Source organism: Phascolarctos cinereus, unplaced genomic scaffold (assembly GCF_003287225.1).
Source record: "Phascolarctos cinereus isolate Bilbo 61053 unplaced genomic scaffold, phaCin_HiC Scaffold_9;HRSCAF=440, whole genome shotgun sequence".
In the NCBI taxonomy this organism is placed as follows: domain Eukaryota; kingdom Metazoa; phylum Chordata; class Mammalia; order Diprotodontia; family Phascolarctidae; genus Phascolarctos; species Phascolarctos cinereus.
Genome location: NW_027556402.1, coordinates 64,133,686 through 64,241,900, shown reverse-complemented (window position 1 = coordinate 64,241,900; position 108,215 = coordinate 64,133,686). Strand labels below are relative to the sequence as shown.

The 108,215-nt window shown below is 39.2% G+C and overlaps 2 protein-coding genes across 3 annotated transcripts in view; both read left to right on the top strand.

Moving 5' to 3' along the window:
• Window positions 1-835: 835 nt before the first annotated feature.
• Window positions 836-80,896, top strand: FAM149A (family with sequence similarity 149 member A). 2 transcript variants are annotated; one of them, XM_021007683.2, is made up of 14 exons: window positions 842-2,285; window positions 46,403-46,513; window positions 49,206-49,344; window positions 50,683-50,825; window positions 52,952-53,077; window positions 55,498-55,647; window positions 56,777-56,967; window positions 59,146-59,300; window positions 66,235-66,338; window positions 67,346-67,573; window positions 74,436-74,556; window positions 77,084-77,212; window positions 77,297-77,375; window positions 80,641-80,896. In XM_021007683.2, the coding sequence occupies exons 1-14, from the start codon at window positions 1,075-1,077 to the stop codon at window positions 80,712-80,714; spliced, it is 2,961 nt and encodes a 986-aa protein (XP_020863342.1). In that variant the 5' UTR covers window positions 842-1,074; the 3' UTR covers window positions 80,715-80,896. The 2 variants fall into 2 exon arrangements, with proteins under 2 accessions (XP_078005121.1, XP_020863342.1); XM_078148995.1 differs by having other exon boundaries at window positions 836-2,285; window positions 77,084-77,375.
• Window positions 80,897-96,747: 15,851 nt separating this feature from the next.
• The window catches only part of CYP4V2 (cytochrome P450 family 4 subfamily V member 2), a 34,369-nt gene continuing 22,901 nt past the window's right edge, over window positions 96,748-108,215 (top strand). Inside the window, exons 1-2 of the mRNA XM_021007684.2 lie at window positions 96,748-97,672; window positions 101,847-101,959. Of these exons, the coding sequence (XP_020863343.1) occupies window positions 97,456-97,672; window positions 101,847-101,959 (330 nt within the window). The 5' untranslated portion in view covers window positions 96,748-97,455. The remainder of the gene's footprint in view (window positions 97,673-101,846; window positions 101,960-108,215) is intronic.

The following is a 108,215-nucleotide window of genomic DNA, read 5'->3' as shown; positions in this document are numbered from 1 at the left end:
CAAGTAGGGCCGGTTGAATGGAGCCCTTGAGTGAGAGAAGGAATAATGTGTAATTGCAAAGGACATCCCTAGGGACCAAGGTGCATGTTGTTTGGGGTCCATTCTGCCTCCCAATGGCCAGCTTCTTTCTTTCCCCACCACCTATCTAGACCTTAGCCTTTCCATCCTGGGAGTCAAGGAAGAAGAGGAACTATGATAGCTCCTTTGTCACTATACTTTCAGGGTAACCCAGAGTATTCAGTGCTTGTGTCCAAACTCTGCTCCCCTTTCACACAGGGCCCTATGACAACTCCCGGCTTCACCCCACCCACCCACACAGTTGGGCCCCTATCTAGAGTAGGGTTAGGACACCGGGGATGTTGGTTACTATTTCTTTAAGCTATACCAATCCAGTTGGGATTCCTCTGCATCCACAGCGGACTTCAGGTCTGTGCCCAATTAGCGGTGAGCTCAGTTTTTGTTTAGCTTAGCAACCGCCTTCCCTTTCCCTCTTCTGGGTGTTACCTGTGGAAGCCCACAAAGGGAGCGGAGCAACAGCGGCGGTGACGACGGTGGCTGCAAGTGCTAGTCCCTCTGGGCACCTTGTCACCACAGCCAGGACTTCCTGCAGCTCTGGCTGGGGGCATACACCTCCCGGGAAGCCGAGGCTCGCTGCTCTGGACGAGAAGAGAGGCAGCTCATTGCTGCCCCGACGCTCCTGCGTTCAGCCAAAGCTACAAAGGAGGAAAGAGAATTGAGTGTTGCCATTGCTTTCTCACCTCCGTGCTTTTCTCGTTTCTTCGGGAAAGGGGAGCTGGGGGGATCATTGTCCTGAAGTTGGGGCTGTTTTGCAAAGATCTGACGAATTGATGCGCACAGAAAGACTCACCACTCTGTTCCGAGTCCGAGAAGCAGCATGCACTGAGCTTGGGAGAGCCCCTAGTCCACTCAGCTCGCTTCGCTAGAGTTGTTACTGAGCCCCCAGAATCCCCTCCCCGCTGGGGTGGTGGATGGAGCTCCTCTGCCAAGGGTAGGCTCTGTGCCCTGTGATTTAACTCTGGGCTTCCTCAAGACCCGGCCTCTCAGTTCCGAGATATGAAGGTAGCAGTGTTGGATCTGGGGTCCCTCTTTGCCAAAATCTTCAAAGCATCTGTGCAACCACCGGTGGTCGCCTCCCCCGTAGCCTCGGCTTCCTCTGGCAGCGCCTCCTCTGCGGCTGCTACGGGTCCGGCGGACTCTAGCGTGGGCAACGCAGGCAGCAGCGCCAGCACCGTCCTCAGTGCTGCTCAGACCGTCACCCTCTTCCCCACCGTGGCTCCCAAATCCCCAACCGCTCCTAGGGTACCCTCTGTGTCCCTCTCTTCCCCAGCGATCCTCCATCCTCTCCTTACCGCCTCCTATCCCAGGGTTTCCTCCGTGAGAAAAGCAGCAGAAGTCGCGGGAGCCCCATTCTCCTTGCCCAGTAGCCCCAGGGCAGCCAGACTTCCACCCCTGCCCCTGCCTCATTCCTTGTCTCAATCTCAGCCCCTGCTATCATCCCAATCCCAGCCTTCCTCCCAGTTCCACGCTCAACCTCAACTTCAACCTGTCCCACAGCCCCCTGCCCAACCTCATCTTCAGCTCGTGACCCATGCCCAGTCCCAGACGCAGCCCCTTCCCCAGCTTCCTTCTCAGCCTCTGCCCCAGCCCCAGCCTCAGTCACAGCCCCAGTTTCAGCCCCTCTCCCAACCACATCTCCTTTCTCTATCCCAGTCTCTTCCTCTTTCCCTTCCCCAGCCTCATCTCCAACTCCTGCCCCTTCCTCAGTCTCAGCTCCAGCCTCTTTCCCAACCCCACTCTGAGGTTCAGCTCCAGGTCCAATCTCATCCCCAGCCTCCGCTCCAGCCCCTGTTCCAGACCCAATCGCAGTTTCTCCCTCAGCTCCAACCCCAGCCGCAGCCTCTCCCCCTTCTCCACTCCCCTGTCCAGCCCCTGGCCCTGAGAGGCAGTGGTGGTGGCGGCAGCTGCAGCAACAACAGTGGGGCTAACTCTCCTGCTCTTCCTCTTTCTGTGGCCCTGTGGCGACCGCCTCCAGGCCCCGGAGGGCTCGGAGCGGTCCTGCAACCCATTACGGGCACCGGAGGTAGCAACAGCGGCTTAGCAGCGAGCCCGGCTCGCTCTCCGCGCCAGCCTGGTCCTGGAGAACGAGAGCCTGGTGCTCGGATAGTGCCCGGCCAGGGCCCTAAGACTCTCTTGTTCACCCTCCCAGACATCGGCGAGGAGTGGGGGACTGATATCGAGTCAGAGGATGATGGTAGCAGTGAAACGTGAGTTACTTAACCTTTTTCAGACCCCTCCCTCGCCGGGTCCCCGGTCCCCCTCCTTCCCCTCTCTTCCGCCCACCCCCTCCCCAATTTTTCAGGATCTTCCTCAGCATCCTGCCTTCCGCGTCTCCCAATAACTACGATATTTGGTCTTGCTTCTCATACTGAGCTATAAGTGCTTCTCTCCCTCTGTTTTCCTCAGTGTTAGGGAGTAGTCGCATTTTACCCAGATCTCTTCTCATCAGGCTTACTACCACCCGGGCCCCCTGTATTCCTGAGGGGAGGCAGAGGAGAGAAGGGAGGGAACTAGGAAGAAGAGAGAAAGGAATTTTCATTTGTTTATTTTTGGAGCTCTGCCGCTGATGTATTTGCATGTGCTACTTTAATTTATATCGTCTTCTTGTTTGCTTTGGGCCTTTTTCTGATGCCCCAAAGCTTTGAGAAACTATTTATCTTCGTTGAAAATTGGCAAGAGTGACTTTTACCCCGAGTAACCAAACACGGAACACTGACAGTGTTGAATTTTCTGCAAAACAAATAAAATATCTCCAGATTAAAAACCACCACCACCACCACCAACAACAACTTCAGTTTTTACTCCAAATGGGCCGAGACTCTTGGAAGTGTGTATCTTTATGACAGTTTTCTCACCCGGACATAGAGAATTTCAGTAGTTCAAACTTCATAGCAGATCTTAATATGTTCCCTCCAGTTCCCTCTTCCTCCCCAGCTCTCTCACTCCTCCATCAACACTTCTTGCCTGATATTATTTAGAACTCACTTCACAGGTCAATGGTTCCCTAGAACATTAACAATGTTCTCATAGCTAAGAAATAGGTATTTTATAAAGGCATTTTGAAGGCCTAGAGCTGAATTTCTTTTGATAGACAAAACAAGTAAACAGTTTAGTAGGTAGAGAAACTTTTGCTCCTCAAAAACTCCACATACAGTTTGAAAATCAGAGAACACTAGGTTAGAATGGTCTTCATTTAGATGGAGATTCTTCCCTGGAATCTAGAAAGGCAATGAACACTAATTCCTAATAGAAATTAAATTCTCAATGGAAAAAAAATGTTTTCATACAACTAAATGCCCTATTTATTTGACTTTAAAATCTGCCTTTAAAAATGTTAATGCTATGTATGCTTAAGTAATAGGGTACACTGTATATATACGGAAGAATATCATCAAGAGATCCAGAACCATTTTCTAAGACAATTCCATTTCACTTGAGTAAGTAGTTGAATGAGAGTCTCAGGAACAAGATCTTTGTTTTCGTCTACTGGTCCTTAGCATTTATACTATTAATGTTTCATGAGTAAACAGAACTATACACCTGCTTTAAACTCTGATCTGACTGCTCTTCATGACAGATGCTGAATATTCATCATGGGACTCAAAAAGGATTTGTAGGACATGTGTTTAGGGTTTTATAATTTTATGAATGGAAATTATGTTTTCATCATCATCAGCCATCATCATCTCTTCCTTTTGCCCTCTTCCCTTAGAGGTGAGGAAGGGTAAATACAAGGCATGCTCTTTGTCCTCATGGAATCTGTAAGCTTTTCTGTGGAAGATGTGATGTACATAAATAAACACACACAAGTTAGAAGGTGAAAGTACAGTATATTAATAGATGCAAAGTACTGTGGTACCTAAGGAGAGGACTTCTGACAGAGGATCAGTCAGTAAGTCAGTCAATTAGCATTTATTAAATACTTACCATATGCCATGTACTGAGCATAGATCAGGATCATAGATCATAGATCAGCATGAATCAGAACAGACATTTTTAAAAATTATGTATTTTATTTTTCCCCAATTACATATTAAAATAATTTTTAACATTTCTTTAAAGTTTTGAGTTCCAAATTCTATCCCTTCTTCTCATCCCTCCCTCCTTCCTAAGATGGTAAGAGATATAGGTTATACATGTTCAATCACGTAAAACATTTCCATATTAGTAATTTTGTACATGGAGACGAGTAAAAAAAAAAAGAGGATGAAAGTGAAAAATAGCATGCTTCAGTCTGTATTCAGACAATGTTAGTTCTTTCTCTGGAGGTGGATTGTATGCTTCATCATTAGTCCTTTGGGATTGTTTTGTATCATTGTATTGCTGAGAATAACTGAGTCATTCACCATTCTTCATCGTACAACATTTTTATTACTGTGTACAATGCTCTCCTGGTTCTGCTCACTTTATTTTGCAAATCTGTTCACGTAAGTCTTTCCAGGTTTTTCTGAAATCATTCTGCTTGTCATTTCTTATAGCACAATAATATTCCATCACAATCCTATACTAAAGCTTTTTTAGCCATTCCCCAATTGATGGGCATCCCTTTGATTTCCAGTTCTTAGCCACTACAAAAAGAGCTGCTATATATATTTTTGTACAAAGAGGTCCTTTCCTCTTTTGGGGGGATGTCTTTGGAATATAGACTTAGCAGTGATATTGCTGGATCAAGGGGTATGCACAGTTTTATAGCCCTTTGGGCATAGTTCCAAATTGCTCTCCAGAATGGCTGGATCACTTCCCAATTCCATCAACAATGTATCAGTGCAGGACAGACTTCTTGAAGAAAGCTCCATTTGAAGAACTGAATGGAGCTCATCAAAGCTCTTGAATTGGAGGGAACCTCAGAGTCCGTCTCATTCAATATATTCATTTCACAGACGAGGAAACTAAGAGAAGTCTCATTTAGGTTTTAATTTGAACATGTGTCCTACTAGAAGGTATGGTCCTGCTTTCTATTTCATCTTCATGTGCCCAGGGCCTTACACATACTTGAACTTCAACCATGACACGGTATTAAAATAGCATTTTGCTGGTGTGCCTCCCCCATGGAGGGTGGTGCTTTTGAACCGGTCTGAATCTTAGGTGAAAGAAAGAAGGTGAGTCTAGATAAGCAACCAAGACAGAGCGTGGGGAGCATAGTAGAAAAACTCATGCATGGCAAGCTCAAGGAATAATATATGATTCAGTGTGACTAGAATATGGGATGAGTAAAGAGGAGCAATGGGAAGAGAAACTGGAAAAGTAAATAGGGTCCAATCATGAAAGACTTTGAATTCGAGGAAAGAGGAGGTTGAACTTTATTTAGTAACAATAGCTGGGCATTATAGAGTGCTTTAAGGTTTGCAAAGCATTTTATAAATATTGTCCCATTTTGCATTTATTTATATGCATTTCATTTTAGTAGGTAATGAGGAGTCATTGAAGGTTTTTCTGAAGGCTGTGACATAATCAGAGCTGTGCTGTAGGAGAGTGAATTGAGTTTAAGTATTTAGATGAATTTCATGAAAAAAATTTAGAGGTCAGGGCACTGGACTTGAAGTCAGGATTGGATCATATCATATTTGAGACACTTACTAGCTGTGTGACCTTGGGAGAGTCACTTAACCTTTGTGGTTAATTTCTCTTATCTGTAAAACAAGGAACTTAATGGTTCCTAAGGTCCTTTGCAACTGTAAATCTGTAATCCTATTATTATTACAGAGTAGATATACTATAGGTCTCCTAGGTGGCCGAGCAAATAGAGTGCCCAATCTGAAATCAGGAAGATTCATCTTCCTGAATTCAAATATGGTCTCAAACACTTATGAGCTGTGTGAACCTGGGCAAGTCACTTAACCCTATTTGCCTCAGTTTTCTCAGTAAATGAGATAGAGAAGGAAATGGCAAACCACTCCAGTATCTCTGCCAAGTAAACCCCAAATGGGGTCACAGAGTCAGATATGACTGGAAAATGACTGAACAACAACAGAGATACTGGAATCCTGAAGACTAATCCAAATGAGAGGTAATGAAGGTGTTGCCACTGGAAATAAAAAGAAGAGCTATCACAGAGGTAGGATTAATATGACCCAACAACTGATTGTAAGTCAGAGATGGGGGAAGAAAGTTATGCAGAAAGAGGAGTCAATGAAGATTCTAATATTTCAAGCATGAAGGATAGAGGAGAGTGGTGTTGTTAACAGAAATAGGGAGGTCAGGAAGATGAGTCTTTAGCCTCAAATACTTTGGAAAACCTATGATTTTGTTAGTGTAGGTTTTCCATTTACTGATATACTGAGATAAATTGGGACTCTTCCCCATCACCCCCCCCCAAAAAAAACCCCAAACTTAAAACAAAATAAACTTGACTCAGTAGGTGGTTTTCATGAGTTATTACTGAAAAAAAAGCATCATTATCCTAGAACCAACCTTCTGGTGATAAGCTCTTCCTCTTTTAAAGAGATTAGTCTTCTGGGGCAGCTAGGTGGACAAAGCATTTGCCCTGAAGTCAGGAAGTCCTAAGTTCAAATCCAGACTCAGACCAAACACTTGACACTTACTAGCTGTGTGACCCTGGGCACTTAACCCCAATTGCCTTAAAAAAAAAAAAGAGAGAGAGAGATTAGTCTTCAGATGAGAGACCTGCAATCCATCATCAGCCCTATATGCCATGTCTAAAACTCCAATGGTACAGTGATTGAGAACCCACAGCAACCTCCATTTTTGTAAGGGGCTTTAGAGACTGAGAAGTGCTGGATAAATAAATGTTAGCATTGGTCATGATGATGAAGCAGTGGGGTCAGATTTTAGTAGAGAAAGCTAATATGTACTTAACACTCACCAGTTCTCCTTACAGAAAAGGCTGTTCTGCATTAGTAAAGACACTGAAATGGTCTGAAAATCTGCTGACTTTTATGCCATCATGATCCTTGAACAATAGAAAAATAAAACCCATAAATACATACCTTGAGATTTTTACCTCTAGCTTTATAGCTACTTTGGCTACTACTACTAATAATAACTAGAAGTTAAGTGTTTTTTATAAATATTATCTCACTTGAACTTCACAAAAACCATGGGAGGTAGGTGCTATTATTATCTCCATTTCACAGTTGAGGAAACTGAGGCAGACTAAGGTTGAGTGACTTGCCCAGGGTCACACAGCTAGTAAATGTCTGAGGTCATATTTGAACTCATTTCTTCTTGGCAGAATACTGTATCCACTGCCATCACTTAGCTGCCTAATTATTATTATAATAATTATTATTATTATAAAAACAGATCTGAAAATCAGTTTTGGAGATTCTTAAGGCTAACAGGCAATAAATGCTCTTGGAAATAAAGCACTGTATCCTACATGTACATTCTTGCATAGAGACACCATAAACAACGTTAGAACACACAAACCTTCCACTGATAACATTTACCTTGTGTATTTACTTTGGAGCCAAATTCATATAAAGGGAAAGCAATGTAGTGTCTTAGACCATTGGACTGGAACATTGGAATTCTAGAGCTGGAAGAGACAATCTAGTTCAAAGCCCTTATTTTACTAATAAGGAAACTGAAGCCCAGGGAAGTTAAATATATCCAAAATCACACATGTAGTAAATATTGGCGTTAGGATCGAAGTTCCCTTTCTCAGGAGTCAGTTTGACCTTTTAAAGTATACTTTCTAGTCTCACCTTGAAAATCACCTCCAAGAACTCTTTTTTTTTTCAGCTAGGCAGTGGGGTTAAGTGACTTGCCCAGGGCCACACAGCTAGTGTGTCTGAGGCCATATTTGAACTCAGGTCCTCCTGACTCCAGGGGCGGTGGTCTATCCACTGTGCCACCTAGTTGCCCCCTCTCCAAGAACTCTTACTGGGGCCATACTGAAGGAGCCCTTCAGCTTCTCCTTCCACAATGAGGGGCTAAGCTATGTGCCCTCCCATATAGAAAAAGGAATTACCTCAAAGCCTTGCCATCTGGCCTGACTCTTTGTCTTCTGGAGCCCCAGTCAATGCCATCCATCCTGCAGCTAGTTCTTCCTATGTGTGTTGTTCCTTCCACATATTCTGCTATGGGGCTCTCCATAAAAGCTTTTCTACGTGTTTCTCCAATTCTTGGCATATAGTAAGTACTTACTAAATTATTTTACATTCATTCATTTATGGAGGATTTGGGGGGGGAAATATTTGGACAAAAACAGGTATGAGCTGCCCTGGTTTCTGGAGAGAATACTTACTTGGATGAGATCAGGGATCCACTGAATTATTAAAAGAACCCAGTGCAGGAGGCATTCTGTTTTGGACTATTGCTAATTTTCATCATTTCAAGATTAGAAAAACAAACAAACAAACAAACAAAACCTAAACAAACCTGTCATGCTTGGAAGAGAACAGGGCAGAGGCTCCAATCTAATCAACGGGGGAGCACTGATGTGTAGGCTTTCTAGGGAGGGTTAGACTAGATGGCTTGTAAAGTCCCTTTCAGCTCTATAGCCTTGATCTTATACTGTGGGAACATATGCTCCTTGGTACAGAAATAGGAAAGAAATTTTCACTGAAGGTACTTACCTAGAAAGGGCAAGTCAGTTAAAGAGCCAGGATGCCCCATGTATTTGAAGTGTAAAATTTGTAGTGTTTCATATGCAGAAAACTTGGCTCTCTATTTCTGGAGGTACAGGGGAAATATTTATTTTTTTAAAAATTTTTATTATTTTAATTTTTAATTTATGGAATAAAATGAGGATTTCCATAAGATAGTATAATAAGGAAGATTGCACATGAAACTGTAAATCTATTATGTACAACTTGCTTTTCCTTTTAAATATGTAATAAAGTTATTACATAAATTTCTTTTTTTCCCCCTGCCCTTGCCCTAGAGATAGCTACCATTACACACACACACACACACATATATACGTAAAATCATTCTACACATGTATTCTATATATACTTTATCAGTTCTTTCTCTGGAGGCAGATAGCATCTTCCTTCATATGTCCTTTATAGTTAATTTAGGTATTTATAATAGTCAAAATGATTTATTCACTCCATGTTGTTCTTAAAACAATATTGCTGTTATTGTATACAACATTCTCTTGGTTCTGCTCATTTTGCTCTTCCTTATTTTGTGCAAGTCTGTCCATGTTTTTCTAAGATCCTTGAGCTCATAATTTCTCTTTTTTTCTTTCTTGTCTATGCCTGGTTTCCCTTTCCTTTTTCATCACAATTTTAAAAACTCATTTTTATATAAAATTTTGAGTGTTAAGTGGAAATATTTCATGGAGCCTTAAGAGGGAACATAGTTAGTGTACAGAAAGCCAGGCTCAGAGATTCCTAGATATGGGTTCAAGTCTTGCATCTGTTATTTATTTGTTATGTGAACAAAACTCAGTAAGAGTCACTTAACTTCTCATAGACCCAGGTTCTTAGACCATAAGGTTCAGAGCAGGTGCTGATCTTCATTAGCAGAGGGCACTTCCTAATACGGAGTTCCCTATCACAATGAAATCACAGGTCTGGTCTGGAATACCCAGGAGGCTCCATGTTGTAGTAGTAAGAATTTACTAGTCAACCAAGTCAACCAGACAGAATAGAGAAGAAAAGGAGGACGAGGACTATCTCCGTATAGGAAACATAATTCCTACACCTGGAACACAAAGTGCTTTTCGGAGACCATACAAAGTACTAAGAAGGAAAATTCCCTTTCCCCCAGAATCTTACTCCCCCGCTTTCTGCTTATGTCATGAAAACCCAGTGGCATTTTAAATCTCCCTCCTTTATAGCAACTGCTATCTTAGACTTCTTCTTCTTCTTCTTCTTCTTATTTTTTTTTTTTTGGTTGCCTGGGAGATTTTCTGAAGTTCATGGTGTTTTCTGCTGGGATCTTGCATTTCCATAGAGACCCATTGGCCAATGAGCTCAGCCTACTATGGATCAGCATATGACTTTCCCTTTATCCTTAAGGATAGTAATGACTGGTTAAGCTGTTGCGCTTTCAACAGGTGAAAACGAAGTTTTGTTTGTTGTTTTTCCTTGTCTTCTCCAAGGATTTCTTACTGTTCAATCTCCCTTGTTTGGATTTGTTCATTAGTCTCATGCCGCACATCTTGAAGCACGATATTCATAGGTGAAATTGAAGCCTTTCAAGTTATGTTTCACAGCTGGCCAAACTTCAGTGTTTTCAGAAAGCAAATCCATTTATATCAAAAAAATATTTTTGCTTCTGAGTGCTAAGCAAGCATACATGTCAGGTTGGTTGTTGATGATAATGTCACTAGATAATATTTATCATTCCCACCATGACATCTAAATATTGACTGTATTAGCTGGTAGTTGCTAGGAGAGAGGGTGACGATACAAAGATCCTTACAAGCTGAGAGGCAGCATGGTATAGTAGAGAGAATACTAGACTTGGAGGCAGGAAAACCCAATCCTGCCTCTGGTACTAGCTGTGTGACCCTGGACAAGTCACTTGACTTCCGTGTGCCTCAGCTTCCTCATCTGTAAAATGAAGGGGTTGGTCCCTTCCAGCAGCTAGGTGGTTGCTCCTGGAGTCAGGAATTCCTGAGTTCAAACCTAGCCTCAGATACTTACTGAGTGACCCTGACCAAGTCTTAAGCACTATGTGCCTCAGTTTCCTCATCTATAAAATGGGAATAATAATAGCACGTACCTCCCAGGAGGATCAAATGCAATAACGTTTGTAAAACACTTTGTAAACCCTGAAGCGCTATGTAAATGCTTGCTAGCTTTAATTACTAAATCTATGATTTTGTGACCCATATCCTGCTAAGAACAGAGTAAAGGTATATTTTTCTTCAAACTCCCAGCCCACAGGAAGCATTTACAAGGCCCACTTACAAATAGTGTGTGCTCTTTTAAAAGAACAGCAGGTACTACCAGAAATATACAGTGTAGGAAGTGATTCAATTAACCGCTAGCGCCAAATGGAAACAAATGATGTCTCCCTCCCTGCTGAAGACAGAAACACTCTAAGGAGTCAAAATACTAGAACATGTTGCCTCATAATGCCTAGTAAAAGTGACGCAATGTGAAAGGGCTTGTAAGTGCTTTTATGCAGTAAGGGTGGAGTTTAAACACTACTGAGGCTCTCCCACACTTCTGTGTCAAGACCTAAGAGGAAGGCAAGCTTTGGCCTTTCTTAATGGTTTAATTATTTAGGCTCAGATGAAGTCAATGAAGAATAGAACTGAAACAATTAAATGAAGTATCCTCTATTGCATTCTTTTCTCATAGCCTTGCTACTTTTATAAATTTATGGTTATTTCTACTGATTACAATATACTTCAGAATACAGTGAAATCTCCTTACGGTACAGAAAGTGGGCGAACTAGATTAACATTTGCTTTATGTGGTAACTTCATACATTTACTAGTCAGTAAGCAACTATTTGGGCAGCTGGGTGCCGCAGTGGATAGGGTGCTGGACCTGAAATCAGGAAGATTCATCTTCCTGTGTGACCCTGGGCAGGCCACTTAACCCTGTTTGTCTCAGTTTCCTCAACTTTTTGTAAAGTGAACTGGAGAAGGAAATAGCAAACCACTCCAGTGTCTTTGGGAAGAAAAACCAAAACTGGGTCACAAAGAGTTGGACTTGACTGAACGCCACTATTTATTAATCTCTTCCTCTGTGCCATACCCTGTTCTAAGCACAATGATAAAAAAGAAAGATTAAAAACCAGGCATAGGTAGGTAGCATCGTAGATAGAACACTGGTGCTGGAGTCAGGAGGATTTAAGTACACTTACTAGCTGTGTGACCCTAGGCAAGTCACTTGACACCAATTGTCTGCAAAAAAAAAAGTGAGATAAAAACTATCCCTACTCTCAGGAAGCTTATATTCTAAGGTAGGAAACAATATGCAAAAAACTAGGTACATGATTGGTTGGTTTTTGTCCTTTGTTCTCAGAGAGGACCCAAATGACATCACTATGTTATAGTGTGTCTGACTATGGCTCACTAGAACAATATGGGCTCGGAATGTGTTACCACAGGTTGGGCACAAATAGTCCATGTGAACATTTGGAGTGGGTTCTCTAAATTTGTGCATCTCGTGTTTCTTTTGAGTTGCTTCAATTCTGTTTTACTCATAGAGCACAGCGCCTTCTCTGATGAGGGCACGCCATGCTGGGCAGTCCTGTGCCAGTGTCTCCCGTGTCACACAATCAATTCCGCAATTAAGGGAGACCTTGAGAGTGTCCTTATATGGCTTCTTCTGACCAGCATGTGAATGCTTGCCCCGTGTGAGTTCTCCAGACCTATAAGATACATAGAGAGTAGATGGAAGGTGACCTCAGCAGGAAGGGCGTTTGGAGCTGAAGAGGATCTAGACACGACCTCCTGCAGAAGGGAGGATTTACGCTGAGTCTTAAAGGAATCTAGGGAACTTAAGAGGAACAGGTGATGTGGCTGTGCATTCTTCTTACGGGGGATGGCCAGCACAAAGCCTCTGAGAAAAAGGTGGAGTGTTGTGCTAGAGGAAGAGTAAGTAGTCCTGCAGAGCTTTGTTGTAGAGTGCATGGAGGGGAGAAAAGTGCCAGAGGAATGGGAAGATAGGAAAGGGACAGGTTTGGATGAGCTCTTACATGCCAAACACATTATATTTTATCCTGGAAGTATTAGGGAGCCAGTGCAGTCTGCTGAGTGGGGTCATACATTTTAGGCAGTTGGGGGGAGGAGAGATGGGGAAAGGGAGGCAGGAAGAAATGAGACAGAGTGGCCAGTTAGAAGGCCATTGTAGTTGTCCTGGTGAGAGGTAATAAAGGCTTGAATAAGGATTGGTGGTTGTGTGAGGGAATACACAAGCCAGATAGAATTTATAGAATATAAAATATGTAGAATTTATATATAAATTTACATACAGTAAAGATAGAAACAACAAAATATGGCAATGGATTAATGAGGTGACCATATTAAACTTTTATGGCAAGTAGTGTTCGAAGGGAATTATTAAACTCAAAAGATTTTGGTATTTTTTTTAGGGGCTTGGGATGGCATACTCTATGATTTCACTGGGGTAAGGAACTCTTTGCATGGAAATTCCCTTCTCTGATGGAGCTCAGCAACTTGTCTATAACTTAAGAGTCTTACTGGGTTGCTTAGGGGCACTAACTGGTTAGTGATTTACTCAGCATCACATGAATGGCATGCATCAGGGCAAGATTTGAATCCAGGCCTTCCATACTCCAAGGCAAACCTTCTATCCATATGCCTATGCCATACTGCTTCTATTCAAATAATAATGAGGATAAAATAGGGGTTTAGTAAACAAATAAATACTTAGTAAAAAAAAATTTTATTTAAAAAGAGAATATAAACTATTTATATAAAGGTTTTTCAAAATCTAATTTAAATTAAATTTGTGTTGTAATAATTAGAGCAAAACACCATATAGTTTTCTCTTATTATTTCATCTTTAGGAGATTTGAATATGTTTATCTCTGAATATGTGTTAAAAGAAAAAGTAATCTGGTACATATATACACCAGGACCTAACTCTGGGAATTGTACACTATAGGATTATAGATTTTGAGATGCACTAGAGGTCATTTAGTTCAGCTTCCTCAGTTTGCAAATCAGGAAACTGAGTCCCAGAGAAGTTAAGTGACTTGCTCAAGGTATTCAAACCTAGGTCTTCTAAATTAAGATCCAACGCTATTTTCATTGTACCACATAGCAGACATTTAATAAATACTTGTTGACTAACAATTAAACAGGAAATGAATTAAACTTTGGACCTAGACTAGACAAATATTTATTCATACATGCTTGCTCAATCTTTTAACACAAAACACTTGGTGTTTGTAGAAATATAAGTCCTTCAGAGTTGTCTTGGATCATTGTATTGCTGAGAATAGCTAAGTCATTCACAGCTGATCATCTTACAATAATGCTGTTACTGTGTACAATTTTCTCCTGGTTCTACTCATTTCACTTTGCATCAGTTCATGTTAGTCTTTCCAGGTTTTTCTGAGAGCAGAAAATTAATCATTTCTTATAGCACAGTAGTATTCCATCACAGTCATATACTACGATTTATTCAGCCATTCTCCAGTTGATGGGCACTCCCCTCAATGTCCAATTCTTTGCCACCAGAAAAGAACTGCTGTAAGTATTTTTGCACATATAGGTTCTTTCCCTTTTTTTTAAATCTCTTTTAGAATACAGAACTAGTAGTCATATTGCTAGGTCAAAGGGTATACATAGTTTTATATGCATTTGGCCATAGTACTCCATTGCTCGACATAATGGTTGAATCATTTTACATCAATTTGGAGTAATGCTGCCCACATTCAGGTTATTTGGCATAATAGGGAATCGAGCAAACAAAGCTCAGGACTGGTATAGTCAGTCAAAAATTACTTTGGAATAAATGACTATAAAATGTAATGGTCAAAAAGAAAGGTAAGGCTGGGGCAGCTAGGTGGCACAGTGGATAGAGCACTGGCCTTGGAGTCAAGAGGACCTGAGTTCAAATTTGGCCTCAGACACTTGACACTTACTAGCTGTGCGACCCTGGGCAAGTCACTTAATCCCATTGCCTAGCAAAAAAAAGAAAGAAAGAAAGAAAGAAAGAAAGAAAGAAAGAAAGAAAGAAAGAAAGAAAGAAAGAAACAACAAAGAAAGAAAGGTAAGACTTCTTAATGAAGACATCACCATATTATAATATACCACCAAAGTGCACTGACAGTGACACAGTGATCACTTAACAATTACTTTAATAATTATCCAAAACTCTAAAATTCCCAAATATTCAAAGGGATCTATGATTGAATCTATATGGATGTTCCCTCTAATGATGCAAATCATTCCTGCCCATCCTGAGTGACTGTTTTCCATGTCCGTCTTCTAACTTCATCAGGGGAAGGGGCACCCAAAGAATCCGGGGAAGGTGGGTGGGATGGAGGCATCCTTAATTTCCCTTACATCTTAAAGATTTTAGGGGAGCATTCAGCTTAGAAATTGGCTATCGATCAACCTTGACATATGATTGAATCATCTTTTTCCATCATATATTTCTCTGGTTTTCCTTTGAGGTTCCTTAATCCTTATGTGTTGAAGCCTATGCATACTTAACATACATCTCTTCCTTGACCTCTAAATGAAATTCCATTTTAATTCTTTGGAAATATTAGTGCTCTAAAGATAACCCTTTGCTAAGCGAATAATTCATTTTGAGGTCTGAATTGATCTTCAAAAGGAGTTTTAAGCTGATAAATTCGAAGGTTGCCCAAGTATTCTACTAAGTCAAAGTGAATGATATAAAATATTAGTGTTTATATAAATATGTTTTTGATCAATTTTTCAAGAATGAAGGTGCTATTAACCTAATAAAAACAGTGACTAATGGGTACCTGAGAGAAGCATTTTTGCAAAATTATGGAACTAAAGAATGTTATATCAATCTATGTTATTGTGTAGTTTAAGTCCACTTCCAAACTACTAATATGGCAGAGGTGTGCTGGTAAATGTTTAATAACCAGCTCTCTGAAAATGCTCAACACATTTTAAAGTTTAATCTGCATTAGTAACATTTTCTCCATCACTTTCTTAAGTCTAACGAATAAAACAGGAAATCAAACCCGGATTTGTAGTGTGTGAGTATCTGAGGTGTAAATGGTCATACTGAAAACTGAACAACCATCACATCTCCTGAGCTGGTTGGAGCTGGCTTCACCATATTCCATTAACCTTAGTCATATTTAAAATAGACCTGGCCATTAAGAATGGCAATCTTTCCTCAAAAAGTAAAACGAGATGAAGAAGAAATAAAATTAATAATATAAATATAATAAACATAAACACAATATAAATTGAATCTAAGATTATGTTTTAAATGCTTCATTAAATAAGTTGTAATATACAGGGATGGGAAAACAACTCTTAAAACTTTTTTATTTTGACATTCAAATAAAATCCTTCATTTTGTAAACTATTTCTTTTTATGTCTCTCTACTTTTAGCATATAATTGTTATTTTTAAATGCTTTTTGTGCATGCTTGACAGCCACTTAGTTCCCTTCCAACTCTCATAATCTGTGATTCCATTTAATAACAAATCAGATATTTTATTCATATCAGGAAGGCATGCAAGGAAAATGTATTGTCTTTCTAGAAAAAAAAAACAAAGAAGAAGCAATTAGATATGGCACTTACTGGTGGAAATGCAATCCCTGTACATAAACACTTTTTAATTAGAAGACTCCGTTTAAGTGTTTAGGAGAAACCCCATCATTAAATATTGACAACTATGATCTTTCTTGTGATTTCAGATTGAAAAGTGTATCAAGTTTGTAGAATATGATGTTTATATTACTTGGCTGATGAAATATTGAATATTTATTTCATCATGATTACTAATAGACATAAAACCCTTTTGAAGATTTTAACTACTGGACATTGAGATGCCTATAGATGTGCAAATGAAGTTAAGGTTGGAGTTTCTCTCTGATGCCTCATCATAGTTTAGGAGAACTCTGAGTTCCTGAAGGCAGTGTGAGCTAAACATAAGATCTTGCCAGTCCCAGCCAGCTGAAAAGGCTTCTGGGTATCAGCCCACTGATGGATTGAGTATCTGCCATCAAGAGCCCCCCAGTTAAGTTCTAAGAGGTTCAGCTACAGAAGGTTGGCCATTAGTTGAAAATTACATGGTTTAGGAAGAAAAAGTGAGTCCTGAGAAAATCTACCTGTAAACTAAAGAATCTGTCTGTTTCTCATCATCAATCCTATAAACAGTGTCAAAAGGGCGAGTCATTCTCACTAAGCCTTTTACATAATTGATAGCTGAGCCTGAGGCCTTAGCTTCAACTTAGAATCAACTACAAGCTTATAAAGGAATTCTTTCCACCTTCTTGGTTTAGCATTCTGTCACTGCCTGGATTTAGTAAGCCAGAGTTAGCCATTTTAAATTTTTTCTTAGCAAGATCTTCTATTAATACATACTGCGGAATTTTCTCAATTAGGGAATCTCTGGAGTCATGGAGGTAGAATAATGTACATTTTGACAGGGGCTTGGGAATTGTATTGCGAGGAGAGAATTTTGCTTATGTAAGAATCAATTGACTATTAAATGACTGTTTTAGGAACTGAGGGATACAAAAATAAAGACTGAAACAATCTCTGTTCTCAAGAACCTAACATTATAACAGCAGAAACAACAAGTACTTATATAAGAAGTATATGCTACACAGAATACATATAAATAGAATAAATAACAGAAAAGGAAGTAAAATACTTAAATACTTAGATCTCAGAAAAAGAAATTGAACAAGCCTTCCTTGAATTCCCTAGGAAAAAATTTCTAGGGCCAGATGCATTTACAAGCAAATTCTATCAAACATTTAAAGAACAATTAATTCCAATGCGATATAGACTATTTGGGAAAATAGGTGAAGAAGGAGTCTTACCAAATTCTTTTTATGATACAAATATGGTGCTAATACCTAAACCAGGAAAAGTCAAAACACAGAAAGAAAATTATAGACCAATTTCCCTAATGAATATAGATGCAAAAATTTTAAATAAAATTTAACAAATAGATTTCAGCAACTTATCATGAGAATAATACAGTATGACCAGGTAGGATTTATACCAGGAATGCAGGGCTGATTCGATATTAGGAAAACTATCAGCATATTTGATCATGTCAACAACAAAACTAACAGAAACCACATTATTATCTCAATAGATGCAGAAAAAGCATTTGACAAAATACAACACCCATTCCTATTAAAAACACCAGAGAGCATAGGAATAAATGGAGTCTTCCTTAAAATGATAAGTAGCATCTACCTAAAACCTTCAGAAAGCATCATATGTAATGGGAATAAGCTAGAAGCATTTCCAATAAGACTGGGGGTAAAACAAGGATGTCCATTATCACCACTGTTGTTTAATATGGTACTAGAAATGTTAGCTTTAGCAATAAGAGAAGAAAAAGACATTGAAAGTGTTAGAATAGGCAAAGAAGAAACAAAGCTATCACTCTTTTCAAATGAAATGATAATATACTTACAGAATGCTAGAGAATTAAGTAAAAAACTACTTGAAATAATAAACAACCTTAGCAAAGTTGCAAGTTATAAAATAAACTCCCATTGATTGGCATTTCTATATATTTCCAACAAGCCCAACAGCAAGAGATAGAAAGAGAAATTCTATTTAAAATTACTGTACACATCATAAAATATTTAGTAGTCTACCTGCTAAAACAAACCCAGTAACTATATGAACACAATCACAAAACATTTTTGACACAAATAAATTCGGATCTAACTAATTGGAAAAACATCAGTTGCTCATGGGTAGGCGGAGCTAATATAATAAAAATGACAATTCTACCTAAGCTAATTTACTTATTCAGTGCCATACCAATCAAACTACCAAAAATTTATTTTATAGAGTTAGAAAAAATAATAAGATTCATTTGGGACAACAAAAGATCCAGAATATGAAGGGAACTAATGAAAAGAAATGCAGGGGAAGGTGGCCTAGCCATTCCAGATCTTAAATTGTATTATAAATCAGCAATCATCAAAACTAATTGGTACTGGCTAAGAAATAGAGTGGTGGATTAGTGGAATAGGTTAGGTATGCAAGACACAGTAGTCAATGACTATACTAATATACTGTTTGATAAACCAAAGACCTCAGCTTCTGGGATAAGAACTCATTATTTGACAAAAACTACTGGGAAAACTGGAAAAGAGTATGGCAGAAATTCAGCGTGGATCAACCAAAAAAAAAGTCAAAATGGGTTCACGATTTAGATATAAGGGCTGATACTGTAAGCAAACTACAAGAGCAAGGATAGTTTACTTGTCAGATTTATGAGGAACAGAAGAATTTATGACCAAACAAGAGATAGAGAACATTATGAAATGCAAAATGGATAACTTTAATTACATTAAATTGAAAAATTTTTGCACAAACAAAGCCAATACAACCAGGATTAGGAAGGAAGCAGAAAACTGGGAAATAATTTTTACAACCAGTGTCTCTGATAAGGGCTTCATTTCTAAAATATATAGTGAACTAACCCAAATCTGTAAGAATACAAGTCATTCCCCAATTGATAAATGGTCAAAGGATATGGACAAGCAGTTCTCAGATGAAGAAATTAAAGCCATCTATAGTCATATGAAAAAATGCTCTAAATCAATATTGATTGGAGAAATGCAAATCAAAACAACTCTGAGGTACCACATCACACCTATCAAATTGGCCAACATGACAAAACAGGAAAATGATAAATGTTGGAGAAGACATGGGAAAATTGGAACACTAATGCATTGTTGGTAGAGTTGTGAACTGATCCAACCACTTTTGAGAGTAATTTGGAACTATGCCCAAAGGGCTATAAAAATGTGTATACCTTTTGACCCAGCAATAGCACTTCTAGGACTCTATCCCAAAGAGATCATAAAAATGGGAAAAGGACCCACATGTACAAAAATATTTATAGCAGCTCTTTCTGTGGTGGCAAAGAATTGGAAATTGAGGGAATGCCCATCAATTGGGGAATGGCTGAACAAGTTGTGGTATATGAATGTAATGGAATACTATTGTATGATAAGAAATGATGAACAAGCAGACTTCAGAAAAACCTGGAAAGACTTATATGGTCTGATGCTGAGTGAAATGAGCAGAACCAGGAGAATGTTGCACACAAGAACAGCTATTTTATTCGATGACTAACTTTATTAAACTTAGCTCTTCTCAGCAATGCAAGGATCGAAGATATACCCAAAAGTCTCATGATGGAAAATGCTATCCACATTCAAAGAAAGAACTATGGAGTTTGAATGGAGATTGAAACATACTATTTGCTCTTTTTTTCTCCCTTCTGTTTTGCTTTGTTTCCTCTTTCATGTGGTTCCTCCTATTAATTCCAATTCTTCTTTACAATGTGACTAATGTGAAAATACGTTTAATAGGAATATACAGAGCCTATATCAGATTGCACGCCATCATGGGGAGGGAGGTGGGCAAGGAGGAGGAGAAAATTAAAAATGCAAAGGCTTATAGAGGTGATTGTTGAAAACTAAAAATAAATAAATAAATAATAATGAATATATAGTTAATACCTGCTTTCAGCTTACTTCCTCCAAGCCTGAACTACAACTGGAATACTGGCAGAAAACGTACTACTGCTCCTAGGATTCTAGGGGGGTAATTCTTTGGATAGTTATCCTCCTAACCTATAGCTCAGGAGCTCCCATCAGTGTGCTCCTTGTTAGCAAGTGTGCTGGATGAAGCAGATCACTCAGCTACTGAGCTGTCTCCTTACCACACTCAATTGCTTCTGGGCTGGACCAAAAAGGGTTTCTTGGCCCCTGGGAAGCTGCTAGACAGGGTTGGGCAGGTTACCCTGCTGCTAAATGTGGTTTCTCAGCCTGGACTAGACAGAATGCTGACCTGCTGGGCTCTTCTGATCAACCAGAATATCTTTTTGATTCCCTGGCTATGGTCTTTGATGAGAATTTGCAATCTTTTACTTCCTCTGGTTTAGCACCATGCTTTCTTCAGCTATAGTGCTCCTTCAGCCTGGGCCATGACCCTCTGTCAATGATTGATCCAAGTCTCTCCTTTGTCGTGGATTAACCCAAGTCCCTTCTGTTTGACTTTCCTCAGAACCAGGCTCCGAAATGCTCATTTCAAGTCAGGAATGGAGAGAGATACATCCCCTCCTGTTCAGCCATCCTTCCTGGTACAAAGCAAGTTCTTTTAACAAGAGCTTGCACTGTTGCTTTTGGTGATCAGTCTAGATTTTGCCAAGAAAGCCCCAAATGAGATCACGAAGAGAAGGATGGGACTGGAATGACTGAACAACAATTGCAATACCACCACCACCACCACCACCAACTATTACTACTACTACTACTACCACTACTATTACTACTACTTCTATTACTACTACTACTACTACTACTACTACTACTACTACTACTACTACCATGACTATTACTACTACTATTACTATTACTACTACTACTATTACTACTACTACTACTACTACTACTATCACTACTATTACTACTACTACCACTACTATTACTACTACTACCACTACTACTTCTATTACTACTACTACTACTACTACTACTACTACTATCACTACTATTACTACTACTACCACTACTATTACTACTACTACCACTACTACTTCTATTACTACTACTACTACCACTACTATTACTACTACTACTACTACTAGATTTAAGTAGTCATACTTCCCAGAATCCTATTCAGGTCACAGTTATAAATACAATCTGTTTCCTAGAAGCAAGTTCACGGTCTGGTATGCAGCTGAGCTATTCAAGCCTAGGTTTGAACTATTTTTTTTCTGCTCTTGAAAGGGCTTCTTCCTTATATTTCCATGCCTGTTTTTTCCTCTTCTAAACTTCAAGAGAGCAGACCATTATTCAAGGCAGTAAAGTACTAGCTAGTTAGATTGGGATGGCACTAGTATTTGGGGAGGGGGGGAACCAGGAAAGGCCTTTTGTAGAAAGTAGTGTTTAACATGACTAATATGGAAATGTTTTGTATGATGACACATGTATAACCTATATTGAATTTCTTGCCTTCTCAATGGGTGGGGGGGGAGGGGATAGAAAAGGAGGAAGGGAGAGAATTTGGAACTCAAAGTTTTAAAAACAAATATTAAAAATTGTTTTTGCATATTACTGGGGAAAACAGTAAATAAAAGTTTTTTAAAAAGAAAGGGGGTGCAGCTAGGTGATGCAGTGGATAGAGCTCTGGCTTTGGAGTTAGGAGAACCTGAGTTCAAATCCAGCCTCAGACACTTGACACTTACTAGCTGTGTGACCCTAGGTGAGTCACTTAACCCCAATTGCCTAAGCCAAAAAAAAAAAGTGGTGTTGAAGCTGCATCTTAAAGGAGGAGAGGAATTCTACGATGAGGAGAAAATACATACTGCCAAGATTCAAACCCAGATACTTTGACTCAATTCAGCATTCTTCTCATTGTTCCATTCTTTGGGGGCTTAACCTGGCAGGGGTGATTCCATGATCATGAAGGTGGTTTCCCCAGGGTAAGGCTTATCCACAGGGTTGACCCCTGCGATTTCCCCAAATACAGCAAGCCAAGAATTAAAGTGGAAGGAGAGTTGGTGTGTGACATTTTGTTCACAGATGATTGTGCACTCAATGAAGTCTCTGAGGCTGAGATGCAACAAAGTATGGATCGATTCTCTGCTGCTTATGCTAATTTTGGCCTAATAATGAGCACCAACCACCCCCCAGCACTATGCCATCCATACGTGGAACTGTCAGTCACATCAAATAGAGAAATAATGAATGCTGCTATGGATAAGTTTTGCTTACCTTGGCAGTATACTTTTCAGGGATGTACACATAAATGATGAGGTTGATGCACACATTGCCAGAGCTAGCTCAGTGTTTGGGAGGCTCCAAAGGAAAGTGTGGGAGACAAGAGCTATTAACCTGTCTACCAGGCTGAAGGTCCACAGAGCTGTTGTGCTGACTTCATCATTGTATACATGTGAAACCTGGACAACATATCAGCACTATGCCAGGAACTGAATGAATTGCTTCCATTTGAATTTTCTTAGGAAGTATTCTGAAGATCACCTGGCAGAATAAGGTACCAGATACTGAAGTCCTTTCTCAAGGTAAACAGCCAAGTATTCAAACTCTATTGTAGAGAGTGTAAATCTGATGGGCTGGCCACATTGTCAAATGCCAAACATATACTTGCCTAAAAGACTATTTTATGGAGAATTCATAGAAGGCAAGTGCTAGCATGATGGTCAGAAGAAGTGTTACAAGGACACTCCCGAGGCTTCTCTGAAAGAACTTTGGGATCTGTTGTGAGACATGAGAGATGCTGGCAAAGAACTGCTCAGTACAGAGTGCCACATCAAAGAAGGGGCTGTATGCCACAAGTGAAGTAGAATTGTAGTTGCTCAAAAGAAATGCAAGATGCACAAAATCAGAGACATCTCCACTCCAAATGATCATATGGACTATTTGTAGTACAGCCTTCTGAGCTCATTTGGGTCTGATCAGCCATCATTGGACACGTTGTACTTTGACTCCAACATAATGGTGTCATTTTGGTCCTCCTCAAGCAGGAAGGACAACAACAAACCAGCTTTGGGAAGGGATAAAGAAAGTCTGTTGATAAGAATTTAAAATATGATTCCAGACAATAGCGTCTCTGCTTAAAGCCTTTTAATAAACATCCTTCTCAGTAGTCTCTTGACTATAAGTTTTGTTTCAAATTATCTCTGTTTTTCTTAGCAACAGCAGCTAAGTCCCTCATTCATTAGCTTTGCCAATGGTCAATTTGAATGAATGCCTGAGGCTGGAGGGGAGGAGAAGGGACACAATAATTCACATTGAAAAAGTAAATCTAGCTACTAAAACCCAAAGTTATGCAACTTAATCTCTGGCTGCCTCCATAGAATAGGAAGGAAAGGGAACATGTATTTATTAAAAGCCTACTATGTGCCAGGCCAGTACTATGCTAAACACTTTGCAAATATTATCTTATTTAATTCTCACAACAACCCTGGAATATAGTTGCTATTATTTATTATTATTCTAATTTTTTATTAATTTATTTTGATTTATCAACAATCACTTTCATAAGCTTTTGAGTTTTAAATTTTTCTCCTCCCCTCCCCAAGAGAGTGTGCAATCTGATATAGGCTGTACATATACCTTCCTATTAAACATATTTTCACATTAGTCATGTTGTAAGGAAGAATTAGAACCGATAGGAGGAACCACTGGAAAGAGGAAACAAAATAAAACAGAAGGAAAAAAAAATAGCAAATAGTATGCTTTAGTGTGCATTCAAACTCAATAGTTCTTTCTTTGGATGTGGATAGTATTTTCCATCATGAGACTTTTGGAGATATCATAGATTCTTGCATTGCTGAGAGGGGCTAAGTTAGTCATCACACAACGTGGCTTTTACTGTGTACAATGTTCTCCTGGTTCTGCTCACTTCACTCAGCATCAGTCCATGCAAGTCTTTCCAGGTTTTTCTGAAGTTTGCCTGCTCATCATTTCTTATAGCACAATAGCATTCCATTATATTCATATACCACAACTTGCTCAGCCATTCCCCAGTTGATGGGCATCCTCTCAATTTCCAATTCTTTGCCACCACAAAAAGAGCTGCTGTGAATATTTTTGTACGTGTGGGGCCCTTTTCCCATTTGTCTAGAAGTGCTATTGCTGGGTCAAAGGGTATGCACATTTTTAATAGCCCTTTGGGCATAGTTCCAAATTGCTCTCCAAAATGGTTGGATCATTTCACAACTCCATATAAGTGCTATTATTATCCCCATTTTATGGTTCAAGAAACTGAGGCAGAAAGAGGTTAATTGACATGCCTAGGATTACCTAGCTGGCAAATCTCTGAGGTCAAATTTGAACTCAGGTCTTCCTGACTCAAGGTCCAGTGTTCTATCCATTACATCACCTAGCTACCTTTAGGCATCACTGATAGCCATATTTTAAGAGGTGCTAATGTAAATGTGAACTTGGTTTCTGAACAAAATATTTGCAAAGATCTTGGAGGATCATGGAGACATGGAGGAGGACAGGTAAGGAAGATCTGTATTCAAGTCCCACCTTAGACATTAGCTTTGTGACCCTGGGAAAGTCATTTAACCTCTTAATCTGTTTCTTTTTCTGTAAAATGGGAATGTTGATAGCAGCCAGCCATCTCAAAGGGTAGATTTGAGAATCAACAAAATGGGGGTGGTCATCAAATCCATGGGAGTTGATGAGATCCCTAAGTGAAGTCATATAGATGGAGAATAGAAGAGGGTCCAGGACAGAAACCCCCAGGGACACTTATAGTTAGAGAGCGTGATCTGGAAAAGGATCCAACGAAGGAGACAGAGAAGGAGTCATTATATAGGTAGGAGGAAGGAGAGTAGCATTCACAATCCTAGAGAAGAGAGTATTGAGGAGAAGAGAGTGATTGACATTGTCAAAGACTGCAGAGAAGTCCAGGAGAATTAGGATTGGGAAAAGGCCATTTATTAAATGCTTACTACATGCCTGGCACCACATAAGTGCTGGGAATTCAAATATAAATAGAAAGGAAGACTTTTCTTGCCCTCAAGGAGCTTACATTCTAATGTAATATCTGTGATTTTCCAGGTGTCCTCTCTCCACCAAGACAGATAACCACTGTACCTTCTTTAGAAACTAATAGAAACACAAAATGTTAAACACCTGTCATTTCAACTCAGTGGAATTTATTTAACAGAAAAGGGGATGGGATAGAGATTAACATTTGTTTGCTTCATCAATGGCTCCCACAGCTTCTCAAGGCAGCATGGTGGGTCCAAATGTTTTTTGCTCCACAAACACCTTCCAACAACAAAATGTGTTGTAAATCCACAGGGCAATTTAATATACTACTCATAATGTTCTTTATAATAATTTACTGCTTATGGCACCATGAAAGAATTTTTATTGTGAACCTCTTGGACTAGCTTGGGGCCACATATGACCCTCTAGGTCCTCAAGTATGACCCTTTGACTGAATCCAAACTTCACAGAACAAATCCCCTTAATAAAAAGATTTGTCTGGTAAAACTTGGACTCAGTCAAAAGGCCGCACCCAAGGACCTAGAAGGCCCCATTGGCCTCAAGGCCTCAGGCTCCCTACCCCTGCCTTGGACCATCCATTGCAAACTCCAAAGGAGGGCGTGAACCACTAAATTGGAACAAGGTTTAGCAAACAGAAAACATAGGATCTGAAAACAGGAAACCTTGGTTCAATCCCAGCTCTGCTACTTCTTACCTTTGTGAGCTTGGGCCTCAGTTTCCTAATTTGTAAAATGATTAGGTTATACTAGATGATAGGTGCCCTTTTATCTATGGTCCTGTGATCCCTCTGAAAAGAAAGATAAAACACCAATTGAGGTATTTCCTGTAGTTTTATAGAGAATTTAGCTGCTACCGAGAAAGATGATTTCTTATCTATTCACAATTTTCAGGGCATTCATGCTCTAAATGAGCTGATTAATGAAGTCTATTCAACAACTATTTATCAGGTACTTACAGGTCAAAGGTCTTGGTCTATGACTGTGTCTACCTATGATGTATATAGATTTGGCAAGAATCTAGTCATTTTGATGAACTTCAGAGTATCTATAGTTCTTGCCCTTTCAATTAAATTTTTTTTTTCTGAAAAGAGTAGCTTTTTTTTAATCATTCAAGTTGCTTTTTTCCCCCCTGGTAACATCCTGTGCTTGAAATAGTAATAAGGCAGTGGGATTAAAGAAAAGGAAAAACAACACAGCCCCTGGTTTGAACAAGTTTATTTTGTAAGACAAAAAGCAAAAAAGGCACAAGCCAACATTCTTCACTCTGTTCTGTGTACTCTTAGGCATGGAAGGAAGAGAAGTCTATTGTGTTCTCCTTCCAGGTCAGTCAGTCCTATCTATAACCTCTATTGTGACTGGCTTGTAACTTTCATTGTAGTATTACAAAGAGGGTTTCCTCCAAAAGTTTCCTTGACTCTGCCCAGGATAGGCCTTGGAAAAGAGTAACGAAGACTTATAGCCATTGATGAAAAATAAAAGGAAGCTCAAATCCAGAGAGAGAGGCTTAAAGAACATCTGTAGTAGGAAGGATGGGTCAGCTAGGTGGTGCAGTGGACAGCATGCCACGCTTGGAGTCAGGAAGACCTGAGTTCAAATCTCTCTGACACTTACTAGCTGTGTGACCCTGGGAAAGTCAGTTAACCCTGTTTGCCTCAGTTTCCACATCTGTAAAATGAGCTGGAGAAGGAAATGGTAAACTACTCCAGCATCTTTGCCAAGGAAACTCCAAATGATGTCACAAAGAGTTGGCCATGACTGAAATGACTGGACAATATCAACAAAAGTAGGAAGGAGCTTGGCAGTAGGCAGCTATGGGGCTGGCCCACTTTGCAGTAGAAGCCTGTAGGTTAGAGTTTTTTGCTGTTTTTTGTTTTAATTTTGTTTTGTTTTGTTTTGTTTTAGGATAGAATGGAGGTTTGATATGGAAAGGGGCTGGACGGGACTATGACTTTTTTGATCACAGGACCAGAGGAATTAGAGACTATTACAAGTTTTTGCTCTGCTACTGATGGGCAGCTAGGTTGCACAGTGGATAGAGTAAGGAACATTTGGATTCAAATCCTGCCTTAAGCACTTGCTATCTATGTGTCCCTGGGCAAATCACTTCTCTAAGGCTCAGTTTCTTCATCTGAAAATTAAGGACAATAATAGCACCTATCTTCCAAGGTAGTTGTCAAGTGAGAACATATGTAAAACACTTTGCAAATCTTAAAGCACTATATGAATGTTAGTGATGATGATAATGATGGTGATGATGGTAATAGATTGTGTCACTGCTGTTGCTTCTGTTGTTATTTGTCCTTCATTCTTTTTATTTATTTATTCATTCATTTATTTATTTGGCTAGGCAATGGGATTAAGTGACTTGTCCAGGGTCACACAGCTAATAAGTATTATGTGTCTGAGACCGGATTTGAACTCAGGTCCTCCTGAATCCAGGGACAGCGCTATACCCACTGTACCACCTAGCTTCCCTTGTCCTTCATTCTTTTTTTTATGTAAATTTATTTATTTTTAGTTTTCAACATTCACTTCCACAAGTTTTTGAGTTCCAAATTTTCACCCCATCTCACCTCTCCCCTCACCCCAAGATGACATGCATTCTGAATATCCCTTCCCCAGTCTGTCCTCTCTTCTATCTCTTCCCCCCCCTTCTCTTACCCTTCCCTATTTTCCTGTAGGCAGGATAGACTTCTGTACCCCATTTCCTGTATTTCTTATTTCCCAGTAGCATGTGAAAACATTTTTTTAAACATGTTTTTAAAACTTTAGGTTTCAGATTTTCTCTCTTCCTCCCTCCCCACCCACCCTCATTGAAAAGGCAAGCAACTCAATATAGGTTGTACATGTGCAGTTATGCAAAACACTTCCATAGTAGACATGTTGTGAAAAACTAACTCTATTTCCCTTAATCCTATCCTGCCCTCCCATTTATTCTATTCTTTCTTTTGACCCTGTACCTCCTCAGAAGTATTTACTTCTGATTACCCTTTCCCAATCTGCCCTCCTCTCTATCATCCCCCTGCTCTCTTGTCCCCTTCCCCCCTATTTTCCTGTAGGGTAAGACAGATTTCCATACCCAATTGAATGTGTATGTTATTCCTCCTTAAGCCAAATCCTATGAGAATAAGATTCACTCATTCCCTCTTACCTTCCCCCTTTCCCCTCCACTGTAAGAGCCTTTTCTTTTCTGTTTTTTTGTGAGATAATTTACCCCATTCTACCTCTCCCTTTCTTCTTCTCCGAGTATAATCCTCCCTCATCCCTTAATTTTATTCTCCAGATATGACCTCTTAATCTTCAGCTCACCCTGTGCCCTCTATCTATCTACTACATACATACATATAATTTTTTTCCCAACTACCCTAATACTGACAAAGGTCTCATGAGTTATAAATATCATCTTTCCATGCAGGAATGTAAACAGTTCAATCTTAATAAGTCTTTTATGATTTCTCTTTCCTGTTTACCTCTTCATGTTCCACTTGAGTCCTGTATTTGAAAGTCAAATTTTCTATTCAGCTCTGGTCTTTTCATCAGGAATGCTTGAAAGTCCTCTATTTCACTGAATGACCATTTTCTCCCCTGAAGGATTAGACTCAGTTTTGCTGGGTAGGTGATTCTGGGTTGTACTCCTATGTCCTGTGCCCTCTGGAATATTATATTCCTTGCCCTGAGGTCCTTTAATGTAGAAGCTGCTAAATCTTGTGTTATCCTGATTGTGTTTCCTCAGTACTGGAACTGTTTCCTTCTGGCAGCTTGTAATATTTTCTCCTTGACCGGGGAACTCTGGAATTTGGCTACAATATTCCTAGGAGTTTTCCTTTGGGGATCTCTTTCAGGAGGAGATCTGTGGATTCTTTCAATTTCTATTTTGCCCTCTGGTTCTAAAATATCAGGGCAGTTTTCCTTGGTAATTTCTTGAAAGATGATGTCTAGGCTCTTCTTTTGATCATGGCTTTCAGATAGTCCAATAATTTTTAAAGTCTCTCTCCTGGATCTATTTTCCAGGTCAGTTGTTTTTCCAATGAGATATTTCACATTGTTTTCTAATTTTTCATTCTTTTGGATGTGTTCTACTGTGTCATGATTTCTCATAAAGTCACTATCTTCTAATTGCTCTATTCTAATTTTTAAGGAAGTATTTTCTTCAGTAATCTTTTGGACTTCCTTTTCCATTTGGCCAATTTTTCTTTTTAAGGCATTTTTCTCCTCATTGGCTTTTTGGACCTCTTTTGCCATTTAGGTTAGGCTATTTTTTAACATATTATTTTCTTCACTATTTTTTTGGGTCTCCTTTAGCAAGCTGCTGACTTGTTTTTCGTGATTTTCTTGCATCACTCTCATTTCTCTTCCCAGTTTTTCCTCTACTTCCCTTACTTGCTTCTCAAAATCCCTTTTGAGCTCTTTCAAGGCCTGGGACTGATTCATATTTTTCTTGAAGGCTTTGGATGTAGGAGCTTCAACTTTGTTGTCTTCTTCTGGTTGTATATTTTGATCTTCTTTTTCACCAAAGTAAGATAATATAGTCTGACTCTTTTTGCACTGCTTGCTCATGATCCCAGACAATTACTGGAGTTTTAAACTCTTTGTTAAGATAAGAGTCTGCTTCCAATGTGGAGAGTGTACTGTTCCAAGCTTCAGGGGTTTGTATAGCTGTTTTCAGAGATACTTGTAGGGACCTGTAAATTTTCAGTTCTTCCAAGGTGGGATGATAAGGGGCAAGGTGTTTACTCCTTTCCTGGCCTGTGACCACAAGTACTCCTTTTTGTCCTGTAACTGTGAGGAAGGGTTCCTCTTCACAACCACCACAAGCTCCACCAAGCCAGCGTTCCTCCTCACCCCGGCACCACCGTCCAGAACTGTGACCCAGATTCAAACACGGGCAAAGCAAGAGATTCCTGCCTCAGCACTGGCAAAGAGATCCCTGCAATCCCTCTCTGATCAGCCACTGGATTTCCCCTCAGTCTCTGGGCCGGAACCTCGGGAAGCAGCTGTGCCTCCTCAGGGCCACACTCTTGGGGAATGGAGCTGAGACCCCACCTTCCTCTCTCAGCACCAACAGAAACAGTACTATCTGTTTTTTTTAAACCTAAAATCCGTGAACAAAAGTGCTCCCTCCAGAAAGTAAAGGTGGACCCCTAGTGGTGACTTTGCAGTACTGCATACACATGTGATCTGTAACAGACAATGTGGGAGTTAGAGGAAGGTAGTGTCAGACTGTCAATGGTCTTGAATGAGAAAATAAGGAATTTGAACTTTTGTAATTAGGGAATGATCAAAAACTTTAGGAATATGAGCAGGAGAAGGATACTAGGACATATATTAGGTAGCTAGGTTGTGTAGAGGATGGAGCTCTGGACTTGGATTGAGGAAGACTTGAGTTCCAATTCCTCCTAGAATTTACTTAACTGTGTGACCCTGGATAAGTCACTTAACCACTCTCTGCCTCAGTTTCCTCATTTATAAAATGAGGATAATAATAGCACCTGCCTTCCAGGACTGTTGTGAGGATCAGAAGAGATCATATGTGTAAAGTGCTTTGGAACTTTAAAGTGCTATATAAAAGCTAGTTATTATATATGAACTATGTTTAAATGAAAGGACGATGTTTGTCAGCAGGATGGTAATGAGGGCCTTTCCCAGGGTGGTGGCATTGAGAAAAGAGAGGGAGGGACTGATGAGAGCTATTTTAGAGGCAGAACAACAGAATTTGTTAGATTGGAATGTACTCTCCTTAAGAATGGGGATCACTTCACATTCTTCAACTTTTATCCCTAGCATCTAATGAAGTGCCTGGCAAACAGCAAGTACTTAATAAATGTTTTTTGAGTGATTAATAGGATTATGGATCTCAAACTGGAAGGGATCTTAAAGATCATCTAGTCCAACCTCATTATTTGACAGATAAGGAAACTGAGTCCCAGGGAGGTTAAGTGATTTTCACAAGGTCATGCAGCTTATGTGTTTGAGGCAGGATTTGAACCTAGGTCTGAATGCCCTACGCTTCTTATGAATGTGGATAACTGGTGTTATAGATATAAATGTGGACAGAGAAGGCATTGATTGGGGAGTTAAGGAAACTAGCCCTACATTTGCATTGTGACAGAGGCACTTTCCGGGGTTCACTCTGGAATGGATGTACACTACCCACAAGGTTTCTGGAGCCATCCTGTGACAGGGCATGTAAAATAGAGGGAGATCTGTTAGCCTGGCAGTCATCTTTTGCATTGGAACCAGGCAATAGCCCAGATAATAAATAGTGATGGTGTTGTTGATGGTGATGATGATGATGATGAGGAGGAGGAGGAGGATGGGAATGATGATGTTCAATTATGTGGTCTTACTCTTGACTTCTTCCTTCTTACATTAAAAAAAAATCAGATCAACCCAACTTGGATAGGTCCAGACATTATTGGATCATTCCAAAAATGAACATTTTGATTTAGACACTTGGATAGGCATAGGTATTCGGCATTTATGTCTATGTGTATGTAAGCCACAAGTTATCAGAGATGGAGGTGGGCAGGAAGATTCATGATGAGAATGGGGCAGGTGAGGCACACTGGTGTCAATGAGCTGGTGGAGAAGGAGAAACGTTTTGTCCAGGGAATGGGGACCCAACTTCCATTTCCACCTCCACCACTGACAGACTTCAGAAAGTCGTCTAGTTCTCTCTGAACCTCAATTTCACCAACTATACAATGGGAAGATTGAACAAAATGCCCTGTAAGGTCTCTTCCACCATGAAATCTATGATCCTAAGAATATATAACCACTTCTAGTCCCCTCAGTTTCCTCATTTAAAAAAAAAAATAGAGGGTTAGCCCAGCAGTTTGCAAACTTACTGGTTTCAGGACCCCTTTATACTCTTAAAATTTAAGGATCCCATAAAACTTTTGTTGTGAATTATGTCAATAGAAATTTAGTATCTCAGAATGAAACCTGATAAATTCTAAAAATATTTATGAATTAATTTAAAAATAACAATAATAAACCCATTACATGTTAACATAAGAGACACTTTTAATGAAAAATAACTATATTCTCCAAAGCAAAAAAAAAATAGCAGAAGAGTGGTCAGTATCCCAAATGTCTGGCTTAATAGAAGGCAGGCCACTGGATTCTCCTATCTACTTCTGCATTCAGTGGGTTGTGATGAATTAGGTTGAAATACATGAAAACAATCTGGCCTCACACAGATAATGTAGTTGAGAAAAGGGAGGAGTATTATTTTGAAAATAGTTTTGAATGTGAGGACCACCCTGAAAGGGTCTTGGGGACCCAGAGGGGTCCAACTATCACACCTTGAGAACCTTTAGTGCCTTCCAATTTCCCTCGAAACTCAGCTCAGGAAGTTCTTTCCTTAGAGCTTTCCCTCTCCAAAACTTTTGTGTAACTGAAGTGTATATGCTTTCTTCCCCCTGAAAGGGCTGTTTCATCCTGGACTTTTTTCCCAGCACAGTGCTTAATAAAATCATAGTTCTAACACTTTTAATCTGACTTTCTTCTTGCTGGGTGTGAGGCAGAAGCGGGCGGGCTGATTCAGAGAAGGAAAATCCAGGGGTAGGGGTGCTCCTCCAGAATTAACATCCTTCTGGGGAAGCTAGAGAGTGGGGATGCTTGCTCTCAGGATGCAGGAGACTACTGGCTTGGGTTTACTTCGTTGTTCTTTCCATTTTCCCATCCGGTATTGAGTGGTTTATCACCACGCTGGGGCCTTGGTCTTCGGAGGTAAAGGAGTTCCCGAGTCTGTCGGACTCGGGAGAGCAGGGATGGGCCAGGCAGTCTGACTGTGCCTCCTGGGATTGGACGGCGGAGCGCCTGCCTGTCACTTGACAATGAAATCTGGCATCTGCTTAGGGGAGGCTCCTCGTTCTTACCCCAGAGGGGAAGAGCAGCGGATGTTTTGATCAACTCGAGTGTCCCTGGAAGGCGACTGCAGCTAGCTGTGGAACCTCCCGGGGGAGCGTGGGAGCCAGAGGTGGGGCGGAGGGAGGGGGTGTGGGGCGGTGAGGAAGAGGTCAGCTTTTCCCAGCCCAGCTAGGATTGGGGCCAGAGGAGTCTGGGGAACGCTGCAGAGCTGCCCAAGGACAATCCAGGAAGAGCATTCGGGTCATTGGCCAGGGCGGGAGGCTGGCTGGGTGCAGGCCCCTTCCCACGCCCACCTGTCAGGGAGAAGAGACCCGGGGTGTCCCGCGATAAAGGGTGGCGGCTTCGAAGGGCTAGGGGTCCTCCGGGGAGTCCCTCAGGAGCTCATGGCCGAAGCTGATCAGCTCCAGGTTCTGGGCAGCCCGTGCTACGGGACGGTGGACTCTTCCCCGGCCGCATTCCCTTGGACCTAGCTGGGGAGGTCCACGCCCAGGACTAGCCAGGGCTGGACGCCCAAGGGACTGCCGCACGTCCCGAGGGGGCGCAGGCCCTAGAAGAAGGGGCGGCGGAGGGGTGGGGGTAAGGAGACAAGGAGACTGCAAGCCCTGAGCTCCAGCCGGGCTGGGGGCACCAGCTGCCTGCTTCATGCATGGGGGCCGTGGGGGCTGGCTCCGCTCCCGGGCCTTGCACCCCAGCAGCGGCCGGCAGGTCCGGGACCTCGCGAACAGCAGCAGCAAAAGCAGCAGAAAGGGACTGATTGTCATTGGGTAAGTCCAAAGGACAAGTCTTAGTTGTTTATCCTGGAGCTGGGGCGGGGCACGAGATTAGAGGCCTCTCGGATTTTCTTCCTTGGCAAATATGATTTTAGGGCTTCGGGAGCAGTGGGGAAGGGTTGCTTGCATTTCTGTATGTTTACAAAACTCACACTCATCAATACATCACGTAGTATTTAATATAGGAAACCATGGCATCTTTGCAATTATAGATCTCCTGTCTTGAGATCTCTCCATCTGCCCAGAGCATAACATTCTCTCCTTACGGTGCATCTATACTGTGGAGGGGGATTGGAGCTGTGATTTCATTGGTATAGGGAACTCCCCATTAGGAAAACTCCTTGTAGTAATGCAAAGCTACACCTTCCCTCCATTTTTATAGTCCCTTTTAGAAGCATTGCCCAGAGGAAATACGAAGTTAGGTAGCTTTCTCAGGAACACGGAAAGCCAGGATGAGTCCAAAGTAGAACTTGAACTCAGGTCTTCTTATCTCTGAAGCCAACTCTTTATCCACTGCATCAGCTGCTTCTTATTTGTATATTTCAGTTAAATTCAAAATGCTGTGTGTGTGTGTGTGTGTGTGTGTGTGTGTGAGCTTTCAGATATCCCCTATGTATGGAAGCAGAGAATGAATCCAGCTGGATCAGAATCATAGATTAGAACTGTCAGGGACCTTCAAGATCGTCTAAACGCTCCATTTTACAGATGAGGATATAGAACCCCAAAGAGTTAAGGGAAGTGACTTCCTCCAGTCCGGGAGGTACTAAGTAGGTGGTAAATGGTGGAAACAGAATTTGAATTTAGGTCCTCCGACCTCACAGTCAGCATTCTCCATTAGAGCATGCATACTCCCTCTCATTTTACAGAGGAAAGAAAGCCCTCATTATGCAGACCAGGAAGCTGAAGTCCAAAGTTACACAACAGAGCGGCACTACTAGCTCTTCAGATGTCTAGGCAGTTAGAGGTGCAGTGGTTAGAATACTGTGTTTGAAGTCTGGAAGACTTGAATTCAAATCTGGCCTCAGACCACTTAGAGGCCACTTATTGTGAGGATAACTCGAAATATTTGTAAAGTACAGTACCTGACACATAGTAGGTGTTATATAAGTGCTAGCTATTATTAGTCTGGTGTATCTTGTGCTATATATATGTAGAGAGTAGTAGTCCCTGAGAAAGGAGTAATAACAAAAATGTTTGCTCTTTAAAGTTCTTAGAATCATCGGATCATATATTTAGAGCCAGATGGGATCTTACTGCTCAAATATTTCAAACTTCTTATTTTACAGATGAGAAAACTGCGGTCTCTTAAAGTGGTTTGTCCAAGGCTAAACAGCTAGTAAGGGAAAGAGTCAGGTTTCAAACCAGATCCTCTGACTCCAAATTTATCACTTCTATGTCACGTTGCCTCACCTGTCATGTCATAGTAATTGTATTTCTACAGTGATGAATGGGTGAGGTTTCAGGCAGATGCCAATTTGTGCCTCAATCAATCAATAAACAGTTATTAAGTGTCCACTATGTGCCAGACGTTGTACTGAGCCCTGGGGATACAAAAAGAGGCAAAAGACAGTCCTTGCCCCTAGAGACCTGAGAGAAATGATTATTAATAATCAATGATCTGTGGAGATTCAGTTTCCCTGCTTTTTCTAAAGTTAAGTCCTGGTTTTAAAAGTTCAGTCTCTGGAAGGACATTGCTGATAAAGAGATAGGACTAACTTTCTTGTTCAGACCCCACACCCAGGTAGTTCGGCTCTGGCTTTGGTGAGATAAAATTTCTTTGACTAATTGCCCAAGGCTGGGGTTAACTAAGAAGTAAATGACTTAATCAAAGCTCAGGTCCAGCTCCTCATTGTAATATTCATTCTCTCATTGTTAGCCAATCAGTCAGCCAATTGTAAGCCATCCTTTTAAACACTTTTTTTTGAATATAAATTTATTTATTTTTAGTTTTCAACATTCCCTTCCACAAGTTTTTGAGTTCCAAATTTTCACCCCATCTCCCCCCTTCCCCCAACCCAAGATGTCATGCATTCTGAATATCCCTTCCCCTACTCTGTCTTCTCTTCTATCTCTCTCCCCTTCTCTTATCCCCTTCTATTTTCCTGTAGGGCAGGATAGACTTCGGTACTCCATTTCCTATATTTATTTCCCAGTAGCATGTGAAAACATTTTTTTAAACATATGTTTTTAAAACTTTAGGTTTCAAATTTTCTCTCTTCCTCCCTCCCCACTCACCCTCATTGAAAAGGCAAGCAACTCAATATAAGCTGTACATGTGCAGTTATGCAAAACACTTCCATAGTAGACATGTTGTGAAAAACTAACTCTATTTCCCTTAATCCTATCCTGCCCTCCCATTTATTCTATTCTTTCTTTTGACCCTGTCTCTCCTCAGAAGTATTTACTTTTGATTAACCCCTTTCCCAATCTGCCCTCCTCTCTATCATCCCCCTGCTCTCTTGTCCCCTTTCCCCCTATTTTCCTGTAGGGTAAGACAGATTTCCATACCCAATTGAATGTGTATGTTATTCCCTCCTTAAGCCAAATCCTATGAGAATAAGATTCACTCATTCCCTCTCACCTTCCCCCGTTTCCCCTTCCACTGTAAGAGACTTTTCTTTTTTGTTTTTTGTGAGATAATTTACCCCATTCTACCTTTCCCTTTCTTCTTCTCCAGTATAATCCTCTCTCATCCCTTAATTTTATTCTCCAGATATGACCCCTTAATCTTCAGCTCACCCTGTGCCCTCTATCTATCTATCTACATATACATACATATAATTTTTTTCCTCCAACTACCCTGATACTGACAAAGGTCTCATGAGTTATAAATATCATCTTTCCATGCAGGAATGTAAACAGTTCAATCTTAATAAGTCTCTTATGATTTCTCTTTCCTGTTTACCTCTTCATGTTCCACTTGAGTCCTGTATTTGAAAGTCAAATTTTCTATTCAGCTCTGGTCTTTTCATCAAGAATGCTTGAAAGTCCTCTATTTCACTGAATGACCATTTTTTCCCCTGAAGGATTATACTCAGTTTTGCTGGGTAGGTGATTCTTGGTTGTAATCCTATCTCCTTTGCCCTCCGGAATATTATATTCCATGCCCTGCGGTCCTTTAATGTAGAAGCTGCTAAATCTTGTGTTATCCTGATTGTGTTCCCAGTACTTGAACTGTTTCCTTCTGGCAGCTTGTAATATTTTCTCCTTGACCTGGGAACTCTGGAATTTGGCTACAATATTCCTAGGAGTTTTCCTTTGGGGATCTCTTTCAGGAGGAGATCTGTGGATTCTTTCAATTTCTATTTTGCCCTCTGGTTCTAATAATCAGGGCAGTTTTCCTTGATAATTTCTTGAAAGATGATGTCTAGGCTCTTTTTTGATCATGGCTTTCAGATAGTCCAATAATTTTTAAATTCTCTCTCCTGGATCTATTTTCCAGGTCAGTTGTTTTTCCAATGAGATATTTCACATTGTTTTCTAATTTTTCATTCTTTTGGATTTGTTCTACTGTGTCATGATTTCTCATAAAGTCACTATCTTCCAATTGCTCTATTCTAATTTTTAAGGAAGTATTTTCTTCAGTAAGCTTTTGGACTTCCTTTTCCATTGGCCAATTTTTCTTTTTAGGGCATTTTTCTCCTCATTGGCTTTTTGGACCTCTTTTGCCATTTGGGTTAGGCTATTTTTTAAGGTGTTATTTTCTTCAGTATTTTTTTGGGGTCTCCTTTAGCATCACTCTCAGTTTTTCCTCTACTTCTCTAACTTGCTTCTCAAAATCGTTTTTGAGCTCTTCCATGGCCTGGGACCAATTCATATTTTTCTTGAAGGCTTTGGATGTAGGGGCTTTGACTTTGTTGTCTTCTTCTGGTTGTATATTTTGGTCTTCTTTTTCACCAAAGTAAGATAATATAGTCTGACTCTTTTTGCGCTGCTTGCTCATGATCCCGGCCAGTTACTTGAGTTTTAAACTCTTTGTTAAGGTACGAATCTGCTTCCAATGTGGAGAATGTACTGTCCCAAGCTTCGGGGATTTGTACAGCTGTTTTCAGAGATACTTGTAGGGACCTGTAAATTTTCAGTTCTTCCAAGGTGGGATGATAAGGGGCAAGGTGTTTACTCCTTTCCTGACCTGCGACTACAAGTACTCCTTTCTGTCCTGTAACTGTGATGAGGGGCTCCTCTCCACAACCACTACAAGCTCCACCAAGCCAGCGCTCCTCCTCACCCCAGCACCGCTGTCCAGAACTGTGACCCAGATCCAAACATGGGCAAAGCAAGAGATTCCTGCCTCAGCACTGACAAAGAGATCCCTGCAATCCCTCTCTGATCAGCCACTGGATTCCCCCTCAGTCTCTGGGCCAGAAGCTTGGGAAGCAGCTGCGCCCCCTCAGGGCCATGCTCTTGGGGAATGGAGCTGAAACCCCGCCTTCCTTTCTCAGGCACCGACAGAAACAGACTTTTCCCACTGACCTTCTAATTTGTCTTTGGCATTGGTGGATTGAGGAGTCTGGAAACCTCCACAGCTGCCCTGCGATTCAGTCCTCTGAGGCCTGCTCCAGGTTTGCTGCAGCCTGCCTGATCAATCATCCAGGTTGTCTTGGGCTGGAAATTTGTTTCATTCTGTCTTTTTCTGGGTTCTGCTGCTTCAGAATTTGTTTAGAGCCATTTTTTATGAGTATTTGGAGGGGTTTGGAGGAGAGCTCAAGCAAGTCACTGCTTTCACTCCGCCATCTTGGCTCCCTAAACACTTCTTTTCTAAAAGAACACAAAAGCCTGGAGTCAGTCTGCCATAATGGTCTTTGGTCTAAGAGAGAGATGGCCAAATGACCATCCTTTTATTAAGATGGGTGTTATTAATAAAATGATTAAATTACCCAGAAGCTATGTCTCTTGAACCTTTTTAAGTGCCATAGACCCTCAAGCCTAACATATTAATAACACAGATTCTGTCTATGTCAGCAAAGAGTAAATTTAAAGGCAGCTAGATGAATAGAGTGCTGTACCTGGAGTCAGGAAGACCTGGGCAATTGGGGTTAAGTGACTTGCCCATGGTCACACAGCTAGTAAGTGTCAAGTATTTGGATTTGAACTCAGGTCCTCCTGACTTCAGGGCTGGTCTCTGTCTGCTGTGCCACCTAGCTGCTCCATTCAGATATAATCTCAAGATACTTATTAGCTATGTGACCCTAGGCAAGTCACTTAACCTCAAAGCTTTCCCATCTTTAAAATGGGGATACTAATTACACCCGTCACTCAGGGTCATTGTAAGGATAAAATAACATTTGTAAAGCATTTTGCTCTAGTAAATGCTAGTGGTGATGATGATGATGATGATGATAATGATGATGATGGTAATGCTGCTGCTGCTGTTCTGGTTGGTATTGTCAAGCTAAAAAGGTCGGGTGGTGGTTCTAGCTCAGTTTGGAGGAAGTTATTGCAAGGTTGGCCATGAAGTAACTCCATGCCACTTAAAGACTGTCCACCAAGGTGTGCTGGGGCCGTGACCAGGATTGGTGAAATCACAGCTTTTTTGCAGATCTGGAGTGAGCCATTAATATCCCTCCAGCCTCAGTTCTATACTGTTGACCTTGGACAGGTCACCTGAGTTATTACCTGGTGGCCAGTCCAGTGATAAGCATCTCCCCCTTGAAGTAGGCTGGTCCTTTGGGGTGAGAGATATGGCGGATAATTTGCATCATCCTAGAAGCCTTTACTTACCCTTTGTGGGCATAGCCTTCTAAAACTGGGATGACATCTCTACTTCTTGATGAGACACGAGGATACAATTTTAGAGGAAGATTTTACAGTTACCTTGTAATAATAATAGCTAGTCTTTTATATAGCGCTTTCAGGTTTGCAAAGCCTTTGACAAATATTATACATGTTCAAATGTTCTCCTTGTTACCTGTGAAAGCATAAATAATGATAGCAAGCCACAGGGCATACAGTGGAGAGAGGGCCAGTCTTTGAATTAGGAAAACTTGGCTTCAAGTCTTGCCTGTGACATAGAATTAGATTTGTGACCAGCAGCAAGAAACTTAAATTCTGAGTGTCCCCAGGCAACTGTCTGAGATGAAGAGATGCTGTTCTTCTTCAAGAAAGGGAGGTTTCATACCTGGAGGTTCCCACACTCCATGCTAAAATTCCACATCCAGATTGTTAGTAATAATATTAACAATAATATCTTATCATTAATTTTTTTTTAAATTTCCAATTGACTCTTTTATTGTTTTTTCCATAGAAATACCCAGTAGTGCACGCTCTTATAATTTTCTTTCTAAAAACAGTGTCATAAAAATTATTAGCTAGATTGTACTAAATGAAGCTAATTTGGCATTTATATTATTCTCCAGATATTATTGTTTAGGGCCATAACAAGAAGTTGGTAAGGAATTTGTCATTAATTTTTAATAATTCTCATTAATGATGATAGTATATTGAAATTAAGAGCTAGCTGCATGATTAGACATAACAAGAACCAAGTGTCCTATTCTAGCACTTAGATTGCTAGCTTAAAAGTAAAGGATTCATTGTGCTCTTTACAGATGTTTACTAGAAAGGTTGATTTGAACTCCTGCAAGATGTGATCCAAATGTTTTAAAACTTATTAATAGTTAGCACTTATAAAGCACTCAAAGTCTGCAAAGCATTTTTCACATATGATTTCATCTGATCCTCAAACAACCCAAGGTGGTGGATGCCATTATTCCCATTTTACATATAAGGAAATGGAAGTAGAGGTTAAATCACTTGCCCATGTTCACACAGCTAGTACTTAGTTGAATCCAAATTTGAACTCAGGGTTTTGTGATTCTGGGTCCAGAGCTCTAGGTATTGTGTGACCTAGCTACTTAGAAATATCTTTCTGCCAATCAATCAGTCAATAAACACATTAAATGTCTACTATGTGCCAGGTGCTGAGGATACACACAAGCACACACACACAGACTATACACATACATAGTATTATTCAATTTAGTGCTGGTAGAGACCTTTTAAAGATTTAATAGCTTAAGTTACAGTTTTTGAAACTTAAAACCAAACTAAGACTTTTGAGACACCCTATATAAAGAGAATATATACAAATAAATGCAAAGTAGTTTGGGAAAGGAGACACTAGCATTTCAGGGACCAGGAAAGGCTTCATCATTGCCATACGGTACTTAAGTACTTTAGCTGAGTGTCCCATGTATGCTCTGTAAAACCAGTTTAAGTTCCTACAATGTGGATTTATAATCTATCCTCAGTAAAACAATACCCATTAATAAGCACACAAGCATTTCTATATAATATAGATTGTGCTAAGTTGTACAGCAGCTAGAACCAGGAGGACAAAAAATGGCAGTTTAAAAATGGAGCCAATCTCTGGTGATTATGTAAGATTTCATATTTAATTCAAATTTTCATCATGGGATCCTAGCCTGGGAGTCAGGAGATCTGGCTAGCTTCCAGCCTGGAAGGAGCTATGTATCACTTGTGTGACCTTTCACTTCACCTCTTCAGAAGTTTGGTTTTTGGTCTATAAACTGCAGAAGTTGGGCTAAATGATTTCAAAAGGTCCCTGCCAGCTCTAAATTGCCTAACATAGTGAGAAGACTTTACAAGGAATTCTGAGGTTCATTAGGTGTTGATGGAATCTGGGGGAGAGGAACGTGGACAGGAGAAATAGTTGGCATAGTATTTATTGCAATAGACATCAACTTCCATTTCTAGTATTAAAGCTGATTCATAGTACTTTTTGAGATAACTGCAAAGTGTCCTCTTCATTCATTCATTCCTGAAATATTAATGATACTATGTAAAATGCTGGAAGTTGGGATAGAAGTAAAATAGGCTTCCTCTTCCCAAGGAATTTACAATCTACTGCCTTAAATCTCTCGGTTTTCCTGGGCACACATATCTATCTTAGATTTAAGTAGGAATGCTTCTCTTGAAAGAGATATAGCATACTATAAGGAATGAGAACACCTACTACATGTGAGGCAGCATACTGGTCAGTGGGGACATTGTGTTCCAAGAAGTTTACTAGGGAGATATTGCATGTTTAAAGATAAGGACAAGCAAACTGTACATAAAATAAACACAGAGATTTGGGGGTGGGGTAGGGACATTAACAGCTAGGGATCTGAAGAGAGATGCCTTCAAAGGAGTTCGGGGTGCCAAGAGGCAGATTGTTGAAAGACATGACGGTCACAGCCTGAGTGAAGGCATGAAGGTGGGTGATGGAATGTCATGTATGTAGAAAAGCTAGTGAGGCAGTTTGGGTGCTGCATAAAGTACATAACAGGAAGTACATCATATATAAGCCGTCTGGCAAGGTAACCATGGAGCAAGCCTGGGATGAGCCTCAAATGCCAAAGGCAAGAGTTTCTATTTTATCCTAGAGGTAATGGAGACCACCGAATAGTTGTGACAGGGTTGGACCTGGGTTTTAAGATGAGAAATCTGGCAGCTGTGTGGATAGTGGACTGGAGAAGTGAGAGAGACTGGGTGCGGAGAGAAACTCATGCTAGTGTGAGTGGGTGCAGGGATTTCAACTATGTGATGCTGCAAGTCCTGAAATTTAATGGGTGAACATCTGTAGTCATAAAATTAGTAGGCTATTGCACAATAATCTAGGAGAAAAATGAAGAGATTCTGAACGAGCCTGGCTGACTGGGAAAAAGAGAATAAAAACAACATATGCTGAGGATATGGATTCAACAGGACTTGGAAGCTGATCAGATAGAGGGGATGAGGGAGTGGGAAAAGTCTAGAATGAGTCCTAGGCTGTGAACTTGGATGACTAAAAGAATGGTGGTGTCTTCAACAGAAACTAGGAAGCCAGGAAGAAGGATAGGTGAGGTCGGGGGAAAGAAAAGAAGTTGTTCCATGGACCTGTTGAGTCTGGTATCCCTATGAGAGAGACATCCCGGCAGAGATGTCCAGCAGGCAATCGGAGATGTGGGACTGAAAGCTTGGAAGAAAGACAAGGGCTGAGCATATACTTGGTAGTCATCTGTATGAGGCATGTATTTTATTTCTATGAAAAATCATAGACCTATCTTAGCATTGGAAACTGCTTTTATTAGTACATACTGACCAAGTATTTAACTAGATGGGAATGAAGTTTTCAGAAAGTTCATTAAAAGGACATTTAATGATTAACAATGAATGCATTCCAGTGGACAAGTATTTTATTCCATGACTTATGAGGTGAGGTTTTTTTTATAGTTACCATTTTCTCTTAAATAATTATATTTTTTGTGTGTTAATAAAAAGGCAGCCTAATATAGTGAATAGAAAATTGGCCTCAGTTAGAAAGACCTAGGTTCTAGTCCTGCTTCTAACACATACTAGCTGTGTGACCCTGAGCAAATTATTTATTCTCAGTGCCCCAAGCAACACTCTGAGATTATAAATTAAGAGACGATGTGACCTTCATTGGTAGAGGGACTTTCTTCTAAATCATAAATCTGGACCTGGGAAAGACCCAAACCCAAAGTCATGCAGAGAGAATGGAACTAGAGGAGTAGTGTCCTAAATTTGGATCCAATGACCCAATTCCTTGACACCAGGTAGAAAGGAATCCTGGACTATTGCAATATTATGATCTCTTTCTCTCATTTAGAAGGACCTAAATAATCTTATCACCATGTAACAACAACAAAGACATACTCAGCATGCATACCCATGTGGGATTTAGAGATCTAATCTAAACCTTTCATTTTATAGGCAAGGTAATACCTTAGAACATAGAGACCCAGAGAGGTTAAGTGACTATTCCGTCACACAGTAAACTAGTGTGGCTCCTAACTCTAAATCTAAGGTTTGGGCTCACTGGATTTCCCTCATTCCAACCTTGCAGAAAGTTCTAGCAGCTCCTTGCTACTTTTAAGATCATATTGAAAAGTCCTTTCATAATCTGGTCTCTTCCAATCTATGCATTCCATTTTACATTGTATTCCCTGACACACACTATACAATTCAGCTACATTCATTGGTCTAATTAATGTTGCTTCATCTTCGTTGCCTTTGCATATTCCACATGCCAGGAATATGCTCTCTCATCATCTCTGCCTCCTAAGTACTCTGAACTCATTCAAGACTCGCCTTCCACATGATACCTTTCGTGGTCTCCCTAACTGCTAGTGTCTTCTCTGAGACTGTTGTTATTCAGTCACGTCTGACTCTTCATGAGTTTATGGAGGGTTTTCTTGGTAAAGATACTGGAGTAGGTTTGTAATTTCCAGCTCAGTGGATTGAGGCAAACAGAAGTTAAGTGACCAGGGTCACATAGTAAGTATCTAAGGACAGAATTGAACTCAGGTCTCCATGGCTCTGGATCCTACATTCGTCCACTGAGCTACCTAGTTGCCTCTCTGACCTTGGATCTATTCTGCGCATATGTCATAGGTACCTAATTACTTTCATGCTCTCTGTTCCATTACAGTGTGACCTCCTTGAGGGCAGGTACAATGTTTTTGCCTTTCTTTTTATCTCTGATGTTTAACCCAGTGCCAGGTACAAAGTCAAGCAATTAATACATGTCTATGGATTAATCGCTTTACTGATTGATTTCAACTACATGATGCCACAAGTCCTGAAACTTAATGAGTGAACATCTGTAGTCATGAAATCAGCTTCATACCTTTTTAATGAAGGACATATCAAGTATTTGTCACTAATAGGAAGGGATGGTGTAGTGGATCAGACCCATCCTGGTAACCTGCATCATTTTATACCCCTTCAGTTTTCTCTGTGATGCCTAGTGGAGACCCACATATCTGAGAAACAGGATTCCTACTCTATTAGGCCTTAAGGCTTTGCCCTGGTCTTGCTGAATATTGACTTTGCCTTTTTTTTAACCATGCTTCTATTAGTGCTTGATAAACATTCCTGTGGAATGATCACAGCAAGAGAAGTATCTCATCTCAATTAAATTATTAAAAAATTATTTACTGAGTTAGAAAAACATTTTTTCTAATATTTTTTCCCCAAAATTCATTTGGAAGAACAAAAGGTCAAGAATTTCCAAGAAACTAATGAAAAAAAAATGTAAAGGAAGTAGATTCAGTAATTCTAGACCTTAAGCTATATTATAAGGCAGTAAATACCAAAACTGTCTGATACTAAGAAGTAGAAAGGTAGATCGGTGGAACAGAGTAGACACACAATTCACAATAGTAAAGGACTATAGTAACCTTGTGTTTGACAAATGTAAAGATTTAAATTTGGTAGATAAGAATTCATTATTTGGAAAAAAAAAGAATTATTGGGAAAGGTGGAAACCAATTTGGCAGAAATTGGGCATAGGACATTATCTTAAACCATGCACCAAGATAAGGTCAAAATAGATACATGACCTAGATATAAAGGGAAATAGTACAAGAACATTAGAAGACCATGGAATATATTACTTATCAGATTCATGGGTAGGAGGATAATATATGAAGAAACAAGAGATAGAGAGAATTTGAGGGGGTAAATGGATAATTTTTATTATATTAAATTGTAAAAAAATTTATACAAATAAAACTCATACAGCCAAGATTAGAAGGAAAGCAGAAAATTGGGGGAAAAAAACTTTTGTAGACAATTTCTCAGATAAAGGTCTCATTTCTCAAATATATATAGAACTTTATCAAATTTATAAGAATACAAGTCATTCATCAGTTGATAAATGGTCAAAGGATATGAACAGTTTTTCAATGAAATCAAAACCACATATAGTAATATGAAAAAATGCTCTAAATCGTTACTGATTAGAGAAATGCAAATTCGAACAACTTTGTGATGTCATCTTACACCCACCAGATTGGGTGTAAGATTGGCTAAAATGATAGATGCCCTTCAGTTGGGGAATGGCTGAACAAGTTGTGGGTATATGACTGTGATGGAATATTACTGTGATATAAAGAAATGATGAGCTCATTGATTGTAGAAAAACAGAAAGACTTGGACCTATGAAGGAAGATATTATCCACCTCCAGAGAAAGAACTGACAGGTAGAAATCTGTGCAGTATGGTTGTACATATATGTGTATGTGTGTATATTTATATATAGGTGTGTGTGTGTGTATATATATACATATATATATATATATACATGTATATATACACATGTGTGTGTGTATCTGTGTGTTTAATTGTAGCCTTCTCTAGGGTGAGGGAGGAAAAAATAAAATTAAAAGTGCACAGTGGAGAACAAAAGAAAACTTAAAAGGAGGTATAGAAAAGCTGGGACACTTTGTAAACAATGTGTAGCATTTATTACATAGGTTTTCCAAAAAAAGTAAAGAGTTTGAAATTGAAATTTATTGTTTTATACTGAATCCTCTCTTTATGTTCTGCTATGTACATGGAAATGTTCTTTTCTTTTCTCATTTTGTATTTAAGTTTGAAATGAATAAAAATTTTAAAAAGCAAAAGAAGCACCTATGTAAAGCAATGCTTTTCTGCCAGAGTTTGTAAATTGATTCACAGAATACACAGTAATTACATTTCCTGGAAATTAAAGTGCTTAAGCATAGCAAATATATTAATGTCTATTTCCTCTTTTTCTATGTTTTGTTTTTGTTTTTCCCAGAAAAGGACTGGCTGAAGGGCCTGGACAACAACATCTTACTGTGAAGAGCAGGGACCCTCTTCCTAAGCATTTCACCAAAAATGTGCAGGAAGCCATTCATAATTATAACTGGTAAGAATAACCCAGCAATCTCTTATGGATTTCAGAATGGAGAAATGTGTGCTGGCTATGTGGTAGGAAGGCATATTAGGTGGAGGCCTTACATTTATAAAAGTAAAGCATAATTGTGTATTTTCTTACTTTTTGGAAAATGTTATTAAGTTATTAAAGCTGAAAACTTTGCTAAGAGTTTTGGGAAACCTTAGAAATATAGCGTAATGATAGTACAGTACAGTGTAGTATAGAATAGTATAATAGATATTCTACTATAGTGGTTGGATTTTTAGTATAGTGTAGTAATGGTGATAGTATAATATGACATATATAGATAATATCTGGGTAAATATGTATTATACCCAAACGTTTTATACATATTATATTGGATATACTGTGTATATACATACACCATACAAAATAGTGTATATATATAAATAAAATATGTAAACTTGTGTAATATACACATATATACATACATTCATGTGTATATAGATATACACACATACATATATAGGTGTATGGGTATACACATATGTGTATGCACACATGCATGTATAGGTGTATGGTATACACACATATATGTATACACACATGTGTGTACATACATTCACACACATAGATAGACAGACAGACAGACACACACACACACACACACACACACACACACTTTATCAGACTTGTGATTCTCAGTATGTCAGGGCAAGACTTAAACCCAGTCCTTCCTGACTCAGAGGCCAGCTTTTTATCTACTACATCAGTCTGCCTCCCTGAAAATCATACATAGATTTCTGGAATGAACCTCAGAGACCATCAAGTCCAACCCCCTTGTTTTAAAAAATGAGGAAATGGGGGCCCAGAGAGGTTTTACTCAAATCTAATTCCATCTATAGGGACTGGACCTGTGGTTTCATTGGTGTAAGGTACTCCCAAGGGGAGGAAGCTATTTTGCCAATGCAAGTTGACACCCTCTTTTCAATTTATGGTCTTAAAGAGGGTTGCTTGGATCAATGAGAGCTATGGTGGCTTAGCCAGCACCACACAGTCAATATTTATCAGAGGCAAATCTTCTTGGCTTTGCCTTTCAACTATATACTAAATGTAGAACTAGATCTAGATAAAGGATCCTTAATCGGGGTCAATGAACTTTTAAAAATATTTTTCCAGCTATTTTTCAACATAACTGGCTTCCTTTGGAATCCTATGAACTTTATTTTGTACATTTAAAAACATTATTCTGAAAGGGAGGGGGTCCATATGCTTGACCAGACTATGGAAGGGGTCAATGACACAAAAAAATTAAGAACCTGTGCTCTAGATTATTAATTTGTATCTCATGATAGTCCTAGATCTGGAATTATATGTGTGGATAGATATAGATAATACTAGTATGGATACATAGATATAGACATAGATAAAGATGTGGATATAGATATAGTCAAGATATGGATATGGATAAAGATATAGGTACAAGTATACATATACAGGGATATTAAAAAAAGGATTGAACACTTTTAAGAATTTATTCTTCAGTAACTAGGTTATAAAAGAACGTGTAATCCTCCAGTGTCAAACATAAAATCTTTTTTTTTTGTTGAAAGACCTTCATAAACTGATCCCTTTCTGCCTTTCCAGTCTTTCCACACCTTACTCCTTTGCTTGTACTCTTCAATCCAGTGACCCTGGCTTCTTTGCTGCTCTTGGAACGTGGGACACACCTCTTGACTCCAAGAGTTTTTGCTAGCTCATCCCCAGGTCTGAAATGCTTTTTCCCTCATTTCTGTTTTCTGGGTTCCCTGGATTCCTTCAAGTCTCAGCTGAAGTCTCACATTCCACCAGAAGCCTTTCCCAATCCCCCTTAATTCTAGTACTTTTCCTCCTGTTGATTATTTCAAATTTATCCTGTCTAGCTTATTTATACATAGTTTTCTTGTAGTCATCTCCCCATTAGACTGTGAGTTTCTTGGAAGGAGAGACTATTTTTTGCCTTTCTTTGTATCCTTGGCACTTAGCACAATGCTTGGCACATAGTAGGTCCTTAATAAATACTAAGAAATTAGTATTACTAGTTGCTAATTAAATTACTGAGAAATATAGGGGAATCTCTACAACTTGGTATACATACTCCTGCACACATATTCACATATGTGCATAACCTAGTTATCGAGTAATAACTTTTTTGGAATAACTCTGAATTTTGAGAGTATATGTGATACATAATTTTACACATACATGCATATAAATATCCACTTACTGAGGTGTGTTATTTATTCCCCATGGATACTCCTTCTTCATGGGTTTCTTGTGACTGAAAAGCCCTATCGACTTTGGCCAACCTTCTGGTGATGAACCATCCGTAAATTAACCAAAGTTGGCACCACCTTGGATAATAGCCAGACAATAATATTCATACTCATCACCTTTCCTGCTTGCCACCACCTTGACAGAGACTGCCCTCTGTTGGTGCAGCCTTGTAAGTTCACCTCCAAATTATGATGAAGAATTGGGTCTTTAGATGGAGGGTATAGATAGGTACAGTTCCAGATTGCAGATAGATACAGATATAGCTGATTTGATGGGCTAAAGGAGTCCAAGTAAAGCCAAAAAAAAAAAAGAAAAAAAAGAAATGAGTCACAAAAGAAATAAAGTTACCCATGCATTCCTTTTCTCTCTAAATGTTATTCTTACACATTTGTTTTCATTTCTACAGTGAATCCATTTCATCTCTCTTGTCGAGTGGGAACACCACCCCTACAGACTTGAATAATTCTTGGTCTGGAATACAAAGCATTACTACTGAAAGAAGCACGTCTACTGAACGAAGCTCAGTCTCCTCTTGGACAGATGATGTATGTCGATGATTATTTTGTAACTTATCTAGAAGAAACAAGGTAGCATAGTGCACTGGTCCTGGAGTTAGGAAGGCTCCCAGAGTTCAGATCCAGCCTCAGACGCTTACTAAATGTATGACCCTGAGTAGGTCATTTAATCTCTGCCTGTCTCAGTTTCGTTACCTGTGACGTCAAATGACATAAGCGACGTCAAGTGATGCCATTGTAAGATGGCGATGATGATGGCAACTACCTCACAGGATTATTGTTCTATCTACAATTCCTGGTACATAGTACATGTTTGATAAATGGTTTTTTCCTTTTATTTTTCATATCCTATGATCTGAATGCAGAATTTGAGGCAGCATGACACAGTGGGAAGAACAACAGCTTTAAAATTGGAGAAACTGGGTTCAAATTTCTGACCTTACTACCTCTATTATCTTGACCAAGTCATGAGAACTTCCCAGGCTTCAATTTCCTCCTTTGTAACAATAGCTAGCATTCATATAGCACTTTAAAGTTTACAAAACCCTTTACAAATATCATCTAATTTATCTTTAGAACAGCCAGCCCTGGGAGGTACATGCTGCTCTTATTCCCTTTTACAAAGAAGGAAAGTAAAGCAGACGGTGGTTAAGTGACTTGCCTAGGGCCACATGGCTAAATAGGTATATGAGGTCATATTTGAATTAATATATGATTAATAGATATAATTAATATGTGATATAATATTGATATAATTATATAATGTATAATCGGCATATATAATATATAATTAATTACTATATAATTACTATTTATTATTATTATTAATATAATTAATTACTGACTCCGGGTTGAGTATTCTACTGCTGGTACCACCTAGATGCCTGGAAAATGAGGGGGATGCACTAGATGGTCTTTTGACATCCCTTCTGGCTCTGATCTAGGATCCTATGAATAGATGACCTCCTAAGTTCCTTCCAGATCTAGATCCAAGACCCGAGTGGTCCCAATCTACTCACACATTTCAGGACAAGCCTGTATCAGCGTGATTCATGATAGGAATTAGCCACACCCTTGAGTGTGACTGTGGTATCTTTTAAGAAATTATTACCCAGGGCAGTGGTGCAATAGATAGAGCTCTGGCCTTGGAGTCAGGAGGACCTGAGTTCAAGTCCAGCCTTAGATACATGATACTTACTACCTGTGTGACCCTGGGCAAGTCACTTAACCCTAATTACCTTACCAAAAAAGCAAAATAAAAAAAAGAAATTATTACCCCCACTAAATTCAAGTACATTCTCAGGTAATAAATACTTCTGTCCTAAGGAAATTATAACACATAGACTTCTACTTATGTTGCTGCTTTAGGAGTTTGATAAAGCCACAGCGAAAAAAGTTCAGCAGTTATTTTGGGAGGTGGATGAAATGCTCTTTGAAGGGAAGATCAGTCCTCACTGCCAGAATCTGCAGGCAGAATGTAAAGAGTGGACTAGAAGGTCACTTCATCTCAGGTAAGAGAAATGTTGAGTGTTATTTTCTGGATCGGGTGCTTTTTAGAAACAGGCTCTACAAATTGTTCAAAACCTTGGGAAGTAATGAAATATCTAAATAATCGTGTATGTTGTACTGAAGTAAGATAGAGCAGAGGTCTAACATGCTTCCATCCACGTGCATCTGATTAAAATGTAACTGGGACATTTTTTAACAAAAACCACACACATACCCAATAGAAAATTTTCTTGTTCAGTTGTTTCAGTTGCGTCTGACTCTTCATAGCCCCATTTGGGGTTTTCTTGGCAAAGGTACTGGAGTGGTTTGCCATGTCCTTCTCCAGCTCATTTTATGTTAAAGGAAACTGAGGTAAACAGGGTTAAGTGACTTGCCCTGGGTCACACAGCTAGGAAGTGGCTAAAGCCAGATTTGAAATCAGATCTTTCTAAATTCATTTCGCTACCCAGCTGCCTACAACGTAGAACATACATCAAGTTATTATGTGGTTTTCTAAGTCAGTATGTCCCCATAGTGATCTTTATTTATGGTTTGGTAGTCCTCTTTTCTATTTGAGTTTGATACCACTGATGTAGACAGCCTATCAAATGCCTCTATTGGAAGGCATAGCATCTATAATAAAAATTATATTTATAATAGTAAGGAGCCTTTTCCTTAGGGAGAAGTCAGCCTGAATAAACATACTGAAGTTGGAGAATATAGGAAGTACACAAAAGTACCCTTGGTTCTCGGGGGGCCCTAAAGGAAAAGTAAAGCTCAATCATCTGGAAATGCCTTCATTCTATATTATGTTATGTGGAAATCAATCAGCAAATCTTGCTTAAGTCTCTATTCTGTGCTATGTACACTCCAGGATACTGAAGAGACCAGAGAGAAACAGTTGCTGCCCTCACTGGGCTTTTAGTATAGCAGAGGAGAAAGCAGTCCCATACATGCATCTGCTTTGTTAATTGTATTTGAATCCCCAGTGCCTAGCATAGTGCCTGACACATAGTAGGTGCTAAATAAATACTTGGTGATGATACGTAACAGATGCAAGGTAACCATGGTAATAAAAGCTGGGCCAAACTGGAAAGAAATTAATTTGCAACCTAATTTTCATTGCCCACTATACTATTTTTCTTTACCTGGATAGATAGATGTTCCAGTAGCTTATCTTGTCTAGATATTAAGATCCTTGTCTTCATAATATTATAAACCCCTTCACTACTACTCTGTCTTAGGACCTAGAGATATGTAATGATATACCTGTGTAAGAGGAAACCAGTAGATATTAATTGAATCTGTTTATAAGTACCCCATTCAGGTGTGCTACATGGAATAGGTAGATGTCATTCCAAATAGTCAGGAACATACAAAAGGTCAATGAATGTATACCTAGAGATAGCTGGGTGGCACAATGGGCTTACACTCAGGAGAACTGGGTTCAAATCCTCCCTCAGACACTTGTTATCTGGACAAGTCACTTAAGGTATGCCTACCTCAATTTCCCCATCTGTAAAAAAGAGATAATAACAGCACCTCCCTCCCAGGGTTGTTGTGAGGTTCAAATCAGATATAAAGTGTTTGTGAATTTTAAGTACTGTGTAAAATGATAGCTGTAATTATATGTTGAAAAGTATGTGAGCTTTGTGCATATTCTTTCTTATTTTTAAGTGTTATACCAGTGCGTTTTGCAGGGGAAATTCTGAGTTTAGAATAAGAGGACCTGAGTTCAAGTCTTGTCTCTGCTACTTGCTAGCTGTGTCAACTTGGGCAAGTCCCTTAACTTCTCTCGGTTTCAGATTCCTCATTTGAAAAAGGAGAGGGTTGGTCTAGATTAGGGGTGGGGAACCTTTGGTTGAATCCAAATTTCACAGAACAAATCCCTATAAATCCCTAAAAGGATTTGTTTGGCAAAGTTTAGATGCAGTCAAAGGGTTGCACTTGAGGGCCTAGAGGGCCATATGTGGCCTCGAGGCCACAGGTTCCCCACCCCTGGTCTGGTTTAGCTCCAAATCCATAATATTATGGGAAAAAAGTCCTTTCCTCTCAACGTCTTTTCAGCTATTACCATGTTCTGTATTTTTAAAAAATTCAGAATGACATTATTTTAATAGCCATTACTATCTTTTTTTGTATCTCACAGGGTTCTAGGAAAACAGCTCATGTTTCCAACAGATGAAGGTTTTCAACATTTTCCAAGCAATGCTGCTAGTTCTGCCCACATCAAGTCCTCACTTGACCTCTGTGAAAGCAATAACAATCTCAAAGAGTATGTTTTCTTTTTTTTTCTTTAAGTTTTATTGATGCCTTCCGAGTATCACTTGTCATTTTTGATTTGGTCTCCCTCCCCCTATCATAGAGCTGTCCTTTGTCCTAAGCAAAGCATCTAAGCTGACCTGACTGCAAAGGGCTGTACCTTACAGAATACACATACCCTTCCATCTCTGTAGTTGTCCACCTTGGCACCAGTAGGAGAGAAATGTATTTCATCATCTATTTTCTGTGACCAAGATTGGTCGTTGTGATTTATGTGAGCTCTGTTTTCATTATATTACTGTAGTTTTTACATATACTATTCTTCTGGTGTTCTGGACCAAGCCTGACTCAGGCCAGCTTCCTGGTAGTTTGGGTTTGATGTTGGATTGAAATGAGGCACTCATGGACCAATCAGCAGTTAACAAAAAGAGACTTATTTAGTCAAGGAGGGAAGGGAAGTGTGTTCAACAAGGATATGCATTGAGGACACTCTGAACTGATTCAGCTGAGTGATGTTCGCCTGTCTTTGAGTTGTCTATTGTGATTTGCCAGCCAAGCATCAGAGGTCCTTGAGACTATTTGTGCTTAGGTGAGCTGTCTTAGCAACAGCCTTTAGTCACTTCAGCTTGTTGAGTCTTGACTGTAGTTTCACTACCTTTTAAAGAAACCTTAATGTGTATGGGATTCAGGAGTTATAATTTTGCTTCTACCACATTTGGTGTACTTTTCTTCACTCTATCATTGGTTCCATGAGTTATTCTAGAATGGTTTTTTATCCTATTCATGATCATCTCTCTGTCTGTCTGATCAAGGCCTGATTGACGTTCAGCAGTTATTGGCAGACCAACACATCAGAAAGCTGCACCACTGAGGGAAATTTGGATTTGGGTGGAAGATGGGGAAATAGCAGCTTCTCAAAAATCCCTGTTCTGAGATTAAGGGATCCAGTTAAATGGCTTTGGCTTAAGCCCCTGCTTTAAAAGGACTGGAGGAGAGTATTCCTGGTAATGCTATAACTGGGAATTCTGATATTCAAGAAAAATTCACTTGATGAGGATGGGGAAGAGACTAATCCACTTCAGTTAGGAGCATTTGTGCCAGGAGAAGGTACTGTCTGTCAAAGAGCCTTATCCCCATCCATTGGAATACTGATGAGGAAAAGTAGTGAGCTAAAGACAAAAAGTCACTGACTTTGGAGTCAGAAGAACTGGGCTCAGATTCTGCTTCTGACACTTTATGTGACCAAGACATTTAACTCTTTGGACCTCTATTTCCCCATCTGTAAAATGAAGAGATGGGTTAGATGACTTCTTCCAACTCTAAATGATCCCTGATCCCTTGATACCTTTCTCTTGATTCGTCTAATCACTGGGAAGAGAGAGAAAAGTGAGCCCATTGTAATGTTGGGGCTCACAGTGTGGTGGCCTAGGTCCAGGTGAGGTAGATTGGTCCAGGTATAGAGATTGTACAAGGATCTTGAGGATTGTGGGAAAAGAGAAATGCCCTCCCTCTGTCAGCTTTCTGGAGCAAAGTTCCAGTTTTCCCACGCTAGTTATATAGCTTGGTTACCTGGTGAAGTAGTCCCAATATTAGAGGAACCTCATAGTGGCACAAGGAGCAGGGTGATGTTGCTCCAATCGATTACAAGGTGAAGGTAGAAACAGGAGTAAAGGATAACCTGGCAGTCTATTCCTGCCCCATATGCCTTTGCAGTGAGGGAAGGGTATGGGTGTGTAACATTCAAATAGAATTCTGCTGCTCAAGAAAGAAGAACTTGATCTCATAGAGTGATTTGGGTTTATAGAAAGCCTCTTATGGATTTTGTTTTTTGAGGGGTGAAGTTTGGGTTTCATCTTATTTTGAAAGTATATTTATTTCTTTGAAAATATTTATTTCCTAAAAATATATGCGTTTATTAATGTATATTTCTTTAAAACATTTATTTCTTCAAAAATATATTTACTAATGTATTTCTTTAAAATATATATGTGTATATATATATATATATATATATATATATATATTTGCTTTTTTTAGGCAATTGGGGTTAAGTGACTTGCCCAGGGTCACACAGCTAGGAAATGTCAAGTGTTTGGTCTGAGGCCGGATTTGGACTCAGGTCCTCCTGACTTCAGGGCCAGTGCTCTATCCACTGCACCACCTAGCTGCCCCTAAAATATATATTTTTAAAACATACATTTATCAATAGATTTAAAATATTTATTTCTTCAAAATATGCATTTATTAACATATTTTTAAAAATATATTTCTTTCTTTAAAAAATAAATTTTGATGTGATTGATCCTTTCCTATGGAATCATGTTATTTCAACTGAAGTGAAAGCATCAACCATAATCATGCACCTGCTGGCCTGGGACTGTTGGAACATCTTCCCAAGTGTAATTGATGGTTATTGTCTTTGGTTGCTTACAGGCTGTGCATCTCAGGCTCTAAGCTTGTCCCAGAAGATTACACAAGAATTTCTTCTGTTCTTTCTGACATAGCTGCTTCTTTCCTAGAGGAAGAGATCTATGATATAGACGGAGAAATTGAAGAGTATTTTGCTTTCGACAAAAAAGAATTGTAAGTAGAACATTTCACTGAAATGCACAAAGTTTCAAGGGTGACATTATTTAATTTCAATTAAGTCTTCAAATTCCTTTGCTTGCTAGGATGATGCTATAATCCCCAAATTCCTAGGGTGCCCTTTTGAAACACTCATTGATTTTAAATCAAAATATTTGTACAAACTTCTTTGTTGCAAAGTAGTTTAACACAAGTATACTAAGAAGAGTATGTGCTAGAGAGTCATTCCATGACTGGTAATGCTGCCTCTCTAGTCCACTAGCTGTGTGACTTGAAAAATGTTAATTAGCTTCTAGACTTTGATTTCTTCCTGTGTAAAATAAAGAGGACTAGATGATTCTTTTAAGATCCCTCCCAGCTCAATTATTTCATGATGATCAATAAATCAATTTATTAAGCACTTGACATGTACCAGACACTAGAAAAAACAGTCATTTATTATGCTTAGCAAAATGAGTTTTTGTATCACATTTCATTGATATAGGCAATTCCTGAATGCGGAAAATTTCAGCACCAATGCAACTTTATAATCTCAGAAAGTTTCCTGAAACACTAAGAGATTAAGTGACTTGCCTGGAGTCAAACACTCAGTATCTATCTGGGACTATATTTAAATCTGGATCTTCCTGACTTTCTTTATCCACAATGGCACCCTAACCCTCATGATGATCAATCAGTTCATTTATTAAGCACTTAACATGTACCAGATGCCAGCAAAAACAGTCCTTACCCTGAATGAGCTTACACTCTAATGGAGGATGATGATATGCAAACAGCTATGTACATTTAGGATATATACAGGGTAAATTGGAGGGAGTCTCAGAAGAAAGGCACTAACATTACAAATAGAAATAGTTCCAATTTATTATGTTTAGCAATGAGATGGTGAAGTTTTTTTAAATGTTTTATAACCCTTTGATTCACCCAGTTGATGTCATACTGACTTGAAACTAATCTTAAATTCTTAAGGCATCTAGTTTATCAGTTTGTGACGCAGATACAGTCAAGTCCATTGCAAAATAAATGCATGTTTGACCCTTTCAATAATTTTCATAAGGGAAATTTTTTTCCATTAACAAAAATTGACTGATTTTAGCAACAAGAATTTCCTTATTTTTGTTTTAAGTGATGATGAAAGTCTGGAACCCAAGAAGGCTGTCATCAGTCGACCATGGAATAAACATGGCGTCCCTCCTATTTCCCCGGAGGATTGTATCAAAGATGCAGCAGCTGCTGAAGCATTTGATCATGCTTGGAGAAATGTGGTGGAAATGTTGGAAGAGCTAGTGAGAAAAACATGGGAAACTGCCCCTCAAGGTACTTGAGAAATGTCACCGAACAGCCTACTAAAACACTAAACAAAATCTAAAGCAAACCCTCCACTTTAAAAGAGTATTTCTCAGCTCTGTCTAGTTTCTGTTTTAGGCACATCCCATTATTATGTGTTCTAAGGAAGACGTTCTTTCTCTTCAAAGTAATGGTTCTAATACTTTCTCAATGGGAGGGAATTTTATTGATTATTTTGTACAATATCTTTACTGACACTGGAGGAGTTGTGATGAAGCACAATTCAAAAAATTTATTTGATCCAAAAAGTCATAACTGGCTTTGTTGTCTATTCAGCTTCCAGTTATGATTTAAACAAAAAAAGTTTGGTACAGTGGCAAAGATTGACATGATGCAGAAATACAAATCATAGTGACCTATTTTGCTGACTAATTGTATATAATTAGTGCCAAAAAGCTAATTTTCCTAATTCTTTCCCTCCAGAAGGAGAGAAATAGACACTCCCCTCCCCCCAAAGACATGGAAGGCTATGCATAAGTCGTGACCTCACCATACATCAAACCAGTTTTAAAAAACTGGATTCCTGTTGCTATTGCTCTTGTTCAATCATTTTCAGTTGTGTCCAACTCTTTGTGACCCCATTTGGGGTTTTCTTGGCAGAGATCCTGGAAGGATTTGCCATTTCCTTCTCTAGCTCATTTTACAGATGAGGAAACTGAAGCAAACAGGGTTAAGTGACTTGTCCAGGATCACACAACAATTAAATGTCTGATACTGGATTTGAATCCACAAAGATAAATCTTCCTGATTCTTTTTTTAAAGTAGTATTTTATTTTTTTCCCCCAATTACATGTCAAGACAATTTTAAACATTTATCTTTACAAGATTTTGAGTTCCAAAATTTTCTCCCTCCCTCCTCACATCTCTTCTAAAAATGGTAAGCAATTTGATATAGGTTGTGTAAGTGCTATCATGTAAAACATTTCCATATTAGTTGCAATTGTGAAAGAAGAAACAGATCAAAAGGGGAAAAAAAAAACAAGGAAAAGAATAAAGTAAGTGAAAAAAATATTCTTCAATCTGCATTCAGAGTCCATCAGTTTTTTATCTGGATGTGGATAGCATTTTCCTCTGTGAGTCCTTTGTACTTGTCTTGGATCATTGTGTTGCTGAGAAGAGCCGAGTCATTCATAGTTGATCATCACCCAATGTGCTGATACTGTGTACAATGTTTTCCTGGTTCTGCTCATTTCACTTTGCATCAGTTCATACAAATCTTTACAGGTTTTTCTGAAATTTGCCTGTTCACCATTTCTTATTGCACAATAGTATTCCATTACATTCATATACCACAGCTTGTGCAGCCATTCTCCAATTGATGGGCATTCCCTCAGTTTCCAATATTTTGCCACCATAAAAAAGGAAGCTATAAGTATTTTTGCACACATGGTTCCTTTCCCCCTTTTTTAATCCTTTTGGGGTACAGACCTAGTGGAGGTATTGGTGGATCAATCAGTTTAGTTGGCATAGTTCCAAATTGCTCTCCAGAATGGATAGATTAGTTTACAACTTCACCAACAGTGCATCAATGTCCCAATTTTTCCACATCCTTTCCAATGTTTAGCATTTCCTTTTTTTTTTTTATCATATTAGCCAATCTGATAGGGGTGAGGTAGTACCTCAGAATTGTTTTAATTTGCATGATTTAGAGCACTTCTTCATATGCCTAAAGATGGCTTTGATTTTTTCATCTGAAAACTGTCTTTTCATATTCTTTGACTATTTATCAATTGGGGAAGAATCTTCCTGATTCTATGCCCAGTGCTGTATCCATTCTGCCACCTAGCTGTCCTTCAAAATGGGTACAGATGGCAAAAAGCACCAGTGGCTCTTTCTTTGCTCTTTGTTATGTGTCCAGACCCTCACACAAGGCCTTGCAGACAGCAGGTACTTAATAAGTGTTCTTTGAATTGAATGCTCCTTGATTGTTGGCCATATTTCCTCTTTTGACTGAGGAGGAGATTCATGATACCTTGTGGTATCATAAAATGAAGAATTTTGGTTTGCTTCTTTATTGCTAACTTTTTTTACTAAGGAAGTTGACAATTCTCTTAACTGGCAGGACTTGAAAAAACTGCATAATTGCATTGCATACATTGAATAAATGGTTGGTTTTTGAATTGTTATTTATACTTTATGTTGCTGCAGGAGGAAGTAAACAGAGGGAAAACTTGAAGACAGCTGGAAATAAATTGGCAAAACTGCCAAGTGCCCACATTCCTCCCAATCCATCGAGTGTTCCCCCTTCTAGAGGTTCTGAGACCCACAGCACATCGTTGGGTTCTCATATGGGTCTGTCTCAGGTCAGATGCTTTTCTGTTCAATTCTATTTTTCTATCCTGGAAGCTTCTCTTAGTTTCTATAGTTGAGATAATTCCTTTTGAATCATCTCCCAGGAAGACCGAACCTGAATATAAGATCTTAACTGAACTCTATCCATTTGTATTTGAAAACCAATGGAAGAAATTTTCTTCTTGATTAAAGGATACAAAAGCCATAGAGTCCTATATTTGGGAAGTGGAAGAGACTTAGAGATCATCTAATTCAATTTGCAGATGAGGGAGTAGAGATCCAGAGAACTGTGGTGACTTGACCAAAGTCACATAGCTAGTTTGTAGTAGAGCTGGGAAGAAAAACCATGTCACCTGATTCCCAGGTTTCTGCTAATAGCAATAACTGATACTTGTATAGAACTTTTAAAGAATCTTATCAAATCTCATTCCTTGCCTTTGTGAGCTAGGCACTACAGGCATGATTTATTATCCCCATTTCATAGTTGAAGAAAACTGAGGCTCAGAGCATTGAAAGTTGTTGTTCACCCTTCATTCTCAAAGAGGACCAATGACATCAGGAGGGTGATGTCTTGACTTGTAACTGAATTGGATTTAAGTGAGGCAGAGCTGTACAAAGTCATCAGCCTAACTCTCTCCTCCAGAGCCACTGGAGTCCAGTTGCAAAACATAGGTTAGAACCACTGGTGATGACTTGCCCATGATCACAGAACCGTTAAGTGTTGGTGATAAAACCTAGGTCTTTTTTATTCCAGGGCCATTACTGTAGTTGCTATGCCATGCTGCCTCTCTGTTTCTTCTTCTTTGCATTGGCTAGGGAGTGGAGGTGAAGAATGTTTTGTTTTTAAATTGATTTTTATCATTTTGGAGTAATAAAGAGGTGAGAAGAGAATAAGAATTTATGTAAGTGCCTACTGTGTGCTGGGCACTGGGCTAAGTGCTTTACAAATATTATCTCATTTGAGCATCACAACAACCCTGGAAGGTAGGTGCTATTATGATTCTTTCTCAGTTGAGGAAAGCAAGGTAGGCAGAGGTTAAGTAATTTGCCCAGGATCACACAGCTAATGTTTAAGACTAGATTTGAATTGAAGGATTCTTCCTGACTCTAGGTCAGGGCCCTATCTGCTGCAGTTAAGGGAAAAGGAGAAGAATCCATAGCTTTAAAAGCTGGACAGAAAAAGAAGAAAAACGCATCAACAGGTGTTTATTGAGTACCAACTATGTTCTCATGCTTTTTTATTTTATTAATTTATTTTTTGTTTTCAACATTCACTTCCATAAGCTTTTGAGTTCGAAATTTTCTCTCCTCCCCTCCTGTCTGCCTCTCCAAGACGGCATGCAATCGAATGCAACTTCTACATATACATTCCTATTAAACATATTTTCATATTACTCATGTTGTAAAGAAGAATTAGAACCAATAGGAGGAACCACGAGAAAGAAGAAACAAAACAGAAGGAAAAAAAGAGCAAATAGTATGCTTCAATCTGCATTCAAACTCCATAGTTCTTTCTCTGGATGTGGATAGCATTTTGCAGCATGAGACTTTTGGAGATGTCTTAGATCCTTGAATTGTTGAGAAGAGCTAAGTCTATCAATGTTAGTAACTGCATAACGTGGCTGTTATTGTGTGCAGTGTTCTGGTTGTGCTCACTTCACTCAGCATCAGGTCTGCCTGCTCATAGTTTCTTATAGCATAATGGTATTCCATTACATTCATATACCACAACTTGTTGAGCCATTCCCCAATTAATGGGATATGTACTCATTCTTGAGGGGGCATTCGGAAAAAAATATAAGACAAGGTCTCTTCAAGAAAATTTGGAGAAATGAGTCAAACATATGAAGTAAGATCAAAGACTGTAACTTTTAAGTGCTAAATTACATGGTGCAGAGGATAAATGTCATAGGAGAAAAAAATTTCCTCTGCCCTTTGTCAACCATCCACAAGGGTGGTCACACCCTTGACCTTATCTCACCCTAAACTGCTCCAACTTCAAAATGCTGAATTTTGCAATTTTCTTCTATGATCAAAATCTCTTGTGTTCCTGTCTTTCTCACTATTTTCCCCCTCCTGAACTTTCTGTTCTTCCTCATCATGACTTCTGGTTGGTCATTTCATCCCTTTTTCACAGTCCACTGGTTTCATGTCCCTCCCTGCACAGCCTGGACTCCAAAAGTTGTTCAGTTCAGCAAAGCACATTCTTCATTCTTCAGTCTCTCATCTCCTTGTACTTTTGATGTTCCTTCCCTGCTATTTCTGACCTCTGAGATGCACTCTGTCTCCTCTGCTTTTCTTATCAAGAAACCAAACTTTACTAGAGGAAGTCATGATATAATAATGGTCCACTACAAATTTATGCTTTGTAATCTCAACTGCACCATCACAGCTACCCAAATCCATTGTATCAATCTTGTTTGTTTCTAGCACCTATTCCAAACCTTGAGTCTCAACTTCCACCGCCACCTTATCTTTTTTATCAGGTTACCTTGCCCCCTCCTTTATTAAGAAGATTTAAACCATCTATTGTGAGATCCAATGTTTTCCATTTTTCTACATTTCAAAACTCCTCTATATCTTTTTCCATATTTTTCTTCCTTTACTTTAGCCTCAACATATGATGTGACTTCTTACTCGCCAATGCTAACATTACACTTATGCCCAATATCTTCCACCTTTCTCCGTGACTTTAATATCTACCTCACAGCCTTCATTTACCATCTTTCTTCAGCCTTCAAATTCAGCTCTGTCCTGAGTTCTGTCCTCCCTCTATACTGAGAGTTCTTGAAACACTTAGATTCCTTCAGTGTTCCAATTATGGAGGATCCTATATGCCAGGCTGAAGAATTTATATTTGATTCTAAAAGGGAACTATTAAAGGCTATGGAAAAAGAAATTGATAAAGTCATAGCTGTGCCTTAGTGAGAATTTTTATTTTTATTTTTATTTTACCTGTGAGAAGAATGGATTGAAGAAGGAAACTACTTGAAGCAGAGAGACTAATTAGGTAGCTGTTGCAATAGTCAAGGTGAAAGATGATGAGAATCTATACTAGTCTGGTAGATACAAGAGTGGACAGAAAGGAAATGATAAGAATTAGATTATAGGGAGAGAATGGAAAAGTCTTAGAAATTGACAAGCTATGTGGGGTCAGAGAGAGGAAAATGTCAAGTATGGTTGGGGTTAAGAACCTAGGTCCTGGGAAATGTCAATGCCCTTAGCAAAAAAGTTTGGAAGAAGGGCCTTTTTAGAAAGATGATATTTTATTTCAGACAGTCAAGTTTGATATGTCAATGAGACATCTGGTTAGAGATAATCGGCAGGCAGTTGGCCATGTGGGACTAGTGTTGAGAGACTGGATGTATAAATTAGGCAGTCATATACACAAAGATGATAATTGATCCCATGGGAGTAAATAAAATCACTAATTGAGAGTACAGAGAAAAACTAGGACCTAGAACTGAGCTTTAAGGTCAAGCTGTGCTTAAAGGAGAAGAGATAGAGGATCCAGCAAAGGAGTTTGTAAAGGAATAGATGTGCAGGAAGAAGAACTGGTAGAGAGTATTGTCATGGAAACACTGTGGGCAGTAGAAGGTGTAGTCAACAGTGTCACAATAATCTGCAGAAAGGATCAAAAAAAGCCATTGGTTTTGGCAGATAAGAGTTCACTTTTAACCTTGAAGAGATCAGTTTCTGTTAATTAGTGGGGTCAGAAACCTGAAGGCAAGGAGTGCATAGAAGTGAATCAAGGAAGAATTTTAAAGGTATTGCCATACAGTGAGGGTGAAGGTGAGTGTAGACCACCTCGATGTGTTTATATCCTCGTCATCAGAGTTCTGTGACTTCCTGAGCAGCGTAGGAGTAAGAGGACAGCTGGTGGTTGATGAGGGTGGCCCAGAATTGAGAACTGGCCAGGAGTGAAAGGCAATGTTACAAGGAAGCAGGGGGCACTAGTGCATTGTTATCTGCTTTGCTGCATATCTAATATGAGGATCTTACAAATGGGGTTTTACAAACAAAAGAGGCAAAGACCCAAAAACGTCCGGTAAAGTAGGTAGACCTGAGGAAGATGGAGATGGAAACAGCAAAGCAAATGGTTGTTATACAGGTGTCTCATTAACCTGCCAACTCAGAATGTTTCTATAAACTACTTGTATTTTGTGCTTTTTTGTTCTCTTTTGACTGATCTTGTGATTTTATCTCTGTTAAGGAGTTCCCAGTTAGACTTAAAACAATGTAGATTGGCACCTTTTCTGCAGTTTATTCTTAGCTCAGGAATTCTTAACTTCTTTGGTGCTCTCTGGACCCCACTGGCAGTCTGGTGATACCTATGGACTCCTTTTCACAATTCCAATGCATAAAATAAAATATATAGGATTACAATGAAAACCAATTTTATTGAAATATCAAATAAATATGAAATATTAAAAATATGCTAAAATATTAAAGCTCATGAACCTCAAATTAAGAACACCTCTCCTATAAAATTGCCTGGGGGGCAGCTAGGTGGCACAGTGGATAGAGCACTGGCCCTGGATTCAGGAGGACCTGAGTTCAAATCTGGCCTCAGACACATTACACTTACTAGCTGTGTGACTCTGGGCAAGTCACTTAACCCCCTTGCCTAGCCAAAAAAAAAAAAAGAAAAAAGAAAAAGATAAAATTGCCTGGGATATGGAGAAGTTAAATAATTGGTTTAAGGTCCTACAACCAGTATGTATCAGAAGTAGGGCTTGAACCCCTGTCAGTCAAACAGCCAGTTAATATTTATTAAACACCTACTGTCTACCAGGTACCATGCTAAGCACTAGAATGTCTTCCTAACTTTGAGGCCAGCTTTCTATCTAGTATGCCGCATTATTGTCTCTATATTGCACATATTGCAGGAAATGAGGATTGAGACCATGGACTTGCACCTGCGATCTCCTTGATGTAGGAAACTCCTTCTACTAATGCAAGTCAGCAACTCCTTTGCAATTTATGCTTTTTAAAAGTTGCCCAGGACACTAAGACTTGCAGTGACTTGCTAGTCTGTTAGTGGCAGCCTCAGATCTTCCCAGCTTTCCAGCCAGCTCTTTATCAACTGCACCAAAGGTGCAAACATGTGACTCACAACAGTTCCAAGTGTGGCCCAAACCAGATTAAAATGTAGCTCCTACCTGACTTTAATGTGTTGATGTGTTAATTAAAAAAAAAAAAAGATATATAACCATGTGTGGTTTTTTTAAGTCAATTTGCAGCTTCAAGGATCCTTATGTATGATTTAGCGGCCCCTATTTCTGTTTGCATTTGTCACCATTGGACTATACCGCTTCCTCACCCCAGAAAATAATTGATCTTAAAAATACTTAAAATGTTGTATATATGAATGTATATATGTGTGTGTATATATATATATATGTGTGTATATATACACACACATATATATTAAAGTTGTCGCTCAGTTGTTTCAGTCGTGTACTTACTCTTCATGGCCCCGTTTTGGGATTTTCTTGGTAAAGATACTGGGGTGGTTTTTGCTATTTCCTTTTCCAACTCATTTTACAGATGAGGAAACTGAGAAAAACAAGGTTAAGTGACTTGCACAGGGTCATGTAGCTAGTAAGTGTCTGACGCCAGATTTGAACTCAGGTCTTCCTGACTCCAGTCCTGGCACATGGATGCTCAGGGAATTGCTTAAATGCAAAGCAGTTCTGATTTTCAATTTTTTTTTTTGTATATGAAGCAAGGGTTAGATGTAATAGAATGGAGATATTAAAATGACCTGCCCCAAGGGACTATAATTGTGCAGAACAAATGAGATATTTGCAAAGTGTTTTGCAAACTTTCAAGAGCTACATAAAGGTGAGCTTTTATTACTACAGAGTGATTATATTTATTCTTTTTTGTCTTAGTGATCTATTAAAAACTGAATGTTGAACATCAGTAGAATCATCTCAACTGTCACTATTTGCAGTTAAACTAACTGATTTCAAAGAATTCAATCTAATTTTTTTCATGTCTATTATTGCCAACCAACACCCTTTCCCCTTCCCACAGACACCCAGCATAAAAAAAGATTGCATTGATCCTTGAACTAAAATAGAATGCTAAGAAATAATGTTATATTGCTATTATTCTTCTGATGATTTTATGGGAAAGGCAGATTTTAGCAAAGGATAGGAGTAACTTTTAGGGCAGCTAGGTGGTGTGATAATTAGAGCACCTTGCCTGGAGTCAGGAAGACTCATCTTCCTGGGTTCAAATCCAGTTTCAGATACTTTCTAGCTGTGTGACCTTGAGCAAGTCACCTAACCCTGTTTGCTTCAATTTCTTCATCTGTAAAATGCTCTGGAAAAGGAAATGACAAAAACCACTTCAGTAGTTTTTGCCAAGAAAACCCCAAATGGGGTCATGAAGAGTAGGATATGTCTGAAAAACAACTGAACAATGAACATTTATCCCTACGTTATTGTGAAATTGTAGTCTTTTGATACTTGGGCATATCCAGGATTTCATCAGTTTTGATACCAATTGGAACTCCTCCATGACTTCTCATCATGTTTGATTCTTGTCCAGTCCTCCTCTCCCTTTCCCACCTCCGACTCCCAAATACCCTGTACCATAAATACTAGAGTCTGTTTTCTTGAAGTTTTAGATTTTGGAGAAGTCGACCTCCACTAAAGACCTGCTCTGATGTTGGATCATGGTATAGGGAGCCCTGGTTCTAGAAGAATAGGCCTTCAGAGTAAAAGCTCTAGCACATCTCCTCAAGCTGGAAAGGCTATAAGGATAATCCAGCAATAGATTGTATTTGTCATTCAAGGACTAGGCTGGCTACACATAGAATGCGTCCTCACTATCAGGGGGACAGACAGATTATTCTTACTTTTGGTCATATCAATTTATGGAACTGACAAATAATATGGATTACAATAACTTTCTTTTTATTTCTTTCTCTAGAACCATCGCTTCTCCAGTAGTTTTTACAATGATTTAAATGGTGTGATGACAATCCAAGCAAAACCCCTTCAACAGAGACATACGCATTTTGCAGACAGGACACCGTACGTATGGGAAACGACTCAGTCTCAATTCTCCTGAGCCTAAGGCTTTTGGGGATAGGAAGGCTGTGAGAGATGCCATTTAGTTATAAACAAATATGCCTAACTTCCTGGCTGAGAGCAACACAGCCTGGGGATTGTAAAGTACAGTAAGTGTTGGTCTGTGTGTACTTCGTTGTTACTAAGGCCAAAGAGGTATAGAATGTCAGAGCTAGAAGGAACTTGAGACACCATTTAATCCAAATCCCTAACTATACAGATAAGGGAAAATGAAATCATGGAAGTTAGGAGCCTTGCCCAATATTACTAAGCTATTTAGTGATGGTGCCAGAACCCAAACTCAGATTTCTTGACTCATGACTTCATGGAAATTTGTTGAAAAGAACCTTATAGAAATTGCCTAGTCCTAGTTCTTAACTTGGGGTCCATGGATAGATTATAGGGGGTCTGGGAAATTGGTTAAGGAAAAATGACATCTCTATTTCAATATAATGAGTTTCCTTTGTAATCTTATGTATTTTATGTATCTAAAAACATTTAGAAAAGGAGTCCACAGGCTTAAATGACAAAGGGGGTATTAAAAAAGTTTACTAACCTCAGTTTTAGTCTGCCCCACAATTCAATTCTCTTCCTTTCACCTATACTTTGTTATCTCCTAACCTGTATTCTCACCTCTTCTCTTGATCCATGTCTATCTACCCTAATGGACTCCAATTTTATAACATAAAGTAATAGACCTGTGTCAGGGAAGAATGGGCCAGTAGTAGTGGAGGCAGTTGATAGCTGACTTTTAGACTCAGGGGCTAATTTCCCATGAAACCCATGGCATAAGGAAGAGGTGGAAGAAGTGGAGAAAATGAAGAAGATAATATGGAGGACATACTCTCTAACTTAACCCTTTGGGTGCTGGGTTTTTTTTTGTTTGTAAACAATGAAAAACCTCAGTGCATTTCTACAAGGACTCTTTGATCTAGATGGGAGCAATATATAACTTGAGCTTTCTTCCCTAGGCATGATCAAGGTGACAGACTGCTGGTTGTAGGTTCCAGTGTTCTCTCCTCAACTCGGCATCGGTTGGGGCAAGTCTCAGATTACAGTGTTCTCTCCTCATCTCGGCCACTCCCTATGTCTGCAAGGAAGACACCTGTCCACAGGAGGCTGCCATCTCTCTCTTCAGATCTGCATCAATCGAAAACCTCCAATGTGCACAGTGATAAAGTTCTCAGGGGCAATAAGTTGTAAGTCTTGTTTCCTTCTTGTGAAACTGAATATTACCTTGAACAAAAGCATTTTTTTTTCCATCAGGGCTGAGTGGATGTTATCTTGAAGGAGTTGAAATCTTAAGTAACTTCCTTCTGAGATTAATTCAATTAATTCCAGTTTTTCCTGCATGTATTTTCTTTGTATGTTGCTGTTTCCATGTCATTCCTTCCATTAGACTGTGAGCTCCTTGAGAACAGGAATTGGTTTTTTTGCCTTTCTTTGCATGCCTGATATTTAGCACAGTGCCTGGCACGTAGTGAGTCCTTAGTAAATACTTGTTGATTGTTTTTGTTCAGTTGTCCAGTCATGTTCAACTCTTTGTGATCACATGGACCATGGCACACCAGGCCCTTCCCTCCTCCACCATCTCCCAAAGTCTGTTCAGGCTTATATTCACTGCTTCTATAACACTACCTATCCATTTCATTCTCTGCCATCCCCTTCTTCTTTTACCTTCACTATTTCCCAGCATCAAAGTCCTTTCCAATGAGTCCTGTCTTCTCATTATGTGGCCAAAGTATTTAAGGTTCAGCTTTAGTATTTGTTCTTCTAATGAATAATCAGAGTTAATTTCTTCAAGTATTGACTGATTTGATCTCCTTGTCCTCAAAGGTCTTCTCTAGCACCACAATTTGAGGGCATCACTTCTGTGGTGCTCAGCTTTCCTTATAGTCCAACTTTCACAGTCATATTTTACTACTGGAAAAAAAAAAACGTAACTCTGACTTTATGGACTTTCATTGGCAAGGTGATATCTCTGATTTTTTGTATGCTGTCCAGATTTGCCATAGCTTTCCTTCAAAGGAGCAAGTGTCTTAATTTCATGGCCATAGCCACTGTCTACAGTGATCTTTGAGTCCAAGAATATAAAATCTCACACTGTTTCTATTTCTTTTACCTCTATTTGGCAGGAAATGTAGGACCAGATGCCATGAGCTTAGCTTTTTTAACCTTAAACTTCAAGCAAGCTTTTACAGTCTCCTCTTTTACCCTTATCAAGAAGCTTCTTAATTCTTCTTCACTTTCTGCTATCAGAGAGGTATCAGCAGCATATCTGAAATTATTAATATTTATCCAAGCGACCTTAATTCTAGCTTTTGATTCATCCAGCTTGGAATTTCATATGATGTATTCTGCTTATAAGATAAATAAATAAAGTGACACTATACAACCTTGCCATACTCCTTTTCTAATCTTGAACCAATCAGCTGTTACATGTTTGGCTCTAACTGTTGCTTCTTGACCCATGGACAGGTACTTCCATCTCTTTGAGGACTTGCCACAGTTTGCTCAGATCCACACAGTCGAAGGATTTAGTGTAGTCAATAAAGGAGAAGTAGATCTTTTCCCCCCTGGAATTCCTTTGCTTTCTCCACAATCCAGAGAATGTTGGCAATTCGGTCTCCGGTTTGTTTGCCTCTTTGAAAAACAGTCTACCTTTCTGTTAATTTCCTTATCATATATTACTGAAGACTAGCTTGCAGAATCTTTGCTGGTATGTGAAATGAGTACAATTCTCTGATAGTTCAGGCATCCTATGACATTGCCCTTCTTTAGGATTGGGACATAAACTGACCTTTTCCAATCCAGGGGCCACTGTTGAGCTTTTCAAATTTGATGGCAGATTGAGCCCAACATTTTAACAGTGTCATCTTTTAGGATTCTAAACAGTTCAGCTAGAATACTATTACTTCTATTAGCCTTGTTGCTAGCAATGTTTCCTAAGGTCCACTTGACTTAACCTTCCAGGATTATCTGGCCCCAGGTGTGGTTATCAGTGTATGTTAAGATCTTTCTTGTATAGTTCTTTTGTATATTCTTGCCATCTCTTCTACTTCTATTAAGTCTTTACCATTTTTGTCTTGTATCATGCCCATTTTTGCATGAAACATTCCTCTGATATCTCCAATTTTTCTGACAAGATCTCTTATCTTTTCTATTCTATTGTTTTCTTCTATTTCTTTGTGCTGCTCATTTAAGAAAACCTTCTTACTTTTCCTTGCTATTCTGTGGAATGCTGCATTTGGTTGAGTGCATCTTTCCCTTTCTCCTTTGCTTTTTTCTTTCCTTCTTTCTTTATCTGCTTATAAAGCCTCATCAGACAGCCAGAACCTTCTTGCTCTTCTTTATATTTGGGATGTTTTTTGTTGCTGCCTCTTGTACTATACTGTGAACTTCTGTCTATAGATCTACCGTATGTAATCCCTAAAATCTTTTTGACACTTCCACTTCATATTCCTAAGGGATATTATTTAGGCCATATCTATGAGATCTGATGGTCTTCCCTACTTTCCTCAATTTAATGTCTAAATTTTGCAGTAAGAAGCTCATAATTTGAGCCACAGTCAGCTCCTTGTCTTGTTCTAACTAACTGTATAGAGCTCTTCTACCTTTGGCTGCAAAGTATATAGTCAATCTGATTTTAGCCCTGTCTATCTGGTGATGTCCATGTGTAGAGTCACTTTTTGGGTTGTTGAAAAATAGTCTTTGCTATAACCAGTGAGTTATCTTAACAAAAGATATTAGTCTCTGTCCTACCTCATTTTGCACTTCAAGGGCAAACTTACATGTTATTCCAATTATCTTTTTTTAAAATTATTATTATTTTTAGGCAATTGGGATTAAGTGACTTGCCCAGGGTCACACAGCTAGTAAGTGCCAAGTGTTTGGTCTAAGGCCGGATTTGAACTCAGGTGCTCCTAACTTCAGGGCTGGTACTCTATCCACTGTGCCACCTAGCTACCTCCAATTATCTTTTGATTTCCTATTTTAGCATTTAAATCCCCTGTGATGAATATGACATCTTTTTGGTGGTGTTATTTCTAGAAGTTGTAGATCTTCATAGAACTGAGTAACTTTGGACTCTTCAGCATCAGTGGTTGGAACATAGACTTGTATTACAGTGATGTTGAACAATTTGCCTTGGATTCAAACAGATATCATTCTATCATTTTTGAGATTGTATCTCAGTACCATTTTTCCTCATCCTTTTATTGACTATGAGGGCTACTTCATTTCTTCTAAGGGATTCTTGTCCACAGTAGTATATGTAATGATCACCTGAATTAAATTCATCCATTCCCAGATATTTAAGTTTACTGGCAACCAAGATTTTGAAGTTTAACCTTCTCACCTCCTTTTTGACCACATTCTGCTTACCAAGATTCATAGGTCTCATATTCCAGGTTCCTATGCAACACTTATCTTTACAGCATTGGACTTTCCTTTCGTTACCAGACACATCTGCAGCTGAGCTTCATTTTGGTTTTAGTCCAGCTGCTTCACTCTTTCTGGCACTATTTGTAGTTGCCCTGTGCTCTTCCCCTTCTGACCTTAGGGGCTCATCTTCTGATGTAATATATTTTAACATTTTAGTACTGTCCATTAGGTTTTCTTGGCAGAGATACTGGAGTGGTTTGCCATTTCCTTCCTCAGTGGATAATCTTTTATCAGAACTCTCCACTATGACCAGTCCATCTTGGGTAACCCTGCATGGCATAGCTCATAGTTTCACTGAGCTATGCAAGCCCCTCCACCATGACAAGGAAATGATCTAGGAGGGCTTGTAGATTAAATGTCTCTAAATCAGGAGTTCTTAATGATTGTGTGTGCACACACGCGCGTGAGTGTGTTATGGACCTCTCAGGAAGTCTAGTGAAACCTATAAACTCCTCATGTTTTTAAATGCATAAAATGAAAAAAAAAATAGGATTACCAAGGAAGTCAAAATTTAGTGAAAAGAATGATGCATTTTTTTCTCATCCAAGTTCATGGACTCACTGAAATCTAATCATAGATTACCTGGGGCTTATGGTTCCTAGGGTTATAACTCTTCCTTTAAATGAGTACTGAGCATTTTGAATATTTGACATTTATCATAGAAAAGAACATTGAAACAAACTTGACCTCTTCCAGCATCATAGATCATAGGATAACAGATTTAGAATTGGAAAGGATCTTTGAGACCATTGAGTCCAATTCCCCTCATGAGGAAACTGAGCCATGGAGAGGTGAAGTGACTTGTCTGGGATAATACAGTTTTAAGTATCTGAGGCAAATTTTGAACTCAGGCAACTTAATTTGAAATGGGAAAGTATTTAAGACATAGGTATCTGGGGAAAATGAAAGGAAAAAAATGGATGAAGTAGATACATATTTCCCCGATGACCTCTGTTGTACCTTTTTTTCTTTCGAGCTCCCCATCGCTTATAATGGAATGTGCTCACAGCCATTTATCTCTCCCTTGATGTCTGTATGATATTCATTTTCATTTCATCAGAAAAATATATGATAGGAAAAAAAAGAGGACTTGTCATGTGATTAGGGAAAACAGACGGATAGTCACAGTGCCCCAGCAGTGTCTTTATGATGTCCGGAGAAATAGAAGAAGACCTTAATTGGGTGAGTGCGTTCTGGAAGCACATGGGAGCACACAGACAAGAGTCACCCAGGATGGGCAGGCATGGGCAGGTTATGTTTTGTACAGCTGGCAGAAACTCTCAGATTGATGAGTTCACAGATCCATTTGAGAAGTAAGTTAATTAACAATGGGCTTGGGGAACTTAGAGGTGGTAAGGAAATGGAATGTTCATCATCTGAAATGACTTTTCTCTCGGTTTCCTATACCTGCACTTTCTATATAGGTTATTTGATCTAAATTGTATGCAGAGAGCTTTTCTACCACTTTTCCCCAAATTTCTTACTGCCAGCCCTTCCTAATGCTTCTGTTTTTTAGTTTTTAATTTTTTTCTAACAGTTTTTATTTTATTAATGTATTCTGATTTATCAACAATCACTTCCATAGGCTTTTGAGTTTAAAATGTTTCTCCCCCTTCCTCCCCAAGACAGCACACAATCTGACATAGGCTATATATTTACATTTCTATTAAACATATTTTCACATTAGTGATGTTGTTAAGTAAAAATTAAAACCAATAGGAGGAACCATCAGAAAGAGGAAACAAAACTCAACAGAAGAGAAAAAAAAGTAGCAATTCAATTTCCATAGTTCTTTCTTTGGATGTGGATAGCATTTCCCATCACGAGGCCTCTGGAGATGTCTTAGATCCTTGTAATGCTGAGAAGGGTTCAGTTTAACAATATTAGTCATCGCATAATGTGGCTGTTATTGTGTACAAAGTTCTCTTGGTTTTTATATAGTATTCCATTACATTCACATACCACAACTTGTTCAGCCATTCTCCAATTGATGGGCATCCTCTCAATTTCCAATTCTTTGCCACCACAAAAAGAGCTACTATGAATATTTTTGTACATGTGGGTCCTTTTCCCATTTGTATGATCTCTTTGGGATATAGCCCCAGAAGTGCTATTGCTGGGTCAAAGGGTATGCACATTTTTATAGTCCTTTGGGCATAGTTCCAAATTGTTCTCCAAAATGGCCTAATGCTTATTTTCTAGAGGATCTTTGAAAAAGATTCAAATTTGTCTAACTGCCAATACTTAGGGGGCAGTCTTTCTATAAGGTTTTTAAGCTTTTTCTTGAGAATGTTTCTTTTATGCCTGACTAATTTGGATTATGTGACAAGTGAATAATAATTACATAGTTATTCCTTGATCACAGTGGAAGCTTTATCCTGATTTCAGAGCTAAAAGATTATTCTGGAGATAAAAAAAACAGAGGCCAGTAGAGCCTAAGTGACTTGCCCATGGTCACACAGGTAGGAAATGGAAGAGCTGAGATTTGAACTCAGGACCCTAGACTCCCAGGACCATGCTTTCCTTGGTGCCTTTGCTTATTTTATTTCATTGTTCTGGAATGCCTTCCTTCTTTTCTTTCATTTTTTAACCCACATTCTACATATGCTTCACCCCACAATTCAAGGCATAGCAACTCCATGATGCTGCCCTGACTTGATCCTTCCTTTTCTCTCCAGCAGTGGTTCTTAACCTGTGGTCAGTAAACTTGATATACATACATACACACTCATACACAAAAATACACACACATATACTATATTTCTACGTACATATGTATATAATGTAAATATATGTGAGTATATATACTTATATATTTTTTTAATATATGTATAATGTAATATATGTAAATAAGTATATGTGTATATTTCAATGTAATTATTTTTCTTTGGAATCCCATGTGTTTTATTTTATACATTTTTAAACCTTTATTCCATAGGCTTTACCAGACTGCCAAAGGAATTGGTGATACAAAAAAGTTTCGTAAACCCTGCATGTTAACATGACCTTAACCACACAATTTAGTACTAAATTACATAATGTCTTCCATTCTGTAAATCTTTCATATGTAGGTAGTCTTGTTGCCCAAATAAATTGCCATTTCTTTGATCCTAAGGGCTGTTATAGGTCCTCCTTATTCCCTACAGAGTCCAGCAACATTGAGGACTTAGAGAACACTAAATAAATGTTTCATTTGATAGGAAGCCTGGATTCTTTAGTGTTGTGCTCTTTAAAGGCTAGCAAAAGCCTTAACTCTTGTCCTAATAGAGGTCAATAATTTCAAATAGTTATAAAACATATCAATTGATATTTGTTTGTTTTAAATAATATTTTGGTTACAAAACTGGTTCTTGATAAAGTAGGTCATCTCTTTTAGGGCTGTGTATCTTATGTCTCTGTTTCCTCATCACTTCATACAACAAACAAATGAATAAAGCATTTATTAAGCCCATATTATTATGTGCAAAGCCCTGAGTTAAGCTTGGAGATACAAATAGAAAGGTAAGACAGTCCTTGCTTTCAAGAAACTCACAATCTAGTGGGAGACACAACACATTATAATGCCTTGTATATAGTAGGTACTTAATAAATCTTTATTTGTTACATTGGTTTTTACAGGCATATTGGCTCAGACTGCTTGTCTTCTCCATCGGTTCAAGTGCCTCGAAACAGGCTACCACCCATAAGCTCAGAGGCTGGTGAACAGAACACTGCTCCTCCTGGATCCCGCCAAGCCTTTGTAAGATTTACTTTATTGTATGCTAATAAAGTCAATAAGAGGCAGTAGGGCATAGAAGAAAATGGGCCATCCTCAGAGTGAGAAGACCTAGCTTCAATTCCAACCTCTGAAACAAACTAGCTGTATTACCTTGGGCAAGTCAATCAACCCTTTAGTGCTCCCAGGTCACTCTACTACTATACTCTTAAGATGCCTGTCTGTATCAGTGGAATTTGTTTCCACACTGGGAATTCTTTACACTGCTGAAGTCACAATGTGTGGGACAGTGACCACCCACTCAAAATAAAAACAAAGACTTAGATACCTTGAAAGCAGAAAGGAGTTTATTGCTTTCTCATGAGAAAGGGTACCACCCCTAGTTGCCATTGCCGGCTAGGAGCCGCACCCTTGGCTTTTTATCCCCTAACGAAATGCCCCTTCCCACTCTCTTACCCCTTTCTCCTTTGACTGTGTACTCAGTGTGTACATTCTAAACAAGTGGCAGCTAATACCCAATAGAAGTAAACATGCCCATGTTTGGACTAGACACATATGTGTACTAGGAAGTAGCAGCGACCAGGCACCAAGCTCCCCCACCCATGCTGATGTGCTCCTGGAGAAATAGAAGCTTACTGGGGAAAATGGAAACTCAACTCAAGGCTTTCTGGAGGAACGAAACTTAGGCCTGTGGGAACTGCCCTGCAGGCCATCTCTCACACTCAGGCAGAGTGCAGGAGAGAGAGAGAGGAGCATAGCAGGGAGGTAAGAGTGTAGCAGGGAGATACTAATGAGGAAACTTCACTGGGAGCCATCCCTCACGACAAGAACAGATCACCAAAAAAAGTAGCTGTTAAGTGAGCATTGGGAAGAATTTAATGCTTATAACAGAAATCAGTAACAGAATAGAATGCTATGATGGGCTCTACTTAAAATTATTTCCATGAGCTTTGGGGGGAGTGTACCATATAAATTAATTAAAGTTGAATTAAAATCAATTTTATACCATTTTTTAAATGGAAGAAAATACTGGTTTAGGACAATGCAATCATGGAATTGAGTTAATATGTCTAGGTGTCAAATGGATATTCATTTTTTAAAGAACAGTATAACATTTTCATTTAATTGGAAGTGGTGTGGTCCAGCAGAAGGAAAATTGGTTTGGGAGTAAGAAGACCTGGGTTCAGGTACCTGGGTTCGAATTCCAGCTCTGCCACTTACTACCTGTGTGACCTGGGGCAAATCACCTAACCTCCCTATACCTCAATTTCCACATCTGTAAAATGGCAGGATTGGACTAGATAAACTTCCAGCTTCACTGGAGATATTCAGTGGAGAGATATTATCTTCATGGAGTCTAGCAGCCTGTTCTGAAAAGGCTAGGATTATACATTTGGAACTGGAAGGGACCTCAGGCCATCTAATCCAAACTCCTCGACTTTTCAAATTAGGAAACTGAGGCCTAGAGAGGTTCAATGATTTGTTCAAGGGTAATAGGGGCAAGCATCAAAGGTAAGAGTTAAACTCAGATCCTCTGACCAGGAGCCAGGGATCTCTGCACTGTGTTGTGCAATCTGAGGCTTAGCTTATTAAACTTCTTTTTTTTCAAATTATCTTCTTATTATATATATGTATATGTATATGTATGCATGTATGTATGCATGTATGTATGGCACTTGTAATGTTGAAAAAGAGAGCTTGTTCGAGCAGTGACCAAGGTCTTCCAGGACTGGAGGAAAGGGCAGGAATCTGAAGGTGGATGGTCATGCTCAGTGAAATATGTTATTTCTTGAACATAGACAAGTGTTGCAAGGCTTGTTTGGTTGTACTATTATAAATCTATGGCATGAGATGAGGTGCTGGAAGGAGGTGAGGGAAGGCTACAGAGAAGGAGAAGGAGGAAGAGCGCAACAGACACCTCCCCACGTTGCTTTGCATAGGTTGGGGGAAGGGTTGGGTTATGGGTACAGCACATTGCATATGACACCAGTGGGTTTTAAAAAATATATTGATGAGCTTTGCTGAGTTCATTTTTTTGCTTTTTCCTCTCTTTTCTTTGTTTTTATTGGTTTTTAAATTTTTTTTTGTTGTGGAAGGTGGCTGTCTGAGAAGAGAGGAGAAGAAAGGAGATGGGGGAAATATTAAAAGAAAAGACAGTAATAAAAATTTATTTAAAAGACTAAGTAAGCTTAGCATTGTAGCTTACATGTCCTATACACTTAATAATTGATTCAAAGTGCCATCAGATCACAGGATTTTGAGTTTTGAGGGGTCTCAGAGAACATATAGTTTGCCCCCTCATTTTACAGATGAGGAAACTGAGGCCCAGGAAAGTGAAGCTTATACAAGTAGTGAGTATTCTAGCCCAGAATCAAACCCAGTCAAATCTGACTCCAAGCCCAGTTTGATTTCGACTGTCCCACAATGGCTCATGTACTGAGGGCTCAAGAAATACTTGTGGAATGAATAAAGTGAATTAGTTCAGTTAGCTATGCTAATGATGAAATTTGTGGCCAACTTGGATTTACTGTTTGTTTGTTTTTAATTTAAGCACAGAGGAAGACATCCTCAAAACCAAGTGTTAAGTGCTGTGCCTGGCAATATTGAGACACCACCTCTCCGGGAAAGGACTGTTATCTCTGAGCAATTTTCAAGGCCTAATACCACTCAAACCTTCAGGGTAGGGTCTGGCTCTGATCAGAGATTCTTTTTTGGAAGAATTTCAAGCATTGTAAACATTTTCCCCCCTCTATTCTCCCATCAGTCTGATACTCCTCACAAAAGGTCGTTGACACCAATGGAATTTGGAAGCCACATGTGGACAGGTCAGGGTTTCTTAACAGGTGAGTAAAAGTTTTTTATAAAACTTTATTTTAAATTATTTTGACACATTTCAAAATACTCAGGGTAGTTCTGAATAGTTTTAAAAAATTTTGTCTTAGCCTATCCGCTACATGCAAGTCACATTTTTCTATTTTTTTTTTAAAATTTCTCTTCCTTTTTAATCATCTCAAAGCTATTAAGACATAATACAACACTTCCCCTTCCTGTCCTCTCCCCTCTTCCAAAGAAAATGAAAAATAACACTAGTTGGTTGACAAATGAAATTTCTGCTTAATTTTTTTTTTTTTAGTTTTCAGCATTTTTTTTAAAAATGAATTTATTTTTAGTTTTTGGCATTCTCTTTTTTAAGATTTTGAGTTCTAATTCTCCCCTCCACTTCTCTTTCCCCAAGATGGCATGCAATCTGATACAGGATATACATGTGTGTATTATAATACTAATATTATATAATGTATATATATTATATGCTATTATATATAATAATATATGTTATATATAATGTATAATATAATAATTATAATAATTCCACATTGGTCATGTTGTGAAAAAAGAATCAGGACAAAAGGGAAAAACCATGAGAAAGAAAAAAAAATGAGAAAACAGTATGCTTCAATCTTCATTCAGACTCCATAGTTCTTTCTCTGGATTTAGATAGCATTTTCCATCATGAGTCTTTTGGAATTGTCTTCAATCATTGTATTGTTGAGAGGAGCTATATCATTCATACTCGATAATAGCACAACGTTGCTGTTACTGTGTGCAATGTTCTCCTGGTGGTTCTATTCACTTCACTCAGTATCAGTTGATATAAATCTTTTCCAGGTTTTTCTGAAGTCTGCCTGCTCATCACTTCTTATAGCACAATAGTATTTCATTACATTCATAAACCATAACTTGTTCAGCCATTCCTGAAATGATGGGCACCCCTTCAATTTCCAATTCTTGGCCACCACAAAAAGAGCTGCTACAAATATTTTTGTACATGTAGGTCCTTTTCCCTTTTTTGATGAGTCACATTTTTCTGTAGGGCAATTAGTACAAAAGGACATTTTATTTTAGGAACAAAATTGTCCTGTCGAGATATTCTATGCATGCCATCTTGGGGTGGGGGGAGGGACGAGATGGGGAGATAATTTGGAAATTAAAGTCTTGTGGAAGTGAATGTTGAAAACTAAAGATAAATAAATTAATAAAATTGGAAAAAAATAAAAAGAGATATTCTAGCTGGCCTGGTTAATCATTTTCATAAGCAGTGAACAACTGCCTCCATCAGTGAAGTAACAATCACTCTAATCTTCCTTTGTGACAGGTCTCTGATTTTATTGATTTCCCATCACCATCTACTGAAGTAACTCTATGATTTGGGTAACATGGTATCTGGCTAAAGTTGAAGTCAAAGTCCATGGGAATTCAGACCCCAGCTCTGTTATTACCTATATAAGGGGCTGATCTTGGACAAATCAAGTAACCTTTCGGGACCTCAGTTTCTTCTTCTGTAAAATGGGGGAGTTAGACTAGATGATTTGAGATTTCTTCCATATTCTAATTCTATGATCCTATGAACTAAGAGAAACATGAGCCAGTTATTAAGACATTATATATATGTATCTATATATCTCTATCTCTCTCTATCTATCTATCCATCTATCTATCTATCTCTATGGAGTAGGTGTTTGTTGAATAAAAAGCACAACATAGTGGATAAAAGGCCGGCTAAAGACCTGAGTTTAAGCCCTGCCTCTGAAACTTATGGGTTGTGTGACCCTGGGTGAGTCACCCAACTTCTTGGTCCCTCAGGCAACTCTGTATGATTCTGATCTGAGTTTGTAGAGGGGATTTCCTATCTGGGAGTTCTCTCTGCCAGTGAGATCCCAAGACTAGTCCCTAACCCTATCTGTATGTATATATTGATAGCTAATTAATTTTCTCACCATACCATGCCACTCAGTTGATGAGATCCTACCATTCCATAGAGGATGATTATGCCTGTTTTTCCAGTGAATTCTGGTGGACCTTTAAGTATTAGTGCTATTTATATTTAAGCTGTTTATGATGGACATCTTTCTAAAGATGGATCACACAATTTCTGCCTTAATAAATAGATAATAATAAACAAACTTCAAAATGTAATTTAATAATGGGGGGAGCACAGCTGATGGTACAGTGGTTGGGGTGCCAGGTCTAGAATCAGGAAACCCTAAGTTAACACACTTACTAGCTGTGTGACCCTAGGCAAGTCATTTATCTGTCTTTGCCTAAGTTACCTCTACTGTGAAATGAAGATAATAATAGCACCTACATCGCAGGGTTGCTGTGAAGATCAAATGTGATAATACAGTTGTCCCATCTACAGTGAAGGGGTTAGGGATGCCACACCTCCATGATCTGGAAAACCCATGTAAAATTTTTTGGTCCTCCCTTCATAGCAGAGAAGGTGTCTGAATTTTTTTTTCTTTCATGAGGTGTTTACAGTATCTTATTGTAAAATCTGGGTTGCTATTACACAATACTATACATATATTTTGTGCATTTCTGAGTTTCTAAACTTTTTCTGTGTCACCTCTGGGTTTTTGCGCATCATCTGCGGCTTCTGCAAAACTCCCCCAAAATTCCCATTTAATTTCTTATGTGACCTGTAACATATTGAAACCATGATGGGGAAAGTCACGATGTGGAAGGGATAACTGAATTTGTAAAAAGTGCTTGACACATATAGTAGGTGCTCTATAAATGCTTATTTCCTTCCCCCTTAATCTCCAAGAATTTATATTTTAATCAGCGTGGGTAGTTCTTCCACTGATGAAAAGCTCAACAGCCCTGTAAACAACTTGGCAGATAGTCTATGAAACTTGTCGTAGCCCAAAATGTTGTCCCATTGAAGTTAACCTGGCACGGAGCTCTTGAACACTCAGAATACCAATATACAGTGATGGAAGGAGTTTCCACATTGGATGTTTCCCACTGTCAAATAGTCAACAAGCATTTATTAAGTGCCTGTGATGTTCCAGGCCTACAATATTATGTGTACCCGTACTGATGAAATTAGAGGTCAGGACAAAAAAGAGAGAGAGAGAGAGAAGAGAGAGAGAGAGAGAGAGAGAGAGAGAGAGAGAGAGAGAGAGAGAGAGAGAGAGAGAATTCACTATATCATCACAATTCTTCAGTGAAAATGTTATATTAAATCATGGATTTAAAGACCTCAGTTTACCTCTTTTTTGATATCATTGTCTTTTCTTAGACTTTTCCCTATATTTGTGATTTCAGGTTCACAGCATCTACCTAAATCTTATCAAAGAAATACCTCAACTTCAAGGAGGAGATTTCCAGTGGCTTCCTGATCCAACTTGGCTGCTCAGTCACTGTGCTCAGTGAAATCTGCCAACTGTCAACTTACTCTTCATTACTTAAGAAATAACAGCAAGTATTATGCTATCTTGATGTGTTCTTTTGTCTCCTGGCCCTGGAGACAGGGCTCTTGGAGAAAACCAATCATAATAAACGCATCCATTTTTAACTGGAATGTGCCGTAACTTTGCATCATCTGTATGACATAATCCAAACATACACACAGGACTTTTGGGGTTTGGGACATGGTATGCATCTGTATGGTTTCTGCTTCTGATGTTCAAAGATATGACCCATGTAGACTTGGGCAAACCACTTAATCCTTCTGACTGTGATCCAGCATTTTAAAGCTATTGGTTGACCTTTATTCTAATTCATGTACAAGATTTGTGATTTTTAAAAAGACAACAAACCAGCTTGGTAATTTTTTTTATCCGAGTATACTTACAGTTTTCTCATTGCAGCACAATCCCACTAAAATTTTGTAGCATTTCTCTCTTTAAAAAGACTCATCTAACTTTGATGAACTTCAGAGATCTATGACCTCAGTATGCGTGCTTTTCCCACCAGTATAAATCAGAAATGTTACTCATTCTAAGTAGACAGTCTTTGTGGGTCACTCCGGCCACAAATCTTCATCTCCTGGTGGCCAACCTCCTAATAAAGAGCCCCTTTGAAATTAGTCGCATAGGTCCTTAGGCGACAGACACAGTTTCTGCCAGCAGATCTATTCTCAAAACCTTTCCAGATTAGAAGAACCTGCCAGAGCTTACCCTCTGATGCATTCAAGAGTTATAGGTTCTTAGCTTATGACTGTGAAACCTCAGAGGAGGACTTCAGTGGTGGCCATGTGTAACATGTGACATGGTTTGAATAAGGCCCTCTTTTTCAAATCCAACATTTTCTTAATTTTTTTTTAAAACAGGCTCAAAACAGGTATCATTTAAGAAAGATGACAGTGGCTAGTTTAAAAAACTATTTTTTTTACCAGTTTTCTTTTCTTCTTACTGTTTAGGATGCTATACTTATGACCAATGAAGTTTTTAAAAAAAAATTCTTTTTTTATATCAACTTCATTTCCCAGTATATCATTCTCCCTGCCCTCCCAGAGAGCTATCCCTAATAACTAAGAAGAAAAAAAGAACCGAAAAAACCCCAACCTAGCAAAATTTACCAATGCATCAACCAAGTCTGTCTTTATATATTCAGTTTTGTGCATCTATAGCTCCTTACTTCTGCAAAGAATGAAGGGTATTTTACTCTTATATCTCCTCCTTGGGGCCCAACTTAGTCATAGTTATCTGGCATTCAGCTTACATGCTTGTTTTCATCATCATTCTACCCTGGTCACATTGCTGAAGTCATGGCATCCGTTGTTTTCCTCATTCTGCTTAGTTTATTTTGTGTCAGTTCATAAGTCTCTATGTTCCTATGGTGTGGGCCAGGAAACTAATGGAAGTGGGGAGGTATAAGTTAATTCCACACATTTCCACAATATTACCCAAGCCTGTTATAAGCAAGGAAAGCTGTGGGGCAGACTTGGGGTGGTTTGAGTTCACTTTGCCGCCAGATGGATTGAGCCAGGACCCACATTTCATCACCTTGCAGGAGACGAGGACGGTATACAAATGTATGTATAATTTGGATTTAGGCAGCGAGCTCCAGTGACCCCAGGGAACCTTCTTGCCTGCTGCTGTTCATTTCTTTGCTAGTGGCTTTTTTTCTTTAGAAACTGCTCTTGAATGACTTTAGAAACTGCTTTTACCTAGGAGTATTGGAATATATTTTAGGAAAAGGAGGGTTTGTTTGAATGCTTAAGCTATGAGTGATCTATTGCAGCAGACACAAATCACAACCAGGACATTCTCTGTATCTTTTGTTATCACCATCACTTATGACATAATATTCCATAATGTTCAGGTACCACAGTTTGTGATTTCACCTTTGATTGGCATCCAATTTGTTTCCAACTTTTTGTTATTATATATTATTGTGTAATAATAGTACTATATGTATGTGTGTATATATATATATACATACACACATATGCGTGTGTGTGTATTATTGTGAGGCAGCTGTCTGCACTTTAACCCAGTATAGTCATAAGCACCGTTAATAATAATAATAATCTATATATATGTGTGTTTGTATGTGTATGTATTATATATGTGTGTATATATGTATGTGTGTATTTATCTATTTACTGTCTATCTATATCTATCTATCTATCTATCTATCTATCTATTTACTATCTATCTATCTTCTACATATGTTAAGCACTGTTAAGCATATACCCCAAGGAGGTCACCAAGAAACTAGACTTTTAAATTGAAGAGCAATTGCCAATCTTCAATGATAGAGAAAATTCCACCCTGGGAACTCTATACATGGATGAAATTGGAGGGCCATATAAACATGGAAATGCCCCATGCCAGCAGCACAGGGAATATACTGACCCTTCCAAACATGTGAGCTGGGGTGAGTAAACAGACTGGTTTCCAATGGAGAAAGCGGTAAATGATGTGATATTCTCAAGGGAAGTTTAGATTTCTAATAAAGTGAAGTGATGTTTGGAATGTTAGATTAAAAGTATCAGAATGAGATCTGGGGGAGATAATTTAAAAATTATTGGGCTAGGGGCAGCTAGGTGGCGCAGTGGATAGAGCACTGGCCCTGAAGTCAGGAGGACCTGAGTTCGAATCCGGCCTCAGACCAAACACTTGACACTTACTAGCTGTATGACCCTGGGCAAGTCACTTAACCTCAATTGCCTTAAAAACAAAACAAAACAAAACAAAAAAAAACCAAAAAAAAATTATTGGGCTACCTGAAAACCATGACCAAAAAAAAGAGCTTAGACATCATCTTTCAAGAAATTATCCAGGAAAACTGCCTTGATATTCTAGAACCAGAGGGTAAAATAGAAATTGAAAGAATCCACTGATCACTTCCTGAAAGAGATCCCAAAATGAAAACTCCCAGGGATTTTGTAGCCAAATTCCAGAGCTCTCAGGTCAAGGAGAAAATATTGCAGCAGTCTGAAAGAAACAATTTAAGTATTGTGGAATCACAATCAGGATAGCACAAGATTTAGCAGCTTCTACATTAAGGGACCAGAGGGCTTGGAATATGATATTCTGGAGGTCAAAGGAGATAGTATTTTTTTTTCTTTTTACCCTGTGGAGGTTTCTTTATTTTGTGGTAAATGCCACTGGTGAGCATACACAACATGGAAAAATTCACCTTCACACACAATCTGGAAGCATTTTGGTCTGGAAAACAGGTTCAACATAATTGAAACAGGCCTGCAAATTTTCAAGTATTTATAAATAATGTTTGTCTCTAAGAAGGTTATAATTGTCCTATGTCTTGTTATTTTCCAGGGCAAATAAATGTGTTCTTTTATGACTGTGTCAAGATACATAACAAAATGAGGACAGGTTAGAAAAGCTGTAGAGGCTTAACTACCTACAGTAATACGAGTTTCCCCTCCCTTATTGAAAATTACATAGACAGTAAATTATCTTAAACTATCAGAGAGCCTCAACACAACTAATGCTCTACTTAAAAAGTATGTACTCTGAGCAACATTACAATTGTAAAGATTTATTTTCTTTCCTTTGAGGATGAGGAACATTTTGTTTGATTGTCCCCCCTAGGGTCTTTTCATTCCAGTGTATGTACCTGCTACATACAAGTTGATGCACAGAGCTAGAGACCACTCATTAATTTACACATGGTATTTAACAACTGTTTCACCTCACCTACATAAGATCCTGCATTGAAAAATTAAGTTAATACAAACTGCAATAATATCAGAAACTTCCTTTTACCTGAATTTTTTTGGAGTTGGATTATGGTGTTCAAGAAATCAAATGGCAAAAGCCAGAAACACTACTTTGCTGTCTTAACTAGAATGTGCAAAAATGTCTCAGTGTTGCTCAAATGCCGCTAAAAAGAAAAGAAAAATCCATGTTTAGGATCTAACCCCCCATCATAAAGAAATTTGGGAAGTGCTTTTCTGTATCTCTCCCAAGTCATGCCTTGTGATTTTAGGTACTAACTGTACTCAAGCTTAGAAGCAGAGGGCTGAGCCACACACACACACACACACACACACACACACACACACACACACACAAAGTTGCTTTAAAATCTGTGGCATATAAAAGTCTAGCCTGGATAGGGGGATTGTAAGCAGTGACAGGACCTTACAAAGCTGATCATTTATTTCTTTTGACTGATTTTATTTCATGTATTAGCATACTTACTATAAAAAAGTAGTAACTTTAAAAAATGGATTCAAATGTTGGTTACAATACTGGCTCATTTTCATGCAAAATACTTAAGAAGTTGAGTTATTTCATTAGTCTAACAGAAGCAAGAAGGAAAAAGTCAATGAGCCAACAGCTGACACAATGTGTATCTCCCTCCAAGGAGATGACGTCATTTTTCCCCATGTTTGAGCAGAAAAGGTAGTGAAACTTAGTATGTACCAAAAAAGAGGATTAAAAGATGAACAGCCCAGATGCTGCCCTGGTCTCTATGAAATACCTCAATATGTAGAGGAAGGAAGGCCATCAGTATATTAGGTAAATCCTTTATGAAAGGACAGGATCAGAAGGGCACAGGAGAGGGAGGTCTAGATGGGTTATCATCTATAGCAGGGGGGTCAAACTCAAGGACAAACATGGCAACTAATCCCTACAAAAGGATCCCTGTGGGCCATATATTGACATAGTTTCAAAATGTACTATTATCTGCCTTATTTTATTTTTATTTATTTTGTTAAGTATTTTCCAATTACATTTTAATCTGAATCAGGTGCACTCAGGAGTGTTGTCGGCTGCAAGGACCTGCAGGTTGCATGTTTGACACCTCCAATCTACAGTAGCACATGTCAATAAGATCAATGAGTATCCACTGAGGTATCCAATCAAAGGAGATAGTATTAAAACCAACAATCACCTACCCAGAAAAACTGAGTTTAATGCATGAGGAAAACTTGACATTTAATGAGATAGATGAATTTTATGCATTCTTGAGCAAAGACCAGAGCTAAATGGAAAATTTGACTTTTAAATATAAGACTCAAGAGAAATATGAAAAGGTTAATGGGAAAGAAAAATCATAAGGGACTTATTAAGGATAAACTGTTTACATTCCCACATGGAAAGATAATATTTGTAACTCATAAGACCTTTCTAAATATTAGGGTAGCTAGAAGGGGTATATATATAGATATACATATATAGACAGAGGGCACAGGTATGAGTTGAATATAATGGGATGCTATCTAAAAATAAAATTGAGGAGAACGTATGGCAGAAAGAGAAAGGTAGAGGTAGAATGGGATAAATTATTTCACATAAAAGAGGCAAGAAAAAGCATTTACAGTGGAGAGGAAAAGGGGAGAGATGTAAGTGAACCTTACTTTCATAAGAACTGGCTCAAAGAGGGAATAACATACACAGTCAATTAGGTATAGAAATCTATCTTATCCTACAGGAAAGTAGGAGGGAATGGGATAAGAGAAGGAGGGGTGATAGAAGGGAGGGTAGATTAGGGAAGGGGGTAATCAGAAGCAAACACAGGGTGAATGGAGAGAATAGAATAAATGGGGGTGGGATAGAATGGAGGGAAATATAGTTAGTCTTTCACAACATGACTACTATGGAAGTGTTTTGCATGACTACACGTGCATAACCTATATCGTTTTGCTGCCTTCTCAATGTGAGTCATGGGGAGGGAGGAAAGGAGACAATTTGGAACTCTCAGTTTTAAAAATAAATGTTAAAAATTATTTTTTTACATGTAACTGGGGAAAAAATTAAAATACCAAATTTAAAAAAAAAGAAATAGGCCAGAAAAAATAAAACTATAAGAATGAATGCAATGGAATATTATTGCATTGGCAGAAATGCTGAATATGAAGAACGCAGAGTCCTAGAAATACTTGAATGAAGTGATACAAAGTAGAGTAAGCAGAACCAAGAAATCAATATCCACAATGACTCCAACGATGTAAATGGTGGCCATCTTGGGTGGCACCATGGATAGAGTACTGAAATCTTCCCTTAGACATCATTAGTTCTGTCATCCTGAGCAAACCACTGACCCTCTCTCAGCTTCTCTTTCCCCATCTGAAAAATGGAGTGATGATAGTAGTTCTTACCTCACATGGCTATTGAAAGAATTAAATTAAATTACATATATAAGACACTTCTGAACCATAATCTCTTTACTACCCCAGTTTCTTTCTCTAGGATCAACCAGACTGAGTAGGATAGAAAGAAGGGGCATTAGAACATGTGAAATACAGAAGATACAGAATTGGGGTTCTGGTACAGACATGTATTTGACCAACAGCTGAAGATTCATGTTTTAGTAGGAAAGCTAAGGCCGGGATATATTTTCCATACTTAATTCCTGAAGATGGGGGATGCAAACCAAAGCCTTTGGAGAATATTTACACTTTAATTTTGGTGATGATGCTGACAGCAATGTTTTTAAAAGAAATAAGATTCTTAAATTAAGGAAGTCTCCTGGGAATTCCCAGGGGCCTCAGACTCAAAAAGACCTGGTTTCAATTCCCGTCTCTGCCACATATCAGATATGTGACCCTGGACAAATCCCTTCACCCTTCAGTGGTCCAGGAAAATCTCTACAACAAATTCTTAACTTTATTTGGTGTACATCATTGACCCATTTGGCATTCTGGCAAACCTATGGACTCCTCAGAACGATGTTTTTAAATAACTGAACAAAATAATAAATTTTACTTGTAGGTTGATGGAAAAAAAAGAAGGCATAGTTTTTACCCATAATCAGACAGCTCAACAGTGGGAGTGGGGACAGGGGAAGAGAGAAGGGAAGTGAAATAACGAAATGTCACCATGAACTGCTGGGTTCATTTCTAAGGAAAATAATTATGCTGATGTATTTTGAAGTCAAATAAGGAAGCTGCACAAATTAAGTTGCATAATTCATTATTATAGCATTGTATTCAGTTTGTGTAACATTGTATATAGTTTGTATAATATATTTAATTCTCAATGTCTTCTTTCTGATGGGCAGAGATCATTGGCAGTTGCCTTTGTTTCTAAATTTCTTAACAAATTACAAATAGATTGGAAAGACAGAGCTTGCCAAAACCATTAAAATTTTAAAACAATGTTTTTGCTTCATTATGTCTATGAAATCTAGTTACTCTATGGCCTGTAACATTGTAAATTCACTTATGGTGTTCTAGGCTAGGTGGGTCAAAGTTGGTCTGTTGGTAGATTAGGTTCAATAGTTAGAATTAAATAAAGTGGTTCAACAGTTAACAAAAGGAGATTTACTTAGCCATGGAAGGAGAAATATATTTAACAAAGATATGACTTGTGGAAGGCACATTGAATTGATTCAGCTGAATAACGCTCTCTAGCTGCTGTGTTGCCCATTATAGTGCAATAGCCAAGCTTCAGAGAAAGACTGGAGATCCTTATGGTTTATACACAAGCAACCAGAAAGTGACATTAATAGCTAGAACCTTTTATTCCGCTGAGCTAATCAAATGTCAATACTTTTAAGGAAAAGCTAACCTAACTTGCATGGGGTCTAGAGGTTAGGCTATTGCTTGGACCACATGTGGCTACATGGCTCCCCAATATGGCTACATAGCCATAGGTGGCTAAATAGTCACAAATGCTTCACCTATTTTCATTTAAGAATCCACAAGTATGGCAGATATGCTGATAAAGATAGAACAATTAAGGCATATATAGATAAGAATATATAACAAAAGCTATAGCCTCAGGTCCACCACTGTATAAGTTGTACCATATGGTATATATTGTATAAATTGTATAAGAATACCACCATTGTAACAGTGGCCAAAATGACTAGTTTAACTTTTTTTCTTCACTGGGAATAAATTAAGACTGTTATTTGCATATTACAGGGGGTAGCCATTATTTTTAGATACTCTTAGTAGAGGGACCTATGTGTGACTCTTACATTTGGCTCTGGAGTCAACTGAAATCTGTCTGTCTGTGCATCAATAAAATGCTCTTCTTTTTTTTTTTTACATTACTATCTCTTCCTAATGATGACTGCTTACTCTGTAGTAGAACTCTCCCTTATAATTGTAGCACCTCCTCTGAGGCTACTTTTCCAACTTTTCCACTCACATTAAGGAGCTAGATCCCCAAAGGGCCAACTGGCTACAGTTCCCCTACAGTATCCAGGGAAATCTTAAGGGACCTGGGCAGGGGCGTGGCGGGGAGGATGTTACTAGTACTATCTGTTGGCCCCTAATCTTACATATTCCTCAAAATCCCAGCAGTTTTTGTCAAATAGTGAGTTCTTATCCCAGAAGCTGGAGACTTTGGGTCTGTCAAACAGTAGATTACTATAGTCATTAAGTACTGTGTGTTGCGCACCTAACCTATTCCCCTGATCCACCACTCTGTTTCTTAGCCAGTACCAAGTAGTTTTGATGATTGTTGCTTTATCATACAATTCAAGTTCTAGTATGGCTAGGCCACCTTCCCTTGCATTTCTTTTCATTAATTCCCTTGATTTTCTGGTCCTTTTGTTCCTCCAGATGAATTTTGTTTTTTTTTAGCTCTATAAAATAATTTTTGGTAGTTTGATTAGTATGGCACTGAATAAGTAAATTAATTTAGGTAGAATTGTCATCTTATTATGTTAGCTCAGCCTATCCATGAGCAACTGATATTTTTCCAATTATTTAGATTTGATTTTGTTTGTGTGAAAAGTGTTTTGTAATTGTGTTCATATAGCTCCTGGGTTTGTCTTGGCAGGTAAACTCCCAAATGTTTTATATTGTCTCTAGTTACTTTAAATGGAATTTCTCTTTCTGTCTCTTGCTGCTAGGCTTTATTAGTAATATGTAGAAATGCTGATTTATGTGGGTATTTTCATATCCTGCAACTTTGCTAAAGATGTTAATTATTTCAAGTAGTTTTTTAGTTGCTTCTCTAGGATTCTCTAAGTATACCATCATATCACCTGCAAATAATTATTCCTCAAAATCAATTAGACAGCCAGAGTTAATAAGCTTTTAGAGAGGAATATTTACTGAAATGGTACAATTGGTACAAAAACAACCCTCCAAAAGTCTGGGACAGTCTCCCAGAATAAAGTGAAAGAAGATTGGAAAGCTAGGAAGGGACTGGTTTATAGAGGGCTTTGAAAGACAAACACAGGATTTTATATTTGATCCTGGAGGTAATACAGAGCCACTGGAGTTTACTGAATAGGGGGAGTAAGGTGACATGGTCAGATCTTCTCTTTAAATTAATTTCAAAGCTGAATGGAAGATGACCTGGAGAAGGGAAAGATGAGGCAGGGGGACCAAGGAGGAGACTACTTCAATAGTACAGGTATGAGGTTATCAGAGTCTGCACCAGGGCAGTAGCATTATCAGAGGAGAGAAGAGGGCATACAAAAGATATGTGACATGAATTCCGATTGGAGAATGGGCAAAATACCCCTATTACATAATACAATACAGTAAAATAAACATTTTACATAGAATCTCAATGCTCAGTTTGTGAACTGATGGGGCATCATATTTTTGCCTCTCCCTGTTACTGCTGCCTCCTTTTGCCCTATGTGCACACACCTTGCACATTTTGCCATGGAGCAGAGAAGGATCTATTAATTTGACTTTAAAATCCCCTCCTGTCCCCCACCACAAAGTATTATCACTATACTATTAAATATGGCTTTGATGAAAGATTAATTTCAGTCTATTTCCCTGGCATCCCTTTTGCCTAAAGTTTTAAAAGGTAGATTATAGAATTGAAGCTAAAAAGGAACCTTAGAAGCCATTGAATCCAGTCACTCATTTTGCTGATTAGGAAACTGAGGCACAGAGAGGTTAAGTGATGCACAGGTTTACATAGCTAGCCAACATTGGGGGAGGGGGTGGATTTGAACTCAGGGTTTCCTGACTCAGCTTCTAACACCCTAGCTACCACTCTGTGATGCTGCTCAGAGTGAGTAAGAGCACTTGTCTCTGAGAGGTGAAACATTTCTTAAGCTATTAACAGTCTTTCACAAATGAAGTGTAATCGAACGACCTGAGAGATCCCCATCAGATGGTTAAGGAAGGAAGGGACAGCTGGAAGGCACTGATCAGAAATCATGTCTTTGGAGGAGAACAATGGGGAGATGGAGTGTCCTACTTCTCAATTCTGCCTATTACTGGTCCCAATTGTATGGATAATCAAAAATGATCGCTTAGTCTTTGGTACAGTGTGCATCTTCTTTCTGGCTTTACAGGGCTTGAGTCAGGAAGAGATACAAACAGCTGGAATGATTCCTCCCACTTCCCATCAATGCTGCCCAGCGTTGCACATCTGTGGCTTTAGTCTGGGAGAAGCAAGGCCAATTCTTCTGGGCTGGGTCTGCCTCAGGACAGATCCCTGGTGGTTTATGTTTGATATTGGGACAAAATTACACACTCATAGCAGTTAATAAAAGGAGATTTACTTAGCCTTAGCAGGAAAAGGACACTCAATAAACATAGGCATTGAGGACACCTTGAAATGATTTGGCTGAATGAAGCTCCCTTGCCCAAGCCAGCCACTGTGGGCTGACAACCAAGCATCAGAGTGGTTGCCTGAGTTACCTTGTGTATGCTTTGTACTTGGGCAACCAGGAAGTGATATCAACAGCTTGAGCCTATGGTTCCCTGAGCCAACCAAGTCATGAGAATGATCTCAACACTTATTTTTTTCCTTTTTTGCTTTTTGGTGAAGCAGTTGGGGTTAAGTGACTTGCCCAGGGTTACACAGGTAGTGTCAAGTGTCTAAGCCTGGATTTGAACTCAGGTCCTCCTGACTCCAAGCAGAGCTCTATCCACTGTGCCACCTACTTGCCCCTTCAACAGTTTTTAAAGGAAAAAACAGTCCAGCTTGCATGGAGTCAGGGGTGAGATATTGCACCTACCATGCTCCTAGCAAAGGGCGCAGTGGTCCAGGGAAGTGTATGCCTGTTCTAAAGTGGGAGCCAGCAAAGCTGGGTTGTTAAACAAGAAAAATAAGATCACAGACTGTTGGTGTTTCCCACCTCAGTTTCACTTGGTCTACACAGCACTAAATGAAATGCACATTTTCCCCCCAATTTTATTAATTTATTGATTTATTAACAATCACTTCCATATGCTTTTGAGTTGAAAATTTTTCTCCCCCCACCCTCCCCAAGACAGTGCACAATCTGATATAGGTTTTACATTTACATTTCTATTAAACATATTTTCACATTAGTGAAGTTGTAAGTAAAAATTAAAACCAATAGGAGGAACCATCAGAAAGATGAAACAAAACTCAACAGAAGGTAAAAATAAGTGATAGCGATTCGACTTCCATAGTTCTTTCTTTGGATGTGGACAGCATTTTCCATCCCAAGGCCTCTGGAGATGTCTTAGATCCTTGTAATGCTGAGAAGGGTTCAGTTTAACAATATTAGTCATTGCATAACGTGGCTGTTATTGTGTACAAAGTCCTCCTGGTTCTGCTCACTTCACTCAGCATCAGACCATATAGGTCTTTCCAGGTTTGAAATGCACATTTGAAAAAGGATCTGGTTAATCTGATCAGTACAGGTAACAGAACCATATAGTTCATGAAAAAGTCAGTCATAGGAATGCTGCAGCATTTGCAAGTGTGTAAAAGGAGGAGACTCTCAATGTAGCATTTCTGAGGGTTTTAGCTAGAGATGTTGCCTTTAAAGATGTTTGGTTGAGAGCCTAGAATTTTGAAGTGCTCATGGTCTAGTGAAGAGGTTTTCAAAATAAGGGAGTTGTTCTGGGCTGACTGTGGAATTGACCCGGGGGAATGTATTTTGACTCTAAGAAAATCAATGAATCATATGGGTCACAATCTCAGTCCAGATATTATAGCCAATCCTAGGACTTGTTTGCAACACTATACCTAGCCATGTCATCCCGGACACTCTGACTCCGCCCTCTGCTGTGTACTCTTCCAAGCGCCCCCCCCCGAAGGTGTTACCCTCCCAGGGTAGTTATAACCCAAACTAACTGCTATCCACAGTAGTAACACAGGTGCCTTTGGGGAAATTCTGCCCCTCTTCCAGGCCTCCCTATCACCTTGTGGCTTCTGAAGGCATCCTTTGAAAGGTACACCGCACTGAGTAAGTGGCAGGAGAGCGGAAACCTCATCTCTATTTTGGGTGAGACAGAGTGAGTCACATAGGATGAGCAAGTGTGGAGGGGTTGTGACCTACATGAAGATCTCATTACATTATCTTCCCTCATCCCACTCCCCCAAAATGACACTTCTTTCAGACTTCCCTATTACTGCCAAGGGGGAGCGAGAGATTGGGAATAAGCATTCATATAGTTCTAAGTGCTTTTTAACATATATTATCTCTTTTGATGCTCACAACAGCCCTAGGAGGTAGATGCTATTATTATACCTAATTTACAGCTGAAGAAACTGAGCCACAGAAAAGTTAAGTGATTTGCCTGTCTGAGGTCACATGTGAACTCCGGTCTTCCTGCGTTTTATCTACAGCAGCACCACCTGCATCAATGGGTACCAATATCTTCCTAGTCACCCAGGATAACCTTGGTGTTAAGACTCCTCTCTTCCGCTACCCCTACCTCCACATCTCTCACATGGGACCCCGTCTCTCTACTCACATGACCAGCACTCTCATTTAGGCCCCCATCACCTGTGTCTTGTACTAATGCAACAGTCTCCTATTGGATTTCTCTGATTCAAACCCCTCCCCTCTCCAGTCCATTCTCCACACAGCTGACAAAATGATCTTTGTAATGTATTTGGTGCTGTTGAGTTTTCAGTCATGACCCCACTTGGGGTTTTCTTGGCAAAGATACTAGAGTGGTTTGCTATTTCCTTTTCTAGCTCATTTTACAGATGAGGAAACTGAGACAAACAAGGTTAAGTGTGTTGCCCAAGGCCACCCAGCTAGTAAGTGTCTGAGGCCAGATTTGAGCTCAGAAAGATGAGTCTTATTGACTCCAGGCCTGGCACTCTATGCACTATGGCGCCACCTAGCTGCCCTGCTTAAAGCAGGTCTGAACAAGTCAGTCATGTAGACAAACTGCAGTGGCTCCCTATTTCCCCAGGATCATATTATTCTATCCTTAGCTCATCATTTAAAATTTTTATATTTATGTGTAACATGTGTAATTGATATTATTACCAGCACACTAGTACTAGTACTAGTAATTTATAAATAAGTAAATATATACATATGGGGGGGTGTTCTTTTTTTTTAATGGCAAGCATGGGAGACGAAAAAAAGCTTGGTACAGAACATTGGTGACAAACTCAAATAGAAAGGAGCCATTAAACCACATAATAAGGATCCCTGTGGGCTGCATTTTGACTTAGAAAGCTACATATTAACATTAGCTATGTTTTATTGTATTATTGTTTATTTTGTTATATATTTCCCATTACATTTTAATGTGGTTTGGGCTAACATGACAGTGTTGTGGTCTGCTATCTGCATGTTCAACATTTCTGGTGTACAGCAACTGAAGGACCCTTTTATATATAAAACATACCCCCTCCAAATAATAGAAACTGTATTGTTACTACTCATTGACTGAGAAAATATATAGTACCAAAGAGCTATTATGAATTGAAAATTTCTAAAAATGAATAATCTACTAATTACATCTATATCAATCAATGATGAATTTATTAAGTGCTTGCCATATGTGTCAGGCACTTTGCTAATTTCTAGAGACAAAGAAAAAGGAAAAATAGCTCAAGCCCTCGAGAAGTTTTACATTCTAATGGAGGAAATCACATGCATAAATCAGTACATCAATATACAACTGAAAAATGGTATTATGTGTATATGTAGAAAATGTTATTTATTCAGCATACAAAAAGAATTTTTTTGGGGGGGAAAGGCTTTCACTTGTGACATTTAAAAAAGGTTCAAGAGAGAATTTCTGGGTACTTTAATCATTTTACTAATAATGTCAGCATTTAAATAAAAGGATGGTTATTTGGCCATCTCCTTCTTAGACCAAAGACAATCATGGGCGGAACGGGGTGGGCTCTTTTGGTGGAGGAGTGTTCTTCCCCCTCCCTCTTGGAACAATCAACAATAATGATTATTACAATGAGGGGCTCGACCTGAACTTTGATTATGTCATTTACTTCTAACTCCAACTTTGGGCAATCTATTCAGAGAATTTATCCCCACCCAAACCTGAGTGGAACACAATGGCTGCCCCATCTGGGTTGGGTCTGGATAGAGGACAAGGTTAGCTCAACCTTCAGAGACATGTCTTGAAATGAGGATAAAAGAAAAAGGGGGAAATCTGAATCTCCCCAAATCATTGGTTATTAATAATCATTTCTCTCATACTATATAATATATGTGGTATAGTGGGAAAATTCTGGATGTGAAGTAAAACAATCAAACAAACAAAACTGGGTTTAAATCCTGGATCTGTTATTAGCTGTGTGGCCAAGAGCAAGTACCTTAATCTCTATGAGGCTTTTCTTCCCCTCTAAGATGGGGAGCAATGATAATACTACTTGCCCCACAATGTTGAAAGTGCTGTCGGTGAGCTTTTGTTAAAATCATGTTACTTTTCTGCTTAGAAAACGTTCAATGGCTCCCACTGTCTCCAGGATGAACTCCAAATTCCCTAGCCTTAAGTGTTTTGGTCCCAGCCTACCTCATCCAACCTTTTCCCCACTAGTTTCCAACTCAAACCCTGTGTTCCAGCCTTGGTGGTTGTTTTCATTAAGGTCCCCAGAACCCAACATGCTCACCATTGCCTTTGCTTTTATTCAAAGATACTGTAGTGATTTGTCATTTCCTTCTCCAGATCATTTTATAAATGTGGAAACTGAGGCAAACAGGGTAAAGTGATTTGCCCAGGGTCACAGTACTAGTAAGTATCAGAAGCGAGATTTGAACTCGGGAAGAAGAGTCTTCCTGGCTCTAGGTCAGTGTTCTATCCAGTGAGCCACCTAGCTGAGGTTATCTAACTTAGAATGTTAGTTTTTCCATAATCAGGACCCATCCCTTTTACTCTTTTGTGTTCCTCCAAAAATAGTCTTTATTTCTGTAGGCCATATCCTTTCCCCAACGTTTGTTGTTGTCTTAAACAAATACATGTGTATATATTATGTACTTGAATCTCAACAAGTTGAATGTGGGATCTGCCTACAAGTTATGTAATGCAGTGACTTGGATAAAGATAGTCCTAAGTTCAAATCTGACTCTGCCACTGATTCTAAGCAAATCAAGTCATCTCTTAGAACCTCACTTTCCCCAATTGTAGAATGAAGGGATTAGATGTTAACTACAGTGCCTTTAAAATTAATTGATCAGTAAACATTTATGAAGTGCCTACTGTGTGCCTGGCACTATGCCAAGAACAGAGGATACAAAAATAGGCCAAAGATAGTCCCTACCCTCAAGGAGCTTACCATTAGATGGTAAGCAACTGCACACAAATGTATACAGAGCAAGCTATATACAAGATAAATAGGATATAATGAACAGAGAGAAGGCACTGGAATTGAGTGGGTGGAGAAGGCTTCCTGTAAAAGGTGGGATTTCATGTGGGACTTCAGGGAAGCCAAGGAGGTCAGTAGTCAGAGTGGAGGGGGGGAGAATTCCAGTCATGGAGGACAATCAGAGAGAATGCCTGGAGCAGAGAGTTGGAGACTCTTGTTCGTGGAACAGGTCAGCGTCACTGGATGGAAGAGTATGTGTCAGAGAGTGAGGTGTAAGAACACTAGAAAGATGGGAAAGCGGCTAAGGTATTAAAGGGTTTGAATGCAAAGCAGAGCATTTTGCATTTGCTCCTGGAAGCAATAGGAAGCCACCAGAATTTACCGAGTAAGTGGGTGAAATGATCAGATCTGCACTTTAGGAAAATCACTTTAGTGCCCGAATGGAGAACTGTCTGGAGTGGGAAGAGCCTTGAGGGAGGCCGACCCATCAGCTGACTATTGCAATAATCAAGGCGTCCTGCACTTGAATGGCGGCAGTGTCTGGTTTCGCTGAGCCAAAAGGGTTTCCAAAACCTTTGTTGATGACGCAAAATGCCACAAAATTCGCTCCTCCTCTCCCCGCCCCGGGAACAAGTCCCAGCAAAAGTAAATAGCTCTTCCACTTCAGAGTGACAGGGTCCGCAAACTCCGCAGACGGATAGCTGGCTTCTGAGCCCCAGCTGTTGCATTGCTGGCCGCTCAGAGCCAGGCTAGCCTTGGTCTTCCGCCCTTCCAAGACGAAAGTCGGAACTTGAGGGGGCTTTGCGGACCTCGACTTCCACTGCAGCTGCACCGCAGCGGTGCTGAGGGCTTGGGGCATAGAGTTCAGCTTTCGAAAACGATTGCATATTAGACCTCTTTTGTTCTTCCCTCCCTCGCAGGATCGTAACCAGAGCCTGGGGAGCAAACCCCACTTAACGAGGCCTGGAGTTCCCGTGACTTCTGCCTCCCTGGACCCAGCTGCAGTGCCCCACCTTGCGCAGATAGTCTAGCTAATTAAGCCCTTGGGAAGCCAGCTCCCGGGTGGGTCGGTGGCTGGCTGGCAGCGTCCCTCTTCCTCTGCCCCGAGCACCTGGACCGCCTGCTTGGGCTCCCTGGAAAGCGCGGCTGGCTGGCCTATAAGCGAGCCCCGGCTGTCCACGGAGAACTCTCTTGCCCCTGGCAGCGTTAGTCGGCCTGAGAATATCTGGCGATCACGATGGGAGGAGACATGTGGTTAGTGCCCGTTGGGCAGAAGCTGCTCTACTGGGGTGCCACAGGCGCGGTTACCCTGCTGGGCACCATCCTCGCGCTGACTCTGGTGCAGATGTTGGTCGCTTATGTCCGGAAATGGAATCAGATGAAAGACATCCCCACCGTTCGCATCGCGTACCCTCTGGTGGGACACTGTCTGTATATGAAATCTGATAGCCAAGGTAACTAAATGAGCCGATCTGGCGCAGCTGGACGACTATCGCCTCTCTCCTTTCCGTCCCCAGGCAATCTGACTCAGTTTACTCACCTTTCCGGTCTAGGGTGGACAGTTCAGAGAGAGTGCGGACGGGAAATCTCCATCCTCAACCGGCTCTGAACTTTTAGTTTCGTTCTCATTCTCCTTTCCCCCTTTCCGAATCCCCTCTTTCCCTCTTTTCTTCTTCTCCCCTTCTCTCCCTCTTTTTCCTCTCAATTTTTCAAATTCTCTTTCTCTCTTTTGTTTTTCTCACGCTTTCCGTGTCTGCCTCCTCTTTCCCTCCTTCTATTTTCATCCTTTCTATCTTTTCTTTAAATAAGCTAAATTATATCCTTGCTGCCTGCCAGTCCTTTCGGTCTCTAACTCTTCTGATATGCCAGCAGCAACCTCCAAACTTTGCAGCAACTCCCTGCGCAGCTTCTGAGATTTGGAGTGCCCCGCACTGATGATTTGGCTCTCTGGCCCCTTGCGCTGAGTTCCTCCTGTTCTTGATGCTTCCCGATGTGAGATGCAATTGGAGTCAGAAGCCAGTTCTGGTCCTGGATCTGACAGTTCTTGAGGTTTCTTTCAGTGCCTCAGCCCTCTCATCTACAAAATGAGGGGTTTGGACTGTCAGGAGCGCTGGAACTAGAGGAAAGCTCAAATCCCAGGACTGACATTCACATATGTGGCTGTGGGCAAGGCACTTGACCTTTCCAAAATTCACTTTCTTCATCTGTAAAATAGGAAAAATAATACTTGCACCAACTCCCTCACAAGTTGCTCTGAATACACTGTGAACCATAAAGCCTTTAAATTGTGAGTTGTTCCTGTCTGAGATCCCTTTTAACTAATGTCCTTCCTTCAAGGAGTTATTCGGTCTAGTGAGGGAAATAAAAACCATCCTCATCACTGATTTTCTCAGCTCCTGAGTTATAGTTGGGAAACTACCTTAACTGGATTCACTACAAATTTAGACTATGCTTCTCTGACCTGCCCTTACTTCCTCTTCCTCTCATTTCCCACATACTCCCCTGCTCATCTCAGAAAAAGTTTCATTTTCATTACTCAGTCTTTCCTTCTTTGTCACAATAATTGCTTAAAACCTAGAAAAGATCTGTCACCCAAAACAAGTACCCCGACTTCTTCCGCATCCCCATATAACAAAGGCTTCAGTACAACTTTGAACTTAAAATATAAAGTTATGTAGGATGGTTTAGGACCTAAGATGTAACATTTTAAGCCATGCTCCCTACTTTTCTATGTTTGTTCCCCTTTCATTGACACTTGAACTCCTATCCAGGGGGTTACCCAACAATATTCCTTTCCTCAGAGACCTAGTCAACTCTGAGCTTAGTTGACTGAGGCTTCCAGTTGAATTCTGGGGGAAATTTGCAACAAAGTTGTTTGTTAATAGCAGATGTCCTTATTTCTTTTTCTAAGAGCTGAAACATCTCAGTCCTATTTTAATAGAAGTAATATATCAAATGTGGTCTTGTGCTATTAAGTTATAAAGCTCTTATAAATCTAGTTTTGCATAAATCTTTAGAAGTTTTTGTTGTTGCTATCCTTAAAATGCTTGCATAAGGTAGGTGGGACCAGTTTTGTTGTTTTTCATTTCTATGAGTAGAAAAATTTAAGAGCCTTAAAGTTATAAGACTCCAATAGTCGGATTGCAAGTGGAAACGGTAGTGATAAGGTCAGGGCAAGAATGTCTTGATTACTTTCTAGCTTTCAGGCTCCTTTAAAGCTCTCCAAACTTCACTGTTAATAGTTTAATATAGAAAATGTTTATCTTGAATTCAACTTCAGGCTGGAAATGCTAGCTGGCCACTTCTAGCTTGTTTCTCTGGATGAAAATACTGTCAACTTCATCTTCTCGTTAATCTTTAGTCAAAAGTGTATAAAGTGAATTTTTATCAACTCAAGACTGTCTTAAAGTTGTATGATTGATACTTTCCATCATGTATATAATATGTTGAGATTTACAGAAAACATTTTTGGAAAGAGAAAAAGAAGTTAATACAATAACACATCCAGGAAGCATCCTGGCTCTGGAATGAAGACCTGGATTAAAATACCACTTTTGACACTTAGTGCTGTGTGACCTGAGTTCATTGTGTGAACAAGTCAGTCAATCTCAGTTTCCTCATCTGTAAAATGAGAAGATTGGACTAGATGTCTGCCAAGTCCCTTCCAGTTCTAAATCTGTGATACTTTTCCAGATTTTGTGGCAGTATGTATTAAAATAGGCATGTAGAAATACAGTTTCCACGCCCCTCTCCCCCTCCCTCATCATAAGCTTTGAGCTAAGAAGGCATCTTAAGTCTATTGGATAATTGTTGGTATAAGAAATTTAGCCTCTAGTGAATGATAAAGTTTTAAAATAAGGAATGAACTGATAAAGTATCCAAAGCAGTTCTGAACAATTGTATGTGTGATGGGAACATGCTGGCTTCCTAAGAGCGACTTTGCTATCAATCAACAGTTATTTATTTATGAATACTCAGTATGCACTCAAAGTTCTAGGGTCTTTTTGTCACTGATGAGGTTTTTTTGTTTAAACTAGGTACTCTACAATTATTATTTTTGGGGGGCTATCTTAGGGATAGTGCCTAGCCAATGCTCTAAGCCTAGGCACTATAGGGGATATATAATTAATGTCAGACCTACTTCCTACCTTCAAGGATCTTTCAGCCTGATGAGGGAAGTAAACATACAAACATCATCACCACCACCACTGGTTTTCACATCTCCTAGGCTATATGAAGTTGTTAATTGAATTCACTACAGATTTAGATTACATTATCTCTGCTCTGTGCCCAACACTCTTTGACTCTATTCATAGGAGCATAGTTGCAGAGATGGATGGGACTTCACAGCCCTTCTAGTCTAACCCTTATTTTACAGATGAGGAAACTGAAGCCCAGGAAGGGTAGGTGATTTGTCCAGGGTAACACAGATCAGAAGCAAAATATGAACACTTGTCCCTTGACTCCAGAGCAAGTGCCCTTTCTGGGCAGCTAATAGGTGCAGTGGATAGACTATAGGCCACCAGGCAGGAAGAAGTGAATTCAAATCTGACCTCAGACACTTACTAGCTATATGATCCTGGGGAAGTCACTTAACCACTGTTTGTCTCAGTTCCTCATCTGTAAAATGGGGACACACTGGAGAAGGAAATGGAAAACCACTCCATTATCTTTGCCAAGAAAATTCTATGGATAATGTCCATGGAGTCGCATACAGTCAGATACGATTGAACAGCAACAAAAAAGTGCCCTTTCAACTATATCATCCCTCACCAACAGAAGTAACTATTTCAAAATTTTTCTACCCTCCTCATAGGGTCTCCATTTTATTTTCATCTGCCCTATTTTTATTGAGGGGAATAAGTCTTAAATCATGAACTTCCTCTGTTCCACTCCTCTCTATAACTTCATTAATTGAAATTGCATTAATTGGATTAATTATTTGATTGAAATTAATTGGAAACTTTATTAATTGGATTCACTGCAAATTTTGATTATGTCTTCTCTGCTCTGATCTTACCTCCTCTTCCTCTTCTTTCTCACATACATCCTGGCTTATCTCAGAAAAAGTTTAATTTTCATTGTCTATCTTTATCCCCTCTTTTTTCCATCTATTCTATTTAAGGGGAAGAAATATACTTCCTAAGATATTCCCTAAACAAAACTAAGCAGGAAAAACCAGAATAGTGGAATAGAATAGAAACTGTAGAAATGACTGAACACATGCAAGAACTTAGTTTTTGATGAGCTTGTAGCTAGTAAAATGAGGGAAAGTTTTAATTGAGCAGGGTTTGGAGAAAGATGGCTAGCAATGTGGAAAAAAGTAAAACAGATTCTCACTTTGTACCATATGAAGGTACTGAAAATATAACACAAACGTTAAAAAATTTTAGATAAAAAAAATCAAATATCTTTTAGCACAGAGGCTCTTACAGAGAATTTGGTTTCTGTTTTTAGTTATCATACAGGAAGTCATTCTTCCCATTCCTGTTTTAAAAATTGAATCCTAAGAAGTCTGAATGTTTCAGAAAGCTAGAGGTATTTTTAAAAATGCATGATTTTTACAAACATTTAATTACCCAAATGCTCATTTTGACTGAATTTTAACTGAAAACATTTATTTCCCAGAATTTTTTGAACAGATCAATTACTATATTGAAGAATACAGACAGGAACCACTGCTAAAATTGTGGATAGGACCAGTGCCAATGGTGGTATTGTATCACGCTGATAATGTGGAGGTGAGTTTGTATTTCATATAGAAACATACAATTTGAAGAACTGTTGAATCCTAGTGGAATACCTATCAGAAATGCTCCCTGCTACTTGAGTCATTACTTAGGGAAATAGTTGGAGTATTTTAGGTTTTAAAAGGTACCTCTCAATACATGCAATGTTGATATGGGGATATTGGGCAGCAACTAGACTAGCCCTCTCAATCTATAGATAAGGAAACTGAGACATGCAGAGGTGATATGAGTTGTCTAAGTGCAACTAGATAGTATTATCTACAGCTAGATAGATAGTAAATAATACTAGGAAGTATTATCTATTACCAGCTAGAAAGTATTATTAAAAATAATGATAGTACCCATCAATATGGCACTTTGAAGTTTCAAAAACGTTGTCTTGTTTTATCTCACAAGTGGAGGTAGGTGCTATTACTTCCCTCATTTTACAGGTGGGGAAACCAAGGCTCAGAGATGTTAATTGACTTGCCCAAGGTCACACAGCAAGTAAGTGTCTACAGTTGGATTTGAACTCAGGTTCTTTCTGACTCCTGATACAGAGCTATATCCACTGCACCATCTAGCTACCTATATTATGGGAAGAATTTTGACACATTTTTAAACTCAAGATTTAGTACTTTTTCTTCTGTCATACTACCCTGCCCTATACATGTGTGCTTGTGTGTGTGAACATCAGTCACAATGCTTATGATTAGAAAAAATTTAATTGAAATATTCCAGAATGAGATTTCTTTATTTATAGCCTATTGCTATGATCAGTTTTCTTTCCTACTATGCCTTTGGTTTATTGGCATGCAAATCAAAGGAGACCATGGTCATAATTTAAACAGAAAACCTTTAAAATTGTGTTATTTGTTTTTTAAGACTGGGTCTCTTTATCTTGCCCAGACCAGAAGTACAGCAGCCATCTATGGCCCTAATCCCACCCTGATCAACATGAAAGCTTTGTTGTGCACCATTTCCAACCAGGCCTGCTTCAGCCCTCCTTAAGCAACCTGGTAGCTCCTCAGCCATTGGGGCTTACCACACTGGTGTTTTACTTAATTCAGTCACCCAACTGACATAGTTCACTTCAGCTCAGGAATCCCGAGGTCAAGAGATAGCTGGTATTACAGGGCTATACCACCATGCCTGTTCAGAAAGCATATAAACAGTGAAGTCTCTCTCTTGCCTCTCCTCTCTCCCTCAGAATTGGCTCTACATTCCTTCCTCCCTATTTCAGTTCTATCTGTAATAATCTTCATCTGCTTCTTAAAGCTTTTGCCCTCTTAAAGTTAGAGAAAGAACTTATTGTAAATACAAATTAGAAATGTTATTTATTAATATTATACTAATTATTTTAATATAATTACATAGAAATGTATAACTAATTATTAATGTTATACATATCATTTCATGAGAATCATATCAAAATAATTCTTTACTATAATTAGTAAGTAAATAATCATTAATTAAGCACTTACTGTGAGTCAGGTACTGTGCTAAGAACTTTACAAATATTACCTCATTTTATCCCCATAACAACCCTGGGAGGTAGGTACTAATTATTATTCCCATTTTACAGTTGAAGAAACTGAGGTTAAGGGATTTGACCAAGGTCACACAGCTTAGCTGGATTTGAACTTGGTTCTTCCTGATTCCAGGTCCCATGCTCTATCCTCTGTATCACCTTGCTGCCTGATTTTAAAGAGCTCACAGTCTGATGGGGAAGACAATATGAAGTATTTTTTACAGGAAGAAAAGGTGATATAGTAAAGAATACTACAGAATGAGAATGAGGAAATAGAGATTTGTGACCAAATAGTTCAAGTCTCTGTGTAACCGTAGCTTTATTTCTCAGAAGCTCACTTTTCTTCAAGTACAAATTAAGTTAATTATACCTATTAGCAGCCAACTGAAAGATTAGTGGAGTACTGTTTCTTAACTCCCTTAAACCAGAAGAGCCATATTTGAAAATATTGCCTCCTGTGGAGGCAATTATCTTCTATAATGAAGCAGTATCCCACATTCTTTATGGAGTAAAGCAGAAGACAGAGTGCAGTATTTGGAGTTGGGAACACCAGTGTTCAAATCTCATCTCTGGTGATACAGGCTGTAAGAGTGTCATAGAATCTCAAAGGTGTAAGGGACTGGAGCCTGAGAACTTATCAAGTCAAACAACTGGCATGTGTCAAGCACCTACTATGTGCCTGGCATGATCCTAAGTACTGATGATACACAGAAAAGCAAAAACACAAGCAAGCAAAAAGCCTACTGTGCCCTCAAGGAGTTCACAGTCTTACAGGGGAAATAATACACCAACAGCACCAACACGGCATATCCAGGATACAATGGAGATTATCTCAGAGAGATGGTACTAGCATTAAGAGGGACCAGGAAAGGCTTCTTGAAGAAGGTGTGGTTTTAGCTGGGATCTGAAGGAAGCCAAGAGGCAGAGAAGAGAAGGAAGAAGATTCCAGACCTGGGAGATAGCCAGTGAGGGTGGATGGAATCAGGAAATGGAGTGTTGTATGTGAGGACTAGCAAGGGGGGTAAAGGTGCTTTAAAAAAATAACTATTTCAATATAATTGTGTCCTTTGTAAACCTATGTGTTATGTATCATTCTGAAACTGCCAAAGGGTTCTTTTATGGAGTAAAGAAGATCTGAGTTCAGATCTGGCCTCAGATACTGACTAGCTGTGTAACCCTAGGCAAGTCATTTAACCCTGTTTGCCTCATTTCCTCTTCTGTAAAAGGAGCTGGAGAAGGAAATGACAAACCACTCCAGTATCTTTGCCAAGAAAACCCAAATTTGGGTCATGAGAGTCAGATATGACTGAAATAATTGAATAACAACAATAACAACAATAATGAAACAGAAAGGTTAAGATCTTTGATCTAGTCCATGGGTGGGGAACCTGCAGCCTCGAGGCCACATGTGGCCTCATAGGTCCCTGGGTGGGGCCTTTTGACTGAGTCCAGTTTTACAGAACAAATCCTTTTATTAAGGGGATTGATTTGTTCTGTGAAATTTGGATTCAGTCAAAGGACAGCACTTGAGGACCTAAAGGGCCACGTATGTCCTCAAGGCTGCAGGTTCCCCAGCCATGAAGTCTAACCAATACCCAAACCAGAATCCCTTCTGCAGAATATTCAAGAAGTAATCATCTAGTCTTATAAGGCTTGAAGACCTATATTGAGGAGGAACCTCTACTTCTGGGCTGATCTAAGTTTTACAAAGATTTTCCTAATATCAGGCCTAAAGCTACCTCTTTGCCACTCTCTGCCTTTGAGAGGCAAACGGAGTAAGTCTATTCCCTCTTCCATATGATGCGGAGGCAATTTTCATGTCCTGCCCCCACCCTTCGGTCTCCTCTTCTCTTCCTCAGGACAAACATACCCACTTTCTTCTCGCGTCCCTTTGCCCCCTTATCATGTCACTGAACTTGTCCTGCAAAGCCTTAGCCTTGGATGAGTTCCATCTGCTGCCTTTGCTCCTGAAAACATGCTTCTGTATGAAGCTGGACATCCCACGAGACCGTTCTGACTGGGTCCACTATGAATTTATGTTACATGACTTCAGGTGAGCACTCACTGCTGCCAGGCAATCCTTTTGCTATCCTTCTCATCATAGCAGCTCTTCTAAACCTTTTCTTTATCCCTCCTCAAGCCTCCTATGACTCCCCAACCCCCACTAACTCACCTGAGAAACGTACCTCATATTTTACTGAAAAAATGGAGGCCATTTGCCAACAGCTGCATCTTTTCCTCAACTCCTCATCACACATAGCCCAGACGCCTTCTTCCATTACCTTTTCCTTTATGCCTCTCTCACATAATGAAGTGGCCTTTCTCTTTGCCAAGGCAAGCTCCACCCACAAATAACCCCATTGTATCCTCTCGTCTTCAGCAGATTGCCCCCTCTATCATCTATGCCCTCACTTTTATCAGTTTCTCCCTGTTGGGCTGCTTTCTTACTGCCTACAAACATGCCCATGTCTTCCTCATGAAACCTTTGCTTGATCCAGCCATCCAGCCATCCATCCATCTATCCATCCATCCATCCATCCATCCATCCCTGCTAGCTTGAGTTCCATGTCCCTCTTCCCTTTTGTGGTTAAACTCCTTGAGAAACACTGTCTACAAGTGCCCCCCACAGCCTTTCCTCTTGCTCTCTTCTTCACTTCTATAGTCTGGCATCCAACTCATTCGACCAAAATTGCTGTCCTCAGAGTTACCAGTTCTCTCTCAGTTGCCCAATTTAATGTCCTTTTCTCAATCCTCATGCTTTTTTACTTCTCCGTAGGCTTTGACACGGTTAATCACCTTCTTCTCCTTGATACTCTCTTCTTTCTAGGTTTTCAGGTCACCTTTCTCTCCTGGTTCTCCTCCTACCTATCTGACCACTCCTTCCAAACTGATTTTCAGAGTGGTTGGATCAATTCACAGCTCCTCTAAGACAATTATAAATGGCCCAATGGTTGGTCTCTTAGCCTTAAGGCAACAAGTATGTTTTACACTCTATACACTTCAAGAGTGCCTAAAATCTACCTGTCTTGTTATATGCCCTATAACATTGCCTATTCCCATCTTTTGTCATCTTTGCCAATTTGCTGGGTATGAGTTGAAATTTTGGACTAGTTTTGATCTGCATTTCTCTTATTATTAGTGACTTGAAGCAATCTTTCATTTAGTTATTTGCAATTTTATGCTTTGGGGAACAGCATGACCTTTTCTTGCAGAAGCTTTCCTGGATTCTTTTCTGGTTGTTCATTATTCATCCCTCTAACAATATTTTCTAAAAATTTCCTAGGAATTAGTGCTCCCTTGACTAGAGTTTTGCAGACTCTGTCCTCTTCTCTGTTTTTGGAAATCCAGAAACTATTTGACCTCTCTGGTCCCCCAGTACCCCTCCTGTCCTCCAGGATCCATGAGATCCCTGACAGTGGCTCATCAGTTTCATCTGCCAGTTCTCTCAGAACTGAGACTATCTATCACTCATCACAGCCTAATAATTTGAATTTACCAAGGTCAGCTAGAGGTTCTCTGACTTTCTCCCTACTTTCACTTAACCTCTAAACTTCTAGTTTTCTCTCAACCATTGTACTACTTCTGTCAGAAGAAAATGCTTTGTAAATCTTACAGTACTATTTATATATGACATAAATTGTTATTGTTTTTATTTTTTCTCCCTTCACCCCCCCCCAATAATGAGGAGCTGTCCAACACACGGGAGCCCTTCTTCCTGTTCCCTTAGTATCTGTGGGGTAGCAATGTGCCTTGAAGCTAGAGCATTTATTTATTTGTTTTCGTGCTACATGATTGACCCAGCTCTTTTTTTTTTTTGAGGCAATTGAGGTTAAGTGATTTGCCCAGGGTCACATAGCTAGTAAGTGTCTGAATCCAAATTTGAACTCAGGTCCTCTTGACTCCAGGGCCAATGCTCTATCCACTGTACCACCTAGCTGCCCCTAGGCCCAACTCTTGATTTTAATTCTGGAAACTTTAAAAAACAAAATAAAACTTTTTTGTTTGCATTTTATTTCAGCCCCCTTAAAGCACCAATCTGGTTAAAGGTTTGGTTTTCCTCATTTAGGGTCCACATTTTATGTGGGTATAATCAAACACTTAAAGAGGAAGTTTCCTCCTTTCCTTTCTCCAGGCCTGTTCACTGAGGAATTTTTGACCTAGGTGGGAAGATTTCTTCATGAATGAATGAATCAATATGCCTAATCATGGCAAAAGAGTAGACATTGAAATTATTGTTTTAGATCTAAATTTTCCTATATAGGCATTTTAATATTTAAAATAGCTTTCCTGTTTTTTCCCACATATGTACATATAATATACATTATGTATGATGATATATATTTGTAATTATATATGTATGTGTATATATATAGAAGTGGAGAGAGGAGAGAAGGGAAGGAGGGTGGGGGAAAGGGGGGGAAGGAGAGACAAAGAGAGAGAGAAGAGAGAGAGAGAGAGAGAGGGAAGAGAGACAGAGAGAGAGAGAAGAGAGACAGATAGAGAGAGAGGGAAGAGAGACAGGTTGAGAGAGAGAGAGAGAGAGAGAGAAGAGAGAGAGAGAGAGAGGGAAGAGAGATTGAGAGAGAGAGAGGAAGAGAGACAGATGAGAGAGAGGGAAGAGAGACAGATTGAGAGAGAGAGGGAAGAGAGACAGATTGAGAGAGAGGGAAGAGAGAGAGAGAGAGAGAGAGAGGAGAGAGAGAGAGAGAGAGAGGGAAGAGAGAGAGAGAGAGAGGA

Excerpts from the sequence above, each read along its gene's own strand:
- FAM149A (XM_078148995.1), top strand. The coding sequence starts at position 1,075 with ATGAAGGTAGCAGTGTTGGATCTGGGGTCCCTCTTTGCCAAAATCTTC. Across the intron at positions 2,286-46,402 it reads GATGATGGTAGCAGTGAAAC|AAAAGGACTGGCTGAAGGGC; the intron begins GTGAGTTACTTA and ends TGTTTTTCCCAG. Across the intron at positions 77,376-80,640 it reads AGGTCAGGGTTTCTTAACAG|GTTCACAGCATCTACCTAAA; the intron begins GTGAGTAAAAGT and ends TTGTGATTTCAG.